Consider the following 109,409-nt stretch of genomic DNA (forward strand, 5'->3'; position numbering starts at 1 on the left):
GGTCCTCCCAGAGGCCGGAAGCCCGGCGTGATCTCCCTTTCCTGCTCCCATCCCTGCACGCCAGCGGGCAAGACCCCCCCCGCCCCCTCCACCCGAGTCCAGGCGCTCACCTTTGCACAGGCGGTGCAGCTCATCGAAGCTCCCGGGGTTGGGCAGAGGTTCCTCTCGACGGGGGCTCCGGCGGGGCAAAGCCCCCATCGGAGCCAGGCCCAGCGTGTTCCCCATTTCAGTCCAGAGGACGAGGAGGGGCCGGGGTGAGCCTGGGAAGGATGCTATTCCTCCCTCTACCCCCCACGGGCCCCACCCCCCATCATCCGGCTCCCCAGCCCCGGAAACTTCCACATGGTCCGACGCTGGGCCTGGAACAAGAAGAGCGGGGCGAGGGCACCGGTGTGGGCACTGAGCCGCAGGCACAGTCCCGTCCCACCCTGGTCCCAGCCCCACCTGCCGTCCGCCCCTCCCCCTCTAACCCTCACCCCCCGGCTCCCCCCGCCTCCTAGTCTTTCTACTCTCCCTCCCGAGGCCGCAAGGCGAGGTTCGCCACGTACCGGTCGCCTTACCGCCTCAGACCTTCGTGCTGCCCCTTCCCCCCCGGCACACCCCGGTCATCTTGATGGGGGCAGCCATCTTGAGTGATGGCAGGACTGCGGCTTCACGCTGCTGTCTCAGCGTGGTCGTGAGCACCATCTTGGAACCGGGCAAAAGAAAGCTTTTAAAGACCCGGCCCTCCCGTGACTGGGCCCCGCCCAATCTATGAAAAACAAGCGGCCTTGATCTCCCAGGGGCCAATGGGGGAGGAGGAAGCAGAGGAGTGGCAGGCGCCGCGTCCAGAGAGCTCCAGCCTTGGCGCTGCGGAGGCGGGGCTTGCGGGCCGCTCAGCCTGACTCGGAGAGGATTGGCTGGGGCCGCGGCTCCTCCAGGGCGACGTGGGAGCGCGCGGGGCTCTGGAGGGAGCGTCTCGGAGCCTGGGCCGTCGGAGCTCCCTCCACCCTACAGCGCGGAGACCTGCCTTGGAGAAGAGGGCAGAGGAACGACGGGGAGGACTCATTTCAACCCGGGTTCAACCGCCCCTCGGCGCCCCCGCCCCAGGTTCGCCTGGGCTCCTGCTCGCAGGCCTCCACGACGCTCTGCAAATGCGAGCTGCTCGCCTGCACGGCCGTCCTAGGACGCGCTCCTGCACTCGCTCTGAGTTCTGCGGGTCCTCTCGGAGTGGGACCGCGTGTGGGCGCCTGGGGCCGGAGAGCAGGGGCTGCAGCCTCTGTTCTAGCAGAACGGCCCCTGAAACAGCTGCCCTGTAATTAATCAATCCTTCCTTCCCGATTCCCCAGGCAGAGGGCCCATAAAATCCCGAATATGGGCCCCGCCCCCAAGTGCGCTCCCCTCCAGGGCCAGGCGGGAGTCAGTGGAGTGCCTTCCAGCACTGGGGGCTCCACAGGGAAATAAGGGGAGCCCTCGCTGGTCCCCGCATCTCCACCCCCCTCTCTCGGGAATGTCCTGCTACACTTTGACCGCAAAAAAGGAGAAAGATGCAAATGCTTCTGATATCTATTCAGCTGACTTCACCCAGATGCCTGGGGAATGGACCTCCCTCCCTCCCTCCCTATCTGGGCAGAGGGGTGCTGTGGCCCCTGCTGACTCACTTCTGCTGGCTACCAACTCGACCTGATAAGGTGGCCCAATGACCAGGGACCTTCAACTTCTACCCTTTAACGTGAACCTCTTTTCCTACCAGAGCCTTCCAACGGGGTGGAGAGCAGAGGCTGCTTTCTGACTTTGGGGGTAGGGTGTGATCATTGGTCAACATGTTTTCAACCCTGTCTCATCACACATTAACTGAGGAAGGGACCAAACGAATCACCTGCCCTCTGACCCTCATCCCTACCCCTAATTTCAACTCCTTTCTTCTTCTGTTCCCCAAAACCTCTTGCGAGTTGCAGTGAAGGGGGGGGGGTAGAGTTGGGGAGACAAAATCTACTCCTAATGGGACAGAGTTATTAAGGGCTGAGGGTTGATATGTCAGAGCTTCCAGAGAAACATAAGCACTCTTACTTCCTGCAGCGCTCAGAGCTAGGGACTGCCACCCCAGACCCCAAAAGAGTGAACCTCCAGTAGGCCTAAAGGACACCCCCTTTCCGCCACAAAGGCCTGCACCAGGCGTCCCCCATGCACTTGTCCTCTCCTCCCCCATCTCTCCAACTTGTTTACTCCAACATGGTCCACCCCAATGTCCCTCCACAGTCCTTGTCACCTGACGGGGGTGGGGAAGCAGGCAGACACGTAGCCCCTGCCTCCCCAGCCAGGCCAGGCGCAGGCACAAGGACGGAAAGGACGGAGGCGCTGGCCAGTGGGGAGCACCCAAGGAGGACCAGGCTTTCACTGGGGAGAGAAGGGACCCGTTGGAGTGGGCACCTGGGAAGGGTCCCTGGGAAGGGGCTGAAGGCCGCCCAGCTTCAGTGTTGCCCCACCTCCACCTGTTCCAGGCCACCGCCCCACGGCACCACCATGGAGCTGCTGGTAGTGATGGTGCTGCTCCTCACCATCTCTGGCCTCGAAGGTGGGTGTGGAGTGGAGGGGGGTCCCAAGGAGAAGGCAGTAGGGGTCCTGGCTGCCCATCTGTCAGTTCTGTGCCCAGATCTGGCAACCCCAGGGCTCAAAACGAAGACCACCCCCCTCTAAAGTGAGAAAACCCATCCAAAGGCCTGGAGTGGGAGGCCTGTTTGGGCTGGGCACTGGCGTGGCGTCGCCGGAGGCCAGGACTCAGTATTGGGGACCAGCTGAAAGGGCGGGTGTTTCTGTGTGCCCAGGAGCCTCAGTCCGGAGGCAGGCGGAGGAGACGGGCCTGCAGAGCGTGTTCTCTCAGTACCTGCAGACCGGGACCGACTATGAGAGGTCCAGGCCCAGGCCAAGTAACTCTCAGCAAGGCGGGGTTCAGGGCCCACAGGAGACTGAGCTCAGGGTGGAGATCGGGGAAATTGAGCTTCGAATTGGAGAGCACAGTTGCCTCATCCCTCCAGGCCATGGGCCTTGTGGACCGATGGGCCACAGCAGCTGGGTTGTGGACCTGTCTCCAGGTGTGTTCCTCCAGGGCTTGCCTCTCCTCCTAGAGCCGTGCCGTGCCAGCATGGCCCAGGCACTGAGCTGGGGACTGGGCCCACCTCCCATCCCCCAGGGCCCCTGCCAGTGCCTTGGTTCCTTACGCTGACCTCTGACCTCATACATCCAGGGTTTACTTGGAGAAGACACATGAGCAGCTGACCCCCCAGTCAGGAAGGCTGGAAATGATCTGACGAGCTTCCTCAATTACTTCGTGGTATTCCAATCACCGCTGGACGCCCAGCCACCCCAAGCTGGCCCCTAGGACACATCTGGCCAGCCTCCAGCCCCCTCCCTCCACACCGCTTGCTTCTACAGTAAATAGTGAAGGAGCTCATGGTGAGCTTTGTGAGGACGGGAGGAGGAAGACAGACGTCCAGGAGGAGGAGGCAGCTCGGGTGTGAAGGGTGGAGAAAGGGTCCAAGAGACAAATGTGGGAGACAGCAGAGTGGGCCCCGCAGAGTCTCCTCCAGGCCCGGAGCGGCTCTGAGAGATGAAGAGACTTTGCATGGCCCTAGCTGGTGTGGCTCAGTGGATAGAGTGTTGGCCTGCGGACAGAAAGGTCCCAGGTTCGATTCCTGGTCAAGGGCACATGCCCAGATTGTGGGCTCGATCCCCAGTGTGGGGCGTGCAGGAGGCAGCTGATCCATGATTTTCTCTCATCATTGATGTTTCTATCTCCCTCTCCCTCTCCCTTCCTCTCTGAAATCAATAAAAATGTTAAAAATAAAAGAGCCTTTGCATGGATGCGGGCTGAGAAAGGCCTGAGACCCAGGCTGGATTCCTGGCCTTGGGCAGGTCACAGGGGACGAGGCCTCCCTCAGAGCTCCTCCCCATCACCCTGTGAAGAGAAGCTCCCAAAACATGAACCCACAGATGTCTCCAAGGCCCTCCCTTCCCTTCCGAGCCGGGGAACACTGCTCGCTCCCACCCCCGGCCTACAGTAAAAGGTTCGGGTCACTCTCCCCAAACTGCTCTCACCCGGACCCCTATCTGGGGACACCTTTCCACACCCTCCCCATTCTTATCTGGTGCTGTCAGCGCTGGCCCAGCGGCCACTGGAGAGCCTGGAGCCAGCAGACACACCAGTTCAGGCCGGCCGGCTCCCGTGGGTGGACATGTGGGACCAGAGGTGCTGGGAGCCATGGTGCCGGGATTAAATCAAAGCAGAACAGAGAGCGGACTGGGTGGCTGTGCAGGGCGGAGGCGAGTGGAGGCATTGCCAGAAAGGTGTTCCCACTTTACCTCTAAAACAGCTGCTTCCCTCCCTGACACACTTCTCATGTCTCATCTGAAATTGCCTTCAGATGAGGCTCCAATTTCTTCTGCATATCGATGACCCTCAGCCCTCATGGCCATCTTCCTCCCCTTCTTTCCCAGGACGTGTGGGTTTCTCACGTGCTGTCCCTGTAGGACTACCTGGTTTAACTTGACAGGTTAAACTACGAAGAGCCTGAATCCTCACAGGGTTAGTGAGCAGAGCAAATGGTACAAGGAGTTGGAAAAATGCATTGACAAGTGGGAGTCACTGTGAGAGTAAAGAGCTGCCCAGCCTGGGTGGCCTGGGCACAGACCAGGGTCCCATCTGAGAGGCTGCTGGGTCCGAGGCAGGACGGGCCGCAGCAGGTGGGATGCAGACTTCCAGCCCTGGCCGGTGTGGCTCTGTTGGTTGGAGCATCATCCTGTACGCTAGAAGGTGGAGGGTTTGATTCTTAGGGCACATACCCAGGGCAACCAATCAATGTTTCTCTCCCTCTCTCTCTCTCTCTCTCTCAAAGAAAGAACCCCTGATCAGTGTTCTCAGTGGTTAGAGTGTTGGCCCACGCACTAAAGGGTCACCGGTTCAATTCCCAGTCAAGGGCATGCACCTGGGTTGCAGATTTGATCCCTGGGGTCAGGGCACACGCAGAAGGCAACCGATGTTTCTCTCTGTCTCTGAAAACACAACGTACTTCCTGGAACCCCGCCTCCTGCTGGAAACAGGACAGGCACTGAGGGGGGTTCCTTCACCGCCCACCCGGGCACTCCAGGAGCCCCCTCCCTCAGGACCCAACTTGCCCCCTCTGTCTTGCCCACATCCAATCCCTCCCTGTCCCGCTAAGGTCCCTCTCGCCCCAGAACCCGCTGAGAACTCACTGTCCCCATGCAACCTTTCCTTAGGGCCGTGGTCGGCAAACTGCGGCTCACGAGCCACATGCGGCTCTTTGGCCCCTTGAGTGTGGCTCTTCCACAAAATACCATGGCCTGGGCGAGTCTATTTTGAAGAAGTGGCGTTAGAAGAAGTTTAAGTTTAAAAAATTTGTCTCTCAAAAGAAATTTCAGTCGTTGTCCTGTTGGTATTTGGCTCTGTGGACTAGTGAGTTTGCCGACCACTGCCTTGGGGCATCACATGAGCCTTCCTCACATCGTCCCTCCTGACGCTGGGCTTTTGGGCCAGGCTGTGCCACGGACACGGTGAGCTGTCCCATGGCCTCTGGCGCCCACGGTGACTGAATTGGTCCCTCTGAGGCCGGGCAGCCAGGCTTTCCCACGCCCAGAAGTCACTTCTTCGGTTCGCATGTCTGAATGTGCCCGGAGTCCCAACGTGCTAGGACCTGCTCCCGCTCCAAACTGCAGGCCGGGGCCAGGGGCTCATTTGTCCCCTCACAGCAGCATTTGCCCTTCAATTGAGCAAAACAGCCTGGCGTTTGACACTGAGCGCTGTGAGGTCAGCGTGGGACTCTTCCTCCCAACGGCAACTTCAGTCCCAGCCAGAGCCCTGCAGAGGCTCCGTGTCCCAGGAAGGAAGCAAGGAGTGGAGCCCAGTCTGTGGCGGCTTTATTGGTGCTGCTCCCTTCCCATTGCCCGGTGGGAACTGGGAGGGGGAGGGGACAGTGGGGAGCTAGGTGCAGGGAAGGAGGGGGCGGTCGGAGGAGATTAGCATAAGCACATTAATGAGCACAGGCCTTGGGCAGGGAAGAGGAACCAATGGGTCCATTCATGGGGCATAGCGTCTTTACATGGAGGTCTTGGCATTAATGGCGGGAGGCATATGTGGTGTCAGCCATGGGGCTGGGCAGGAACTGGGAGCAGGAGGACGTGACCCAGGGCATCTGTCCTGCAGTTACTCTGTCGGTTTCTGATGCTTCAGGGTCTCATAAGTCTCCTGGTTCCGGGGGCTCAGGCCCTGGAAGTGAAGGTCAGAGGACAGTCAGGAGCTTGCGTCCCTCCACGGCTCCCACTCACCCCCACAGATCCTGCCCTTCCAAAGGTCACTCAAAATCCACCCTCTCCTGCTGACCTCCTGGGATTGGGGTGGGCGGGGCCAACTCACTCACCGTGTAAATGCCATCTGACTTCTGTGGAGGCAAAGGAGCAAATTGTCAGAGACCCACACACCCTCCAGGGCCCCCAGCATCTTCTCCCACACCCAGGGGCCTATCAGCCGGGCTGGGTGGCTGGGTGGCAGGGTGAGGTGGGCAGGATGGGCAGGGTGAGGTGGGAAGGGTGGGCTGGGTGGGCTGGGGGCAGGGTGGCTGAGTGAGGTGGGAAGGGTGGGCAGGGTGGCAGGGGGCAGGGTGAGGTGGGAAGGGTGGGCTGGGTGGCTGGGTGGCAGGGTGGGCAGGGTGGGCTGGGTGGCTGGGTGAGGTGGGAAGGGTGGGCTGGGTGGCAGGGGGGCAGGGTGAGGTGGGTGGCTGGGTGAGGTGGGCAGGGTGGGGGGCAGGGTGAGGTGGGAAGGGGTCTCTGAAGCTTCTGCAGGTCGGCACCGAGATGCATGCCCTCCCAGGGCTGCAGACCCCAAGCCCATAGGCCAGAAGAGCCGAGTGCACAACGGTTGACACCTGGGCGTGGGGAGGGGCGTGGGGAGGGGCGTCCGTACCTGATAGGCTACAGCTGCCTTTCGCACCTGGATCTGGAGTGGAGGAAGGTCACTAGTAAGAGCAATGTTAGTGGCCCATCCCCCTTCCCTCCAAACTTGGTGGGTTTCCCCTTAAAGCCATGCTGCCACCACTGTCCCCGTCTTTTCGGCCCCACCCACCTGCCCAGCCTCACCTTGAGTCGACAGTAGAGCAGGGTTAGGATGATCCCGTACAGAAACAGGATTGCATCCAGGATGTAGCAGATCTGAGGCTCTCCCAGGGCCTCTGAGGGGAGAGAGGGTGCCCATGGGGCGAAGGCATCAGGGAAGGGAGGACTCTGGGAGGGAGGCCAGGCCTGAGGGTGCTCTCCAGGGAAGCCTGCTCTTTCCCTGGACTCCTCTCCTCAGCCTCGGAGCAAGGCTGGAACTCAGTGCACTGAGCCCTGAGGACTTCCCTCAGCCCGGCCTTTCCTGCGAGCACTGGGGTTCCTCAGGCTCGGCTGAGCGCTTCATGGCCCTCAAGGGACTCATCTAAGTGCACTGGGCAAAACCAAAACCTCAGCCTGGAGGGGAGGGCGAGGGGAAGGCAGTGACAAATGTCAGTGAAGAAACCACAGGAGCCTCTGCTCAGTCCTGTGACCTGTGGCTGAGAGCTGGACAGGAAGGATGTGAGCCGGGGAAGGGCGGGAAGGCCATCGCTCTGTTATTGGTCAGCGAGCCTTGGCCGCCGGCGCTCTGCCCACCAGACACCGGGGCCTGAAACAGCAGGCGCCTGCTCCCCGGCCTCGGGTGCCCACCGGCACAGCCCTCCCGGGGGCCCCGATGGAGATTCCGTCTCGGGGACGCGGTGCCTGTGGGACTCTACCCTGTTCCTCACACCCTGGGCCACCGAGAGGAAGTTTGTGCAATTAAAGAAGTAAAATAGGGTCTGAGCTCCTATCTGCCCATCACCCTGGCCTCTGTCACGTGGGCTCCCGGGCCTGTGACTTTTTTCTGTGACGATGGTCTCTCACACTCCATGCTGATAAATCCCAAAGCTGCCTGTTTGGGAACCGTCGCCATCTTACCGATGACGAACCAAGGCTCAAGCGAAGCAGCTGCCTCAGGGCAGGGACCCTGGAAGCAGAGCCGAGCTGCCGCCCGCGCCTGCGCTCCCGGCAGCAGCGGGCCCCGCGCAGGCCGCTCGCGGCCCTTCCACCTTCACAGCTGGGCTGGTGCAACCTTCCTTCCATCTTTCAATTTCCCCCAATTCCCTCCAGTTTCACTAATCCTGTCCCCCCCAAACTGCAGACACAACCATCCACCTTGTAAACATTCACATAAGACAACCCTGACAGCAAGAGGTGAGAGTTCATAAACTGCTGACTTTCCCATTCCTGCCTCGGTTTCCCCGAGGATGCTCAGGTCTCTAGATGCTCACACTGCCCACCCTCTGCGCAGTGGCTGATGGGAGGTGCATGTTAGCCATGGCACATCTGTGTGGCTAGCCTGGCCTCACTCCCTCGCACAAGGCCAGGCTCTGCTCCCCACAGATATTACCTAACCAGCTAGAGGCCTGCTCCTCCTGGACAAGCCCAAAGGCACCCACAGGAACCGCGGCTGTTCCCAGACCAGCTTTTTGTCGCACTCCCCTCCCTGCCAGCTGGAGCCCGGGGCCTATCAGGCCTGAGATGGGGACAAGGAAGGAGGAAACTGACTTTTGTGCCGATGGACCCACACAGGCCCAGCCCGAGTCCCTGTGCCCAGCTGCCCACTGCTGTCCCCCGCCCCCAGGGTCCCTCCTCAGCCGCCCATATGCCCTTGACCCCCACCTGGGAGTCCAGTTCACCGTCCCTCACCTGATGGTTCAACCAAAAGGAGGATGAGCAGGAGCGCCGCGGGAATCATCTTGGGCGGGCGGAGGGGCGGCACGGGCGGAGGGCCGGCGCAGCTGTGCTGGTGGCAGCTCCCTGACCACAGAGTTCCCCCCTTCCTGCCACGCCTCCCCAGCTCTGGCCCCTTCCCCTTCCTGCGCTAGAAACCAGGCGGCTCCGGAAGGGCCAACTAAGGGAGCAGGCAGTCTGGGCCCTTCCGCCTCAGGCGTCCAGTGGCCGGGGCTCGGCCCCCACAGGAGGGGACTCCGTGCTGGGAAAGACCAAGTAGCCCCCGCCCACCAGCCCTGCTCAGCCGCGCCGGGAGCACTGCCGCCCGGCCCCCCGGGCCCGCGGGAGCCTTTTCCCTCCCGCCGGGGACACCCGGCCCTGATTTGAGGGGTGCTGGTCTGTGTGGGCACCAAAGTCTGGGAGGGGGGCACTGAGGGAAAAGAGGAAATGGGGAATGGAGAAGTGGAAAGGACAAGAGTCAGAGAAGGGGCGGAGAGGAAGAGGAAAAACTGCTAAGACGGAATCTAACAGAGAAGTACAAGGTTAGCAAACACCCAAGTTTCCCATGAAAACGAGACAGTGCGATACTGAGACACACCAGAGGCTTTGGCACAGGGGCCAGAGCGGCTAATTTATTACTTTCTTTTCTAGAGCACACACGGACGCCTGGCAGCTGAGTGCGCACACACACAGCCCACTGCCAACAACAGGCTCCCACGGAAGCCAAGGCGGGGGATGAAGTGCTGTTGTCCGGCTCACCGGTCGACTTCGCCAAACACAATGTCCTGGGTGCCTAGGAGGCCGGGAGGAGAAAGGGGTGTCACCCCGGATCAGAGCTCCCTGTGCCCGAGACTGAGGACCGGAGTCCACACCCTGAGTCTCTGCGGAACAGGAAGTGTCCAGATTCTGTCCCCCACAGAGGGGCCCAGCGCCTCTGCCTACACAACAGCCTCGTACCTATGATGGCCACGACGTCCGCCAGCATGTGTCCCTTAGACATCTTGTCCAAACCAGCCTGCAGGTGGGGAGAGCGACAGCGCTAGCGAGGCCACAGGGGAGACGGAGGCAAGTGCACAGGCATCTCAACCAAGGGCAAGCATGGTGGAGTCAGTCATCGGGACTGGTTCTTACCAGGTGGGCAAAGCCAGGGGCCTTGATCTTGCATCGATAGGGGCGGCTGCTGCCATCAGACACCAGGTACACCCCAAACTCTCCCTGCCCGAGGAGGAAGGAGACGGCTGCCATCAGCAGGAATAGCTGCTCCTCGCCATCTGACCCTCTTGTCACCCACACCCTCACCAACATGTCTCCAGCCGCCCACTCCTTCCCCTCCTCTCACCTTAGGAGCCTCAATGGCCGTGTATGTGGCCCCTGGAGGAACCTGGTAGCCCTCAGTGTACAACTTAAAGTGATGGATCAGGGACTCCATAGACGTCTGGAGGGAAAGGGGAGCATCAGTGACTCAGATCCACAGTCTCCTCGCCACCCCGGCACGGGAAACAGTCTCCCCCTCAGGGAGACTAAGAAGTGAGCAGAGAACACAGAGGAAGAGGAGGCCACAGGAGCTGGAGACTCTCATCGAGTGAGTTCTCTGCAAACGGACTGAATCCCAGGACCCTCTCGCTCGCCCTACGGGACCTCCCCTCCTCGCCCTGCAGCTACCTTCATCTCAGCTCGCTTGGGCGGAGACACTTTGGCGTCATCAACCTTGATCTCCCCAGGAGGCATCTTGTTCAGACACTGAGAGATGATTCGAAGGGACTGGCGCATCTCCTCCACCCGGCACAAGTACCTGAGGGAGACAGCGAGCCTGGAGCACAGGCTCCGGCCTGCAAAGCGCTGGGATTCCCTCCGTCCTCCTTCCGAGCACCTGGGCGTGGCCTGGCCACCACAGCAAGCCTGCAGTCTTCGATTCTGGCACTGGGCCTGTCCCCAAGTCCTCTCCTAATGTCCTCAGACCCTGTCCAGTAACATTTCCCTCTTTGATCACCACCTTAAACACTTTCTGGAGTACCGAGTGGGTGAGAGTCAGACAGACTCAAAAAGCAACAGGAAATCTCATTCAGGGTCAGTACACAGGAACGAGATTCAAAGCTGAGGATCTGGTGGGAAGAACCTGGGTCAGGAGTCTAAGTCTCAACTCTAGCGGACTAATCCTGGGCTCTTCTCTGACCTCCATGCCTCCACTTCCTCAGCCATCAAATGCAGCCACACTAGTTCTAAGGCGGAAGGACACCGTCAGGGTAAAACAGGTGTCTCGTGACAGTGCTGTGGAAAGCACTCACACACGCAGGACAGAAAGTGGCTGAGGGGGAAGTTAAGGGACACCAGCTGGACCGTGAGCTAAGGAGCACCTGGGCCTCACCTGTCATAGCAGTCCCCTCGGGAGCCAATGGGCACATCGAAGTCCACCTGGTCATAGACGTCATAGGGCTGGGTCTTCCGCAGGTCCCACTGGATGCCTGAGCCCCGCAGCATCACCCCACTGCAGAGACGACAGCAACAAGGCTGCTCTCCACACTCCAAGAAAGGCACCTCCCTCCCTTAATCTTCCCGCCCCCACGCCCCCTGCTCTGGGCGGGACACAAGTTCAGAGTGTAGCCAGGGAGCTCCAGGAAGCCATGTTCTCAGTCCAGAACCCCCAGCCCCAGGGGAGAAGCCTAGTCCTTCACCTAAAGCCGTAGTTCAGTGCGTCTTCGGCAGTTACAACCCCAATGTCAATGGTCCGATTTCGCCAGATCCTATTGTTGGTCAGCATCTGTTGGCCAAGAAAACACCTTTCAAATGTCTAACACCTCTGTGTCTTTTAGCACTGGGACCAAAACCCCACAATCCTGCTTGAGGAGAAAAGAGGGATTTCCCCCCCACTGACTCCTCTCTCACCTCCTCCACCTCATCAATCCGAAGAGAGAAGTTTTTAGAAAACTGATAAATGTCATCCATAAGCCCAAGGGGTAGGTCCTAGAGGCCAGACAGAGAGTGACAGTGAGCACAGCAGAGCCTCTGGCCAGGGCCACACGGTGGCTCTCCCATCAGCCAGCGCTGCCCTCCAGTGGCATGGACAGAGGCTGGGGGCTGCTCACCTGGTGCACCCCTCCTGGGCGGACGTAAGCAGCATGCATCCGAGCCCCCGACACTCGCTCGTAGAACTCAAACATCTGGATGGGACACAGGGAAGTGGGGACAAAATCCTGGACCCCTAAGTCTGACCACATGGTGGTGCACTCCCCTGCCCCTCACAACAGAATCCCTAAAGAATATAACTGGCCCCTAAAAAAGAATATAACCCAGGTTAAGTAAACCTCCTCCCCTAAGCGTTCCCCCTGCGTCCTCTCTCGGTATACCTTCACACCTTCTCCACTTCCTCATCTCCTTCCCCATTCCTATTCTTCCCTCCTTCTCCTACCTTCTCCCTTTCTTCAAACATCCAGAAGAAAGGGGTCATGGCCCCAATGTCCAAGGCATGTGTGGTCACAGCCATGATGTGGTTCAACAGCCGTGTGATTTCCCCAAACAGCACTGCAGAAAGGGGAGGACAAGAAAGGGGCCCAAGACCCAGGCTGCAGCAGGCCTGGGCAGAGCCGGGGTCTGCCCACTAAGCGGGGCCCGGGAGGGCTGGGCATACCTCGGATCCACTGTGCCCGCGGGGGAGGCTGGATGTTCAGCAGTTTCTCCACAGCCAGCGAGTAAGCCTGCTCGTTGCACATCATGGACACATAGTCCAGCCGGTCAAAGTACGGGAGGGCCTGGAAAGAGGGAGGAGCCAGGTCCCCCTCAGGGCCAGGAGCCCTCAAGGTCCCTAATCCCCAGTGTGCTGGGCAGGCTCCTCAGTGAAAACACTCTGACCAGGAGCCATTTCCACAGGTCTGACGCAGGATGACCGGGCCCAGCACCCCACTGCCAACCATCCTCTAGGTCCAGGGTCCTCAAACTTCTTAAACAGGGGCCAGTTCACTGTCCCTCGGACCGTTGGAGGGCCGGACTATAGTTTAAAAAAAAACTGAACAAATTCCTATGCACACTGCACATATCTTATTTTGAAGTAAAAAAACAAAACGGCAAAAACACCCGCATGTGGCCCGCGGGCCGTAGTTTGAGGACGCCTGCGCTAGGTCATCAGTCTTAGGAGTCCCCATTCCCGGAGTTCAGACAGAAGGAAGGTGGGAAGTTTCTGGCAGGAAGGACTCCTTCCCAGAACAGCAGGCTCTAAGTCCCAGCCGTTAGTTTCCAGGAAGGGGCGGAGCTGAGACAAGCCAAGTCCTTGTACTGATGTCACTGTGACGTGGGGCAGTGCTTGTACAGACAAGTCCTTGTACAAGCCAGTCCTTGTACTGATGTCACTGTGACGTGGGGCAGTGCTTGTACAGACAAGTCCTTGTACAAGCCAGTCCTTGTACTGATGTCACTGTGACGTGGGGCAGTGCTCAGGGTTAACGCCACAGACTCTGGGACCAGAAGCCACCACTGCCTGAAATCTCCAGGGGCAAGTGCAATCTGGCTGGCTGGCTCTTCTTCCGAACCCATCTTCCTCTCATCAAGACCTTTCTTCGTGACAGTGAAAAAAACTTCAGGTTCCTAGCCCAGATCCAGTTCCTTTAACTCTGACCCTCACCACCTGGGTCACATAGTTCTCTTAAAAATGTCAAACTCTGTCACTGCCTCCCTCCTGGTCACTCTGACTCACTGAGTATTTCGAAAGCAAGCAGACAGCTGGAAGATACAATCTTCAGCTGTTAATCCTGGGAGCTGATGTCTCTCTCCTCTGTCCCTGCCCCCAGGGAGCCTGGCTTTGACATCTGAGTGCAATAGAAGAGCAGGGAAACTGAGGCACTACAGGAAGGACACGGGGCAGCCCAAAGTCAGCCCAAGAAAAGCTGTGAGTGCAGCTCTAGCTACAAAGCATTCCTACTGGGCAAACCAAGTCCAGGTGGCTCAAGTCCTGCATCCCCTGCCACAACCCTTCCTCCTCCCAACCAACACTGTCCTCACAACCTCCACAGGCTCCTCCCTCACAAGCCTCCACCCCGCAGTTTTGGGGACAGCCAGCTGGCAATGCCCAGGCCCCGTGCACAGGCCTGTGTGCCCACACCTGCAAGTAGGTCTTGTGTTCAATGAGCTTCTCGGTGCCGCGGTGCAGCAGCCCGATGTGAGGGTCACACTTCCGCACCATCTCCCCACTCAGCTCCATCACTAGGCGTAGCACACCATGGGCTGCTGGGTGCTGGGGCCCAAAGTTCAGGGTCAGGTTGGACACCATTGTGTCCTTTGGAGGGTCCACATCTGAGAAGGGAGAAAGAGTTCAGAGCCAAAGGGCAACTCCCCTGACAGCCCCCAAGAGGCAGCAGGGGTTAGTTACCCTTTCCCTGGTCTCCACACTGTTGGTTTCCTAATCTCCAGGAGGAACACTGGGTGGGAAAAGCTTTTTGAGGAGAGGGATGACAAACCCACTCTCCCCACATCACCCAGAATACCCTTGTAATAATAATAATAATAATAATAATAATAATAAATAATAATAATGGCTAACACCTATATGGCCCTTATTGTGTGCCCTGCACTACTCTAACCATTTTACTTATGTTAGTTAATTCTCATATGAGTACTAGGTACTTTATTTTTTTAAATACATTTTATTGATTTTTTACAGAGAGGAAGGGAGAGGAATAGAGAGCTAGAAACATCGATCAGCTGCCTCCAGCACACCTCCCACTGGGGACATGCCCACAACCAAGGCACATGCCCCCGACCAGAATCGAACCCGGGACCCCACAGTCCGCAGGCCGACGCTCTATCCACTGAGCCAAACTGGCCAGGGCCCAGGTACTTTTGTTATCCCCATTTTACTGGCAAAACTGAGGCCAGAAAGGATAAATGCCTTCACAGAGTCTGGACTGGACTCAGCCTGTTCAGCTCCAAGGTCCACACTCTTTCTTTTTCTTTGTTTGTTTGTTTATTTCAAGGTCCACACTCTTAACCACTAGGATGCACTGCTCTCCAAATGCTTCTGATGGCCCACCAGGAAATGGGACAGAGAGAAAACATCAGTGATGAGAGAGAATCATGGATCGGCTGCCTCCTGCACGCCCCCTGTGGGGGATCGAGCCCGCAACGCAGGCATGTGCCCTGACCAGGAATCAACCTGGCAACTTTCGGTGCACAGGACAACACCCAACCAACCGAGCCACACCAGCCAGGACTGACCCTCAAGAATGTTACAATTGAGCCCTAGCTGGTGTGGCTCAATGAATAGAGTGTCAGCCTGTGGACTGAAGCGTCCTGAGTTTGATTCTGGTCAAAGGCACATGCCCGGGTTGTGGGCTCAATCCCCAGTTGGGGGTGTGCAGGAGGCAGCTGATCAACGGTTCTCTCTCATCATTGACATTTCTATCTCTCTCTCCCTCTCTGAAATCAATTTTTAAAAGTATTTAAAAAAAAAAAAGAGAATGTTACAATTTAATTTGGGAAATAAGTACCTGTGAGAAACTAGTAACACAGGCCACACTGACAAGTTACCAATTAAGTGGCTCAGCCATTAAGTATTTAAAGGGAGGGAAAAGCACTGTGAAGACCTGAGCTGGCTCTTAAGTTCAAATGATTCGGAGGCAGAGAGAACAGACCTCCAGGGTGTGAATCCACAGGGTCAAATCCAGGCGTAAAGTGTTTCTGGGACTCTTACCTGCCCCGCGGCAGATCAGTATTGGCAGGCAGTGCTGCTATTTTTTTAAAATATATTTTTATTGATTTCAGAGAGGAGGAGGGAGAGATGGAAACATCAATGATGAGAGAGAATCTTGGATTGGCTGCCTCCTGCAAGCCCCCCACTGGGGAGCGAGCCCACAACCCGGGCATGTGCCCTTGACTGGAATCGAACTGGAGCCCTAGCTGGTTTGGCTCAGGGGACAGAGCATCAGCTTGTGGGCTGAAGGGTCCCAGATTCAATTCTGGTCAAGGGCACATGCCTGGGTTGTGGGCTCGATCCCAGTAGGGGGCGTGCAGGAGGCAGCTGATGAATGATTCTCTCTCATCATTGAGGTTTCTCTCTCTCTTTTCCCTTCCTCTGTGATAAAAAGATATTTAAAATATATTTTATTGTTTATCAATAAAATATATTTAAAAAAAGAGAGAGAAAGAAAAGTAACTAGGCTCTTTCCCTGCCGCCGCGGAGTTGCGCAGAGGCGGAGGCTTGGGTGCGTTCAAGATCCGGCTCCACCCATAACCCACCGCCGTGGCCGAGGCAGGCACTGCTGCTGGAGGCGCAATGGACGTTAATACTGCTTTGCAAGAGCTGCTGAAGACCGCCCTCATCCACGATGGCCTCGCGCGCGGAATTCGCGAAGCTGCCAAAGCCTCAGACAAGCGCCAAGCCCACCTTTTTGTACTCGCATCCAACTGTGATGAGCCTATGTGCGTCAAGTTGGTGGAGGCTCTTTGTGCTGAACACCAAATCCACCTAATCAAGGTTGACGACAACAAGAAACTAGGGGGATGGGTAGGCCTCTGTAAAATCGACAGAGAGGGAAACCCCGTAAAGTGGCTGGCTGCAGTTGCGTGGTGGTTAAGGACTATGGCAGAGTCTCAGGCAAAGGATGTCATCGAGGAGTGCTTCAAATGCAAGAAATGAACAAATAAACTTGGCTTTTGTTTATCAAAAAAAAAAAAAAGAAAGAAAGAAAGAAAGAAAAGTAACTAGAAGTGCCTTTAAAGGTTTTTGAGCATGAGAATGATTGACATGGTAAATGGATCTTTGGGGACAATGAAGGCAATGACACTGGATTAGGATAGCAGACAGCAGGTCAGGGAGGAGCCCCGTGAAGAGACTCCTGAAACAGCCAGGGTCTGACACAAAACACATCTGGGCACAAAGGGGAGACGTGCCCGGATGCACAGGAGGAAAGAGCTGGGGGGCTTGGTGGCTGACTGGGCACAGACGGAAGGCAAGAGAAAACTGAGCCACGGTGACTGAAAAGTGTCAATTCTGAGAGATTAGGAGACAGGCAGTGCCACTGATCGAATCCAAAAGTCAAAGTGGAAAGACTGGTTTTGACGGAGAAAAAAAGTGTTTGTATTCAGGAAGGTTTCCTTTGTGTCCAGCCAGGGAGATGGAAGCATGCTGTTTACTGAACCTCTGGGAAAAGTTGAAGCTAAAGATATAAATTTGGTAGAGTCCAGCCACATGGCTCAGCGGTTGAGTGTTGACTCATGAACCAGGAGGTCCTGGTTCAATTCCTGGTAAGGACACTTGCCCAGGTTGTGGGCTCGATCCCCAGTGTGGGGCATGAAGGAGGCAGCCGATCAATGATTGTCTCTCATCATTGATGTTTCTATCTCTTTCTCCCTCTCCCTTCCTCTCTGAAATCAATATATATATATATATATATATATATATATATATATATATATACACACACACACACACACACACACACACACATATTTTAAATATATTTTATTTTATTTTTAAAATATATTTTATTGATTCTTTACAGAGAGGAAGGGAGAGGGATAGAGAGTGAGAAACATCGATGAGAGAGAAACATCGATCAGCTGCCTCCTGCCCACCCCCTACTGGGGATGTGCCCGCAACCAAGGTACATGCCCTTGACCGGAATCGAACCTGGGAACCTTCAGTCCGCAGGCCGACGCTCTATCCACTGAGCCAAACCAGTTAGGGCTACATATATATATTTTAATGTCATCTTTACAAAAATCCTTGGTAGGGACCTACTATTTCTTTTCTCCTGGGATGTTCTTCTGTTCCTTCTCTACTTGACAAACACCTATGATCACTGTTACTGTTTGTTGGATTGCACGGAGAAAGAAGCCAAAGGGTGAGGGCTACGCCTCCTAAAACAGCGCTCAGCAGTACAAGTCAGGTGGGCAGGGCCCTGGCACTCACCATTCCAAGGTGGAGGCTTCCAGTGGGCTGTTTCCTTGGTGGGGTACATGACCGCTCCCCCAAACTGCTCTGCCCACTCCACATCTGGCTGCCACTGCCGGGCACCTCTACGGAGTTCAAGGCACAGGCTGAACAGTGCTTGGTTCCTGTTCCCATCCACCCTCGGGGCCTGGATCCTTCCGTGCCAAGTGCCTGACACGGGCTGCTGCAGCTTTGGCAGAATCAGCCGGACCCCCGACGTCCTATCCCCTAACAGCGTGTGCCAGAGCCACTCCACCCCCGCCCTGCGCGCGAGGCTGGATCCCAGCCCCTCCCGTCCGCGTCCTTCAAGGTCAGCTGGGGCGACGGAGGGCGCCGGCTGCCTCCTTGGCTCGGCTCACCCGCCAGCCGGGGTCGCCGTTTGTGCTCCTCCTTTCCACTTTGCCCACGTGTCAGCGCTGGCACCCACCCGTGACGGGGCTCAGGAGGGGCAGCGGAGACCGGGGGAGGGGGCACTAGCTCCACGTTGAGGGGCAGGGTCTCCCTCCACCTCATTCACCGCCGGCCCAACGAGCTCGAGACTTCTTTCCTCGGCCAGGGCGGGCGCCGCGGCCCCTGGGGCCCGAGACAGCGGGCCCGGGCGGGGGGTCACGGGCCCAGGTCACCCTTTCCTAGGGGCCCCCGTGGCCGCGGAGCTCCCAGCCTCGGGGACAGCGCGTCGGGGGGATGCGCGGGTCTCACCTGCTGGGCTGCCCCTGCAGCCGGCCCCCAGCGCCGGGCCGCAGCAGCCGGGCCGCAGCGCCCCCGAGGCCGCGCACAGCCCTCAGCGCCGCCATGTCGCCGCTGCAGACGGCGGAGGAGGCCGGGCGGAAGTCCCGCCTGCGCGCCCCCGGAAGTCCCTCCTGCGCACCTCGGGAGCGCCGCGCGCCCTTCGGCACATCGCGACCGCCATCTTGGAAGCTGGCGGGGTCGCCCACCCGAACTTGACGACATCCGGGTCTGCGCCTCAGCCTCGCGGAGGCTTTACTGGGGACCGAGGGGCTGTCCCCTCCGCTCCTGTCGGCCTTTCTGGGGGAGCCTGGGGCCTCGCGTCTCCCGCCTGGGGCGGTCCCACCCGGAAGCCCGCCCGCGCCCGGGGTCGCTGTGGCTCAGGGAGAGGTGGCCCGCGGCGGGGAGCCCCGCGGAGATGGAGGGGCGGCCCCCAGAGGCAGACCCAGCGGGCGCCGAGGGACGCCTCCCACCCGCCCCACCTGCGTCATGGCTGCCCCTCGGGTCTTGCGGACACGAGGCTCCGTCCTGGCGGAGCCACCGGAACGCGGCCCCTGAGCGGGGCGCCCGGAGCCGGAGCGCAGGCTCCCCCAGGCCCCGGGCCCGGCCACAGCCACGGAGCAGGGCAGGGAGCGGAACTCGGCCGCGGAGAATGGGGGCAGCTCCCTGGCCGCAGGCACCGGGCAGCCTGGGTGGGCCGGCAGCCCCGCCTCCCCCGGGGGGACCGCGAGTGCTGAGGGCGGCGCTGTGCCCGCTCCGTCCCGGGAGGAGCGCGGACCGGCCGCGGGGACGGCGCGGCCCGGCCCCGAGGACACTGCACCCTTTGTCCTCTCCCTGCCGCGGCCGGACTGAGGCCCTTTGTCTCCCCGCGCCGTCCTCCCTTTGTCCCCGGCTCCACGGGGGCAAGGGCAGGGCGGGCCTCTCCCAGCCCCCTCCGCTTAGGGTCCGGAAGCCATGGCACCGGGGCAGGTACCCGCCACCTGAACAGGAAGGGGGGCGGGATGGGGGGGACAGGAGGTGACGAGGCAGAGGGGATGGACGAGTGGGGGGGGGGGGCTCTCTGGGGAGGGGAGGGACGGGGCTGCGCCCTGCTTCCTGGGGAAATCCTGGGGAAACGGCCGCAGCCAGGGTGAGCCCTGCCCCTGCCTGGGGCCCCTACCAGACCTGCCCCGGACCGCCCCGCCTCAGCCCGGGCTCCTGGGGGTGACCCTGGAACCCGGCTGCCTCCTCTCGCCCGTCCACAGGAACAAGAGATGAAAGACGGCGGCCTGTGGCCAGGCCCGGGGGTGCAGGCTCAAACCCCAGTGGGGGGCGTGCAGGAGGCAGCTGATCCCGAAGATCAGTGGTCAGCAAACTCATCAGTCAGCAGAGCCAGATATCAACAGTACAACGGTTGACATTTCTTTGGAGAGCCGAAAACCGACTTCTGCGCATGGGCCACGAAGCTTCAATCACACTGTAGGTGCGCGCCCGCACGTGGTATTTTGTGGAAGAGCCACACTCAAGGGGCCAAAGAGCCGCAAGTGGCTCACGAGCCGCAGTTTGCTGACCACTGCCATAGATGATTCTCATCATTGATGTTTCTATCTCTCTTCCTCTCCCTTTGTCTCTGAAATCAATAAAACGTATTCTTTTAAACTTTAAAAAATAAAAGCCCTAGCCCTGACCGGTTTGGCTCAGTGGATACAGCATCGACCTGCGGACTGAAGGGTCCCAGGTTCGATTCGGTCAAGGACATGTATCTTGGTTGCGGGCACATCCTCAGTAGGGGGTGTGCAGGAGGAAGCTGATTGATGTTTCTCTCTCATCAATGTTTCTGGCTCTCTCTCCCTCTCCCTCTCTGTAGAAAATCAATTAAAAAATATCCTACCTAATAAAAGAGTAATATGCAGATTGATCATCACTGCAACACACAATATAGCTGCCCCCATGTGGTCAAAGATCCTGCCCCCATGTGGACACAAGATGGCCACCACAAGATGGCCAGCAGGAGAGGGCAGTTGGGAGGCACCCGGCCTGCAAGGGAGGGCAGTTGAGAGGGACCAAGCCTGCAAGGGAGGGCAGTTGGAGGTGATCAACCCTGCAGGAGAGGGCAGTTAGGGGTGACCAGGTCGGCAGAGGAGGGAAGTTGGGGGCAAACAGGCTGGCAGCAGAGTGGTTAGGGGGTGATCAGGCTGGCAGGCAGAAGCGGTTAGGGGCAATCAGTAAGGCAGGCAGGCAAGCAGTTGGGAGCCAGCAGTCCTGGATTGTGAGAGGGATAACCAACTGCCCATTGGGATCGGGCCTAAACGGGCAGTCGGACATCCCTCAAGGGGTCCCAGGCTGGGCTGAGGGACAACCCCCCCTCTGTGCACGAATTTCGTGCACCGGGCCTCTAGTTTTAAAAATAAAATAAAAGCCCTAGCCGGTTTGGCTCAATGGACTGAAGGGTCCTGGTTTGATTCTGTGTGGGAGGCAACAATGGATGTCTCTCTCACATTGATGTTTCTGTCTCTCCCCCTCCCACTCTCTAAAAACAGTGGAACCCTAGCCGGTTTGGCTCAGTGGATAGAGCATTGGCCTGCAAACTGAAAGGTCCCAGGTTCGACTCCGGCCAAGGGGCACATGCCCGGGTTGTGGGCTTGATCCATGATTCTCTCTCATCATGGATGTTTCTCTCTCCCTCTTCCGTCCTCTCTGAAATCAATAAAAATATATTTAAAATAAAATAAAAACCAATGGAAAAAATATCCTCTGTGAGGATGAACAAATAAATAAAATACAAGATGACTGGATGTCCCAGGCCCATTGGGGAGCCGGGCGAGGGTTCCCGCAGATGGGCCCGTCTCCCACGCTGGGTGGCTGCCTGGGGGCGGGGAGAGTTGAGGGCAGTTGGGAGTGGGTAGGAGTGAGGCCACAAGCCTGGGGGAAGCCACCGGGAGCCAGGCCAGGGAATGGGGAGTCAGGAAGTGGGGAGGGGAGCCTGAGGGGAATGGAGGCGGAATGCTGTCCCAGCCTGGGAGGGTGGGGAGTGGTAACTCCGGAAGGGAGAGCCCGGAGGAGCGGAGGAGCGAAGGGACGTCACCCTGGGCCCTCCTATAAAAGGAAAGGTGGTGCCCTCCCCCCCAGGTGCCCATGCTAAGCAGACTCACCCTGCCTGTGGGCAGTCCGTTCCCTGGCCCGGGTGCTGCGGCCCCATCTCCCTGCCGTCTGTACTCCAGCCGCTTGGTCCTGTCCTGACAATGTCAGGCCACCTCCTCTCTGCTCACCTCCGAATGCTTCCTTCCCTGTTCCCCACCCTCTTTCTGGGAAGTTCACTCAGGCTGCTCAGCCCTGGAAACCGGCTCTGGGGGCAGAGGGCAGCTGGGGGGCCCTGGGAAAAGGGAGCCAGAGCCCTCCTGGGACCTGGGCCCTCGCTGTGCGTCAGCCAGGCCTCCCCCTGACTTCCAGCCTCTGGGGGCCTGTCCACCAAACAGGGAAGAGACGGCTGAGAGCGGGCTGTGGGTTTGGGGAAAGACACGTCATCAGCTGGCCCCGGGCCTGTGACCCACCCCCCTCCCGCTGCTAGGGATCCCCCTCCCCTGGGCAAGTCCCACTTTTCTTTAAAGGAAAACAAAAACTGGGGTTTTTGGGAAAGAATGAGACACCATCTGAGTCCCACCATCAGAGCTGCTGGCTGAATGGCTTACAGCTCAGCCAATCACAGAGACCGGGGACACTTAAAAGAGCTGGCGGGGAGCGTCTGCTAGGAACCTCAGGGAGACCCACAGGACAGACTGGGAGACAGACAGACGGAGGCACGCGGGAAGCAGGGTCTGGGGCAGCCAGAGGCCGGGAGAGGCAGGACGCGGGAGAGGAGGGTCTGCAGGAGCTGGCCACGAGGCACCTTTCCCGAGCCAAGGGCCACGTTTTCTCCGTCTCCCGGAAGGCCCCCGGCCCCCTGAGCCCTGCCTCTGACCTGGCGCTGGTCCAAGCCCAGGCTGCCCGGGGACTCTCCTCGGGCTGGGGCGTGAAGGGCGCGGCCCTGCGGCAGCCCTCCCAGCTTCAGCACCGCCATGTCCCCGACGGGCCCGCACTCCCGTCGGCTCCCCACCCTGCTCCTGCTGCTGCAGGCCTCCCTCCTGCCCTCAGCCAGGCCAGCGAGCCCCCTGCCCCGGGAGGAGGAGATCGTGTTTCCAGAGAAGCTCAACGGCAGCGCCCTGCCTGGCTTGGGCGCCCCGGCCAGGCTGTGGTACCGCTTGCCCGCCTTTGGGGAGATGCTGCTGTTGGAGCTGGAGCAGGACCCGGGCGTGCGGGTGGAGGCGCTGACGGTGCAGTACCTGGGCCCGGCGCCCGAGCTGCTGGGTGGGGCGGAGCCGGGCACGTACCTCACCGGCACCATCAACGGAGATCCCGAGTCGGTGGCATCTCTGCACTGGGACGAGGGAGCTCTGTTAGGGGTGCTGCAGTATCGGGGGACCGAACTCCACATCCAGCCCCTGGAGGGAGGGGTCCCTAATTCCGCTGGGGGGCCTGAGGCTCATGTCCTACGCCGGAAGAGCCCTGCCAGCAGCCAGGGCCCCATGTGCAGCGTCAAGGCGCCTCCCAGGAACCCCAAGCCCAGCCCCCGAAGAGCCAAGGTAGGCCCCCGAGAGCGCCCTGCAGCCCCTCCCGCCTTACCTGCCCCCTGACCCGTGTCCCTGCGCCCTGCCCACGTCCACTTCTGTCATTCTGCCGCTTCCCTCTCTTCCCTTCCCATGAGCCCTCTCGGCAGGTGCTGGCTGCTCCCTGCCTCACCCCCCTCCCAGCAGGGTCCCAAGAGGTGAGTGGGAGGCTCCGGGCTGGGAGTGCCCCCCCCCCCGCCCCCCGCCCCTCCCGGCCTGGCGGCCTGCTGCTCAGGCCCAGGTGAAGCCTCTCCTCAGGCTCTTGGCCTTGACTCTTTCCTGTGCCCCAAATCCACCCCCACCACACACACACACACACACACACACACACACACACACACACGCTAAAGGAGTGAGAGTTGAGGCCCAAGGGATTGGCTTCTGGCTTCTGATACTGCCTTCCAAGTTGTCCTGGCAAACTGCACACTCGGCCGGAGTGGACGGAGGAGAGGCGCTCCCACCGCGTCCTGGCCAGTCCCCTTCCCACACTGGCCTGACTGCAAGGCTGCAGCGCCCTCTCCCCCTCCCACTCCAGGCTCCCCTTCCTCCCTCCTCCTCCTCTCTCCAGCTTTAATCCAGACCAGACGCTCCCTCCACACCCGCCACGCTGAGATCTGGCCCCAGCCCTGGCTGCTGACTGGATTGTTCCTCCAACCGCTCGGGCGGACACGTTGCAGCCCAGCACTGAGGCCCGGCCACAGTCAGGCCTGGGGGCCCCAAAGCCCCTCCCAGGAGCAGTCCCAGCGGCTTTTCACCACTGGGGACCGGCACCCCTCCTCTCCATCTCCTAACCAACAGCTGATTTCCCAGAGTTAGCACCAAAGCTCTGGGGTTTGGGGCTGGAGGAGGGACCCAGCAATCCAGGAAGCTGGTGGGGTGGGGTGTGGGACCCAGCCTGCGCTGCCCAGTCCCAGAGCAGGCAGCGCTGAGGGAAAGGGGGCTGGCCTGTGGCGGGCGGCGGTTCAGGCCCTCCTCTCCTCTCTCCAGCGCTTTGCTTCCCTGAGTAGATATGTGGAGACCCTGGTGGTGGCGGACGACACGATGGCAGCGTTTCACGGCGCAGGGCTGAAGCGCTACCTGCTCACCGTCATGGCCGCTGCGGCCAAGGCCTTCAAGCACCCGAGCATCCGCAACCCCGTCAGCCTGGTGGTGACGCGGCTGGTGGTGCTGGGGCCGGGCCGGGAAGGGCCCCCGGTGGGGCCCAGTGCCGCCCAGACCCTACACCACTTCTGTGCTTGGCAGCGAGGGCTCAACACCCCAGAGGACTCGGACCCGGATCACTTTGACACGGCCATTCTGTTTACCCGTCAGGTAGGCCCGTCGGCACCATGTGAACGGCACCTGCCCGAGCCCCTCCGTCCGGGTGGCAGCTCAGGGGACCCCGGTGCCGGTCCTCACGCGTCTTCCGCGGCCCCTCCCCAGGACCTGTGTGGGGCCTCCACCTGTGACACCCTGGGCATGGCCGACGTGGGCACCGTGTGCGACTCGGCTCGGAGCTGTGCCGTCGTGGAGGATGACGGGCTCCAGTCGGCCTTCACTGCTGCTCACGAACTGGGTACTGGGTGCGGGGGGACTGTGGGTCTGGGATGGGTGAGAGAGGCGGCAGGGGGCAGGGGTGCGGCGCGGGGAAAATGAGCTCACCGGGGTGCAGCTGGGGTCAGGTGTTCCTTCCTCCCTCCGGGCCTAGGGCCAGGGCCGTCCTCCTCCTCGCTCTGGGTGCAGACACACACGCAGCTTTTCTACTAATTGAGCTAGCGCGTGGAAGCCACTGTAACTGTGTGTGTGTGTGAGTGTATGTGTATTCGTGTGAGTGTGTGTGAGTGAGCGTATGTATGTGTATGCACATACATGTGTGCATATTGTGTGAGTATGCATGTGCGCGCGCACATGTATGTGAGTGTGTGTATGTGTTGTCCGTGTGTGTGCATACATGTGAGAGTGTATGTATGTGTTGAGAGAGTGAGTGCATGCATGTGTGTGAGAGTATATATATGTGTGCATGTGTGTGAGTGGGTAGTGTATGTGGAAACCTACTATTACTGTGTGTCTATGTGAATATGTGTATGGTGTGGCATAAGACGGTATGTGTGGGGGTAGCACAGTATTGGAAGAGGTATTGTTCAGGAGCGCTGGGGATGGAGGGGTGGGACAGGGTTGGGAATGTTGGCTACAGGGAAAGTAGGGAAGGAAGGACCCTGAGCATATTTTGGGGGGAAGGGGAAGCAGAGCTCTGGGGGTGCTACATACTGAGGAGCCCTCAGAGCATCAGAGGGGGGTGGAGCCAGGCAGGACCATCCACGGCTGCAGCCAACTTTGTGAGGCTCCAGGGAGGGAACCCCTGGCTCCAGCAGGGCCTCTGCTCTCACAGGCCACGTCTTCAACATGCTCCATGACAACTCAAAGCCGTGCGTGGGCCTGAACGGGCCTGGGAGCACCTCCCGCCACGTCATGGCTCCTGTGATGGCTCACGTGGATCCTGAGGAGCCCTGGTCGCCCTGCAGCGCCCGCTTCATCACGGACTTCCTAGACAACGGCTACGGTAGGCCGCCCGCCCGCTGTCCCTGGCGCGGTGCAGCCCTGCTCCCGCCGTGCTCTGCCTCCTCCCGCGTGGGCTGCGTGGGCTCCCCTGCAGCGTGGGATGGGACGAGACATGCTGCCAGGGGAGGCACCTTGTCCACGGAATGAGACTGCACGGCACGGGCTGCGGGGAAGGAGCTGCCTGGTCACTGAGCTGTGCACGCGCAGCAGGGTGACGCCCGGCAGGACTGGGCGGGCTGCGGACTCAGCGGCTCTGCGGCTGGTCAGGGAGGCAGGCAGTGGCTGGCGGTGTCTTGTACCTGCTCTTTAGATGTGGGCTGTGTGCGGAGAGTTGTGTTGCCTCTGTGCTGACCTGTGAGACAGGCCTGGTGATGGCAACTGCTCGTAGGTGTTGGCAGGGATGGAATGAGGTGGTCGGACCAGCAGTGAGCCGGTGCTCCTCACGCCGTAAGCAGCCAGCTCCGTACAGCTCCGTGCAGGCCTGGGGAGTGGGGCCCAGAGCCTGGGCCCAGGAGCCCAAGCCCTGGGTGGCGATCGCGAGGGCCTGAGCCCGCCGCTGAGCCCGCGGTCCTGCCCTCCCAGGGCACTGTCTCTTAGACAAGCCGGCGGCCCCCCTGCACCTGCCTGTGACGTTCCCTGGCAAAGACTATGACGCTGACCGCCAGTGCCAGCTGACCTTCGGGCCTGACTCACACCACTGCCCACAGCTGCCACCGCCCTGTGCTGCCCTCTGGTGCTCTGGCCATCTCAATGGTCACGCCATGTGCCAGACCAAGCATTCGCCCTGGGCCGACGGCACCCCGTGTGGGCCCGCACTGGCCTGTATGGGCGGCCGCTGCCTCCACGTGGACCAACTCCAGGACTTCAAGGTGCGGCAGCAGGCAGGGGGCAGAGGCCTGGGCAGGGGGCAGAGGCCTGGGCAGGGGTGGCCTGGCGCCCAGGAGGGAGCATGGTTACCACCCTTCCCTTCGGTGCGGCTGCAGGTCCCACAGGCCGGCGGCTGGGGCCCCTGGGGGTCCTGGGGCGGCTGCTCTCGGAGCTGCGGGGGCGGCGTCCAGTTCTCCTCCCGGGACTGCTCGCAGCCCGTCCCCCGGAACGGCGGCGAGTACTGTGAGGGCCGCCGCACCCGCTTCCGCTCCTGCAGCACGCAGGCCTGCCCGGAGGGCTCAGGTGAGGACGGCGGGACCAGGTGGGGGTGGGGAGCACTTCGGGAACCAAGAAAGTGCTGATGTCCCTGCGGGGAGGGCAGCTTTTACCCTTCAGGACCTGCTCCCCCCCCCCCCGCCCCGGGGCAGAGAGGGGCCCGCTGGGGGGTCTGAGGGGCCAGGTGCAGGGCTGGTGGGGGTGAGGGGCCAGGCCCTGACCGTGGCTGTCGCCCTTACAGCCCTGACCTTCCGTGAAGAGCAGTGTGCTGCCTACAACCACCGCCCCGACCTCTTCAAGAGCTTCCCCGGGCCCCTGGACTGGGTCCCTCGCTACGTGGGTGTGGCTGCCCGTGACCAGTGCAAACTCACCTGCCAGGCCCGGGCCCTGGGCTACTACTACGTGCTGGAGCCGCGGGTGAGCCGGGACGCCGGCCTGCCTGTGCCCCACTCCGCCTGCCCCTCTGCCTTCTTCAGGCGCAGCCCCCTGTGGCTGTCCCAGGCCAGGCCCGCAGCCAGTCCCCGGGGGCCTCTCTGTTCACGGTGTTTGGAAAACAGACCCCAGCTCCGGACAACGGGCCACAGGGCAGTGCAGCCCGCCCCCCCCCCCTCCCTGCTCCGGGTAGGAAGAAGGGAGGATGTGGCCTTTGGGGCAGGGCTCGGACCCTTTCCTATGGGCTCCTCCGCCAAATCCCGGTAGTGCTCCGTCAGCTCCTGGGCGGCCAGCCTGCAGGAGACAGCGGTGCCTGCACTCGCTCTGCTAGGCCCGGGCTGGAGGCTGAGGGGGAGGAAAACGCCCCAGAGTGCTCTCTGCCCTGCGGCAGGACATTCCTACCGGTTGGCTGCCCTCTAGCGGCTGTCTGGGACGGTGCCCTCAAGGTTTAGGGCTTGGGGTTGGGACCTAGTCATGCATTTCCCATCGCGGTTCTCTTCCGGCTGCCGGCACGCAGCCTTGGCCAGGTTCCCAATGCGGAGCCCCGGTGTCCAGCTCAGAGCCCCCCAGGAGACGCGTTTATAAGCACTTAGCGCCGAGCCTGGTTCGGAGAGGTGCTCGGAGGCGGCCATTCTGGGCCCCTCCCCACTCCGTCCACAGCCCCGCCCTCACGGATGTGGGTCTCTCTTGGTTACCAGCCCCCTGGACGGGGGAGGGACCCTTTGCATTCCTCCTTGTCTCCTCAGGTGGCAGACGGGACCCCCTGTTCCCCAGACAGCACCTCGGTCTGTGTTCAAGGCCGCTGCATCCATGCCGGCTGTGACCGCGTCATTGGCTCCAAAAAGAAATTTGACAAATGCATGGTGTGCGGCGGGGACGGCTCTGGCTGCAGCAAGCAGTCTGGCTCCTCCAGAAAGTTCAGGTTCATCCCTATTTATTTCCTCCTTCCCCCTCCTGGACACTCTGGGCCCGGGGGTGAGAGGTGAGCTCAGCACTCTCTCCTCTGAGAGTCTAGTGAAGAGGACGGATGAGCAAGCAGGTCCCAGTGTCCCGCCTGTTCAACAGGCTCCCCGGGGGCGGCCTCCCTCCTGGAGGGACAGTGGGAACTGAACAGGCACCAAGGAGTCAGACTTCAAAGGGCACCTCAGTGCAGGGGCAGCCGGTGGGAAGTCCAGAGGTCAGAGGGTGGAGGCACGTTCACAGGAACTGAGATCCAGGCCGGACACCTCACATATGTCTAGGAAGACAGCCCTCTACACACAAACACACACACACACACACACTCATGTACACCCACACTCAACACATGCACACAAATACAGATACACACATGTACACTCACACATCACACTTGCATGTACGCACACATATACATGCACATAGATGCAAATGTCAACACATGTGCTCTCGCACATGCATACATGCCAGGCACACAGAGATGCACACACACACAGCTCAGAAGCCTGAGGGTTCGGGAAGATGCTGAGTCATCTTTGCTCCTCCCGCACAGGTACGGCTACAACAGCGTGGTCACCATACCGGCGGGGGCCACCCACATCCTGGTGCGGCAGCAGGAGGCCCCAGGCGTGCGGAGCCTCTACCTGGCCCTCAGACTCCCCAACGGCTCCTATGCCCTCAACGGCGAATACACACTGACGCCCTCCCCCACCGACGTGGTGCTGGCAGGGGCCGCCAGCCTGCGCTACAGCGGGGCCACAGCGGCCGCCGAGACGCTGGCCGGCCACGGGCCCCTGGCCCAGCCCTTAACGCTGCAGGTCCTGATGGCCGGGGACCCCCAGAATGCCCGCGTCCGGTACAGTTTCTTCGTGCCCCTGCCGGCCCCTCCACGGCAGCCGGCTCCCCGGGACTGGCTGCACCGAAAGGCGCAGATCCTGGAGGTGCTGCGGCGCCGCCCCTGGACCGGCAAGAAATAGCCTCACTCCCGGCGCCCTGGCGCCGCCAGACTGAGCTGGGAGAAGGGGCTTCGAAGGAGCCTCGTGCTGGACACAGTGGGGAGGGCGTGCCCCCCAACAAGGATGCGCAGGCCGGCCCTGCCTGCTCCTGCCCTGGAGGCAGCCACCGGTGCACCGGCTGGGAGACAGTCCGGTCTAAACTGCCCCTGCCTGCCGGTCACAGGAGGGGAGGCAGGGGCCTGTTGTATTTATTTAGTATTTATTCACGTTTATTTAGCACCGAGGAAGGGGCTCTGTGGAAACTGCCCTTCTGCCCCTCATGACCTCACTCTGGCTAGGAAATCCGGGGTGGGGTGCTGAGCCCAGTGGCGTGCGTGCGTGTGTGTGTGTGTGTGTGTGTGTGTGTGTGTGAAGATGTGCGTGTGTCTGTGCATGAGGTGCAGCCTGCCCTGCCCTCCTCTCCCGAGAGCTGTTTTCTGGGAAAGGACGCCGCGGGGGCAGGCAGGGCCTGGGGAGTCAGGATTGCCGTGTTTTTAAATGTAAATTGAATTCTGTTATTTATGTGCGCCCTTTGGAGTCAGACAGATGCAGGCGGCACCCCGCTTCACATTGCTGAACACATGTCCCCAATCCAATCATAACCCCTCCCGGAGGGCTGTGGCGGGGGTGCGAGTGACCTCTGCCCTGGGAACGCGGCTGCCACTGCGGCTCACCTGCCGGCTCCGCCCGCCCGGGGCCGCCGCGCACTCCCAGGTGGCAACGAGCCAGGCCAGCGGAGCCCGCCCTGGCCCAGCGCGGAGCCTCTGCTTGGCGGAACCCCGTGCTGATTCTGAGCGCTCTGTCCCAATCTCTGCGGGTCCCCATCAATGAGGAAATAAACACTTGGCTCCCAGCACAATAAGTAACTACGTGAGGGTGCAGAGATCCCAAGAACAGCGACTTGGACAAAACAAGCCTCAGCAGTGGGGCTCGTTGGGGCAGAAAGCGCTTTGGAGCAGGAGTTGGGGGTCTGACTTTGAGCGCAGGTTCGTCTTCTTATCAGAGTCGGGTAACTCCCGATGCTGAGCCTCAGGTGGCTCCTGTGTGCGAGGGAGCTCACTATACAGGTTCCCACGGGTGTTCTAGTTTTTCAGGATAGTGAAGGCTATACCCAGGCGAGGTTACCGTTATGACTATTGAGTGACAGGGCCCACAGAATCAACCAGTGGAAGCCCAGCCTCTTTGAAGACCGGAGGCCAGAATGGACTTGAGGAAGAATGGAGTGTGGTTTGGTGGAGGCAGCGGGAGCAGGTGCCCTGCGCTCCAGTGTGCGGTGCAGGAACAGGGTGGGGAAGGGTGAGGGTGGACCTGGCAGTTGCGGCCCTGCTAGGGAGGGGGAGGGACTCGTGTGAAGGTGGGAGGAGTCCCAGAGGTAAGCCCAGAGCAGCTGGGGAGCTGGCTCTGGCAGGCTGTGTGTGTGGGGGGGGCGGGGGGGGCGTGTTGGGGGGGGGGGCTGTGTGTGCTGCGCTCCCCAGGGCTGTGTCCCAGGCTGTCCTCAGTGCCGGTGCTTCAGGCCGCCTTCGTGTCCCCTGTGTCCTCAGCAGCCGTGGGAACAGGGCACGTCCCCTCTTCCTTCCAGTACACAGGACCCCCTGCAGTGCTCGGCCCCTTCCCTGCGGGGGCCAAGGCCAGCAGGACCTCAGCTGTTCCATCCAGTTAGCGAGGCTGGACCCCGTCCAGACCCCCAGACCGGAGCCAGGGCTGAGGAGCTCACTGCTGCCAGGAGGCGGTGGATTAGGCTCCGCGAGGAGGAGGAGCGGGGAGGAGCCGGGAGCCGCACGGAGAGCTGGGTGGGGAGGAGCCGGGAGCCGCACGGAGAGCTGGGTGGGGAGGAGCCAGCTCGCTGGGCGGGAGGGGGTGAGTCAGGCCCGGCCCTGAGCACCGGGAACCTGTGGCCCTTCCCACTCGGGGCCGGTCCCTCTTTGGAAATCACCCTCGGGGTGCCTTTACCAGGAAGCAGGGCTCTGACGGGCACAAAGAAGTTTTTCCCAGAAAGGGCCTGAGGCCTGGCTACTTCTGTGATTGGTGGGAGGAGAGAGGAGCCGCCATGGGCAGCTGGCCCTGAGTCCCAGGAAGGCCTGACCCTCCTGGAGGGCTCACCCCCGCCTCCCTTCCCAGACCCAGGCTGTGGACTCAGGCCCGTGCCCTGAAGTCAGGGTCCAGCTCTGTCTTGCTAGGGGTGGGGGTGCCTGCCTGCCTACAGGAGCCAAGAAGCCCATCTCCCAGGCCCCGCATTGCCTTCCTGGCCCAGCTGGAGGCCCACAGGGAGAGCAGGAGGCCGGGCTGCGGCGGGACAAGCACGGGGTTCAGAGGGAAAAGGGACAGGATGTGCTGGAGGGGAGCCCGGGGCTGAGCAGGGAGGGCCTGTGCGGGGACAGACAAGCACGTAGGGGAGGCGAGGGCGTCCTGTGCTTGAGGCTGAAGCAGTGACTGGGCCCATTCCTGACGCTCTTTCTGCCCCTGAGTCTCTGCTCCTGTGGTTCGAGCAGAGGAGTCTGGGCATTTGTCCAACCACTACCTCCGCGGGGGTGGGGGTCAGTTCCTGGGGGTGCTGTGGACCGGCTACTCATCCCACACCCACCCCATCTCAGCCCCATTTCTCTCTCTCTCTCTCTTTTTTTTTTAATAAATCTTTATTGTTCAGATTATTACAGTTGTTCCTCTTTTTCCCCCCATAGCTCCCCTCCACCTGGTTCCCATCCCACCCTCTTCCCTTACCTCCCCCCCACTGTCCTCATCCATAGGTGTATGATTTTTGTCCAGTCTCTTCCCGCACCCCCCACACCCCTTTCCCCCTGAGAGTTGTCAGTCCACTCCCTTTCTATGCCCTGATTCTATTATATTCACCAGTTTATTCTGTACATCAGATTTTTAATTCACTTGTTGATAGATATGTATTTTTTGTTCATAATTTTTATCTTCACCTTTTTCTTCTTCTTCCTCTTCTTAGAGAATACCCTTCAGCATTTCATATAATACTGGTTTGGTGGTGATGAACTCCTTTAGCTTTTTCTTATCTGTGAAGCTCTTTATCTGACCTTCAATTCTGAATGTCAGCTTGGCTGGGTAGAGTACTCTTGGTTGTAGGTTCTTGCTATTCATCACTTTGAATATTTCTTGCCACTCCCGTCTGGCCTGCACAGTTTCTGTTGAGAAATCAGCTGACAGTCGTATGGGTGCTCCTCAGCCCCATTTCTCAATCTCTATATAGTATTACAGTATTTTGTTTTCTAAAACACAAGATCAACAGTAAGTGACAAAACCAGCATCTCATTGTCCAGGGCTTGAGGAGGAAAGAAAGTACAATTCAACCTATTGACACTATTGGTTAAGAGGATGCTTCTGAACCAATCAAATCGTCTCCCATTGACTGTTGCTGGGGGAAGCTAGTCACTGCCCAAAGCCTTGCCAGCTGTCAGCAAGGGAAGTCACCAGTTCTCAAAACCTCAGAAAGGGGCGGGAGGAGGCCCAGCCTTGTGAACAACTTCCCCAGGCAGGCCCTTCCACGGGGAAGGCCGAGGATGCAGCCTTTGGAGGGAAAGGCAGGGCCGGAGGTAGATGTCAGGTCTCCCGCAGCCTGGATGGCCAGCAGCAGGCCCTGCAAACCCTGTAAAATACAACACACGTGACACACACATGTCCAACTACATACAGATACACTAGCACATTCTCTTGATAACATAGATGAAAATAAGCTTTGAGAAGCAGGAAATATGAGAATTTTGGCTTGAAAGTGGGTCTGAGGAAAATACATTTATTGACATAATTTCCTAATTAGAATGGACTGTTTATCCCATTTATTTGTTCAACAAACAAGCCATCGGGTTACAGAGTGAAGTCAAATCACGGTCACAGCATCTGGAAAGGGTGCAGGTTTGGAGTCAGACTGAATCCAAGCTTTGATGTGATCTTATTGCTCCATCTCGGTGAGCCTCAGTTCCTTCATTGTGAAATGGGTCTACTGCCTGCCTTACGCAGAGGTCAGACTTCAGAATATACGACGGGAATGCCTGGCCCCGTGTTTGGCTTCCAGGAAGTGTCCTGCCTTGGGATTCCCTTCCCCTCCAACCTCTTCTTTCCCTGGCCCTCCCGCTCCTGTGTTAGCATAAGGAACAACAATTATACCAACCCTCAGGTCGGACCTACTAGCAAGGTGGCTATTTTGTAGAATGTGTATCCAAAGGTCTGGGTTCTGTTCAGGGGAAGACCTGGTCCCTGCCCTGAGTTCACAGTCTGGGAGCAGAGTTAGGTGAGACCTGTGTGGTGAGTGCGTGATAGAGCCTCCTCCCCGACACCCACCACACACACAGAGGGGACACAGCGCGCTCCTGCTGAGGTGTCCACTTCCGGAGTGATGCTGGCACTGGGCTCCTGGAGAGGAGGGGAGCTGGAGGGAGAAAGCAGTTCCACCGGCTCAGCTCCTGGTTTCTCTGTCACACAAAGCCAGCGTGACATGGGAGCAGGCGCGAAGCTGGCGGTGAACTGAAGTCGCTGAGCAGGCCCCATCCGGCAGGAGACAGAGTTTTAGACTTTGAAGTGTGCACCCACACGTGCTCCTGCTCCATCCCCCCACCGCTGATTTTCCTTGAGAAACGGAATAGAGATTTAACTTATTTTAGGATTGTTATTCATTTTATTTTATTTTATTTTATTGTTTAAAGTATTACAAATAGTAGTACATATGTCTCCTTTTTTTTCCCCATTGACCTTCCCCCGGCCTCCCCTAACCCCTGACACATGCTGTCACACCCCTCCTCCCCTTATTTTAAACTAGTTTGTTACTGCAAGGCTGGGTTTCTTCTACTGCGTTGGCATCTGTCATGAGGGGTCACTGGGGGCCTGGATTTATTCAGAATATAGAAAGGCAGGAGGTTGTGGTGGAAGCCAGCACATTAGAATATAAATGTTCAGAAATGTAGCAGTTGTAGGCGATGATGAAGTCCTGGGTGTGGCCAGGGTGAAATGCAGTGGAGAGGCAAGTTCCTGGAAAGAGGATGTAGGACAGTTGGTGGCAGGTGGCAGGTAGAGAGGGAGGACCGAAGGTGACAGGCAGTTTTACAGGAACAGCAATGACCTACGTCATCCTTTCCACGACACAGGGGGCTCCTTAGAACCAGGCTTTGCCCTGGTTGGTGTGGCTCAGGTGGACAGAGCGTCGGCCTGCAGACTGAAGGGCCCAGGTTTGATTCCAGTCAAGGCCATGGCCTGGGTTGTGGGCTCGATCCCCAGTAGGGTGTGTGCAGGAGGCAGCCAATCAATGATTCTCTCTCATTATTGATGTTTCTCTCTCTCCTTCTCTCCTCTCTGAAATCAATAAAGAAATATTCAAAAAACATAAAGCGACGTGAAGAAAAGGCGGTCCTGTATTTCCAAGACCTATTTCAGATTTAAAAACAAACAACCGCCCCCCCCCCCCCAATAAAACAGGAGACTTTGGCTAGAAATAAGTGATAAAGACTTATCTAAGGGTATAGTATTAGAGTTTGCAAAGTAGAAACAATACCCAGAATGTTCCAAAGGAGAAAGAAAAGTTCAGAGTTCTTATAGTGAAAAGTACACTCTTGAGAAGAACCAGCCCCGGGCTCAGCCTCTGCACGGCTCCGGATGGCACCCTCCGCATGCCCAGTGTTTGGAACGAAGGGCCAGGTAGCTCGGATAAGCAAACGTGAGCATTCTTTCTTAGTCCTTCAGGGCATAATCAGAGGGTTACCTGCAGGTTTGATGTATAAACAGGCATTTTTGCAGGACTGGAAATTCAGACACAGGCTAGTTAGAACGAGAGTAGAGTCATTTCCTCATGCCTCAGTCTACCTGCCTAGTAATTTAGCACCTCGTCCCTCTGGTCTCACTAATGACACCTTACGCTGCATAAGCTTCATCTCACTTAGTTTTCTACAGGAACCTCCTCAGTGGGGTCTCTGCTTCCGATTAATGCTCAGCAGAGCAAGCTGCCTGCAGTTCTGGCCTTTGGGCTGCGGGTCACAGCACTCGATGCCCTCCTCCTGCCCTCAGAACAAAACCCAGCTCCTGCAATGGGGTGTACGGAGTCTTTCGTTACCTAGTATCTATTTACCAGCCAGTCCCATAGCTCACTCTTCTCTTCACTCTGTTGTCCAGCTTTACTGATCCATTTTTAATTTCCTCAATCCTTAATTTCTCCCTCATTTCCAGGCTTTTGCCCTTATGGTTTCCTCTGCCCAGAAGACTATTCAAATGTTAGAAGATATTTTTCAGAAAAAGGTAAAATTCTGCCCTGGCCGGTGTGGCTCAGTGGACAGAGCGTCGGCCTGCGGACTGAGGGGTCCCAGGTTCGATTCCGGTCAAGGGCATGTACCTTGGTTGCGGGCACATCCCCAGTAGGGGGTGTGCAGGAGGCAGCTGATCGATGTTTCTCTCTCATCGATGTTTCTAACTCTCTATCCCTCTCCCTCTCCCTTCCTCTCTGTAAAAAATCAATAAAATATATATTTAAAAAAAGGTAAAATTCTGACTCACATGGTTAAAGAAAAAATTATTCTGACACTTATTAATAGTAAAGAAGACTTTGTTCAGGATTATTGCAATCTGAGAGAGATTGGGCTCAACTCTGAATATAGTATGGACAAGTGGGTATGTATAGCCAATGAGCAGAACCAGAGGGTCAGCGGATAGAAAACTACATCGAGGGTAGGGAGAGTCTTGCTAAACAGACATAAGATTTTTGCTAAAGGCAGGCCAGGCTGATCAGATAGTAATGTTGGCAGGATTCTTGGGAAGTGGCTAGAGGCCCGAGAATGAGGCCCATTTGAAAAGACGGTTCAGACAAGTGGGGGACCCAAGCCTGTCTAAAGTGTGGTCACGTTCTTGTCAGTACACATATAAAAATGAACATGTGCTAAAGGTTCTATTTAACTCATTGAGGAATAGGAAGATGTCACAACTGGTTCAAAAGGAAATCTAAAGAGCAGACTTACAGGTCAGGTATACAGAAATGAATATGAAAATGGAGGCAAAAACTGCTTTTTTCTACAGTGTGGGGAGTCCTGGGTTATTTGAACCTCCAGCAGAGAGGGCAGAATTTGCCTGTCGATCAGGTGCGCACAGAGCTGTAACAGTCTTACACGCAGACGGCTGTGCTGCGGGCAAGTCCTTCCGGTTCCCATTCGCCATCACTTCTCCCGGGAACCCTCCTGCGCTCTCCCCCGGGAGGGAGCCGCCGCCGCTCAAGGCGAGCTGTGCGGCGTGAACCTCTGCTCCTGAGCCACGGGGCGCCAGGCGGGCAGGGAGGTCACCAGACAGACCGCAGGTCCACGGAGCGACCCTTCCCTCTACCGTCCGGGAGGACTTTGTCACAGCCCTCCGTCCACGCTGCTTCCTTCTTTTACAGCAACGTTTCCATTCCGAGGCCCGTGGGGCACCGGGTGGACACAAAGTGCGGAGCAGCCGGCAACACTGTCCCCCGGGCGAGGTCCCTGTTGCTACTAAGCGGCGTCACGTAGCAGGGGCGCCACGAGACACCCCGCAGGGCTCGCCTCTGGGTCGGTCTCAGGCCTAAGGGGTGGGAACGGCATTCCGCGCGGCGCGGTCACCCCGCCAACCGCCCGCCCCGCGGCCCCGCCCCCGAGCGCGGCCCCGCCCCCGAGCGCGGCCCCGCCCCCGAGCGCGGCCCCGCCCCCGAGCGCGGCCCCGCCCCCGAGCGCGGCCCCGCCCCCGAGCGCGGCCCCGCCCCCGAGCGCGGCCCCGCCCCCGCCAGCATCCAAGATGGCGGCAGAGGCGCCTTCCGGGCTGTCAGGCCGGCGGTGACCACGGGAAGCCGCAGAGCAGGTACGGGCCACGGATGGAGGGATGAGAGGCCCGCATGAACGTGCGGGCGATCGGGAGGAGGAGTCTGGAGCAAAGGCTGCAGACAAACTCGAGTGGAGCGGGTCCCGGGCGGAGTGTGGGCCGGGCCGGGTGGGCGCACGCAGGAGTTCGGGGTGGGAGGGGTGCCCCAAAGGCCCCGGGTTGTAAGGCGCTGGGAGCACTGGGTGGCAGCCACACCCTCCAGGGAAGCTAGTCCGAGTGCCCGACGGCGCTGCCCGGCGTTTCCTCTCCCCGCCCGCCCGCCGGAGCCGGCGAAGGGAGGCAGGGACGCCGCCCCCTCCCCCCGCGCCTGGGCGTGTGCTTGCAGCTCCCAGGTGGTCACGCTCCTGCACCTGCGGACTAGTCCCAGGCGCGTGAAGAGTGGAAAGTAGCCCGTTTCCTCTCCGCCCTGCTCTCTTGAGACCACTCCACAGTGCTGTCCCGGCTGCTTCACCCCTGGCGGACATACTGTCTCCATTGGCGGCCCTGTCCCCACTCCCCGAACAGGTTGGTCCTGTTGGGTGGGGGATGGGTGAGCATGGAGTGGACACTCCAGGGTCTCCAGTGGGAGAAGCCTGCATCTTCCCTCACTTCCCCTGCTGGAGACCCGCTTCGGCCCTTCTGCGCCTCTCCGTGGGCGGCCAGTTCATCCTTGCCCCCTTTTGTTCCAGCTGGTCCCAGGAGCTCCGCTGGCCCGCTGCCCTCTGCGACATTTCCACTTTTAGATAATGCATCACATATCTGCTCCCCCGGGACCCCCAGGGCCCCCATGATCCGGAAGAAGACAGCTTGAACCTAGGTGAGTCTCTTCCTCTGCACTGGAAGGGAGGTTCTCCAGAGACTCCTCTGCCACGGACTTGAGGGTGAGGACTGAGAGCCGTGCAGGAGCGGGCGGGAGGGTGGGAGGAGAGTGAGACCTGGGCCGAAAGGTGGTGGGGCTGCTGGTGGCAACAGCCTGTCTCTTCCCCGAGAGGACTGCACACCCGTGTGCTCCCTCGCGTCACCAGCTCCTCTGTGTTTTCCCTCTTCACCCCACCGCCATCCCTACACGATGCTCTCTGCTGTGTGCTGCCCCTGCCTGCCCAGAGCTCTCCTCTCTCCTCACAGGCCTCAGCCCAGGATGTTGCGGCGGCTGCTGGAGCGGCCCTGCACGCTGGCCCTGCTCGTGGGCTCCCAGCTGGCCGTCATGATGTACCTGTCACTGGGGGGCTTCCGAAGCCTCAGTGCCCTATTTGGCCGAGAGCAGGGGCCCACATTTGACTATTCTCACCCCCACGATGTCTACAGTAACCTCAGCCACCTGTCAGGGGCCCCTGCTGTTGCCCCGGGTGGCCCTCTGGCTCCTCAAGGTCTGCCGTACTGTCCAGAACGGTCTCCTTTCTTAGGTGAGTGCAGGAGGAAGGGGAGGGAAGGGAAGGCCAAGAGGGCTTGGGGGCAAGAGTGGGACTTAGAACAGGAGGCTGATGTCATCGGAAAGTGAGCTGAGGTTGAGATGGAGTGGACTTGATTTGGAGTTTGGATTGGGCCCTGGGGTTGAGTCGGAGCTTTCCGTTGCCTGCCCTCGCACAGGCCTCGTCCTGCCTCCGGTTAGAAGTGTCTCCTTTGTGGATGAGTCCTGATGTAGGTCGCTAGTTGGAAGTCCATCTGTTCTCTCCATCCCCTAACGGTAGCTTCCAACCCTGTGAAGGGTTATGAAACCTAAACTGAGAAGGGAGGCTAGGTCAGGAGCCTGCTCCTTCCAGGCTTGGCGAAGCTGTCCCAGTGATGGGGCGCTCCAGGCTCGTGAATTCTGAGTGAGTCCTTGGGGTTGTGGAGCCACAGCCCAGGAGTGCCAGGGGCAGAGGTGGTCCTGATCTCCGGCGTCCTTCTTTGCCCTCTGACCCTCTAACCCGTGACTGTCATCTCCTCCAACAGTGGGTCCTGTGTCTGTGTCCTTCAGCCCAGTGCCATCGCTGGCAGAGATTGTGGAGAGGAACCCCCGGGTGGAAGCGGGGGGCCGGTACCGCCCTGCAGGGTGCGAACCCCGCTCCCGGACAGCCGTCATTGTGCCACACCGGGGCCGGGAGCACCACCTGCGCCTGCTGCTCTACCACCTGCACCCCTTCCTGCAGCGCCAGCAGCTTGCTTACGGCATCTACGTCATCCACCAGGTACCCTCCACTCGGACCTTTCTGGAAAGAAAGCCTCAAGTCAGAGCCACTCCGCTCTCATCGGGGGTCCCTGAGGAACTTTCAGAGGGTTTGGCTGTTGAATGTGGGGAGTCCCTGGCTCCGCTGGCCACGGTCAGTCCCATACTTCTTGTCCGCTGCAGGGTATTCCTGGTCCTACACACTTCCAGGATTCTTCCTTTGTTAAGTCTGGAATTGTGCCAATTTGGGATGGGACAGATTTGGGCTAAAATTTTAGCTCTGCCATTTGTTCCTTATGTGACCCTAAGCAAGAAACTTAACCTCCTCCAATGAGGCAACGAGGGGCGACTGATAGACACCCCGTCACATGGTTGCTGGTTGTCAGATTTAATGCTAAACAGCAGCATGTAAGTATCAGGCACACACTGTTGCTCAAAATATTTTTTGTTGAGTGAAATTTTTAGATCGTCTTTCTCTTCATTCTCTTTGCCCCCCGTCCCACTTTGATTTCTCTTTTTACTTTTTAAAATATATATATTTTTATTGATTTCAGAAAGGGAGAGGGAAAGAGAAACATCAATGATGAGAATCATTGGTCAGCTGCCTCCTCCACGTCCCCCGCTGGGGATGGAGCCTACAACCCAGGCATGTGCCCTTGGCCGGAATCGAACCGGGACCCTTCCGTCCACAGGCCGACGCTCCATCCAAACCAGCTAGGGCCCTCTTTTTACTTTTTTTTTTTTTCCAAAAAATATTTTATTGATTTTTTACAGAGGGGAAGGGAGAGGGATAGAGAGTTAGAAACATCGATCAGCTGCCTCCTGCACACCCCCCACTGGGGATGTGCCCACAACCAAGGTACATGCCCTTGACCGGAATCAAACCCGGGACCTTTCAGTCCACAGGCCGACGCTCTATCCACTGAGCCAAACCGGTTTCGGCCCTCTTTTTACTTTTATGCTTCAGCGCCTCTCCATGCCACCGACAGTGAGGCCCTCCGCGCTCTCTTTCAGGCTGGAAATGGAACTTTTAACCGGGCAAAGCTGCTGAACGTGGGGGTCCGGGAGGCCCTGCGTGACGAAGAGTGGGACTGCCTGTTCTTGCACGACGTGGACCTCCTGCCAGAGAACGACCACAATCTGTACGTGTGCGACCCCCGCGGGCCCCGGCATGTGGCTGTCGCCATGAACAAGTTTGGATACAGGTAGAAGGCATTAGAGGATGCTGGGAAGCAGGCGAACTGAGGGGATTGTGGGTAGGGATGTATACCAGACCTGTGGAACCCAAGGATCTTTCTCTCCCCAGCCTCCCATACCCCCAATACTTTGGAGGGGTCTCAGCGCTCACTCCTGACCAGTACCTGAAGATGAACGGCTTCCCTAATGAATACTGGGGCTGGGGTGGTGAGGATGATGACATTGCTACCAGGTCAGACATCCTGACCCCACTCCCTCCCTTTCCCCAGCCTGAATCCCCGCCCTCCGAGGCCACCCCTGGCTGTAGCCCTTTAGCACTAACCTTCGCACCCAGGGCCTGCACTGTGCCATGCCTCTCCTGTCTTCTGCCCTCCCTTACCCCACTGTCACCCTCAGCCTCCTAGGTCAATAGGCTACAGAATTCTGGGACCCCAGAGCGGAAAGGGGCTTACAGACAGCTTAGTACTCCTGCTGGAGTTGCATCCAGACCACTTCCTATGTGGCCGGGGGAGGAGGCACTCATAGGACCAAGAATCACTTTTTTTTTTTAATAGCAAAGGTGGAGATTTATTGAAGAACAAGTACAGACTCCCACGTGGGGAGAGGGAAAGGGTGGGTCCCCAAGAATCACTTTTCAAAGCCTCTGCCGTTGGCATGAGGCCAACTCATGTTTAGCATGTGGAACATCTGACCTTCAGTCTCAGCTGACCCAATTTCCTACCTGTGGTTTGAGTATTTGGGCTTTGATATACCGGACCCATGGCCTCCTCTCCCTTGAGTCCTGAATGGCACCTCTGAATTGTCGTTAAGTGAGAAGCGCCCAGCAGCTTCTGAATGGCTTCCCGGGCCACCTCCACTTCTCGCTTCTGTGGGAGGTGGGGGCTGGTTTCTGCTCAGGTCCTGGTTCCGCCCTGCACGTCGGAGGGGGCAGGGCAAAGGAGGCCGAGCAGCTCAGCCTGTCTTCTAAGGAGAATTGCTGAGCTTGACCTGCAACTCGACTTGTCCTGCACTTTAGACCTAAAGGCTCCTCAGCGCGCCCTTCAGCTCTGGGACCGTTAGGGAGCAAGCGGGGAGGTGCAGACCGAGCGGCCAGTTGCTGAAAGGCCCAGGGCTCCTGGTGCAAGGCCCTCAGGGCTTGGTGCCTCAGCTTCCGTGTTCTCTTCAGCCATCTCCTTGTTCCCCTTTGACTCTCCCTGCCAGTCTGGCACTAACGAGAAACAGTCCACTCCTCTGCCTGACTGCAGTCGTGTTCCCTTCCTGCTGGCCTCGGCTCTCCGTGTGCACCCCCAGCCGTTCCCGCCAAGATCCCTCCCTTTTCCCACAGGGTGCGGCTGGCCGGCATGAAGATCTCTCGCCCCCCCACATCTGTGGGGCACTATAAGATGGTGAAGCACCGAGGAGACAAGGGCAACGAGGAAAACCCGCACAGGTAGGCAGGGAGAGCTGCTGGGCAGTGGGACTGGGCCCTCCGGTTCTGTATTCCAGTCAGAAAACCCTTACAGGCCCCTCGATTCCTGGCTGTCCTTCCTGGTCTTAGTCTCTAACCTCTAACCCTCAGATTTGACCTCCTGATCCGTACCCAGAATTCCTGGACACAAGATGGGATGAATTCACTGACATACCGATTGCTGGCTCGAGAGTTGGGCCCTCTCTATACCAATGTCACAGCAGACATTGGAACTGACCCCCGGGGCCCCCGGATTCCCTCTGGCCCCCGTTACCCACCTGGCTCCTCCCAGGCATTCCGCCAAGAGATGCTGCAGCGCAGGCCGCCAGCCAGGCTGGGCCCTCTGCCCACTGCCAACCACACAGCCCCACACGGCCCACACTGACGCCTCCTCCCTGCCTACCTTTAGTCATGAAACTGGTCCAGGGGGGTCTGTTCTCCCTCCCTCAGCTCCCACTGCTCTCACAGGGGCCGGGGGAGCCACTTCGCTGTGCTGGGGCCGGGGCCTCTCACTCTAGACCCGGGGCCCTCTGTCCGGGGCACCTGCCAGGGTTATGACTGTGAATCTCTGGTGTCGTGATGGTATGTGGTGACTCCCGGGAGCGCCGCCCCCGCAGTGGGAGCAGGGCTGGACCCAGTCCCTTCCTCTTCCATGGAGAGGAGTGGCGTAGCCCCTCCCGGGACCTCTGTGAGTATTTATTCTATTTATGGTCCCAGGGCGGGTGCGGTGGAGTGGGCCCTCCCTGGACACTCTGCCAGGGCTGGAGCAGCCCCCTCTGGCTCGGGCTCGGGCTGGATTTTGATATATTTTCTAATAAAGGACTCAGTCTTGCCTTTGCTCCTGCTTTCTGCACCTCAGGCACCCTTTGCCTGTCTCTGCACCTCCTCCTTCCCCATGCCATGACAGGACAGCCAGACCGAGCCAATCTCCCACAACTTTTATTTTCATGGTGAGAGTCCCAGCCAGCAGGGGCAGCCAGGTGAGGTGTGGGGATCATCTGTCAAGTTCTAAGCCCAGGGCCCGGGCTGCTGCCTGGCGCCCACTCTCTATACAGTCATTGACAGCCACTCCCTCATAGGAGGCTCCGGCCAGGGTCAGGGGCAGCCTGTGAACAGCCAGGAAGTGGGCAGCTGACTCTGCAGAGGACAAGGAGCATCAGCGGCCGGAGCTCCTGGCTCTCCTCGGCCCAGCTGGTCCCCAACTCACCCAGTTTTCTCCAGTGGCCGAGTGTATACTGGGGGATGCAGTGCTGCGGAGAGGAGGAGATAAAAGAAGTTTATCTCTGATGTCACAAGCCTTGATGGACATTGACAAAAATGCCAGGTCCTGCCTTTCATGCCTACAGTGGGAGCTGAGGGCACCTGTCCAGCTCACCCTGTGTAGATGGACCAAACAGTGACTCGGTGGCTCTTTCAGTCCTAACTGTGTGGCAGCTGCTTCCTGTGCCTGCTGTTGGAACAGCTCCTGAGAAAAGGCACAGCCCCTGGCTTCCAGCGCCTGTAACCAGGAACCTCCCAGCATTACCTGGGAGAGAAGAGGGCCCTGACCTCACTGGGCACACAGGAGCCCTCTGGAAACCCCAACTCAGCAAAGCTGCCTCCTCACAGTCACTCTGAGGCCCGGGGGGCTCCCGTCCTGCTCAGGAAAAGCAACCGAGTCGTACACAATTCCCAGGACACTTGGATCTTCTGAGGATGGCACCAGATGTCCAAATCCCTGAGGAAAGGAGATGGTCAGGGAAGGACTCCATGGGGCCCTCGCCTCCCCTTCCCGTGTCACACCTGGACTGGCAGCTGGGCTCCCTGGTACTGCAGGTTCACCACGGCCACAGACACAGCACGGATGGTGCCCAGGACGCGCGCCAGAGGTGCGGCCTCGGCGGGGAGCAGCTTGCTGAGCACTGGGGGAGCCGGCAGAGGCTGCTCAGAAGGCCTTCCCCCACAGTTCCACCCACCCTTCTTGGGATTAGCCTCCGGCACATGGTACGGTCCCGCCGGCCCAGAAGCCACAGCGTGCCTCACCCTGGGTGGGGAGGGAGGTGGCTACCCGTTACCTGGAGCTGGAAGAGCACTGATCACATGGTCGGCCTCCAGGCAGCTGCCCCCCAGAGACACCTGAGTAGGAGCACATTTGAAACAGGTCATGGGAATTTTGCCTCAGCTTCCTGGGCACACACGTGGCAGGAGAGCCTGGTAGTTAGCACAGAAATCGCCCCCTTACTCCAGGAAGGGGGCCAGCCAGCCAGTGTGTCCACGCTGAGCTGTTCAGTGGAGCTGGGCCCTCAGTCCCGACAGCACTGTTTCTACCCAGACTTGGATCAGAGGGTCTCGGAGGAAGGTCCACAAACAAGGCCCAAGCACTGCAAATGAGGCCCACATTTAAACAGCTTCTAGGGCAGGAAACGAGCACCCCAGTCTGCCAGCCGGGCTTGGTGAACACATTTAGGCAGGCCCTGGCCAGACAGCTCTTTTGGTTCGAGCATCATCCCCATATGCCAAGTTGTGGCTCCATCCTGGGCCCCAGCACACACAAGAATCAACCAATGAATGCATAAATAAGAGGAACAACTAATCCATGTTTCTCTCTCCCCCCTCCTCTAAAATCAATAAGTGACAGTAAGTTTAAAAAACACAACAGAACGTTTAGGCAAAGATGGAAACTAACACACAGGGTCATTGCACTCCATGGGGCGCGCCTACCTTCCAGCGTCCTGCCTGGAGGCTGAGCCCACAGACCGGGTGGCCTCTGAGAACAGTGACGCCCCTCCTGGTCAGGTGGGTGGTAAGTGCCTGGGGCAACATCTCCAGCCCTCCTCGGAGGGACCACTGGCTCCAGCGTTCAGCTCGGGCCTGGCGAACGAGTGCCGAGTCTGGCTGTGAGCTCTGCCCTGCCGAGGAGAGGGAGGAGAGGAAGGGAGCAGCAGCATGACAGCCCTCCGGCCTCCAGCCCCCGCGAGCCTCGCCCTCACCTGTCCCCAGCAGCAGCCCCAGGAACACGGAGCGATGGGCTCGCTCGGCTTGAAAGAGGCTGGGAAAGCAGGACCGCACGCTCAGCTCCCGGCTGCTGCCTGCGAACACTCCGCGGCAGAGACTGTCCGCGGCCAGAGCCGCCACCTGCGGTGAGACGGCACCGAGAGGCCAAGGGTCGGCGCCCTGGTTCTCACTGCCCTGCTCGGCGGGACGGGTGAGGGGCTCCGGCTTGGGCTCCGAAGCAGCCACCGTCAGAGGGGGAGAGGGCCCTGGAGGCACCCGCCCTCCAGAGTTGAGTTTTGGAGACTTCTGGGTATGAAATGACAGACACTCCCCAGAGACATAGAAGAGCCGGGGGGTGGGGGGGGCGCTCCAGGCCTCTGGGCAGGGTCACCTCCGGTCCAAGGCGGCGCTCGACAAAGCTGTGCACAGTCTCGTCAGGGTCGCTGCCCTGCGGGGCGGTCAGGTCCCTCAGCCCAGCCCAAAGCAGAGGCTTGGAGAAGGGAGGCGAAGGGCGGAGCAGCCCCCTGCACGGAGAAGGCGCAGTGAGGTGAGGGCGCCCGGGTCCGCCCAGCTCCAGGCTCACGCCCATCCACTGGGCGCTTCGCTCGGGAGGCGGGCCGCCGGGGCTGGGCGGCCGGGGCGCGGCGGGGCGGGAGTCACCTGAGGCCGGCGGGCAGCGCGTGCAGGGCGCCGCCCACGTACAGGAACCTGTTGCGGGCAGCCGGGTGGTCTCCTCGGACAGGTAACACTTCGGAGGCCAAGCCAAGCTCAGACACCTGCTCCCCACACGTCCCCGGGAGGAGGCGAAACGAAGAACCGACCACCAAATACGCATCCCCCCCCCCTACCCTCTCGAGGACCCCTCCTCTCCGGGCACCCCGCAGCCTCACCAGGAGCAGGGTCCGGGCTCCCCGCGCCCCCGCGGGCCGAATTCCTCGGGGCCCGAGTTCGAAGACGGCGCCGCCGGGCCCTCGCACGGAGCGGATCCAGCCTCCCAGGCGCTCGCTGCCCTCCACCAGCACCACCTGGAGCGGGGGAGGGACTGTGGCCCGGGGCCTCCGACGCCGGGGGAAGGGGCTCGAGGGGGGGCGCCCTCCCTGGCTGGCCACGGGGCCAGAGGAGAGGAGGCTCCCTCCGCGCGGCGCTCACCTTGGGGGCCCCGGGGGTCCGGCTCAGGTGGTAACTGGCGGCCAAGCCGCTGATGCCTCCGCCCAGCACGACCACGGTCCGGCCCATCGGGAGCCTGGGGAGAAGGGCGGCACCGAGGGCTGACCGGCTCCCTCTCTGCAGCGTCGGACCCGCGCTCCTCCGCCCCGGCCACTGCTTTGCGGGAAACTGAGGCAGAGCCCGCGGACGCGGTGGTGGGAGCGCGAGGCCCCCGTTTGGGGCACAGGACTCACCCACGAGACGCGCGAGAGAAAGTGAGGGAGGAGCCGGTGGTGCAGGTCCGCAGGCTTCCCGCCCGCGCTCCGCGGGGAGATACGGCCACACCCGTGCTATCTGCGCGCGCGGCGCGGGTCGCCCCCGGCGCGGCCCCCGCTAGCGCCCCCGCCCCCGGCCCCGGCCCCTTCCCCGGCCCCGCGCTCTGGAGGTCGCGCCTGCGCACCAGCCCGCTTCCCATTGGTGGGCCCGGAAGGCCGTGACGCTCGCCAATGAAAACCCATGGGCAGCGCCGGCGGGGCCCGGCGGCCGGTTTCCCGTGCGGAGCGGGGGGAGGCGTCCCCTGGGCCGGCGCTGGCTCCGGGCCCGCAGGGAGCCTGGAGGGCGGCCCGCGCACCTGCGCTGCGGGAAGTGGCTGGGGGCGCGGGGGCCGCGGCTCGGTAACCAGCTCCTGACGGCGGCAGCAGCCGGGCCTGCGGGAGCGAGGCCCCGGGCAACGCACCCAGCGTCTGTCACCCCGGGTCCGGGGCTGGGGCCTCGGGGGGCCGCCCCTTCGCCGGTACACGTCTCAGGTTTGCCTTCCCTCCTTTCGCCCCTCGCGCCCAGGAAGATCCAGTTCGGCCTCCGCCCCACCCCTGCTCGGCATAAGTACAAACAAGGACATCCGTTTTTCTTAATAAATTTATTCACAAAAAGTGAGACTGTAGTCCGGGGCTGTACACGGGCGGGGCCTGGGCGCTCTGTACATGGGGCTGGGACACAGGGGACCTCCAGGTGGGAGGGTACTTTTTAATAAAAAAAATGGGAGCTACAGTCACCCTCCGCCTCCCCAGTGAAAAAGACACAAAAATAGACGTCTGTGAGGTAAGGGGGAGCCTGGGCTTCGGGGTGCCGGCTTCACAGGCAGCGGGGCGGCTCCTGCGCCAGCTGGTAGAAGAGCACGTAGCCCTCGCTGGACGCCACCTGGTTCTCGCTGACCGGCGAGACCCTGGGGGAGGGGGCGGGAGGGCGTGCTCATTCCCGCCCGTCCTTCCGGCCACAGGGTCGCCCTGGGCCTCGGGAGGGAGGGAACAGCCGCAGGGGGCCAGGGGGCCAGGGGACCAGGGCTGGCTCACCGAGAGTCGTTGTAGACGTGCCAGCCCGTCTGGCAGCGGCACAGGGCCGTGTAGTGGCCGTAGTGGACGCTGCCCGAGTGGTTGCACAGGGCGTACAGCTGGTAGACGGGGCTTCCTGCGGAGGCAGAGGCGTGGGAGCCGCTCGCCGCTGGGCCCGCGCCCGCTCCCCTCTGGCGCTCCCAGGGCCTCCCCACCAGACTCACCGGCTTGGTCGCTGGCAAAGTCTCCCAGGCTCAGGCGCTGCAGCGGGAAGTCCACACCCACGGAGCTTTTCTTGATGGAGCCTCGGGAGGCGGAAAAGCGATTCAGATCTAAGCTCTGGTTAAGGAGCAGTGAGAGGGGGCGGGGGCGGGGGCGGGGGCTCCGAGGGGACTGAGGTCTTGAATGCTGTCCACTCCCCTCCCCCAAGGAATACCCGGAGCATGGCAGGCAAGGTGTTTTCCTAAGGAAATTCAATTGCCAGTATCCAGCCTCTGCAAACATGGGGAATGAGAAAAAGAATGGATGGAAGAAACAGAATTTGAAGATTAGGATACGGAGTACGAGGATTCGGGGGAATCTTTGTACTGTCAACTTTTTGGTACTTCGGGTTTTCTGCTGACATCGGTCACACACCTGAATAAATATCAAATAATGTTAGATTATTGTGCTCCTCACCTCGAATGGCTTTTCCGACACCCTGGCCACATACAATTTACTACTCCCCATTAATTCTGTATCCTCTGGGCCCCCCTTTGCCCCAAGTACTAGGACTTACCTGAGACCGACAGAAACCCGGACATGCACATATTATTCCCCATAGTAAGGTATCATGCAACCCCTTTCTCCCATATGGAGCCCCCCAGAGTCCCCAATGTCACTACATCCGGTTTGAACCCCACATACTGGGGCATTTTCCGACTCCAGCTCTTCTTCCTTGGTGAAAAGGCTGAAGCAGTCGCGCAGAGACACTTTGCCCCCAGCAAACCCCTTCTGGAGGGAAAGGGGATGAAGGGTCAGCATGCTCTGCATTTCCTTTTCCAACTCCTCTTAATCAATCCAGGCTTCATGTCTCCCCCACAGACCCAAAGGGTCCCCCCCCACTCTGGGGGCAGCTAGGGTTGGGTCTCCAAACCCATGTCCCATCCACCCCTGGAATCCTCTGGAATCCCACCTTAGGGATGGGCAGGGACAGGTCACAAAAAACCTCGAAGGTCGTGGAGCGATACCCACAGGCCTGGCACTTGAGACAACTTTTCAGCTGGCCCACAAACAGGTCTAGACAGAGCAGAGGCAGGAGTCACTGGAGAGGCCCAGATGCTTGCTAGGTTCCTCTCTCCCCCCCTTTGCCTGCCCTCCTTCCCCTTCCTCATCCTACAAGCCCCTCACACCTTTCCCATATTTCTATCACCCAGCTTGTTCCCACATCCCTTGACAGTATCATTTTCTTTCTCCCAGGCCTGCACTCCCGCCTCCAGGACCCCACCCCCTCGCTGATTTATTTCCCTGTTGCTGTGCCCTGTTCCATACCCACAATCTTGCTGTCCTCTCGCTCCAGGTAACGCTTCCACATTAGGTTGGCCCGGTCATTGTCACTACCACAGAAGGGAAATGGGAAGCACCCCTGAGAGCAGGAAAAGTGGGCACCCAGGCACCCCTGAAATGATCCGAGCCCTGTACCCCACCCATACCTCCGCTCCTCTACATTTCAAGGAAGAGGAGGAGTAAGGCTCCCGCGGACTTTCCGGGGAAAGCCAAGAGGGAAGTAAAGGGATGTAGACGAAGAACACGCTGTCTTCCTCCACGGCTTCAGGCCCGTTAGCGCCTGGCTGTAATGAACTCTCCCTCCTCCTTCAACATGGGGACGGCCCAGCACTGCCTCTCCTCCATCTGCTCCAGCCTCCCGCTCTGCACTGCTTCTCCTCCGTCTGCTCCAGCCTCCCGCTCTGCACTGCTTCTCCTCCGTCTGCTCCAGCCTCCCGCTCTGCACTGCTTCTCCTCCGTCTGCTCCAGCCTCCCGCTCTGCACTGCTTCTCCTCCGTCTGCTCCAGCCTCCCGCTCTGCACTGCTTCTCCTCCGTCTGCTCCAGCCTCCCGCTCTGCACTGCTTCTCCTCCGTCTGCTCCAGCCTCCCGCTCTGCACTGCCTCTCCTCCGTCTGCTCCAGCCTCCCGCTCTGCACTGCCTCTCCTCCGTCTGCTCCAGCCTCCCGCTCTGCACTGCTTCTCAACCCATTCCTAGGCCTTGCGTTTTCCTGGACCCTCCGCCTCAGCCTGGACTAGCTCGTCCTGTGGGGAACACTGCTGCTGGCGAGCCACTGGGAGGGCGGCGTGGAGCAGTCCTACCTTAAGTCAGGCTCTTCTCGCAGAGCCCCTCCACAGTGGGGTGGAGGGGGAGCTGGACTACTGGCCAGGATTGGGGGAGCCCGGCGGCCTCGTCGGTTGATTTCAAGGTGTAGCCGCTCCATGAGGAGCTTCAGGAACTCCTGGGCATCCTGCTGGCTACAGCCAAAGAGTATGGGCAACTGACCCCCTAGTCCACAGACACTGTCCCCTGCCCGACACTGGTCCCCACTTCCTGGATTAAGAACACCTCAAGGCTCAGAATAATGCTGCCAGGACCCCTGCTTGGTCCTATCCCCAGACATGGCCAGAGAAATCCCATACCCTCCAGCTCTCCCACCTGTATCCAGAGAAGGAGGGCACGTATTTCTGGAAGACAGCTCGGAATCGAGTAGGATTTACCGCTTCACAAGAGTCAGGGTGCCACAGGGCCCCAATCACATCTGCAAAGGCTATTGGGGGGAGCGGGGAAGGGAGACACCGGTTAGTCCTGGAAGAGACAAGCAGGAGGCTCAGAGGCCGAACAGCCTTTACACAGTGGTACCAGGAAAAGATACAACTGCCAGACTGGAGGCAGGGGCGGCACTGGCAGTTGGACCTGCAAGGGGTTGGGGAGAAGAGGGTTTGGAAGGAGGGGGGGGGGGGGAACAGGAGTTGTTGCCCACCTTCAGTGAGCTCTTGGGCTCGGCCCCCTCCAGGCACCTCTTGCCGGAAGTCCCTTCGCAGGCAGAAGTCCCGGAGAGGCCGAGTGCTGCTCAAACACTGCAGCACGGCGTTCAGGAAGCACTGGGGAGCAGCAGAGACACGGCCTTGATCCCTCCAGACCGGGCCCGGGAGCCTGGAGAGCTGCAGTGCCCCTTCCCCCGGCCAGCGCGTTCCCGCCCAGCACGCTCCCCATTCCTGTCAGAATGGCTCTCACCGTGTTCCCCAGATTTCGGAGGCCAACGTGACCAGAGCCCAGAAGCAGTGTGTGATGAGCCTGGAAGGTCAGAGTGCAATCAGCAGGTTCCCATATAGCCCATGTGACCCTTTAACCTTTCAACAGCATGCTGCCCATTGCTTTTACGCCCGCCCCCCATACTTCACCCCAAACTCTAACCTCTTTCCCTCGCTGGGGGTTAGGGTCTCCCTACCCCACTGGACACGAGCAGTGAGCCCGTCACAGGTGAGTGCACCAGACTCGGCCATGCCGGTCCCACTGTTCTCCTCTTGGTCCTCTGCCCAGCTAGCCGGCAAAGCCGCTCCAGGGCAACTGCCCAAGCACTGGCATGGTGGCCCAGCTGCTCCCCACCCCCACCTGGTTGTGTCCAAGGTGCCCTCCTGCCCCGTGGCCCTTCCCGCACGCTCTCCTGATGGCTCCAGAGGCAATCAGCCTAGTTCACTTGCTCAAGAAATGGGCGACCCCACTAGCTCGGATTTCCTGAGCCCGCCCCTCCTCGCCTCCAGAGACCAATTAGGCCTAGGCAGTGTCCTAGGAGAGAAGGCAAGGGAGAGTGGGGGCCTGGGGGCCCAGAGGAGAATTCCAAGTGGCCGGGATAAATCCCTGGGGACTGAAGTTGTGCGCCATGTGGGGGAGTGACAGACAGCCCCGAAAGGATAGGAGGGGAGATGAGAGTCCAAACGCTGCCATGAGGGGCTAAGGAAGGAACTGGGATGGGGGAGGAAAGCCACATGACCATGACGGCAAGAAAGCCGGAGGAACATGGGAATGGAAGGCCACATGTGCTGACAAGTCCTCACCATCTTGTCATTGGAGTAGCAAGGCTTGGAGGGCCGGGCAGATATCACGCGGAAAGTGCCATGGGCAGTAGGGGGCTCTGTCCGTATGCTGAGCAAGGTGGGGGGCCCAGGAAAGCCCCCGAGGCGGCGCAGAGAGGTGCTACGTCTCAAAGTGGGTGGCTCAGGCCGGAGCGCCAAGCGGCTCAATGCAGCCCCTAGCTCTCCAGCGCCTCGATGCCCGCCCAAGGCAATCCCCATTGGACGCAAGTCCCCACTGCTCACAGACTTGGACCGGGCTAGGTTGGTCCTGGTTGGGAGAGGCAGAGCCACAGCTGGGGGTGGTGAGCCAGGCAGGGGCACTCCATGATCTGCCCGAAGGGGGCCTCTGGGACGAGGGCCTGAGGTGCGCGTCCGTCCCAGCTCCAGTTTCCTGAGCCGTTCCTCAGGTGGACCTGGCCGGGGAGGCAGAGGCCGTAACATGGGGTTCGGCCCAGGGGCTGGGTTTCGACGCTCCTTACTGCGAGCCCGGGGGGCAAATGGTAGTTTGGATCCCACTCGGGGCTGGACATTGACAGGTGGCTCTCGGGTGCGGCCCAGGCGGTGCTCAGAGGCCTGGGGCATCGTGGTCTCCACAGGCAGGACCTGGGAGAAGAGAGGGTCAGCACGTGAATAGGGGCGGCGGGGGAACCTGAGCTACCGTGCTCGCTGCTGGGTGCGCTGAGGGCGGAACCGCGTTGTCCCATCAGCCACTGCATCTCAGTACCTAGCACAACGTCCGACACAAAGTAAATACGGAGAGAGCTGCAGCGCCCCTGCCCCCAGCCACTGTACGGCACACTGGAGCCTCAGTTCTTGAACTGAATTCCTCTGGAAAGCTGTTGGAGAAGTGATTTGTTAGAAAACCGAATCATTTGTTCCCATCAGAAAGAATGTAAATTGAATTAATCCGCTCCAAACCCCCAAATGATTCTGTTTTAACCTTTCTTACTAGTATATACAGTACATGTCTAATCTATAAATAAGCACTTCTTTTCTTAAATTTATCGAAACACCCTCTATTAGCCTTAAACAAATTTTTCATATATCACTGCCTCTAAAGTGCTACCACTGGCTAACTGCTTTTCTTTAGATTTCTCTACCTATTCAATTGCCTGTGATTGTTATTTTATGAGCACTTTCTGTTTTAAAAATGTGCTAATCACAAAAGCATTCTTTCCTTTGCTGCCTGAGAGATGCTTTTTGTCAGGTAGAGGTATCCGTATGAAAGGGTTGTCAGGTCCAAAACTGAAGTTTTTGGTCGACAACCGAGACTTTTTTCTGTGACAACTTGGTTGAGAACCGAACTGTTCGAGATGGGAGACGTTGGAGAAGTGAGTGTGGCTGTATTCATTGAGTATAAATGAATGGGTGATAGCAGCCCACGGCTTTGACTCCGTCCTCACCACCTTCCCGCAGAAAACAGCCTTCCCGAGGGGCCTCTGACAGCCCTCTCTGTGTCTGGATCGCCACACGGCGACCAGCCTCACACCCGGGAAGTCAGCGGGGGTACCCGAGCCCCTTGGGCGCTCCGGCCAATGGGGCGGATGCGAGGACAGCAGCCCGGAAAACAGCATCCCATCCTCACCCCGCCCCTCCCAACTAAAGGGGTGACTTGCGACGCCCTCCCTCCCCCGCCCTCGAGCTCCAACGTGGTGTTAGGCTCAGGGGTCGTGACGGAAGGCGGGCGGACGGACCTCCCAGACCCCGGGTCGCCCCGCTCGCCCGGCGGCAGGGCTTCCCGGGTCCGCCCCCCGTGAGGGCGGAAAGGCCGAGGCCGCCGATTGGCTCCGGAGCCCGGCGCTGTATTCCCCACGGTCCCCGGACGCGGTCCCTGCCGCCCCGCTCTCCCAGGCCGCCCGTCCCCTGCGCCTCTGCTGTGGTGGAGGGCGTCCTCCCTGCCCGGGCAGCCCCCCCACACCGGCCGTAGCGCCGCGGCCCGTACCTGTCCCCCGGGGTGCGGTGGGGGAGCCCAGCCGGGGCCAGGCCCCAGCTCAGGGCTGCCCCCCCCGACCCCTGTGCAGCACCCCCGCAGGCCCAGCTGCAACTTCAGGCGCAGCTGCCGCCCAGGTCGCTCCCGTCGCCGGGGCCACCGCCATCTTTGTTGGTCCCGCCGCCACCGGCTTCAGCGTCGCTCACGGCGCCTGCGCAGCCGCACTCCGCCTCAGCGCCTGCCTCCTCAGCGCCTGCGCGACGCCGCCCCCGACACCATGGCAACGCAGCCAACTTTAGGAGCCACCGTTCCCAGCCTGGCCCAGAACGGTCTTCACCGTTACTGCGATCCCTGTCCCTGACTATAGGGGCCCGTCACCGCCTTCTGGGGCCCGCAGGCACGTGGGTTTGACAACGGGGGCGCGGCCCCAGGTCTGCAGCACATGCTCCCCAGAGGGGCGCAGGGTGGGTGCAGCTGTAGGGATGGGAAGATGTCTGCGGGGCGGGAAGGCTGGCTGCTGTGCACAGCCACCAATGAGAACCACAGGCCACCAGAGGAAGCAGCTTTTATTGATGAGTTCTCTCCGGAAACCAAAAGACCGGCACCCACTTTCTGTCACCCGCTGTCCCTCCAGGACCTCACATTGCTCCACCTGGGGAGGGGACATAAGTGGCCTTTTGGTTTTCCAAAGCCCCAGGCTTCCCCCTCCCTGTGCAGCCTTAGACATTCATAGCAATACCGTTGGTTGGTTTTTCAGCAATGCCTGCTGCAGCTACTTAGTAACAGTTGTGGGTGAAAGAGTGAGGGAAGCACTGGATGAGGAAGGGACACACAGGAAAAGGGAACTTCCGCAGCCTCTCAAAGGTCCCCTGTCCAGCGCAGCGGCCTGCTCCTTCAGATGCACTTCTCTTTATGCTGAATGACGCCTTTCTGAATCAGATCGGGCACTTCCACGGCCAGCCAAGGGCCCAGCTGTAACACAATGGAGACCTGGGAGGTTACTACCCCTGAGGCAACGCTTCTTGTTCTATCAGAAGCTCCTTCCTAGAGAGATTCTAGGGGAGCACACCCAAGGGAAAACATTGTTACTCCTTGTTTATTCTCAGTTACTTTTCCTTTTTATATTTCTATTGATTTTTTAGAGAGAGAGAGAAAGAGAGGGGATGGGAGAGGGAGAAGCAAATAACCCAAACTTACCCCCAAAGCCATAAGATGAGCTAGTCCAAACTTGGGCACGTTCCTGGCCCACAAAGGCTTAAAGTGATCAGTCAGACATATTTTGCCACCCCTATGAGAGGGATAGAGGGAAGAAGGTGTTGACATGCAAGGTTTACCATGAAACATAGCAGCCTCTTGGGAGCACAAGGCTACTAGTGATCCAATTTGAGAACAAGGTCAGCTAAGTGGAGTGCTCAGGCTCGGTAGAGGGCGGCCTAGAGCCCCTTTAGGCCAGCAGGCTCTGGGAAAATTCCTGCCTCCCCAAGTTCTTCCCTAAGCCCGTTTTTGACTCTCCCATCTCCTATTCAGTCCTACCTGTACATCTTGGCTGTTTTTCCATCCAGTTCAGGGACTGCAATTTCTGGAGCAGTAGTAGGATATGTGACAGGAATCTGGAGGAATTATAAAAGAGAATCAGGATATAAAGGAACTAATGTAACCTGACATACATTTCTCAGTTGAACTGAAATGTTTGGCAAACTCCCCAAGCAGCATGTTCAAACCAGAATTCTGGACTTTGAGATGAGTAACTAACCTATGCTTGCTTCAAATCTCACTTTTTCCCTCCCATTGGAAATTTTCTTTGGTCCTTTCAAGAAATGTTATCTTGTTAACCTCCGTATTTCCCACACCATCATACTCACTTCAAACTCGATGTCAAACTCATATTTGAGGAGATCATGGATGTACCAGCATTTTCCAAACCACCTATAACAAAGACCAAACCTCAGTCCAATTTGACCATTCTTCTCATACTCAAGTGACATCTTCTTGGTTTAGGTGACTAGCCTGGGAGACTCATGGGATAGGAACTGGGAAACGATGGAGCTGTGGGAGTGGACACAGCCAATATGAAGAGGGATGGCCTGGCAGTGAGCTTTGAGATACTAAAATGCTAAAACCATGTAAGATTCCCACCCCGATACCCCCAGAGGGTCTGCCTACCGAGTCCCTTCCTTGTTGGACTCCAGTCGGAACCAATCAGTGTCTGCGCTCTTGTTGTTCTCCACGTACTAAAAGCAGAGAAGCGGGTCTTTGAGGCGGAAGTTGAGGCCAATGGCAGTCCCCCCTTCCCTCAAAAGAAACTTATGTGACTACTTTCTTTCTTAGTACATTTGCCCAATTTTCCTGACATAAGCAAAAACAAAGACAAAGTCACACTGGTAAGCTGGGGACTAGCAATTGCCCAGAGCAGAGAATGCTTGGGATCCATTCACTTTAGCACAAAAGATTTGATGACACCACCGGAGTTCTCTTCTCACTTCTGACAGTTTCTGCCCTCAGCCCACAACTCGTTTAATGGGGTATTCCCTCCTAGAGGACATAACATGGTCCTGGTTTTGATTAGCACCCACATGCTGATGGACTTCCAAATATTTATCTTTAATCCAGATGTTTTCTTCAGCTTCAGACTCCAGTATCCAACTATATATTTCCACCTTCGTTTCACAGGTACCTCAAGCTCAGCTTTTGCTTTTGTTCCTTCTGACCTGTCTCCCCACATCAGCATTCACTGTCACTTAGGCTAGAAACCTGGAATTGTCCTTTTTAAAAAATATATACATTTTTTATTGATTTCAGAGAGGAAGGGAGAGGGAGAGAGAGAAAAAAAAAACATCAATCACGAGAGAGAATCATCAATTGGCTGCCTTCTGCATGCCCCCCATTGGGGATCAAGCCTGAAACCTGGCCATATGCCCTGACCAGGAATGGAACCATGACCTCCTGGTTCATAGGTCCATGCTCACCCACTGAGCCACACCAGCCGGGCGGGAATAATTCTTGACTCTCCCTCTCCTTTACTCTAGTCCAGCAACACTTCACATGTCCTGCTGGTTTTATCTTCGGAATGTTCTTCAAATCTACCTCTCCTCCCTATTCTCACTATAACTAACTGCAGAGTTTAGACTTTAGAGCATCAACTTTCTTTTGCCTGGATTAATCACAGACTCCTAACTTGTCTCCTACCTTCAATCTTATCCCTGTCAATTCCATTTCCATCTCTGTTGCCACGGTGATTGATCTAAACTCAAATCTGACCAGAATATTCTTTAGTGAAAATCCTTTAAAGGAATCCCAACGCCTCCAAGATAAAATCCGAGTGCTCAGACCCATCTCTCAAGCCCCGTTTGATGCTGCAGCAACCCTGAACTGGGTGTTTCTTCATACACAGCACGGCGTTCCTAGCGTCCATGCCTGTTCCTTCTGCCCCTTTGGCCGGGATGCCCTCCTCCCACCCTCGCGGGGTGTCCGGCTGACTTACGTTTACCCGTTAAGTCTCGTTCAAGCACCGCCTCTTCCAGGGAGCCTGCCCTGACCACACCCACATTGGATTAGCTACCGCACCTGCTTCAGAACATTCTAGCAGTTTCTCGGCCTCCCTCTCCCTTTCTCCACTTAATGTGTCTTTATTGATCTCAGAGAGGAAGGGAGAGAGAGAAACATCAATGATGAGGGAGAATCATTGACCGGCTGCCTCCTGCACGCTCCCCCTGGGGATGAGCCCCAACCCGGGCCTGTGCCCTCGACCGGACTGGAACCGGGCCCCTTCAGTCCGCAGGCCGAGCTCCATCCGCTGAGCCACACCGGCCAGGGCTAAGGTGTCCGTCTACCTCCGCACGGCCCGCCTTCCCGGCCTCGGTCCCCTTCCCGGTGGAGGTGGACACCAGGCCGCAGTGCCCAGCAGCGCGGCGGGAGCAGCCCCGGCCGCGAGGCTTCCGCTCAGCGTACAGGGGTGCGCTGCGGCCGGCTCAGCTCCGGTTCTGCCACGGCCGCGGTTTGACGTTCCGGCCCTAACGGGTGCTCCCCCCTCAGCAGTGAGCGGGCACAGGGATCGCGGGGGCCCCCAGGGGAGAGAGCGCCTGGAGCCCGGGACACGTCACCTTCCGAGGCCATCCCTCAGGAAGCGCCGCTTCCGGCCAGGAAGTCTGGCCCCACCGTGGCTCCCGACGCGAGGCTCTTCGCCTGCTCCCCCATTCCCCGCCCCCCGCCTAACCCCGCTTTTCTCCAGTTTCTATGAATTTGGGGGTTCAGCTTTAGGACCGGAAATGGCTTCCACACGGAGCCCATTCCTGAGCACACAGGAGTACCACAGCGCTTGGGCGACGCGAGCGGCCGCAGGAGCACGACTCACCCGGATCAGAGCCTGATATTCCTCCTTGAGGCGCTGCACCCACAACTCCCGATCTCGAGGCCCGGCGTTCGTCTTCAGCACTGGGATCTCGGACACGACTCGCCGGGTGGCCTCGTCCGCCATCTTGAACAAGGGCGCAGGAGAAACGCGGAAGTGGTTCGACCTGTCGTTTACTTTCAGGGCGCCGCCATCTTTACTACGGGAAGATGGGGAGTCGGGCGGCCTCCACGCTTCCTTGAACGCGATCTTTATTTTCTAGTAGCTGGAGAGTACTACGGGAAGAACAGATGGAAACGGACTGTTCTGTACTGAACATGGAGCCAACCAGTTAAAAAACACCCCACCCTTCAGACCGCTCACAGCCTGACTTCCGCTCATGCTCAGAAGCAATCTCAGAAACGCTTCCGGGCACCTCCCCGAGCGTGGACAGTCGTGGGAATTTCAGGTCTTCCGGGCTCAGTCCCGCGCGCTTTCTTGCTAACACTCCCGCTTCACGCGTTTTAGCGTCCATCAGCTTCCTTAGCGTCCAAGCGATCGGCCTGAGGGTGCAGGGCCAAAGAGGCCATCCAAGAGGAGGGTACTGAACTCCTGGTAAATATTGCAAACCTTGGAGACTCAAAGTATGGTGTGTGGTCTGCCCAAAGAATTAACACAACTGGACTAGGGGATTATAGTGAGTGCTAAAGAGTTGAGAGGTCACAGGAAGACGTGTTTAGTCTAGCATAGACATTTTTTTGGGGGGGAGGGAATGGTGGTGTCTGGAATTGTCCCATCTAAGAAAGAATCATGTCTCTATCGCTAGTGCGTGGCACACAGTAGGTACCTAGTAATCCTTTTGCAGAATTTTGAATCTTCCAATAGGTTTTTAAACCTAAACTCATTAATTTTGGCTTTTACTGTTTACTCCGTTAATTGTTCCAGCTTTTGGCAATAATTTGGGATCAGATTATTTTGTAAGATATATTTTTATTGGTTTCAGAGAGAAGGGAGAGGGGGAGAGAGAAACATAAATGATGAGGATCATTGATTGGCTGCCTCCTGTACATCCCCTACTGGGGATCTGTTACCTGGTTCATAGGTCCAAGCTCAGCCACTGAGCAACATCCGAAGGGCTGGGATCAGATTCTATTCATCATCAAATTCTATAGTAAATCGACAAATGTGATAAGCATATTATATGTAAATTTTTTAAAATATATACTTTTATTGATTTCAGAGAGGAAGGGAGAGGGAAGAGAGAAACATCAATGATGAGAGAGGATCACTGATCCGCTGCCTCCTGCACGCTCCCTCCTGGGGACTGTGCCCACAACCCAGGCATGTGCCCTTGGCTATAACCAAACCCCGGACCCTTCAGTCCACAGGCTGACTGCTCTATCCACTGAGCCAAACCAACTAGGGCTATTAATTTCTTTTTAAGATATATATTTTTTACTAGAGGCCCGGTGCACGAAATTCGTGCACTGGGGGATTGTCTCTCAGTACAGCCTGCACCCTCTCCAATCTGGAACTCCTTGGGGGATGTCCGACTGCCGGAACTCCTTGGGGGATGTCCGATCCCTGTGGGATCGGGCCTAAACTGGCAGTCGGACATCCCTCTCACAATTCAGGACAGCTGGCTCCCAACCACTCGCCAGCCTGATCAACCCTAACACTCCCCTGACAGCCTGATTGACGCCTAACTGCTCCCCTGCCTGTCCAATCACCCCCAACTGCCCTCCCCTGCTGGCCCGGTAACCCCAACTGCCCTCCCCTGCCGGCCCGGTCGCCCCCAACTACCCTTCCCTGCCGGCCCGGTAACTCCTAACTGCCCTTTCCTTCCGGCCCGGTCGCCCCCAACTGCCCTTCCCTGCCAGCCCGTTAACTCCTAACTGCCCTCCCCTGCTGGCCTGGTCGCCCCTAACTGCCCTCCCCTGCTGGCCTGATTGCCCACAACTACCCTCCCCTGCTGGCCATTTTGTGGTGGCCATCTTTGACCACATAGGGGCAGCCATCTTGTGCGAGGGCGTGAGGGTCAATTTGCATATTACCTCATTATTATATAGGATTGTTGACAGTATTACAGATGTGTCCCAATGCTCCTTTTTCCCCCCTCCACCCAGCCTCAACCACCTCCCCCCCCATATTTTCATCACACTATTGCCCCTGTCCATGGGCTATGCATATAAGTCTATAAGTTCTTTGGTTTATCTCTCCTCATCTCCCCACCCCCACATCAAATCATGTCAATCTGTTACATGCCTCCATACTTTAGGTTATATATTAATTTCTAATGGCTGAAAACTCCAGTACAATCCTATCTAACAAAATAGTAATGTGCAAATTGACATACCTCCACTACACCCACAAGACACGCCACCAGCCAGGAGCGAGTATGCAAATTAACCCAACCAAGATGGCGGCAGCCACAGAGAGAGCAGGAGGCTTGGGTTGCCCCTGGCAATGGAGGAAGCCAAGCTTTCTGCCCTTCCTGGCGGGCCCAGGCCTCTGCTCAAGGCTACAAAGTTTCAATTATAGAAGATAAATAAATCCCAACAAAAATGGCTGCAGCTACGGAGCTAACAGGAGGCTTGGCTTGGCTCAAGGCTACAAAGTTTCAATTATAGAAGATAAATAAATCCCAGACAGGGCCTCCGCTTGGGTCGCCGGGGGGCGTGGACGGCCTGCAAACCACCACAGGCCCCTTGCTCAGGCTACCCCACCCTGATCCGGGACGCCGTTCAGGGCAAACCAGCCGGCCCCTACCCATGCACCAGGTCTCTATCCTATCTAATCCTATATAATAAAAGGATAATATGCAAATTGACTGTCACTCCAACACACAAGATGGCTGCCCCCATGTGGATACAAGGTGGCCGCCACAAGATGACCAGCAGGGGAGGGTAGTTGGGAGGGACCAGGTCTGCAAGGGAGAGCAGTTGTGGGCGATCAGGCCAGCAGGGGAGGGCAGTTGGAAGGGACCAGGCCTGCAAGGGAGGGCAGTTAGGGGTGATCAAGCCTGCAGGGGAGGGCAGTTAGGGGTGACCAGGCCGGCAGAGGACGGAAGTTGGGGGCGACCAGGCCTGCAGGGAAAGTCAGTTGGGGGGGGACCCAGGCCTGCAGGGGAGAGCAGTTGGGGGGGACCAAGCTTGCAGGGGAGGACGGTTAGGGGTGACCAGGCCTGCAGGGAGGGCAGTTAGGGGCAAACATGCTGGCAGGGGAGTGGTTAGGGGGTGATCAGGCTGGCAGGCAGAAGTGGTTAGGGGCAATCAGGAAGGCAGGCAGGCGAGCAGTTGGGAGCCAGCAGTCCTGGATTGTGAGAGGGATGTCCCAGATTGGAGAGGGTGCAGGCTGGGCTGAGAGACACACCCTTTCGTGCACGAATTTTGTGCACCAGGCCTTTAGTGTTGAATAAAGATTGAGAACAAACATCCTTGTCTTGTTCTGATTTTAGGGGGAAAACACTGTCTTTCTTCATTAAGTATAAGTTCCTAAGTTCCAAGGGCCTTTCCTCTTTTTTTGTAACTTGTTTCCTGAGCCAGGCTCACTTCTTCCACCTCCGTAACTTTCTAAATAAAATCTCTCCTTTAAAATTATAAAATTATATATATATATATATATATATATATATATATATATATATATATATATATATATATATACTAGAAGCCCGGTGCACGAAATTCGTGCACAGCGGGGGGTTGTCCCTCAGCCCAGCCTGTACCCTCTCCAATCTGGGATTCTTGGAGGGATGTCCGACTGCCCGTTTAGGCCCGATCCTCTTGGGATCGGGCCTAAACGGGCAGTCGGACATCCCTCTCACAATCCAGGACTGCTGGCTCCCAACTGCTTGCCTTCCTGATTGCCCCTAACCGCTTCTGCCTGCCAGCCTGAGCACCCCCTAAACACTCCGCTGCCAGCCTGGTTGATGCTTAATTGCTCCCCTGCCAGCCTGTTTGCCCCCAACTTCGCTCCTCTGCCAGCCTGGTCACCCCTAACTGCCCTCTCCTGCAGGGTTGATCACCTCCAACTGCCCTCCCTTGCAAGCCTGGTCCCTCACAACTGCCCTCCCTTGCAGGCCGGGTGCCTCCCAACTGCCCTCTCCTGCTGGCCATCTTGCAGTGGCCATCTTGTGTCCACATGGGGGCAGCTATATTGTCTCTTGCAGTGATGATCAATCTGTATATTACTCTTTTATTAGATAGCATAGAGGCCTGGTGCACGGTGGAGGCCAGCTGGTTTGCCCTGAAGGGTGTCACAGATAAGGGTGGGGGTTCCCTTGGGGTGTGGGGCGGCCTGAGAGAGGGGCCTGTGGTGGTTTGCAGGTCGGCCACACCCCCTGGCAACCCAAGGGGAGGCCCTGGTATCTGGAATTTATTTTCCTTCTACAATTGAAACTTTGTAGCCTGGGGCGGAGCCAAGCCTGCTGCTCTCTCCGGGGTGGCAGCCATTTATGTGGCAGTTAATTCACCTTCTACAATTGAAACTTTGTAGCCTTAAGCAGGTGAGCCCAGCCAGGGTGTGAGGAAAGCTTTGCTTCCCCCGTTGCCGCCGGCAACCCTGGCTTGCTCTCTCAAGCTCCATTCTGCCGCCATTTGTTTGAATTTGTTTACCTTCTATAATTGAAACTTTGTAGCTTGAGTGGAGGCTTAGGCCTGCAACGGCTATGGAAAGCTTGGCTTCCTCTGTTACCTAGGAAACCTTGCTCTCTGTGGCTGTAGCCATCTTGGATTGGGGTTAATTTGCATAATCACCCTGATTGGCTGGTGGGCGTGGTTTGGCTGGTGGGCGTGGCTTATGTAGCGGAGTGATGGTTAATTTGCGTATTACCATTTTATTAGAGAGGATATGTGTGTGTGTGTTTATTGATTTCAGAGAGGAAGAAAGAGAGAAACATCAGTTATGAATCATTGATCGGCTGCCTCCTTCATGCCTATACTGAGAATCAAGCCTGCAAACAAACGGGCATGTGCCCTGACCAGGAATAAAACCATGACCTCCTGGTTCATAGGTCAATGCTCAACCACTGGGCCATGCATGCTGGACTAAACATTCCTTATAATTTTTAATATATATATATTCATTTTATTAGATTTCTTAAAATATAGAAAATAAACATCTAACCGGTTTGGCTCAGTGGATAGAGTGTCAGCCTCCGGACTCAAGGGTCACAGGTTCAATTCCAGTCAAGGGCATGTACCTCGGTTGCGGGCACATCCCCAATGGGGGTGTGCAGGAGGCAGCTGATCTAACTCTCTATCCCTCTCCCTTCCTCTCCGTAAAAAATCAATGAAATATATTTAAAAAAAAAAGAATTAAAAAAAAAGAAAGAAAATAAACCTATTACCAGATCGCAGATACAAAATAATTAGCCACTTACATGCAATAAACATTAATATTTTGCTGAAACTGGTTTGGCTCAGTGGATAGAGCGTCGGCCTGCGGACTCAAGGGTCCCAGGTTCGATTCCGGTCAAGGGCATGTACCTTGGTTGCGGGTAAATCCCCAGTAGGGGTGTGCAAGAGGCAGCTGATAGATGTTTCTCTCTCATCGATGTTTCTAACTCTCTATCCTTCCTCTCTGTAAAAAATCAATAAAATATATTTTTTAAAAAATTAATATTTCAAGAAAAATGATTTAAAATAGAATATTACTGAAACTGTACTACAGTATATCACAAAATTTATAGGAAATATTAAAAATCTGCAAATAATAGGATTACCTATTATATTCTAAAATATTCTTTTCCTCTGGGTCTGAGTTTATGTTAGGTATTGATTATATTCCACAAATGAGTGAGATCAAGTGATATTTATCTTTCTCCAACTGGCTTACTTCGCTTAGCATAATGCTCTCCAGGTCCATCCATGCTATTTCAAATGGTAAGAGTTCCTTCTTTTTTACAGCAGCATAGTATTTCATTGTATAGGTGTACCACAATTTTTTAATCCACTGATCTGCTGATGGGCACTTAGGCTGTTTCCAAATCTTCGATATTATAAATTGTGCTGCTATGAACATAGGGGTGCATATATCCTTTCTGATTGGTGTTTCTGATTCCTTAGGATATATTCCTAGACGTGGGATTACTGGGTCAAATGGGAGTTCCATTTTTAATTTTTTGGGGAAAGTCCATACTGTTCTCCAGAGTGGTTGCACAGTCTGCATTCCTACCAGCAATGCAAGGGGGTTCCTTTTTCTCCTCATCCTCACCAGCACGTCTTGATTTGTTGATGATAGCCATTCTGATAGGTGTGAGATGGTACCACATTGTCATTTTGATTCGAGTCTCTTAGATGATTAGTGACTTTGAGCATATTTTCATTTGTCTCTTGGCCTTCTGTATCTCCTCTTTTGAAAAGTGTCTATTTAGGTCCTTTGCCCATTTTTTTATTGGATTGCTTATTGTAGGAAGTGGTTATAAGGTTAAGCCTTGGACTGACCTGCTGGCAAAGTCGCAAACAAGTCCCAGCTTGGAGGGCACAGCCCTCTAAGCATAATTAAGCTTGATCTTGTGACTGCTCTCTAGATCTTTCCAGGGTATCTAATGGGCTTTGGAAGGTGCAGCAAGTGCTGCCAAAACAAGTGAAACTTACAAGAACTTTGTAAATTACTTTGTTTACCCCTGACTGTAAATAAAGCATCAGCTTTGCAGTCTGGATCTGTTCTTTGGCCTCGGCAAGGCGATCCACCTAGACCCAGCTTATTCTCTTTGTCTGTCTTCTTCATCCTTCACCGGCCCTCCCTCAGGCTCGCCGAACCCTTGGCTGTGCTGGCGTGGCACAGTTTATCTTCCTTTTGTTAAGTTGTATGAGTTCCCTGTAAATGGTGGAGATTAAACCCTTATCAGTGATAACATTGGCAAATATCTTATCCCATGCAGTGGGCTTTCTTGTTGTTGTTGTGGGTTTTTTAAAAATTATATATACCTGCACACCCCTACTGGGGATCAAGCCCGCAACCTGAGCACGTGCCCCTGGCCAGAATCGAACCTGGGACCCCTCAGTCCACAGGGTGATTCTCCATCCACTGAGCCAAACCTGCCAGGACGTTGATGGTTTCTTTTGCTGTGAAGAAGCTTTTTATTTTGATGTAATCCCATTTGTTTGTTTTCTCTTCAGAAGCTGTACCGGTGGAGATATTTCTACAACATATGTCTGATATTTTGCTGCCTATGGATTTTTCTAAGATTTTTATGGTTTCCAATCTTATGTTTAAGTCCTTTATCCGTTTTGAGTTTATTTTTGTGTATGGTGTAAGTTGGTGGTCTAGTTTCATATTTTTGCATGTATTCGTCCAATGTCCCCAACACCATTTATTGAAGAGCCTGTCTTGACTCCATTGTATACTCTTGCTTCCTTTGTCTCCTATTAATTGAGCATAATGGCTTGGGTCGATTTCTGGGTTCTCTATTCTGTTCCATTGATCTATATGTCTGTTCTTGTGCAAGGCAGTTTTGAAGACAGTGGATTTGTAATATAGCTTGATATCTGGTATTGTGATCTCTACATCATTGTTCTTCTTTCTCAGGATTGCTGCAGCTATCAGGATCTTTTATTCATTCCATATGAATTTTTGGAGAGTTTGTTCTATGTCTGTGAAATATTCCATTGGTATCTTAATGGGCATTACATTGAATCTATAGATTGCTTTGGGAAGTATGGACATTTTAATGATGTTGATTCTACCAATCCATGAACACAGTACATTATTACATTTGTTTATGTCTTCCTCTATCTCTTTTTTCAACGTCTTATAGTTTTCCGAATACAAGTCTTTTATCTCCTTAAGTTTATTCCTAGGTATTTTTTTGTTGCAATGGTAAATGGGACTGTTTTTTTAGTTTCTCTTTCTGTGAGTTCATTATTAGTGTATAAAAGAACCATAGATTTGTATCCTGCTACATTGCCGAATTCATTTATTCAGTCTAGTGGTTTTATGATGGAGTCTTTGGGGTTTTCTATGTACAATATCATGTCATCTAAAAATACTGACAGTTTTATTTTTTCTTTTCCAATTTGGATGCCTTTTATTTCTTCTTTTTGTCTGATCTCTATGGCTAGCACTTCCAGTACTATGCCAAACAGGAGTGGCGAAAGTGGGCATCTCTGTCATTTTCCTGTTCTCAGGGGAAATGGTTTTAGTTTTACCCATTTAGTATGATATATGGCCTTTATCATGTTGAGATATGCCCCCTCTATGCTCACTTTGCTGATTGTATTTATCAAAAATGGGTGTTGGATTTTGTCAAATGCTTTTTCTATGTCTATTGATATGACCATGTGATTTTTGCCTTTCAGTTTGTTTATGTGATATATCATGTTTATTGATTTGAAAATATTGTACCAGCCTTGCATCCCTGGAATAAATCACACTTGATCATGGTGTAAGATCTTCTTAATATATTGCTGGATGCAATTTGCTAACATTTTGTTGAGGATATTAGCATCTAGGTATGTTCATCAGGGATAAGGGCCTGTAATTATTATTATTTTTTTTTGGTAGTGTCTTTATCTGGTTTTAGAATTAGGATAATGCTGGCCTCATAAAAAGAGTTTGGAAGTGTTCCTTCTTCCTGGATTTTCTGAAATAGTTTGAGGAATATAGGTGTTAGTTCTTTGAATGTTTGGTAAAATTCCCCTGTGAAGCCTTCCAGACCTGGGGTTTTGTTTGGTGAGAGTTTTTTGATTACTGCTTCTATTTCATCAGTTGTTATTGGCATATTCAAGTTTTCTGATTCTTCCTGATTCAGTTTTGGGAGATTGTATTTTTCTAGGAATTTGTCTATTTCATCCACATTGTCCAGTTTGTTGGCGTTCACAGTATTTTCTTACAATCCTTTGTATTTCAGCGGTGTCAGTGGTTCCACTTTCATTTCTCATTTTATTTGTTTCCTCTCTCTTTGTTTCTTGATGAGTCTGGCTAATGGTTTATCAATTTTATCCTTTCAAAGGACCTGCTCTTGGTTTCATTGACTTTTTTTTTAGTCTCTATGTTATTTGTTTTATTATTACCTTCCTTCTACTTACTCTGGACTTTTATTGTTGTTCTCTTTCCAGTTCTTTATGTTGTAGGGTTAGTTTATTGCTGACTTCCCTTGTTTTTTGAGGTATGCCAGTAGTGCTATGAACTTCCCTCTCAGGACTGCTTTTGCTGTGTCCCAAAGATTTGGGGTTTTTGTGTGTTCATTTTCTTTTCTCTTTTTTGGTTGTTAATATATTCTATTGATTTTTTACAGAGAGGAAGAGAGAGGGATAGTTAGAAACATCGATGAGAGAGAAACATCGATCAGTTGCCTCCTGCACACCCCCTACTGGGGATGTGCCCACAACCAAGGTACATGCCCCTGACCGGAATCGAACACAGGACCCTTCAGTCTGCAGGCCGACGCTCTATCCACTGAGCCAAACCAGTTTTGGCTGTGTGTTCATTTTCATTTGTTTCTAGGAACTTTTTGATTCCTTTCTTGAGCTCTCCCTTTAAGTCCTCTAGAAGTTTTTTTATATACACTGAGTGGCCAGATTATGATGATCTCTGAATGCATAATAATCTGGCCACTCAGTGTATATCCTATATAATAAAAGGCTAATATGCAAATTGTTCCCTCAACCAGTTTGACCAGCAGGCAGCTGGCCAACCGCCCATGTCCCCTCCCCCTATTCAGGCTGGCCAGACCCCACCCATACACAAATTCATGCACCAGGCCTCTAATACACACACACACACGAGGCCTGGTACATGAAATTCGTGCACAGGTGTGTGTGTGTGTGTGTGTGTGTGTGTGTCCCTCAGCCCAACCTGCACCCTCTCCAATCTGGGACCCTTCGAGGGATGTCCATCTGCTCCTAAACGGGCAGTCAAACATCCCTCTCACAATCCAGGACTGCTGGCTCCCAACTGCTCGCCTGCCTGCCTTCCTGATTGCCCCTAACCGCTTCTGCCTGCCAGCCTGATTACCTCCTAAACACTCCCCTGCCAGCCCGATTGCCCCTAACTGCCCTCCCCTGCAGGCCTGGTCCCGCCTAGCTGCTCTCCCCTGCAGGCCCAGGTCCCCCCCAACTACCCTTTCCTGCAGACCTGGTCGCCCCCAACTTCCCTCTACCAGCCTGGTCACCCCTAACTGCCCTCCCCTGAAGGCTTGATCATCCCCAAATGCCCTCCCCTGCAGGCTTGATCACCCCCAACCGCCCTCCCTTGAAGGCCTGGTCCCTCCCAACTGCCCTCCCCTGCTGGCCTGATCGCCCACAACTGCCCTCCCTTCCAGACCTGGTCCCTCCCAACTACCCTCCCCTGCTGGCCATCTTGTGGCGGCCACTTTTTGTCCACATGGGGGCAGCCATCTTTGTTGGATTGATGGTCAATTTGCATATTACTCTTTTATTAGATAAGATAGAGGCCTGGTGCATGGGTGGGGGGCCGGTTGGTTTGCTCTGAAGGGTGTCCTGGATCAGGGTGGGGGTTCCCTTGAGGAGTGGGGTGGCCTGGGCGAGGGGCCTGTGGTGGTTTGCAGGCCGGCCACGCCCCTCGGGTACTCAAGCGGAGGCCCTGGTATCTGGGATTTATTTATCTTCTATAATTGAAACTTTGTAGCCTTGAATGGAGGCTTGGGCAGGCCAGGGCAGGCGGAAAGCTTGGCTTCCTCCATTGCTGGGGAAACCCAAGCCTCCTGCTTACTCAGTGGCCACAACCATTTTTGTTGGGATTTACTTATCTTCTATAATTGAAATTTTGTAGCCTTGAGTGGAGGCCAAGGCAGGCCAGGGCCGGTGGAAAGCTTAGCTTCCTCCATTCCCAGGGAAACCCAAGCCTCCTGCTCTCTCCAGCTCTGTGGCTGCCGCCATTTTTGTTGGGATTTATTTATCTTCTATAATTGAAACTTTGGAGCCTTGAGTGTAGTCCATGGCCGGCTAGGGTGTGTGGGAAGCTTGGCTTCCTCCATTGCTGGGGAAACGCAAGCCTCCTGCTGGCTCCGAGGCCACAGCCATCTTGGCTGGGTTAATTTGCATACTCGCTCCTGATTTTGCTGGTGGGCGTGGCTTGTGGTTGTAGCGGGTGTGCGGTCAATTTGCATATTGCTCTTTTATTAGGTAGGAGGATAGAGTGGCCAGATTATTATGTGTTCAGAGATCATAATAATCTGGCCACTCGGTGTATTTAGGTGCTCCTATATTGGGTGCCTATATGTTTCCCTTTGGTATTATGTAGTGACCTTTTTTTTTTTTTATGTAGTGATATTTGTTGTCTCTTGTGATGGCCTTCATTTTAAAGTCTATTTTATCAGATATGAGTATTGCTACTCCAGCTTTTTTCTTTTCCATTTGCAGGGAAAATCTTTTTCCACCTCTTCAGACTCATTTTGTGTTTTGTTTTGAGGTAGGTCTCTTGTAGATAGCATATAGTTGGGTCATGTTTTTGTATCCATTCAGCTACCCTACACCTTTTGATTGGAGCATTTAGTCCATTTACATTTATGCATTTATGGTTATTATTGATTGGCAGTCATTTATTGCCATTTTAATTCTGTATACCTAGGTTTCTCTCTATTTCTTCTTCTCATTACAGGAATCCCTTTAGTATTTCTTGTAATGCTTACTTGGTGGTGATATACCCCTTTAGACTTTTTTTTTTTTTGGTCTGGGAAGATCTTTATTTGACCATCTATTTGGAATGATAGCCTTGCTGGATATAGTAATCTTGGTCTCAGATCCTTGCTTTCCATTACCTTGAGTACTTCATGCCATTCCCTTCTGGCCTGTAGAATTTCTGATGAGAAATCAGGTGTCAGCCTTATGGGAGCTCCTTTGTTGGTAACTGTGGGGAAGCATAGGACTTGCTTGGAAAGTCTGTAAGGAGGATTCTCTGAAAGTTTGGAGGCCTCAAGGGGGACCTTGCTGAAGGACCTTGCCTTGACTTTTGCAAACAAGTGTGAGCCCCCAGGTGTTTTACTGGAAATATTTTATGTTTAGACTTTACCTTGCTTAAAGGACACTACAGATGCATGTGTTTTCTCAAGGATACTTACCCTGCTGATAGTACCTAACAGTTAATTTTAGTTCAAGCTGTTGTTACAATAAAAGTCAGGCAAACAGGGCTGTCTGGTTCTTTTAACCATGCAGTCCCTTTACCCACTCTTTCACAGAAACATGTCAGAGTAATCATTTATCCATCACTCAGGGTCTGCTGGTCAGCCTCAACAGGTAACAGGGTTTTTTTTTTTCTCTTGCTGCCTTTAGGATTCTCTCTTCAATTTTTTGCCTTTTAATTATGATGTGTCTGAGCGTGGACTTATTTGGGTTCTTGCCTCTTTAACATGTGACTTTTTTCTTTACCAGATTAAGGAAGTTTTCTGCCATTATTTCTTCAAATATCTTCTCTATGCCTGTCTCCCTTTCAGCCTCTTCTGGCACACTTGCTCTTCTAATATTGTTACGTTTCAAGTTGTCCCACAGCTCCCTTAAGCTGTCCTCCTGTTTTGTTTTTTATATTTTATTGATTTTTTTTACAGAGAGGAAGGGAGAAGGAGAGTTAGAAACATTGATGAGAAACATCAATCAGCTGCCTCCTGCACAACTCCCACTGGGGATGTGCCCACAACCAAGGTACATGCCCTTGATCGGAATCGAACATGGGACCCTTCAGTCTGCAGGCTGACACCCTATCCACTATGCCAAACCATCCAGGACTGTCCTCCTGTTTTTTAGTTAGTTTTCTGATTGAGATTTTCAACCCTGTCTTCTAATTCACTGATTTGATTCTCATCTTCCCCTAATCTGCTCTGTATTCCTTCCAATGTGTTATGTCATTCTTTATCTCAGACTGTTCTTTTTCATAATTACTGTATCTTTTTCCATGCTGTTGAGCATCTTTACTATCATTACTCTGAACTCTGTTTCAGATAAATTTCTAATCTCTGCTTCATTTATCTCTTATTCTGGAGAATTACTTTTTTTTTTTTAAATAAAAGCCCCCCAAGAATGGGAAATTTTTAAAAATATATTTTATTGATTTTTTACAGAGAGGAAAGGGAGAGGGATAGGGAGTTGGAAACATCAACGAGAAACATCAATCAGCTGCCTCCTACACTTCCCCCACTGGGGATATGTCTGCAACCAAGGTAGATGCTCTTGACCGGAATTGAACCTGGGACCCTTTAGTCCACAGGCGGATGCTCTATCCACTAAGCCAAAGTGGTTAGGGCAGTGGTTGGCAAACTGTGGCTCATGAGCCACATGCGGCTCTTTGGCCCCTTGTGTGGCTCTTCCACAAAATACCACGTGTGGGCGCGCACGTACAGTGTGATTGAAACTTCATGGTCCATGTGCAGAAGTCGGTTTCCGGCTCTCAAAAGAAATTTCAATCGTTGTACTTTGATATTTGGCTCTGTTGACTGAGTTTGCTGACCACTTGCGTTCGGGCACCTGGAGAATTCTCTAGTTCTTTCATTTGAGGGTTGTTTCTTTGTCTCATTTTGGCTTTCTGTTTGGGTTTGTGACCGTGTATTAGGTAGATCCTCTACACCTCTCAATCTCTAGTGCAGGACAGTGTCAAAGGCTGTTTCTGACTAATATAGACTGATAAAATTCCGACTTGAATGGCTCCCCGCCCCCCTCCGCAATTGTCCTCAGGTGTGAAGAGTTTTTTTCAACAGTATTGGGCAGTTGCTTCTGCCTGGAGGCTATTATTTTTAATCTCTTAAGTGGCCTCTTAAGTGTTTTCCAATAGGGTGTGTCAATTGTCTTCCCCTCCAAGGCAAGGCAGATGTCTTTGTGGGAAAAATGTCCTCCACTGCAGGAGGGAATGACTTAGCCCAGGAAGCTTTGGGTGTCTGCCTTCTGAGCTTTATCCCTTGAGTCCCCAGTACTGGCTCCTGCTCTCATAGCTCCAGCCCACTTCAGCCTCCCTCTGCCAGAGCACAAGGTGGGTGGTTCCACAGGGAATTTCGTGCGTTGGCCCTTTAAGAGTGCCTGCATTCTCAGCTGTTACTCTCTGGCAGACAGCACCCTGCTGGTTTTCATAGCCAGATGTTATATGGGTACCCTCTTGTTTTTGGTGTTCTCTGCTGGGGGGCCCATCTTGGGGATTAGATTCTGGAGTTCTCAGTGGAAACCCCCTTAGCTGAGATCTCTCTCCAGGACTTTAGATACTGTCTGTGGGAGCCCGGCCAGCCTTTTGCACCTCTGCCCCTTCCACCAGTCTCTCTGAGGTCTCCACTTTCAGTCCTCGGGTGTCAGGGTTCTCTCCTGAGTTTTCCGTTGATTATTCAGGACGTTTTTCTGTATTTCAGTTGTAATACCATTTTGTTTCTGGGAGCATGTCCGTGCAGCATCCACTTACTCTGTCACCATTTTTAATCAACTGTCCTTATCATTTGAAAAAACAACAACTATACATTTCCCCATAAGTTTCAGCACGTAATATTTTTACTATCATTTTAGTTCTAATTATTATTTTTTTGAAGTTTTTTTTTTTAGTTCTAATTATTTTTAAAATCCATTGTGATATCTTTGGGGGAGGGTTATTTAGAAGTTTATTTCATAAATTCTTAATATAAAGACTTTTGAGTTACCTTTTGTTACTGATTTCTAGATTAACTGCAATGAGGGCAAGAAATACACTGTATAATTTCAGTTTTTTGAAATTTGTTGAAACTTGCTTTATAGCTCAATTTGTCCAATTTAAAAAATGTTCCAAGTGTGCTTGAAAATAATTTCTAGTTTGCAGTAGTTGAGTATATATGCTTGCTGAATCCAATTTGCTGCTCATATTACTTATTTTTTTAAATATCTTTACTGATTTTTTTGGTGGGGGGTGGGATCTATTGGTTCTGAGAGACATATGCTGTGTCATGGAATAAAAGTGTTAAACCTCCTGTTAAAATGATGTATTTGTCTATTTTTTCTTGTACTTCTGTTCTATGTAATTTGAGTTTATGTTATTATATGCATACAAATTTAACTCCATGGCAAATTGAACTTTTTGATATAAAGTGCTATTTATAGTACTGCTTTGCACCTTCGTGTGATATAATTTTCATTTGGCTTATGTTTGCATAATATATCTTTTTCCATTCTTTCACTTCCAATCTCTTTGTACCCTTATGTTTTAGGTAACTCCCAGTGTCTTTACTTAGTTATGAGTGGTTATTGAAATTCACAAGATTTTAAAAATATATTTATTGTGCTAGCCAGTTTGGTTCAGTGGATAGTGTTGGCCTGCGGACTGAAGGGTCCCCGGGTTAGATTCTGGTCAAGGGCACATCCTCGGATTGGTGGCCTGGGCCTCCCTCTTTGGGGCAATTGTGGAGTACCCGATTGATTGATTGCCCCGCCAGCCAGTGGCCTGGGCCTCCCTCTGCAGGGCAATCATGCGATTGATCGCGCTGAGGGAGGCCCACCCACCTGCCACAGCCTGATGGTCAGTGGCCCTGGGCCTCCCTTGCAGGGTGATCACGGGGCGATGGCTGGGCCCCGACCAATTGCATCGCACCCACCTTGGCTGGCCTGGTGCCAGTGGCTGTCATAGCGTGGTCGTCTGGAAGGTTGTTCTGCTGTTTGGCCATTTGGTCAATTTGCATATTACGCTTTTATTATTCTAGATATAAAAGCTCAGTGACCGTTATGGCAGAACAACCAGTCGCTATAACACGCACTGACCACCAGGGGGCAGATGCTCAATGCAGGAGCTGCCTCCTGCTGGGTCACTGTGCCCCCACAGTGGGAATGCCACTCAGCCAGAAGCTGGGCTAACTGATGGCGAACGTAGCTCCAGCACTGGAGCTTCTCCCACCTCCGGCAGGCGCAATCTTCGTCAAACAGACTGCAATCCCTATACCAGGTGGTGGGGGTGTAGCCGGAATGACCACGGATCAGCCACCGAGGCTCCTGGAACTCTCCCTCTGGACCCTGCGGTTGCACTGCACCCCTTACCTATTGCCCTCGGAGTCTCCATATGCGGGCTCGGGGGAAAACCCACAGAGGCGCTTCACACACACACTGCCTGGGCTGGCCCCATCGGGAGAGCGAGCGCCAGTGAAGTCCAGCCCAGTGACCGACACCCACATGTGTCCACGGTTGAGCCCTTCCCAACTTCCACCTACCACCCGGCCCTGGCCCCATCTGGAAAGGTCCGCATCCTGGCACTGAATACCTGCTCCTGGACCCTGCAGAGCGCTGGTCAGCTCCAGTGGATGGAGGGGCACCAGCAGGTGCTGGCCTGACCTTTGGTTCAGGCAGCCCCACACTTGGGCCGGGAGTTGCGTGGAAAAATCACCCCCCTATACCCTGCAGGTACAATCTACTGCGAACAAAAGCAGCGTGGAACATTCACGCATGACTGGGACGACCTTTATACCAACGCCAGCCCCCTGGAACTCTCCCTCGGGCATCAGGGCCACCTTCCACCCCTTAGCTATTGCCGTGTTCCTTTGGATGCGGAACTGAAATACTAAGAACTCGCCTTACACAGGACGTGATTGGCTTCTCCCTCCTTCCTTCCTACCACCCCCCCAGCTGCCACTTCCAAGCTGGACCGGTCCCCACTTCCGGAGAGTCCCAGAAAAAGTGAGAAAATCCCAATCCTATGAGCAGGTCTCCCATGTGTGTCAGTGGCTGAGCCCATGTGCTGTTCCCAGGCCTGGCTGGCACCCAGGCTCGCACGTTCCCCCCGTGGTGCTGGTACCCGGCGCCGAGGATGCCCACAGCTTAGCCAGAACTTGCCACAAGGCACATCCCCATAAGCCTACAGGTACACTCTCTGGGGAACAGATGCAGCGTGAACATTCATAGTAACTAGGATAAGCCTGATATCGCTGCTGGGCTCCTGGAACTCTACCTCAGGCAAGGAGATCAAATTTCATCCTTTACCAATTGCGATGAGCTACAGAGGAAGGCAGCATTATAAAAGTGGCCACAAGGTGGCAACTGACCATTGGGGTAAAAGTCAGAGAGATGGATCTGAAGAGTGGGGGCGTGGGCAAGAGAGCACCCCGGCCTTCCAAGATTCCCAACTTTGTATTGTTCACCTCCGAGTGCCTCCAAGCAGTAGAAGGCGTTCAGCACAGCCCAAGGTGTCTACTGGGGACCTACCGGCTAGCTGCAGAAGAGACAGTTGGAAATATTTTTTTCAGGAAGCTCCAGGGAGGACAGACTCCCCACACGACTTCCTGGCGGCTCCCGGGGATGGGGGAGCTCCCCCGGCACATAGGCACAAGTTCCCGACTTCCTTTCAATGAGCACAGATCCACCCACCCGGCCACTAGTATAGACAGGTTTTTCTATATACACTGTAAGCCTGCTTTTGCCCCACCCTGTACCTTGTGCCTTCCCATTCACTCAGTTCACCTCTATCTGGTTTCTAACCCACCATGTCTCTGAAAGAGATTTCTCCAAAATTACTAAATGACTTCCTTGTTGCAAAATCTAGTGGACATATTTTAGTGGCATCTTACCTGATGTTATGTTTAACCCTGTGACCAGCTTCCTTGATACTTCAGTCCTGGTTTCCTTCTTTCTTGTCCTTGCCCCTTCTCAGGATGCTCTTTTCGGCTTCCTTATCTCGTGGCTTCAGCAACCATCTGGATTCACACACACCCCCATCCAATCTGTCTGCTTGGTTCCAGGCCCACGTAATCTCATATCCCATTGTCTAGCAGATATCCCACAGGTACCTACAACTCCTTCTCTCCTCCAAAACAACACCGGCATCATTACCCCTAAATGCCCAATCAGGACATTGGACACCTGCAGTCCTCCCTCTGCCGCAGAGCCATTTCCCCTCTTTTTCCCACCCGCGTGCTCCCTTCTCCAGGACAGACAACAGCTTCCAAGAGTCCCGCAGCCCAATGTCCCCATGGCACTGTGTCTCTAAAATGCCAATGTCACTGTTTACACCCCCGCTCGCACCCTTCAAAGCCTGGCCCGAGCTCTGAGGATAAAATCAACCAACTTTCAAGGCCTTTGTAGTCGGGCCCCAACCTCACAGACCACACCAGGCCGACCAGGCCGCCTCCTACTTCCCACAATCCAGGACTCAGCTCCGGCGACAGCCTTCGGGAGCCGGTGCTCAAAGACAAACGTTCAGAAAGAAATCCGACAGCGCCTCGGGGCAGCGGACCCACGTTCCCCCAACGTCCGGGTTAACAGGAAGCTCAGAGCAAAGGTCAAGTCCAGGTCGTGACCCTTCCCCCGCTAGCGACGATCGCCCTCCTGTTCCGCCTTAATGCGTCATGGCCGCCAGCCAGCCAGTCTTCCAGCGGGTCTCCGAGCCGACCCCTCCGGGGCGCCCCCCACGCAGGAGCGCGGCCCCCTCCTCCCCGCGGCAGCCCTGAGGCCGCGCCGCGCAGGAACCGCCGCCGCCCGGCTGCCCCAAAGCAAGATGGCCGCCCGCCCCGCGCCCCGCGCCGTGAAGCCGCGCCGCCCGCGGAGGCCGCGCCAGGCTGCCCTCACCTGGCATGGCCACTCAGCTCGCGCCCAACCGCGGGCCTGACGCCGCCGCGAGCCGGCCCGCAGCCGGCCAGGTTCCGGAGGCGCCGCTCCGGACGCAGCCTCTCCCCAGCCCCGCCCGCCTTGCCGCTCCGCTCCCCTCCCCCGGTCCCACGCCCGCGGCGGCGGCAGGAGCCCGGATGCGGCGCCGGGAGACGGCGCGGGGAGCGGCGCGGATGGATCCAACATGGCGGCGCCGAGCCTGAGCCCGGGGTGAGGCGGCCGGGCGGCCGGCGTGGGGAGGGGGCTCCCGCGGGCCGGGCGGCGCCGGGCGGGGCCGCGAAGGGCTGGGGGAAGGAAAGGGAAGGAGGCGGCGGCGACGTCCGGCCCGGGGCCGGGAGGGAGGGGACGCCGCGGCCAGGTGGGGGAGGGGCGCGGCCGAGGGGCGTGCGGGGGGCCGGCGGGGCGGGGGCGAGGCGAGGCGTCCGCGGGGCGGGGGGCCGGGCCGGGCGGGGGCGGAGGGCGGCCGGGCGGGGGGCGAAGGAAGGGCTGCGGCGTGCGGGCGGCCGGAGGGCGGGAGCCTGTGCGGGGAGCTGGGAGACGTGGGAAAGGGGCTCGGAGTCGGGACGTTCGGGGCGGGCTGGGAAGTGTTAAATCGGAGGTGGGCGGGGGAAGGGCCCAGGCCGAATTTGGGTGAATAGGCGAGAATGGAGGTTTGGGGCGTGCAGAGCCTGTCGGCGTGCCGAGGTAACGAAGAAAGTTTGGGAGGGCGGGGAGCGGGCTGCAGACGGTGGGCTGCCCGGGCGGGCGGAGAGGAGCGGGAGTTGGGCAGCACCGGTTGCGGGCAGAGGCGGCCAGGCCTGGGGCGTGGGGAGCCGTGGCGCCTGCGGAGAGCTCAGGTGGGAGAAGTGGAGTTGGCCGCGGGCTCAGCTGGGTTCGGCTCGGAGTTGCCCGCTTACTTTCTCCGAGCTTCCTGGTCCGGGCGGAGGGCGGGGGAGCGGGGGAGCGGAGCGGTGGGCGTCCGGAGCCCTGTTGGCGGCGCGAGGAGAGGGAAGCCGGCGTGCGCGGTGGAGCCTGGTGCTGAGCTGCAGGCTTGGGAGTCAGGAAGGCAACGGAGAACCCAGGATGGCGTCTAGAAGCCAGGCTTCTTCCATGACTGCTTCCTTTTGCTGTTTGGGTGCTGGGAGGGAGGGTCGGTATTTAGAGAGAACTTGTCCCTGTGGATGCGGGTGCTGCCCAGCGGGTGCTCTGCCGTGCGGAGAGGCTAGGAGACCGGAGGTCGCTCTGGTCTGAGAAGGGAAGTGATGGATGCGGTGCCGCCTCTGGCTGTAGTCCTTTCCCCTCTTCTCTCTACAGATGTGAGTTAACGTTAATATTGTATCAAAATTAGGTGAGCCTCATGGACTTGGGGATTCAGGTGAGAATGTGTCAAAGGATAATTGGCTTTCCTACAAGTTGTTGAATTTGGGACCTTTCTTGGCATGAGCCATTGAGTCTGGAAGTGTTTGGAGTTATTTTTGTATGTGATTGGCTGGTGGAGAGTTGGTGAATCTTGGTGACTTCGTTGGGTGAGCTTTCTTATTTCGCTTGGAGGGGGCCATTTCTACCGAAATGGCTGTAGGCTTGTCTATGTATTTTTATAACTAACGCCTTGAGTCTTCGAGGTTTCAGAATAAAGCTTGAAAATTGACTCTTTCCCCCATATTTGTTTTTGTTTGTTGCTGGCTTTGACTTTCTGCTAGGGAGATCCCTGGGAAACGCAGTGTCCGGCAGAGGTAAGCCTGGCTTCTTGATTGCGTTCAAACGTTGGAGGGAATGGAGATGGCACGAGAACGGCATCGGCTGGAGCTCGGTGGTGGGGTAGAGGGCAGGTAACTGAGTTCTCACCTACCACACCGAGTGCATATGGTCTGTTTTGGTAACGATATAAATAGGAGAGAAAGGAGAAATTAGGTGTGTTGGGGCAAGTCCCCAGCTTAGTTTTTATCTAGTCTTCTGTTAGCTCTGGGAGAAACTTGTTTGTAATCATGTGGAACAGGGCACTGAGTACCACGGCTACTAAATGGTGCCCCTCGGAAGGTAGCTGAGGCACCTTCTGTGCTTACTCTTCCTTCTAGTTGTGCAGGACATCACTTTTTTAGTTCTTCCACCTAACTTTGCTTCCTGAGGGCTTCTGAGAGTCACATGCCTTCAGTTTTGTGACAATACAGTTACCATCCTTTGTTGGGATGAGGCTTGACTTTGCTTGGAAGGAGAAACCTCACAGAGAACGACCCGTCAGGAGGAAATCATTGGGCCTTGGCTGGCTTGGACCTCCCTAAAGAGAACAAACACAACTCTGAGAAATGCAGCAATTCCTAAGAACCAAGTGTTACTTTGGGGAAACTGTAGGGAGGACTCATATGTTAGGATCTCAAATGTGGTGTCTAGCGTTATTCAGACACCAAGACTCGGGAGTTCTTGCTCACCTTCTGTTCAGAAGGGGTACGTTCTCCTCGCTCCTCTGGTACCTTCATCTGGGTTCTCTGTAACTTACTGAGTTCCCTTCATTGCCACAGAAGGCTGAGTGTGTTTTGGATTAAGAGGAAGTTGGCCATGATCTTTTAATGCTGAAGTTAGATAGATTCTTGGAACTCCTGTTGGATAGCTGAGTGAGGGAACTCACCGTCCTAGAGTCCTAGACCATCATTAAGTGGGGAGAGCTGCCTGTTACCCAGCCTCCTGACATTTCTCCCAAGGACATGGCCTCTTTGCTTCATTAAATGAGTCTGATAAGCAGCCTTTTAGGACTTTAAGGATGGCTATGGGGATTAAGTGCGGGGTCTTTTGTGTCTGCCTTGCACAGGATGGAATTTCTCTTATCTTCACAGAGGTCTGGATTGAACTAGGTCAAAATGAGACCTCTCGGATGGGGCAGAGGGAGTACAGCCCTCCCACCTGCTGTTCACCTGAATGGCAGCAGCAGGTGGGAGGGATCCAGGCTGGAGTGAGAGAGAACTCTGGAGTGCCAGTTGCACTTAGGAATTCAATGAGTCGCCTGCCTGGCTTTTCTTTTCTTCGGGAAGACTGTTTAATGGGTCTGGGTCCGAGGGACCAGTGGCTTTCTTCTCCAGATCTAGGGTGGAAAGTGACCCGCTGTCCCTATTCTTTCAGACCCTTTATCACGCTCCATATAGAGTAGGGTCTCATTCTCAGCACTGTTGACATTTTGGGCCAGATAATTCTTTGTAATGGGGGACTCTCCTGTGCATTGTAGTTGCTTAACAGCATCCAGGACCTCTATTCACTGCTTGCCAGTAACACTCTCCCTTATTCCACCAGATGACAATCTAAAATGTCTCCAAATATTTCTAAATGCCCCCACGGGGGAAAATCGCCCCTGATTTAGAACCACTGACCTTGAAACTCTGATAATTTTAGGGACCTTAAGTCATCTTGGAATATAGAACTGAAAAGTGGCTGTTTTTCCCCTCAAATGTAAGGAGTTAACCCTCAGATCATTGAGGCCTATTATAGAATTATATCCACTGATGAATAATTAGAACCACAGTGCTTTCCTATATTCTGCCTAATATTCCGGTAGCCTGTTATGTGGGACAATATTTCTTGATTTCCTAAGGTTTAAGTCAGGACACTGAGTTAGGGAGCTCTGGAGCAGCCTGGCCTTTTGATTGGTTGAAGGTGAAACCTGTCCATCTGCTTTTCTGGGATCATCATAACCAGCAGGTGGCCAAAGGGACCAGGTGGGATAGAGAACAAGAAGTTGTAGGGGCTTTGAGGAGGCTTGGTTTTTCCATGTTGCCTGGTATAAGCAAGAAGGTATTTTCATTCTGTCTCCTCCTGTACCTAGAGACTGCATCAAGTAAAATAAGAGAGGGAGACACGGAAATGTAGTCTGTAGTTGAATAGCTATTTCCCCAGCTGTTTCCCATGCTTCAGGTGGGGTATCTCCTAAGTAGATGTGGGTTATATTTCCTGTCCACATATCAGAACCCATGGTTTGGAGCTAAGTGATTTCAGCATGGACTTCCCTTTTCTTAAGTGGGTGAGTCTCTGTGCTTCTAGTTTAGGATTACTGAGGCAGAGAGGACCAGGTTCTATTTGCTCTTTAGTTTTCTGAGATCCCATCAGTTTGGCTGTTCTGAAGTAGTTTATTTTATTTTATTTTTTTTAAACACTAGAGGCCTGATGCACGAAATTCGTGCAAGAGTAGGCTTTCCTCCCCCCAGCTGCCGGCACTGGCTTCCTTCTGGCACCGGGGACCCGCGCTTCCCTCTGGCTGCCGGCAGGCTCCTAGGACCTGGGCTTTCCTCACAGCCCCAGCTTTGTCTGGAAGGTCATCTGGAGGGACGTCTGCTCTAATTAGCATATTATGCTTTTATTATTATAGATATATCTTAAAAATTTTTATTTATTTTGGAGAGGAAGAGAGAAACATCAAAGATGAAAAAGAATCATTGATCGGCTGCCTCCTGCATGCCCCCTACTGGGGATTAGCCCACAACCTAGGCATGTGCCCTTGACTGGAATCTAACCTGGGACCCTTCAGTCTGCAGGCCAACGCTTTATCCACTGAGCCACACCAGCTAGGACTTACTCTTTTTCTTAACCTAGACTCAGTTTCTTGCTGTATGGAATGGACAGACCCACCTATCTTGCTGGCAAGCAGGATGCTGTGGATTGGGTAGTTCTGCAATGTAGGGAGGCTATAGCTAGCTAGAGTACGTGCATGGTAACTGAGTTGCATGTATCTATTTTTTTAAAAATATATATTTTACTGATTTTTTACAGAGAGGAAGAGAGAGGGATAGAGAGCTCGAAACATCGATGAGAGAGAAACATCAATCAGCTGCCTCTTGCACACCGCCTACTGGGGATGTACCTGCAACCAAGGTACATGCCCTTGACTGGAATCGAACCTGGGACCCTTGAGTCCGCAGGCCGACGCTCTATCCACTGAGCCAAACCGGTTTCGGCTGCATGTATCTATTTTTAATGAGGTCCTCTCACTCTTGGACTTATTTGAGTTCGTTTCTTAATGAGTATTGCTTGTGATGATCTCTTGGAGATTAAGTTTAGTCTGTGTGCCAGACTCTATCCATTGCTAGGCATTTGGGATATAAAGATAAATATAACTTAGTCCCTCTACATGAGTTGCTGAAGATCTAATCCTATATAATAAAAGCCTAATATACAAATCGACCAAATGGAGGAACAACCAGTTGCTATGATGCGCACTGACCACCAGGGGGCAGACAACGCTGGTGCTGTCTACAGGCCTCGGGACAGCCAAGGCTGGTGCCAGCGCACCCTCCCCCTCCCCCCCCAATTGCCCCGCCAGTCGCCCCACAGATTGGCCCTGATTGCTGGCTAGGCCTAGGGACCCTACCCATTCACGAATTTCATGTACCGGGCCTCTAGTGGGATAATAAATGCACAGATAATCTTAGTGCACTTTGATAAATGGCTTACAGGAATATGCAGTGTTCCAGGGAGCACAGAAGAGGACTACTTATCGCAGCATGAGGTGTAGGGACTAAATTTAAAGATGGCATCTGAGCTGACTTTTTTTTTTTTCTTTTGAGTTGACTCTTAAAGGGTGAGTAGGAGTTAGCCATCTGAGAAAGGTCGGTGATGGGGGAATGGAATAGGAAGGAAGGTACAGAGAAGTGAAGTATATGATTGTATGTAAACTATAAACAAACTGATATTGTTAGAGAATGAAAAGTGGATTCTGCGGCCTGGCCAGCGTGGCTCAGTGGTTGAGCTTCTACAGCACATGCCTGGGTTTTGGGCTAGATTTCCAGTAAGGGGTGTGCAGGAGGCAGCCAATCAAAGATTTTCTCTCATCACTGACGTTTCTGTCTCTCTCTCCCTCTCCATTCCTCTCTGAAATCAGTAAAAATATATTAAAATAAAAGACTGTTGCAGGAGTCCAGGTGAGCGGTTGTTGGGGCCTGAACCAGGGCAGTGGAAGTGGAAAGGTTAGGCAGATTTAAGACGTACTTAGAAGTAGCATCGACAGGAGTGTATAATGAGTGGGTGGTTGGCGGTTTTGGTCAGAAGTGGGCAATGAGTATGAGCAACTAGAGTGGAGGTGAACGTTGTTTGACCTGAAGACTGGTTATTGGCTGAGTCCTTGACATTACCCAGGATGATGGAGGAACTTTCTGAGTCAAATGCCAAATTATAGAAAGAATGTGGGGCTGTCACTAGTCATTCACAGGGGATTGGTAAATGACAGCCAGGTTGGCAGACAGCATATCCAAATGGCATCTGAACATCAAGGGGGTACAGGTAGAATAGGAGAATTACAAGAGTGCTCAACATAGGAGCTTAGTAATGTTTCTGGATTTAAATCCATGAATTTTGGTGAATATTATTCATTAACCTTTCAAGCAGTTATGCTTCTGGGCTTGGATGGATTATAGGAAACCTATAGATACATTTATGGAAGGATGAGTCTGGGCTAGGATGCTTATTTCTTTTTTTAAAAAAAGTATTTTTATTGATTTCAGAGAGAAAGGAAGAGGGAGAGCAAGATACATACATCAATGATGAGAGAGAATCATGGATCAGCTGCCTCCTGTATGCCCCACACCATGGATTGAGTCTGCAACCCCGGGCATGTGCCCTGACCGGGAATCAAACTGTGACCTCCTAGTTCATAGGTCTACGTTCCAGCACTGAGCTATGCTGGAGGGGCGTGGATGCTTATTTCTTTGAATCCCTTTCACAACGATTTACAAAGTAATTTCAGTTGTATTATCTCATTGGATTCTTAACAAGTCTGAGTAGTGGGCAGAATTGGAACTAGTTCTCACCCTAAAGGTTTTCGGTTTCCTACTGTCCCTAAGTTCATCTGCTACAGTTTCCTTATTAAAGAGTGAATTCTCTACTTCTGCTCTGTTTTGGCTACATTTAAGAGATGAACTGATTGGGGGGAGCACAAAGAACCAAGAGCAGTATTTTGGAGGCGGGTTGGGGGGGTGGGATCAACACTTAGGGTAATAGCTAATAGCAACTCCTGCTGTGTAGCACCAAGATGGCATATGATATTCTCACCTAGGCGAAGTGACTCTAGTTCTCCAATAGAATCTTGGACTTAGGGCACCATCTGTTGTATGTGGAGAGCTCTAGGCTTTATAATAATAAAAGTATAATATGCTAATTAGACCGGAGAGCCGAATGTCCTTTTGGATGTCCTTCTCGACAAAGCCGCGGTGGCTGCGAGGGCTGAGGGAAGGCAGCCGGGTGGCTGCAGAGGGGAGCGGGCCTAAGCCTTCAGAAGTACATCCCCCGAGGGCTCCTGGACTGTGGGAAGGGGCAGGCCGGGCTGAGGGACACCCCCCCACACACCCCTAGTGTTCGAATTTTCGTGCACTGGGCATCTAGTTTTTAAGTAAACCCTTACTAAGCACTACACTGTGCCAGGCCTTGTTAGCACTGGGCATGTAGGAATGAATAGGACCAGTTTTGGCCACTGATGGGCTCACAGGCTCTTTTGTGCCCTCACAGTGTAGTGGGGATCGCAGCTGCCAGGCAGGGATTCTGGGAAGCATTGCGCACCTGAGCCCCCAGCATGGCGGGGCTGAAGCGACGGGCGAGCCAGGTGTGGCCGGAAGAGCGTGGTGAGCAGGAGCACGGGCTGTACAGCCTGCACCGCATGTTTGACATCGTGGGCACCCACCTGACACACAGAGATGTGCGCGTTCTTTCCTTCCTCTTTGTTGATGTCATTGATGACCATGAGCGTGGCCTCATCCGAAATGGACGTGACTTCTTATTGGCGCTTGAGCGCCAGGGCCGCTGTGATGAGACTAACTTCCGCCAAGTGCTGCAGCTGTTGCGCATCATTACTCGCCACGACCTGCTGCCCTACGTCACCCTCAAGAGGAGGCGGGCTGGTGAGGGGCACAGGGTGGGGACTTAGGTGTTGGGCTGGAGGCCCAGCGGGAGGCGGCACTGGCTCTGGGGGTGTCCAGGACTGTTATGAGGCCTGTTGGAGGGTTGGATCAGGAGAAGGGAGGGGTATGTCTTCCCAAATGACTCCCTCTCCCCCTACAGTGTGCCCTGACCTTGTAGACAAGTATCTGGAGGAGACATCAATTCGCTATGTGACCCCCAGAGCCCTCAGTGATCCAGAACCAAGGCCTCCCCAAACCCCTAAAACAGGTGAGTGGGTATTAAATCCCCTAATGTCCGTTCTCAAGAGAGAGGACGCGAAACCCCTTATAGTCACACCTTAAATGAAAGGACCCTGCCCCCCTCCATGAACCCATAAAAATGAGGTGAGGCAGCACTGGCTGGTGTGGCTCAGTTGGCTTGTGGACTGAAGGGTCCTGGGTTTGATTCCAGCCAAGGGCTGGATTGCAGGCTCAATCCCCACCCCCCGACCCCCCAGTGGAGGAGGTAGCCAATCAATGATTCTCATTGATGTTTCTGTCTCTCTGTCCCTCTCCCTTCCTCTCTGAAGTCAATAAAAATGTATAGTTTTTAAAATGAGTAGAGGCATTGTTGTGTCCCCTGGGTCCTGTGATTGTTGCCACATGTGTCCTTCTAGGTCACATTGTGGATACTGCGTTTGCTGCTAAGTCTATATGATTCTTTCCAAGAGGAGTGTCTGAGCATTGACCCTACTGTCTCCCCTCTCTCCGGGTCAGTGCCTCCTCACTATCCTGTGGTGTGCTGCCCCACTTCAGGCCCTCAGATGTGTAGCAAGAGGCCAGCTCGAGGGAGAGCCACACTTGGGAGCCAGCGAAAACGCCGAAAGTCAGTGACACCAGATCCTAAGGAAAAGCAGACGTGTGGTGAGAAGTTCAAGGGTCCCAGAGGGACACTCGGCAGTGCCAGGCTCCCGTTGGTGCTGTTGCAGAGTGAGGTCTGCGTGGTGGCCCTGGGGGAGAATTCCTCTGTCTTGGTGGCAGAGCAATGTCAGCTCTTTGTAGCTAACACCAGATCAGAGGGACGGGTCATGACCTCCATACTGCAGGAGGAACCACATCATAGTATCATGGTAGCGTGTGAAAAGGACTGCCTACTAACCAGGAAATATCTCCCAGAAAAGAGGTGCTACTTGCGTGGTGGGATAATGGGACCGGGGCACGGCCTAGGTCAGGGAACCTCCTGCCTCAGGGAGGTCAGAGGCACGGGGAAGACTAGTCCTGGAGAAGAGCGGGGGAACCTGTCAGGTGATGTCCCCACTTTGCTACTCTGCTGCTCTTTTCATCTTTCTCATAAACTCATCCCTCATGGCAACCTCTTCTGCATCTCTTCTCTTTCCTGCAGACATCAGGCTGCGGGTTCGGGCTGAATACTGCCAGCACGAGACTGCTCTGCAGGGCAACGTCTTCTCCAACAAGCAGGACCCACTTGAGCGCCAGTTTGAGCGCTTTAACCAGGCCAACACCATCCTCAAGTCCCGGGACCTGGGCTCCATCATCTGTGACATCAAGTTCTCTGAGCTCACCTACCTCGACGCTTTCTGGCGCGACTACATCAACGGCTCGCTCCTAGAGGCACTGAAAGGCGTCTTCATCACAGACTCCCTCAAGCAGGCTGTGGGCCACGAAGCCATCAAGCTGCTGGTGAACGTGGACGAGGAGGACTACGAGCTGGGCCGACAGAAGCTCCTGAGGAACTTGATGCTGCAGGCCTTGCCCTGACCTTCCCTCCTGGGACTGGTCCCTCACTCACTCTGGAGCGTACATACTGTCCTGGGGTTTTTCCTCTCCCTTCCAACCAATCACACCCCTGCCTTTTTTTTTTTTAAGGAAAAGACAAAGGAAAATGGAAGTGGTGTTTCCCACCCCTCCCTACACCCATGTGCCTGGGCTTCCCCGTTTCCCTTTCCACTCGCCCCGTGTCTGCAGCACCTTTACTACTGAGCCGAGAGACAGGTGTAGGGAGGAGCGGTCTGGGGACCGTCTGTGGGGACTGAGGTGAACACTGCGTCCAGGGCGTTGAGGGGCTGTCAGCGCTCTGGCTTTATGGGGCTCTTACATTTTGTCTGAAAAACCAAAGGGCTGTGAGTAAGGGAGCTGTGTTGTGTGGAAGGTGAGACTCTGAAGTGTATTTTGGAAATTAATCACCACCCTCTCCCAAATTATAGACTTTTTAAAAAAGAAACTGGCCCTTTCAACTCTCTCCTGGCCTCTGGTGCTGCTCCTCTCTGCCTCGTTTCTTCCATTTCATTGCTGAAACCTCTGCGTGGTATGGCTCCTCCCCGCCCCCCCTCCCGGGTCTGTCCCTCTTCAAGGGAAAATAGGAGAGGACTAGGTCAGTCCCATCAGCCCTCCCAGCTGTGGTGTGTGCACATGCAAGGGGCGGGTTGACACTTCCCTTCCATGTGTCCTAGTGACTGAAAATAACATGCCCCGCAGCCCTTCCCCTCTGCTTGCTTCTGGCTTGGGCAAAGGTCATTACAGGTCCTTCCCTGTCCACCCCTCCCTCGGGAGCATGGGGCTGGGACCTGCACTGAGGGTTGCACTTTTATTTGGGTAGGAGCTTGTTGAGTGAGCCAGGAGGCTTAGGACCGGAGCCGAGTCCAGCTGGACCAGGAAAGGGAGGGGTGTATCTGTGGAGGGAAGCTCCGCAGCCAGCCAGCACCTCCCCTTCAGCTCCAGAGGAGATGTCCAGACACACTTTATGATGATACTTTTCTCAACGCCAGTGCTGCTCAGCCCTCAGCGTAATTTTAGTTTTCATGAAATAAACAGTATATGAAATTCCACATTTTTGAAACGGAAATGTGAGCTCAGGTGAGTTTCTTCTTTCCCAAGAAGCTAAGCACATGTTCCTTCAATAGTCCAGGCTCCCCAGTGAGGGGAAGGTGCACCTGGGTCCTGCCTCAAAGTAACACCAGCTCACAGTGGGTCTCAACTCACAGAAGCCGAAAGTCCTAAGACAGCGGGTGACCCAGGTTGCCATAGAGGTCAGGCCTGCGGTGCTGGAACACCGGCAGATGTTGGCGTAGCTGTCGCAGGTAACGGAGGTCAATCCGGGCCAGGCACAGGCCTGGTCCCTCCGAGCAGCGGGCCACCACTGTTCCCCAGGGGTCCACCACCATGCTGTGGCCATAACTCGCTCTCTTCTCGTGGTGGCGTCCGCACTGGGCTGCAGCTACCACATAGCACTGGGTCTCAACGGCGCGGGCCCGCAGCAGCACCTGGGGAGGAGGAGAGTGGCAGCTGGGGGGCGCAGCAGGCAGCCGACCCATTGTGGCCATTCTGTAATTGGCTAGAAATGACTTAGGATGTTAACTATTCCTCAACATATGAGAGGCAATAATTTGAGGAATGAATTTTCTCACTGGGTGGGAAGGGGGAGAAAATCTAACTGGCAGGGCCGAGGGAATGAAGTTACAGGAAAGCCTGCATGTCCTGAAGAGGTCCTCTTACCTCCCAGTGGGCTGGGCCTGTTACAGTTCCAAAAGCCGAAGGGTACGTAAGTATTTCTGCTCCAGCCTGAGCCAGTGCCAGAGAGAGTTCAGGGAACCGCATGTCATAGCAGACAGCCAGGCCAAGCTGGGATAGAAAGAGCGTCCTGTTGGTCACAGCATCTAGTCACACCCCTGCCCTACTTGGGGCTTTCTATCTACTGTGTCTCAGTGTTCCTGTCCCCTCCCTCATAGCCCTCCCCCTCCCCCCTCACAGCTCCCACCTTGCCTGCTGGCGTGCGGACAGGTGACTGGAGACTGGGCCCAGGCATGGTCGTGTTACTTTCATGCATAGGCCCCTGCCCTGGAATCTCCACGTCACACAGGTGTGTCTTCCTGTAAGTGGTCACCACTGACCCTAGGGTGAGCGGGAGAAGGAATATTTGGTGCTGGCGCGCCAAAAGCCCACCTTAGCTCCTCCTCCCGAAGAGGAGCCCTTGGCCAAGGAAACAGTTGAGAAGACCCAATTCTGGAGAATCTTGGTTTAGGTAGAAGAGCCTGGGAGGAGGGAAGCTAAAGAGTTGTGAAGTCTCACCCTTGCTGTTCAGAAGCACGTGACAATTGTAGATTTTCTGCGTCTGCTCCCAGTCTTGGCCACGTTCGTGGAAACCACCCAAGGACAGCCAGAGCCCACATTCCCTGTGGGGAGTGGACTCTGGCACTTTCCAAGGCTCCACCCTCACACCTGGCAATCCAGAGGCAATGCCCAGCAAAGCAGTGACACCACCCCCCGCCCCCGTCCCCCTTTCCTGATACCTGGCAAGCTGGGCATATTCTCCCAAAAGGTCCCCGCCCAGTGGCTCAGACAGGCGCAGAGTCTCTGCGGGGTCCCGGGCAATGAAGTCAAAAGCCTCAGGCAGGAAAGCCAGGCAAGCACCCAGTCTGGCAGCCTCTCGAACCAGTTCAGCACAAGCTTTAAAGTTCTGCTGCTTGTCTGGCGTCGATGTGACCTGGCACACAGCCACCAGGGGCAGTTCCCAGGAGGAAGAGGAGACAGCCATGGCCCGGGGCCTGAGAATGGTGCAGGCAGAACTCAGAGTTCCAGGAGAAGGGGTTCCGATGGGGAGGCAGGAAGGCGGAGCTTCCCTCTGCTTCTGCTCTCACAGGCACCATGACCCACCCATCAAGTGGTGGTGGATGGTTGGTACCCCACTGTCCCACCACCATTCATTTCACAAGCATTTATTGAGCATCTACTACGTGTCGGGCACAGAGGAGACAAAACATGTTACCTGGGCTGCGCACAAAGTACTGAGAGTCGAGGTATCCGCAGGCCAGGGAACCGCAGGGACAGGAGGTGGTGAGGCCTGACCACGAGGCCGAGCCTGAGGAAGGGGAGAGATGGCACCAGCCCTGCCCTAAGGCAACACTCCAGGATTCCCCGCCTTCTCGCCACTGCGAGGCTGACTGAGGCCCTGCCGGTGCGAAGCCCCCAGTCTTCGAAGCACTCTAACCACGGGCGACAGGGAGCGATCCGAAGGGGAGAGAACGGAGGAAACCTCCACTCCGCAACCTCGCGTTGCCTGAGGCCCTGTCCCCGGCCAAGCGCGCCCGCAGCTCAGAAGTCACCTCCCAGCCTCTTCCCGACGGTGCACCAGCACAGCTTCATCCCGCCCGGAAACGGGGGCCCACCCCGGCCGCACCCGCGCCCTCTTCACGCAGCCGCCCTCCCGCCTCCCCAGGGCGGCGGCTCCGGTGCAAGGGCAGCACCGCAGGCGGAATTCACCGCGGCCGGCGGCACCGGGAGCGGGTCCTACATGGAGGCTCCGCCGGGGTCGTTCGCAGGATCCACACTCGAGGCGGCCTTGGAGGCGGAGGCGCAGAGGCGAGTGGGCGGGACCCGCGGCCGGAAGTGACGCACGGCGCTGCACTGCGCGCCGGAAGCCCCGCAGGCGGCGAAGATGGCGGAGAGCAGCGGTCGCCTGGGCAAAGGCAGCGGGAGCGGCCCGGGGAAGGGGGCGGTGTCGGCCGACCAGGTGAGGAGCGCCGAGGGCGCAGGAGGGCCCGCGGGCCCAGAGAAGGCGCGAGCAGCGGGCCCGCGGCCGGCTTCCCCAGGCCCGCGTCGCGGCCCCCGGCAGGGGCGGGTCCCGGCGCCGCCGAGGCAGCCCCGAGGGCCGAGGGGCGGTTGGAAGGTGAAAGCCACGCCCCCGGGGTGCTCGGAGGCGCAGGGTCTGGGCTTTGCCAGGCCTGACGGGAGACGGGTCCTCCCTCCCTACTTCTCCGCACCCCGGACGGCCGCGGCTGGGCGCGCAGTGACCGGGTGGCCGCCTGGCCCAGAAACGAAGGTGACGGCAGCAGTCAGTGCAGAGCCACGGGACGCACACACTTGAGCACTCTGGTGTTTCCTAGTATTTTGACTCGGGGGTCACTGTTAGATTGAATTTCTTTAGAGACAGAAACACTTTCCTAATCCGAGTGTGCAATTCCCCCCAGTGCCTAACATGGGGAAACATTTTATAAATTCATCAGAAAGCCCTTTGTGGCTTGGACACCATGGTTTGCTAACCATGGCTAGTGTTTAACAGAGATGGGAAGAAATCTACATAAGAGAAAGGGAAACATAGCTAAACAATAGCTCTTTTAATTACAGATTCACTTACCAGCTATTTGTTGAACAATTACTCAGGCAAAGGTATCTGCCTGAGGACTTTTTAAATGTCCCTTGCCATCAAAGAGTGCTAGTCATAAGGTATACAAAATGGTAACATGAGGCAGAAGAGGTATCAAGTACTATAAGGTTTGAGGAGGGAGGAAGAGAGTTTCAGATGTAGGGGCTGGGGCTGGAAGAGAGAGGATCCTAATATTTTTTAAAATATTTTTATTGATTTTAGAGAGGAAGGGAGACGGAGAGAGAGATAGAAACATCAGTGATGAGAGAGAATCATTGATCGGCTGACGGAACTGAGCCCAAAACCCAGGCATGTGCCCTTGACCGGAATCCAACCTGTGACACTTCAGTCTGCAGGCTGACGCTCTATCCACTGAGCCAAGCCGGCTAGGGCCCTAATACTTTTTGAGGGTCTACCATGTGCAAGACACTGCTGGGTAGCAGGAAACATAAATAAAATAGACCTTGTTGTCAAGTTAGCTCACAGACTCATTTGAGAAAAGACAAACCAAGCCATAAGATTTACAATGGGCCGGGTGGGGGTTGGGGAGTGGCAAGAGGGGGATAAGGACACATATGTAATACCTTAATCAATAAAGGTAGAGAAGCATGGGACTGGGGCAGGAGGAGGTGGAAGGGGAAGCTGTGGTATAATAGGGTGGCTAAGACCACAGGAAGTGCCCTGGAGTCGGACATGTTTGTGCATGAATCATATTCATACTATTTACTACCTATGACCACCCATGAGTTACTGCTCTTGGCCTTTCCCCCCTGTAAAAGCACACTGGCACCTACCTCCTCACTGCATTTTGATTATTAGGCCACAGTGCATGCAAAGTGTTTGCACAGTGACTGGAATCCAATGTGTGCTTAATAAAGGCTAGTTACTTTCTTTTCTAGAAGAGATAATCCTTCAGCTCAGTTCTAAAAGATGAGAGAAGTTAGTCCGGCAAAGAAGGAAGTGGAGGGTTTTCTAGGTAGAGTGAGCAGTGTATTTAAAAGGACAAAGGCACATGGCCATAAGGAAAGATGAAATAGCGTCATTTACAACCACATGGATGGACCTTGAGAACATTATGCGAAGTGAAATAAGTCTAACAGAAAGCTAAGAGCTATATGATTTAACTCATGTGTGGAATATGCAGTAAAACTGAAACTTAAGAACACAAACAGCAGTGGTGGTTGCCAGAGGGAGGGAAGTGGGGGGAAAAGGGGTCCTAATATGAGGTGACAGGAGAAGATTTGCCTTTGGGTGGTGGGCACATGGTCCTATGTACAGGTTTTGTACATTAGTAATCCACACATGAAACCTATATGTTCATGCTGACTAAGGTCACCCCAATTAAAAAAAAATACAAAGACATGAGACTGCCTGACATGCTTGGGATGCAGATACACTTAAATTTTGGAATGGACTACACGACTTGGAGGAAAAGGGATAAAAGTAATCTAGATGTTTCTGTCTTTGACGGATGCTGGTGCCATTGGGACTATAGGAAGATGGACAAGTCTATGGGGAGAAAATAAGTTTATTTTAGAATTTTAGGTTTGAGTTTCTTGTGAGACATCCAGGTAGAGACATTTAGTAGGTGGTTAGATTTATAAATCTTGAGTTACAGAAAGAAATCTGAGTTGGAGCTATAGGTTAGAGAATTATGAGCTCATGGCTGGTAGACAAAGCCATGAAATCATCTGAGGTTTGTTCAGAAAGTGAAAAAAGAAGCAAACGGTGGTGGAGAAAAAGAATCCCTTGAAAGAAACTGAATGTTTGACTGTTCCTGCTTAACACTCTCTGGGCTGTGTGCTCCAGAGAGCACACCGGGTGAAAAGGTAAGATCTGTCGTTGCTGCGACTTTGAGCCACGTGTGTCCCTCACAGACCAGGTGGAAGCAAGCACTTGCTCTGTCCTCTGCGAATCCCTGCCATTTGCAATGGGCTGTGTTGTTCTTTATGGGTCAGGACAGTCGAGTTCAGAAGCTGTGGTTAACGTGCCCACAGTCAGTGCCTTGAAGAGCAGGGCTTTCAGTTGAGGGACTTGAGAATCAGACAGACTTTCCTTTCTTCACTTACACCATGACCATACCAGATATTTGAGCTGGCCCTGAGGACTGGATAGACCTGAAAAGCGGGAGGGGGGCGACAATGGGAATAGGGCAGGAAAAGGGGAGAGGGGAAGCATAGATCTACAGGAAGTGCACAGCTGTTAGTTCAATTAAACCATGAAGTATAATTTAGGAGATATCCTGAAAGTAACTTGAATCTCTTCATGGCAAGTTTTTTGGGAGTATATATATATATATATATTGTTTGTTTTCAGAGACAGGAAGGGAGAGGGAGTGAGAGACAGAAACACACCGATGAGAGAGCAACATTGATCAGCTGCCCCCTGCACATCTGATACTGGGAATCAAGCCTACAACCCGGGCGTGTGCCCTGACCAGGAATTGAACTGTGACCTCTTGGCATGGGTCAGTGCTCAACCACTGAGCCACACCGACCAGGGCAATTTGGGACTTTTTAATATAAACAGTAAGGGAATCACAGGATATATTATTCTATTGATGTAGAAAATGTAGAAAAATAGAAATGTAGAAAATGTAGAAAACACAGAAAAAAGTACAAAATAATAAATTACCCATGATCTTGCTATTCTTAATCTTTTGGAGTATATTCTTTGAGAGGTCTTTCCCCTCCTTAATGGTTTTGTGTATGTGTGTGTAGATGGAAAGGGAAGAAATGTGTATTTCACATATTTATCCTCACCCAAGGGTATATTTTTATTGATTTTAGAGAGGGGGGAGAGAGAGAGAAACACCAGTATAAGAAAGGTCAGATAACTAGTTCACACAAAGGACGACAAGGTGTCTTAGCTCTGACTGACTTCTGTATCTGCTCATCTCTACCCAAAACCTCCTTCCCGTGGAGAAACTAGCACAGAACAGGCCACTGCCCTGTGGTCAGGGAGCAAGGCCCTGTGATTAGTAGCCACCCCCCCCCCCTTGCCCCAAGAACCCCACTGTGTTAAGGAGAGGCGGTTCCCCAATGGGAGGGGTGCTGGGCAGACCCAGGCAGGACCTAGTCATTACAAAGCCTTTCCTGACTCCCCTTTACCTGCAAGTCTACACTCCTCTGTAGGTGATCCAGTAGCTTTGCACCCCACCCTAGATTACAGTTGCAACTCCTCACCAGCTGTTACTGCAAGGTGGACCAGCAGTAAGTGCAAGGTGTCACACACGTAGGCACTCAGGAAGTGCCGGGTGAATGGAATTCTAGGCAGACCTAAGTTAGCCATTGCAAACGTGGGTCCTCTCCTCTTCCAAGGTAGGTGTCGCCCACTGCATCTTTGTAACGCCTGTGATAATATGTTGTGTCTTGACCCTGTGCCATTTCCACTGCCTCCTCTAACTTTCTCCTCTCTCACCTTAGGTGATTGCTGGCTTCAACCGCCTTCGGCAGGAACAGCGGGGCCTGGCATCCAAGGCAGCCGAGCTGGAGATGGAGTTGAATGAGCACAGGTGAGGCAGCGGGGAGGCTGGGGGCACGTTCTGTAGGGAGGCCTGCATTCTGAGACCCTGTCTGTTGTCCTGCCCCAGCCTGGTGATTGATACCCTGAAGGAGGTAGATGAAACCCGCAAGTGCTTCCGCATGGTTGGAGGGGTGCTGGTGGAGCGCACCGTCAAAGAGGTGCTGCCTGCCCTGGAGAACAACAAGGAGCAGGTGAGCTGGAGTCTAAGGAGAGCTCTGGGCAACCAAGGGGGAGGGAAGAGGAGGGCAGGGATTGAGGGGATCGGTGGCAGGAAGTCTGAGTAGCCTCTTAGCCTCTGCTCTTCGTGCTGCACTAGGCCCACCTCCTAGACAGAGGCTGTCGGCCTGCCCCTGGGCTCTGTCCTGGCTGGTTTGGGGAGGAGCGGTGGTGAGAGCAGCGTTTCCATGGATGCCTGCGTCCAAATCACCCGGAGGACTAATGTGAAATGCCGCTTCCTAGACCCTGTGCTGGTTCAGAACCTTTGGAGCTGGGGCCCATGAAGTGGCATTTTAAAAATAAGCCCTGGCCGGTGTGGCTCAGTGGATAGAGCGCCGGCCTGTGACTGAAGGGTCCTGGGTTCGATTCCAGTCAAGGGCACATGCCTGGGTTTCGGGCTTGGTCCCCAGGGGGGGCTTGCAAGAGGCAGCCAATCAATGATTCCCTGTCATCATTGATGTTTCTATCTCTCTCCGTTCCTCTCTGAAATCAATAGAAATATATTAGAAAAAAAAAAAAGCAGTCCATGGGATCCTCGTGTCTACTAGGGTTTATGAAACCTCGTGTTTGAGAAGCAGTAGTTTTAGTGACTGGCTCTACTTTACTACCTGGTTAAAGGTGAGGTTGGAGGGGTCATGTCTTCTTCACTTCCCTACCCCATACCAGGGTGGGGATGGAATTCCTGGGTAATGTCTGTCCCTTGCCTTCTAGATACAGAAGATCATTGAGACACTGACACAGCAGCTTCAGGCAAAGGGAAAAGAATTAAATGAATTCCGGGAAAAGCACAATATTCGACTCATGGGCGAGGATGAGAAGCCAGCCAAGGAAAACTCAGAAGGAGCTGGGGCTAAGGCCAGCTCAGCCGGAGTGTTGGTCTCCTAGGGACCAAGGTTTTTGCATTTTTTCCTACTTGACTCCTACTTCCAATTTCTCATTATTGTTGTTATTATTTTCTCTGCTGTTATAATATTTTTTGTTAATTAAATGTTTTAGTCAGAATGCTTATCTCTAGCCTGAAGCTTTCTTTCCACTGTGAGGGATGGGATTGGCATGGGGCAGGGAGGAGCATGTGATTGTGGCTTTTGGTCCCATCAGGTTAATGGCCCACAGTATAGAGGGCCCGTGCTTTATCCTTTGCCTTGCATACACAGATGTCTCTACCTTTTTTGTGTTTTTCGTTAATTCTCACCTAAGGGTATTTTTTCCCATTGATATTTTTAGAGAGTGGAAGGGAAGGGTGACGGGGCGGGGGTTATTTTTAAAATGCCACTTCATGGGGGGGGGGGGGGGAGGGGGAGGGACATGGATTGGTTGCGCCCTAACTTGACCGGGCTGGGGACCGAAACTGCAACCCAAGTGTGTGCCGCAGATCGGGAATCAACCCTTTTGTGTGCAGGGCCAACACTAACCACTGAGCACACTGGCCAGGTTGTCTACTCACTGCCCTCCGCCCCAAAAGATTCAGAGACAAATGTTGGCTGTTAGATGGGATTTAATAAGCATTTGACGTGAGGCAGGTAGCTCTGGTGATAGCGCTGTAAGAGTTGACAACAAAAGCGGCCTGGCAGTGTGTCTCGGCACCGTCCTTCAGAGAAAGAGGTCTAGGGTGCACACTTGGGGACTGGCTGTCCTGCCGTCCTCCCCAAACCCCCCGACCAGGTACAGCTGGTCATTCCAAAGGCAGGTCCGATGGCCCACGCGTTTCAGTGCTCGGTCTGCACAGGGGAAGTGGAACCACGGGGAAGGCGCCCTGCCTGTGGGTGGGCAGAGGTGGGGTTATGGGGGCGGGAGCAGCTGGTCACCCAGGGGCTAGGCCAAAGGCTCGCCCTTTTCCCCTCCTCACTTGATTATTGGGCCTCTTCAAAACGTAATATTCTGTGTCCCTTTAACTTGTCAACTAATTCTCCCTCCTCCCGCCTCCATCACTCTGCCCCTTCCTATGCTCTTCAGGTTCTCCTGTCTTCCCACCTTTCCCCTCAGTCATTAAAGGTGCTCTCACGCGTATCGTAGACGTAGAGGTCATTGCAGATGGTGTCTCTAGCTCTGGTCAGAGTTTCTCCACCAAACAGCACAGCAAAGGGCCCGACCACAGAGCATGAATGATGCCGGAGGCCCCGAGGCCCCTGCCGGGACCCCTGCCCACTGCTCACGAGCTTTGATAGCTGTTCCGTCAAACGGGGGGCAACAGGCGGTTCCTCCTTGGGGAGAAAGAAGGGACTGTCTGCAGGGGTTTGAGCGTCACAGTTGGAATCGCCTCCCACCCTAAGCAAGGCGAGAGTAATACCCGGATCTCCCCTTGGCGCCAGTGCCCGGCTACTTCCGGTTCAGCTGAGTCGCAGCCTCCGAAGAGCAGCAGCTGGTGACCCGGGCGGGGCCCAGGCGCGGGGAGCAGGGCGGCGCAGTGCCCCGAGCGGGAGGCTGAGCGGTAGCTTTCTTCCCTGTAGCTGAGGGTGCGCACAAGGGTTTCCGGGAACTAAGAGCTGTCCTGCCTTCCCCACCCCATTGCCAAGGGTCCGGAGGGGGCCTGGGGCAGACGAGCCGGAGGGCAGTGGTTGGCAGAGCTAGGCCATCCTAGCGGCCTGGGAGGAGGCTGCCCGGGGAGGGTGTGCTCGGACGGCTGGCGACACCGTCTAGCCCGGCTCCTGCAGGGCGGGACGGAGGGAGGGTCGGGCCTGGGGCCTGGGGCCATACCAATAGGTGCGGGCGCCGGGGTCCAGCCTTAACGTGTAGATGCTTCCGTAGCGACGCTGAGTGCGGGTCCCCCCTTCCCGGCCTGCCACCCGCAGCTCTCGGTCCGAGAGGCGGGTGCAGGTGTGGCTGCTGAGGCCGGCCGGCGGGCAGCTGCCGGGGGCCGCGGCCCACGCCTCCCACTCTCCGCGCTCGGCGTCCAGGGCGGCCACTGCGGCCAGGCGGCGCGCCCCGTCCCAGCCGCCCACGGCGCAGAGCCAGCGCCCGCCCAGCGCCGCCGCGTCGTGGTGGCTCCGCCTCGGGCCGCCCCGCGCCCCCACCCGCACGGCCGGGCCCCCTGCCGGGTCCAGGACCACCGTGTCGGCGCTCGGCTCGGCCCCCCCAGCCAGCAGGCCCCCCACCAGGTAGAGCCGGCCCCGCAGTTCGGTGCACGAGTGGAAGGCCCGCGCCAGGAGCGCGTCCCGGGCCACCGGCCGCCAGGTCCAGCGCGAGCCCCCCGCCCCGCCCGAGGGCGCCGCCGCCATGGCCGGCGAGAGCGGCCGCCGCTCCGGGGTTCCCCGCCCGAGCCTCCCGCGGGCGCCCCTCTCCCCGCGTCGCCCAGCAACCGCCGCCGCCAAGGGAAGGTCGGAGGGCCGGGCGCTGGGACTGGAAGTGCCGGGAGGCGCTGCCTTCCGCGGCCGGAAGCAGGGCGCCCCCTGTCGGCCCGCGGGGCGGGGCGGGGCTCGGCCGCTGGGGGGCAGCAGACCTCCGTCTCAGGACTGCGGTCCCCGCGCCTGGAGACCAGGTCACTGCCAGCAAGGATGCGGGTGCGACCAGACGTCCTGCTTTTTAACAATTTATCCCGCGTCCCGCGGCGTTTTAAAAAGTCCCGATTTTTGGAAAGAATGCACGACAAGCTAGGGAACGGCGGGAGAACGGGAAGGGAATATAACGGTTTTCGGCGGCCATGTGGCTATTTAGCCAGGATGTGAGTTTTATATTATTTTTGTTAATTCTATAATGTTAAACTTTAATAATAACAAATAATTGTTGAGAACTGATTATCGAGAACTGCTTATCAAAGTTTGCATTGCTGATCAGTTGTTAGAATTCGACCACCATTGTTTGGACTTAATGAGCAATGGCAGTTTTGGGGATTGGCAACGAGGAAAACATTTTGTAACTGTCTCTCGGACGATACACATCGTACTGCGTGCTAGTAAGCTAGTTAAACAAGTGATGTCATTACAAATCAGCTGTTCAGATAATTTAGGTAAGGAATTTATTTATTTCATAAATACATAAATTTTCTTGAATTTAGCAGACAGTACTCGTATTTATATTTTATAGTGGCGGCAAAAAGTCTAGCGCCGGCCTTGAAAGTGACACTTACGACTTACGTTACGGCAAATTCAGAGGAAAAATAATACAAGTTAGTATTGTTATTATTTAGAAAGAAATATAGGATTAACATAATTTTTTAAATATAGTTACTTTGTAACAATCTAATTTAATTTATAAACTAACAATAAAATATGTTCATGTAATTATGTATCTACTTACTGTGTTTTTAAGCAATATGTATATAATAATTTATAATATAATTTTAAATTATTTTTTTTAGATTTTAATATAATGAGTAAGAAAAGAGTATGCAAATTCAACGATGATCTAAGAAGTGAATTTCCTTTTATTAAAAAAACCAAAAGCGATTACAATATAGACCAAATTTTTAATCAAGGACCCCCCCCCCCCCCCCCCCCCCCCGCTGCCGAAACTGGTTTGGCTCAGTGGATAGAGCGTCGGCCTGCAGACTGAAGGGTCCCAGGTTCGATTCCGGTCAAGGGCATGTACCTTGGTTGCGGGCACATCCCCAGTAGGGGGTGTGCAAGAGGCAGCTGATCGATGTTTCTCTCTCATCGATGTTTCTAACTCTCTATCCCTCTCTCTTCCTCTCTGTAAAAAATCAATAAAATATATATTTTTTTAAAAAGACACCCCCCCCCCCCCGGTCAATGGTGTCCCGCTTTACCGATGTTAAAATCTGGTCACCTTACCCTAGGATGCAGCTATGGTTGGCAAACTGCGGCTCGCGAGCCACATGCGGCTCTCTGGCCCCTTGAGTGTGGCTCTTCCACAAAATACCACGGCCTGGGCGAGTCTATTTTGAAGAAGTGGCGTTAGAAGAAGTTTAAGTTTAAAAAATTCGGCTCTCAAAAGAAATGTCAATCCTTGTGCTGTTGGTACTTGGCTCCGTTGACGAATGAGTTTGCCGACCACTGGAAGGCAGGGCTTCCTCCTGATGCGATCCAGGCCGAGCTGCCGGACTTGGGAGCTGGATGGGGCAAAGTGGGGCGGTTCGAGGGAGCAGACCCCTGCCCTCCCTGGTGTCTCCTTTTTATTCAGGCAGATCCCCAGCGGCTTCTCACCGTCCCCTCAGGACCCAGGGGAGAACGGAGGGTCCAGATCCAAGCGACTAGTTTCAGCCGCAGCAGGAAAGGCCGGCAGAGTGTGCGGACACAGCTGGGCGGGAGCAGCAGGTCGTCCCGGCTGCGGGCTGCGCTGTCCCTGGCGGGGACGCCTGTGCGGTTGCTCCGGGTTCTGCTGTCCGCTGGACTTCATTCCTAGGCCGCGGCCAGGGCTGCCCTGGGATCTGACAGCACAGCAGGGCTTTGCCCCTCCTGCTCTCCATCAGGGGCAGGAGGGGGGCGGGTATGGTCAGGAAGGCACAGGTGGAGAGCCTGGGAGGTTCCAGGCCTGTTCCCCACGCACACTTTGAAGCTGAGACTCAGTAAGAGCTTTGAAAGTCTCTGCCCACCCAACTATTGCTTTCCCTGATTCTGATATGGAGGATCCTGTTTTCCCAGGTCATGTTAAAAGCCTCTAATCAATCCCTAACTTCTAATGTCCTTGGCTAAAGTCTGAAAGCCAGTCTTTTCCCTAAGGCTTGTGATTGGGTAACCTCTCCATAGCTGGCTTCAGCTCGTCCCAGTCCTAGGATTTAGGGGAGGAGCTGCCTGGAGGAGGGGTCATTTTGCTTAAATTTTATGGACTTATAATGCCCATTTGGGGCTCTTACTTTGGCTTAAATCTGGCTGCTCTTTCTGCCAGACTCACTTCCTGCCTCTCCTGGATAGAACAGGGACGCCCCACCCAGGGCCCGTCACTCCTCTCCCAGGTCCCTCTGACTCTGAGTCTGCACAGCTGGCCTCTCACGTGGACCAGGAGCCCGGACCTCACTCACTCCTGGGTTTTGCACCTCCTTTGAGGTGGCATCCAGCCACGGCAGCTCCTTCCCCGGTTAGTCTGAAACCAAGCTCAGATTCTGCTAGCAGAGGCGGCAGGAAAAAAATCCAGGTTAAAAAAAAGAAGGCCAAGAAAAGAGAGAGAAGGGAAACAAGCCAATCTGGCCCGGCCTGCATAGCTCAGGGGTGAGCATCAGCCTATGAACCGGGAGGTCAGGGTTCAATTCCTGGTCAGGGCACGTGCCCGGGTAGCAGGCTCGATCCCCAGTGAAGGGCGGGCAGGAGGCAGCCGATCCATGATTCTCATCACTGATCTATCTCTCTTTCCCTTCCAGTCTGAAATCAATTAAATAAAACATTTTTTAAAAAGAAAAGAAGCAGGCAGTTTGGACGTGTACGTCAAATCCTTTCACCCCAGGGCGGCCTCTCCGAGGTCCTAACCGTGGGACAGACCAAAGGGCATTGAGAAGGTGCTGTGGGACCGGGGGCGGGGGGGGCGGGGGTGGGCAGCGAGGCTCTTCCTGCCCTGGACCTGCTCTCACTGCGGATGGTACCCAGGCGTGGGGAGGGCCGGTCATCCTGAAAATGTAATCCTGGCATGACCCTATAAACTGACCTGTTTTGGCAAGCAAGGATCCCTGCAGCCCAGCTTCTCAGACTTAGTCTGGGTCTGTCCACGCCCCAAATCTATGTCTCCTGGTCGCAACCCTTCACAAAACGCTCAATCTGGTTTCTTCTTGCCTTAACCCCATTTTCTGACTGACCCATCCCTGGTTCTCAGCATCATTCCGTTCACACAGCTGACAGTGGACCCGCGGGTCTCAGTCACACCCTGGAGATCCCGAAGTTCTGGGATCCCAGAGACTGCCTGTCTCCGAGCCTCCCCACCTTCCTGCCCTTTCTGTGGGTCCTCCTCTGTTCTGGACCCTTCTACACCCCCACAGCTCATTCTGGCCAGCCGACAGCTGGCCTCATGCCTTCACGCCTCCACTCAGCTCAGCCAGAATGAGGACGTGGACAAACAGAAGGACAGAGGAATGACAGCCAGGGCCAGATCTTGAGCACTCCTCTGAGACGTGCTGCAAGGAGCAGACTTGTGGGGGAGGAATCGGGTGAGTTGGAAAATGGTGGTGAGATGGGATAAGGATGGGAGAGAACTTGAGTTTTTGAGGGACTTGGTGATATTGAATAAGAAAGTATCATTGAGTCACTGTTGAGTGGTCAAAATTGAGGGCAGAACCTGGCTGGCATAGCTCAGTGGGTGAGCATTGACCCATGAACCAGGAGGTCAAGATGCAATTCCTGGTCAGAGCACATGCCTGAGCTGTGGGCTCGATCCCCAGTGTGGGGTGTGCAGGAGGCAGCAGATCAATGATTCCCTCATCATTGACTTTTCTAGCTCTCTCTTCTTCTCTGAAATCAATTAAAAAATGTATTTTTTTTCTTTATTGATTAAGGTGTCACATATTTGTCCTCATCCCCCCATTCCCATCCCACACCCCTCCACACGGATGCCCCCACTCCCCTGTTGTCCTTAACCATTGGTTAGGCTCGTATGCATGCACACAAGTCCTTTGGTTGATCTCTCCCCCCTACCCCCACCCTCCCCTACCCTCCCTCTGAGGCCCGACAGTCCGATCGATGCCTCCTTGTTTCTGGGTCTGTTCTTGTTCATCAGTCTATGTTGTTCATCATTTCCCCGAGATGAGTGAGATCATGTGTTACTAGAAACATACTTATAAGAACCGAATGTGAGACGAGCAATAATAGTTATGCTGACAGGCAAATGAATCAGTCTGTAGTGAGTTTCTTTCTGGACCAACAGTTCTTTTGAGACCCAATTTCAATGTCCACCAGTTCCTTATGTGTACATGTCGGCACTGACTTTTCAGCTCTGGATGGTGGACAAATGGTGGTAATGCAGGTCCGACTCCCTCTGGTCTGGTCTCGCCCGGACCCAGGGGCGCGGCTTCACCCGGACTCAGGGGCGCGCGGCCTCACCCGGACCTGGGACCCAGCATCACCCAGACCCCGGGGCGCGTGGCCTCACCCGGACCCAGGTGTGCGCGGCCTCACCCGGTCCCGGGATCCAGCCTCACCGGGACCCAGGGGCGCGCAGCCTCACCTGGACCCGGGGGCATGAGGCCTCAACCGGGACCGGGATCCAGCCTCACCCGGACCCAGGGGCACGTGGCCTCTCCCGGACCCAGGGGCGTGGCCTCACCCGGTTCCAGGGGCGCACGGCCTCACCCGGACCCAGGATCCAGCTTCACCCGGACCCAGGGGCGCATGGCCTCACCTGGTCCCAGGGGCATGTGGCCTCTCCCGGACCCAGGGGTGCGGCCTCACCCGGACCCGGGACCCAGCCTCACCCGGACCCAGGGGCGCGCAGCCTCACCTGGACCCAGAGGTGTGCGGCCTCACCTGGGCCCGGGATCCAGCCTCACCCAGATGCAGGGGCGCGTGGTCTCTCCCGGACCCAGGGCGCGCGGCCTCACCCGGTTCCAGGGGTGCACGGCCTCACCTGGACCCGCACGCGGCCTCGCCCGGACCCAGGGGCGCGTGGCCTCTCCTGGACCCAGGGGCGCAGCCTCACCCGGACCCGGGACCCAGCCTCACCCGGATCCAGGGGCGCACGGCCTCACCCGGACCCAGGATCCAGCTTCACCCAGACCCTGGGGCGTGTGGCCTCACCTGGACCCAGGGGCGCGTGGCCTCTCCCGGACCTAGGGGCGCGTGGCCTCTCCCGGACCTAGGGGCGCATGGCCTCACCCGGACCCAGGGGCACGCAGCCTCGCCCGGACCCGGGACCCAGCGGGTCTTCGTCTTCTTGATCCCAATTCCTGTCGGTCATTTCCCTCTCAGCAATTCCTCCGGCCATTTTCTCAAAGCTCCGGGGCGGCTGCCGCGGAACTCGCTGGGCAGCGGGCTCGGCGAATCTCTGGTGCGCCCAGTGTGCGGCGGTGGGCTGGTCCGAGGTCGCTGCGATGGCGCTCGGGTCTGCAGTGGCGGCTGGTCACTGGGTGTGCGCACCTGGCCGCTTCTGGGGCGCAGAGATTCTCGAAGGACTCGGAGGTCAGCAAGCGCAGAGTCTCCCAACCCATGACCCCCAGGGGCTCGTCTGTCCATGCTCGGCAGCGAGCGGAGCCATCCCCTCAGCCAGAGACCACCGGGGGAACAGCGCCGAGCACGTTCCAGGCCGCCATTGTGTCGCCTGAGCCGTAGTTCTTAAAGTGTGATCTTTGGGTCACCGGCATCAGCATCATCCCGCGTACCCCTCTCTTTTATTCTAGTTGTAGAGCATCTGCTCAGCCAGCCCTCCGGTGGTTCTGGATGGTGTCTGCTCTGTTTTCCAGTTGTAGTTTCAAAATTGTTGTGGTAGGCAACAATCAGGCGTCTGCCCTATGCCGCTATCTTGGTCCTCCAGAAGATTCTTAAGTAACCTTATAAATGTGGTTCTGAACACTGTGTCGTCCATTAGTTTACTTTCCTTCATCCCTTCTATTCGTGACCTGCTTCGGTGTCTCCACCTTTTGGCTGCCTCCTTATCGCTCAGCTTCCCCAATCTCCCTAGGTGGTCGCTCTTGGTACCCCCCTTTGTGGGCTGAGTGCAAAGTCTTGGTGTTGTTAAGCCTTGATTGCTGTTGGTACACTGGGAGGATTTGACCTCCAGTCCAATTGGCTGTGAGGATCAGCTGTGTCTATGTCGGGAGACAGCCCCATTCAACTAGACTTGCAAAATTGTAAAAGCCTCTGTGCTCAGCTTGGATGGGGTGGAGTTACAGGGTGGAGCCTACAGCCTTGGCTTCCCGTCAGCCCCGCCCTATGAGGTTCCTGTGTCTCAGTGTCCCTCTGTACTCCCTGCAAACACCTCTGAGAGAAAAGCGCCCTGGAGCTTTGCCCGCTGCCAAACAGTCTAGTCTCTCCCCCAATGAATCTGGATTCCCAGATTCTCGCCCGGAACTGGGTTTCAGTGTAGTCGGAACTGGGGCTCAGCGCAGTCTGGCGCTTTTGTCTCCTTCCCACGAGGGCAATTCAGCGGCACAGTCAACAGACCATCCTCTGCGCACATTCCCACGCGCGCCTCCGGTGCTCTGCCTTTCGCCGCTTCTCTGCATTTCCGCCTTACAGCCCAGATTCCCCCAGTATGAGCCTGGCTTCCCAGGGTCTCGCCCGGAACTGGGGTTCAGTGCAGTTGGAACTGGGGTTCAGCACTGTCCGGAGCCCCTGTCTCCTCCCCGCCAGGGCAATTCAGCGGCACAGGCAATAGTCTGTCCTCTGCGCGCATTCCCGTGCGCGCCCCCGGAGCTCTGCCTTTCGCCGCTCCTCTGTGTTTCCACCCCACAGCCCAGATTCCCCCAGCATGAGCCCGGCTTCCCAGGGTTTCGCCCGGAACTGGGGTTCAGTGCAGTCGGAGCTGGGGTTCAGCACAATCTGGCGCTTTTATCTCCTTCCCGCCAGAGAACGCCGTCCAGGCCGTCAGCCGCCCCTTCCTCTCCGGCTCCGTCCTCCCCGCATGCGCGCGTGCTCGTGTCTCCGCCCGTGTCTCCATACCTCAGGCTCCTACGGCTCCTCTGATTTTCCTTGTGGTTTTCTCTTTCCTTCTAGTTGTGGGCATTTCAGTCAGCCAGCTTTCCTGTGGTTCTGGATGATGTCCGTTTTGACTTTTAGTTGTATTTTTGAAATTGTTGTGCCAGGCTGTAGGTTAGGTGTTTAACCTATGCCGCCATCTTGGTTTCTCCAAAAATGTATTTCTAAAAACATAAAAGGTTGAGGGGAAGAGGGAAGTACTGAGTGTCCCAGCAGTGGGCAAGTAGGTACTCGGAAACCACCTTCGGTCGTTCTGTGCTGGCTTTCCATCTGTCTCGGCTGCTCTGTCTCTTCGGTTGTTTTTTGTTTGTTTGTTTTTAAAGTTTTTTTAAAAAATATATTTCTTTATTGATTTCAGAGAGGAAGGGAGAGGGAGAGAGATAGAAACATCAATGATGAGAGAGAATCATTGATCGGCTGTCTCCTGCACATCCCCCACTGGGGATTGAGCCTGCAACCCAGGCATGTGCCCTTGGCCGGAATCGAACCCAGGACCCTCCAGTCTACAGGCTGACGCTCTATCCACTGAGCCGCACCAGCCAGGGCTGCTCCGTTTCTCTAAACGACCACTTGTGGCTGATGCTGGTGTGCATCTCTCTCTGAGTCTGTCTCCAGGTCCCCCAGCCTCGCTGCGCCTTGAGGTCTGTCTTTTACCATGTCCACTCCATGTCTCTCTCTGTGTCTGCCCTGCTCTCTGTGTCTCTGTGATGCTAAACAGAACCAACCCTCCGACTTCCCCACCATGAGCTTTGGAGCGTCCCCGGAGCAGCCGCTCCTTCCCTTGGCCGCGCTCCAAACTGGACCAGTGCGTGGCCCTGAGCACAGGCAGGGGATCATTTTTATTTTTTTGATTTTTAAAAATTTATTTCATTTATTTTTAATTTTTTTCTTTATATATATATATTTTTAAATTTCTTTATTGATTAAGGTGTCACATATTTGTCCTCATCCCCCCATTCCCATCCCACACCCCTCCACACGGATGCCCCCACCCCCCTGTTGTCCTTAACCATTGGGTAGGCTTGTATGCATGCACACAAGTCCTTTGGTTGATCTCTCCCCCCTCCCCCCACCCTCCCCCATCCTCCCTCCGAGGCCCGACAGTCCAATCGATGCCTCCTTGTTTCTGGGTCTGTTCTTGTTCATCAGTCTATGTTGTTCATCATTTCCCCGAGATGAGTGAGATCATGTGTTACTAGAAACATACTTATAAGAACCGAATGTGAGACGAGCAATAATAGTTATGCTGACAGGCAAATGAATCAGTCTGTAGTGAGTTTCTTTCTGGACCAACAGTTCTTTTGAGACCCAATTTCAATGTCCACCAGTTCCTTATGTGTACATGTCGGCACTGACTTTTCAGCTCTGGATGGTGGACAAATGGTGGTAATGCAGGTCCGACTCCCTCTGGTTTGGTCTCGCCCGGACCCAGGGGCGCGGCTTCACCCGGACTCAGGGGCACGCGGCCTCACCTGGACCTGGGACCCAGCATCACCCAGGCCCCGGGGCGCATGGCCTCACCCGGACCCAGGTGCGCGCGGCCTCACCCGGTCCCGGGATCCAGCCTCACCCGGACCCAGGGGCGCGTGGCCTCTCCCGGACCCAGGGGCGCGGCCTCACCCTGACCCGGGACCCACCCTCACCTGGATCCAGGGGCGCACGGCCTCACCCGGACCCGGGATCCAGCTTCACCCGGACCCGGGACCCAGCCACACCCGGATCCAGGGGCACACGGCCTCACCCGGACCCGGGATCCAGCTACACCCGGACCCAGGGGCGTGTGGCCTCACCCGCACCCAGGGGCGCATGGCCTCTCCCGGACCCAGGATCCAACCTCACCCGGATCCAGGGGCGCACGGCCTCACCCGGACCTGGGACCCAGCCTCACCCAGATCCAGGGGCACGCGGCCTCACCTGGACCTGGGACCCAGCCTCACCCGGACCCAGGGACACGGCCTCACCCGGACCTGGGTAATTTTTTTCTTTATTGATTAAGGTATTACATATGTGTCCTTATCTCCCCATTGCCACCCCACACACACACTCATGCCCTCACCCCCCTGGTGTCCGAGTCCAATGGGTCATTTTTTTTTTTAATTTTCAGAGAAAGGAAGGGAGAGAAAGAAACAATGATGAGAAAGAATCACGGATCGGCTGCCTCCTGCAGGCCCCCACTGGGGATCAAGCGTAAACCCGGGCCTGTGCCCTGATTGGGAATCAAACTGTGACCTCCTGTTCATAGGTTGACACTCACCCACTGAGCCCCGCCGGCGGGTGAGGCTCTTGATGACTGGTGAAGACCTGAGCTTCCACGTCTGGGGCCTTTCCAGGGAGTGGGTTTCCCCACAGAAGAGCGCGTGGAGGCCTGGGCCTCAGAGGGAGCAGCTGGCAAGGGGAGAGGGGCCGCCGCTCTGTCCCTCTGCCCTTTCCTGGCGCTCTGGCCAGTGCTCCCTGCCACGTGGTAATCTCTTGATCTCAGACCTGGATGCCCTTTAGAGCTGCGAGGAGCCGGAGGCCCGGCCGTCTCTCAGGCGCCCGGAGGGAGGTTCCAGGGGCTCCTGCAGAAGGCGGGTGCACAGCCGGCTCCCACCCTGCTGCTCCCACCGGCCCCACCACCGCACTGCAGCCCCCAGGCTCCCGCCTCCCTCTCCGGGACTGAAAGCCTGTACAGGTCAGGGTCCGAGTCTCCCAGGCCCAGAACCAGTCCAGCTGCCGCGGGGCCTCGGGGGTCTGGGAACCAGAAGCCCTGGTCAGGGCCAGCAGGGAGCCACCTCGCGCCGGGACGAGGTCCTCTGGCCAGGCCGCTGCACCTGCCTGCTGAGCCTGAGGGGGAGCTCAGGGCTGGGACTGTGGGTGCTGGTGGGGAGAGGGAGGGAATTGGGGTTCACAAGGATGAGGGGAGGCCGACACGAACAAAGTCAAAAGAAAATCTGCCCTCAAATGACAGGAACCTGCAGTTCCTCCAAAACCCCCCCCCCCCCATGTCCTCTGTGGTACTGTCCCCCGTCCCCCCACGGGCCCTGAGCTCCCGCCCCCCAGGCTCTCACAGCCCGGGTCCTGGCTCGCTCTTGCTCGTGTCCCATTTGCTGCCCGGCAGCTGTGCTGGGGCAGGGGCGACGCCTAATTGTGGGACCTCAGGAGGCGTCCCCTGGGGATGGCCCGCCCCCCGCCCCCCCCCCCCGCACCCGGCAGATGTGCGGCCGATGGAGACGGGGCGGGAGCACCGATGGGTCCCTCAGGAACGCGCTGTCACCTGTGCAGAACCCACCACCTTCGCTCACCTTCTCCTCGCGGGGGGAGGGTCTGTGCTGTCACCCTGTGGAAGAGTCCACGCGGCTCCTCCTCTTTCCAGAACCTTCTGAAAGTGCTGGCCCACCCAGAGGCACCGGACAAAGAACCAGCATCTGTCTTAGCCTGGGCTCCGGTCCGCCCTCCGGGCCTGTAGGTAGGGAAGGCGGGGTGCACGGCTGAGGGCCGTGGGGTTCTGCACACAGGCACCCCGCCGGTGGCTCGCCCCGCTCCGGGCCGGGCCGGCGGGACAGGCTCAGCGGTGGCAGCGGGCAAACCGGGCGCTTCGGCGGAGGCGGGGCTGGAGCCTGCTTCCCGGGGGTCCCTCCTCACCCTCCGGGGGCGGAGCGGCCGGGGATGGAGGCGAGCCCCACGCCTAACCTCCCCCGCAGCACCAGCACCAGCACCAGCACCAGCACCAGCACCTTTCGGTCCAGAGTGCGGGAGCCACGCAGCGAGCGGGGAGGAAGGCGGAGCAGCGGCGGAGCCGGGCACAAGGGGCACCCGGCCCACACCGCACCGCGCAGCCGGCTCCACCTGCCTCCTACCCTCCCGCTCCCACCGCCAGTGCCCCCGTCCGACTCCCTCCCACCCGCACCTCACCACAGACACCCATCTGCCCCCACCCGCCCTCCCACCCGCACCTCACCACAGACACCCATCTGCCCCCGCCCCGCCCTCCCACCCGCACCTCACCACAGACACCCATCTGCCCCCACCCCGCCCTCCCACCCGCACCTCACCACAGTCACCCATCTGCCCCCACCCCGCCCTCCCACCCGCACCTCACCACAGACACCCATCTGCCCCCGCCCGCCCTCCCACCCGCACCTCACCACAGTCACCCATCTGCCCCCGCCCGCCCTCCCACCCGCACCTCACCACAGTCACCCATCTGCCCCCGCCCGCCCTCCCACCCGCACCTCACCACAGTCACCCATCTGCCCCCACCCCGCCCTCCCACCCGCACCTCACCACAGACACCCATCTGCCCCCGCCCGCCCTCCCACCGCCCACCAGCCTGACCCTCACCCTCCCTCCCACTCTGCCCGCCCAGCCCTGGCCCTGCCTGATCACCTCCAAGTCCATTGACACAAACAGAAGGTCCAGCACAGCCCACTCCACCGGTTTGGCTCGGTGCAGCCGGGGGACAGACCGGCAGGCACTGGGCACCGAGGGCGGCGGCTCCCAGACGTGAGGGGACGGCGGGGGCAGGAGCGTGTTCTGCTTGCGTGTCCGTCTGCCGGGAGGCTCCCGAAGGCAGGCCCTCGGTGGGAGGGACTCTGGTGCCGGCCCCAGGCCGCACGCGGGACACCGCTCAGCACGTGTTCGTGATGCAGATGCCGCTGCAGCTTGACTTGTCCCCATTCTTAGGACCCAGAATGTGGGGGTGGGGGGGAGGGGAGGGAGGGAGGCATGAGGGGCGTGGGGGTCAGTGAGGAAGGAAGTGCACACCCAGGACCAGACCCTGGTCTGGAGAACCCTCCCAGCGACCTCTCTGCAGCTTCATCCCAGGCAGGGGGGCAGAGGCCTGAGGGGCACGGGGCCCAGCACGGGGGTGGGGCTCCCAGGAGGGCGAGGAGGGGACGAGAGAGGCCCTCCCAAGCTGGGCACCTCTAGCATCCAGCCCACCCCCCCTGGCCTCACCCCGCCCGCAGTCCTCCTCCGTCTGTGGCGCCTTATGGACTTGGGGGACTGGCTGGCAGCACTGTGGGGTGATGCTGACAGGACACGGCCTGGGCACGGCCTGTGATCAGACTGCTCTCCCCCCGGCCTGTTTCCCTGGGCTCCTGGCCCGGAGGGGAGTCCGTGGGAAGGAAAAGGCTCCCCTGCAGCCAGGCCCACGTGCGACAAGGACGATCCCGCCACAGTGCCCTCCCTCCCCGCCC

The 109,409-nt window shown here is 56.0% G+C and overlaps 12 protein-coding genes and 1 pseudogene across 37 annotated transcripts in view; 5 read left to right on the forward strand and 8 right to left on the reverse strand.

The window, feature by feature from the left end:
- Nucleotides 1-614, reverse strand: part of TOMM40L (translocase of outer mitochondrial membrane 40 like) — a 3,079-nt gene extending 2,465 nt beyond the window's left edge. Inside the window, exons 1-2 of one of the 4 annotated variants that reach the window (XM_079760464.1) lie at nt 549-605; nt 111-359 (exon numbers count right to left, since the gene is read on the reverse strand). In XM_079760464.1, the coding sequence (XP_079616590.1) occupies nt 111-225 (115 nt within the window). In that variant the 5' untranslated portion in view covers nt 226-359; nt 549-605. Of the gene's footprint in view, nt 1-110; nt 360-548 lie in introns of all 4 variants that reach the window. The other 3 variants (XM_079760465.1, XM_079760466.1, XM_079760467.1) reach the window with 3 other exon arrangements.
- A 4,823-nt stretch (nt 615-5,437) lies between these two features.
- On the reverse strand, nt 5,438-8,949 carry FCER1G (Fc epsilon receptor Ig). Its single transcript, XM_079762216.1, has 5 exons — nt 8,770-8,949; nt 7,126-7,217; nt 6,953-6,985; nt 6,411-6,431; nt 5,438-6,259 (listed from the first exon to the last, which is right to left on the reverse strand). The coding sequence occupies exons 1-5, from the start codon at nt 8,816-8,818 to the stop codon at nt 6,197-6,199; spliced, it is 258 nt and encodes an 85-aa protein (XP_079618342.1). The 5' UTR covers nt 8,819-8,949; the 3' UTR covers nt 5,438-6,196.
- A 451-nt stretch (nt 8,950-9,400) lies between these two features.
- NDUFS2 (NADH:ubiquinone oxidoreductase core subunit S2) lies at nt 9,401-21,694 on the reverse strand. Of its 2 annotated transcripts, none has more exons than XM_079762215.1 (14): nt 21,568-21,694; nt 17,690-17,796; nt 13,883-14,073; nt 12,419-12,539; nt 12,200-12,312; nt 11,877-11,951; nt 11,677-11,754; nt 11,466-11,551; nt 11,159-11,278; nt 10,456-10,585; nt 10,133-10,228; nt 9,925-10,008; nt 9,751-9,808; nt 9,401-9,586 (listed from the first exon to the last, which is right to left on the reverse strand). In XM_079762215.1, the coding sequence occupies exons 1-14, from the start codon at nt 21,612-21,614 to the stop codon at nt 9,549-9,551; spliced, it is 1,344 nt and encodes a 447-aa protein (XP_079618341.1). In that variant the 5' UTR covers nt 21,615-21,694; the 3' UTR covers nt 9,401-9,548. The 2 variants fall into 2 exon arrangements, with proteins under 2 accessions (XP_079618341.1, XP_079618340.1); XM_079762214.1 differs by lacking the exon at nt 21,568-21,694 and adding an exon at nt 18,410-18,559.
- Nucleotides 15,795-17,683, forward strand: LOC307093895 (small ribosomal subunit protein eS12-like; annotated as a pseudogene). The gene has a single exon. The product of its transcript is annotated as a small ribosomal subunit protein eS12-like (transcript).
- Nucleotides 21,695-21,981: 287 nt separating the features above from the next.
- Nucleotides 21,982-30,393, forward strand: ADAMTS4 (ADAM metallopeptidase with thrombospondin type 1 motif 4). 2 transcript variants are annotated; one of them, XM_079762212.1, is made up of 9 exons: nt 21,984-23,034; nt 24,046-24,369; nt 24,481-24,613; nt 25,427-25,597; nt 26,179-26,465; nt 26,580-26,766; nt 26,981-27,156; nt 27,918-28,093; nt 28,682-30,393. In XM_079762212.1, the coding sequence occupies exons 1-9, from the start codon at nt 22,471-22,473 to the stop codon at nt 29,103-29,105; spliced, it is 2,442 nt and encodes an 813-aa protein (XP_079618338.1). In that variant the 5' UTR covers nt 21,984-22,470; the 3' UTR covers nt 29,106-30,393. The 2 variants fall into 2 exon arrangements, with proteins under 2 accessions (XP_079618339.1, XP_079618338.1); XM_079762213.1 differs by lacking the exon at nt 24,046-24,369 and having other exon boundaries at nt 21,982-23,034; nt 24,370-24,613.
- A 6,437-nt stretch (nt 30,394-36,830) lies between these two features.
- On the forward strand, nt 36,831-42,548 carry B4GALT3 (beta-1,4-galactosyltransferase 3). 4 transcript variants are annotated; one of them, XM_079760759.1, is made up of 9 exons: nt 36,831-36,926; nt 37,367-37,451; nt 37,616-37,743; nt 38,052-38,329; nt 38,859-39,094; nt 40,087-40,277; nt 40,379-40,501; nt 41,594-41,698; nt 41,828-42,548. In XM_079760759.1, exons 4-9 carry the CDS (start codon nt 38,065-38,067, stop codon nt 42,099-42,101), a joined length of 1,194 nt encoding a protein of 397 aa, XP_079616885.1. In that variant the 5' UTR covers nt 36,831-36,926; nt 37,367-37,451; nt 37,616-37,743; nt 38,052-38,064; the 3' UTR covers nt 42,102-42,548. The 4 variants fall into 4 exon arrangements, with proteins under 4 accessions (XP_079616885.1, XP_079616888.1, XP_079616887.1 ...); XM_079760761.1 differs by having other exon boundaries at nt 36,852-36,926; nt 37,309-37,451; XM_079760760.1 differs by having other exon boundaries at nt 36,857-36,926; nt 37,273-37,451.
- A 22-nt stretch (nt 42,549-42,570) lies between these two features.
- PPOX (protoporphyrinogen oxidase) lies at nt 42,571-46,315 on the reverse strand (the record flags this gene model as incomplete). 4 transcript variants are annotated; one of them, XM_079760753.1, is made up of 13 exons in its annotated part: nt 42,571-42,853; nt 42,924-42,966; nt 43,092-43,241; nt 43,323-43,433; nt 43,499-43,617; nt 43,771-43,831; nt 44,417-44,604; nt 44,686-44,830; nt 45,081-45,213; nt 45,350-45,465; nt 45,580-45,714; nt 45,839-45,932; nt 46,090-46,308. In XM_079760753.1, 12 exons carry the CDS (start codon nt 45,923-45,925, stop codon nt 42,711-42,713), a joined length of 1,431 nt encoding a protein of 476 aa, XP_079616879.1. In that variant the 3' UTR covers nt 42,571-42,710. The 4 variants fall into 4 exon arrangements, 3 of the variants coding, with proteins under 3 accessions (XP_079616879.1, XP_079616878.1, XP_079616877.1); XM_079760752.1 differs by having other exon boundaries at nt 43,092-43,214; nt 44,417-44,830; nt 46,090-46,315; XM_079760751.1 differs by having other exon boundaries at nt 44,417-44,830; nt 46,090-46,310.
- Nucleotides 46,316-46,736: 421 nt separating this feature from the next.
- Nucleotides 46,737-53,477, reverse strand: USP21 (ubiquitin specific peptidase 21). 5 transcript variants are annotated; one of them, XM_079760755.1, is made up of 14 exons: nt 53,204-53,474; nt 51,986-52,097; nt 51,244-51,864; nt 50,423-50,482; nt 50,169-50,289; nt 49,844-49,955; nt 49,507-49,662; nt 48,694-48,761; nt 48,338-48,441; nt 48,070-48,156; nt 47,721-47,799; nt 47,388-47,495; nt 47,185-47,299; nt 46,737-47,057 (listed from the first exon to the last, which is right to left on the reverse strand). In XM_079760755.1, the coding sequence occupies exons 3-14, from the start codon at nt 51,841-51,843 to the stop codon at nt 46,967-46,969; spliced, it is 1,701 nt and encodes a 566-aa protein (XP_079616881.1). In that variant the 5' UTR covers nt 51,844-51,864; nt 51,986-52,097; nt 53,204-53,474; the 3' UTR covers nt 46,737-46,966. The 5 variants fall into 5 exon arrangements, with proteins under 5 accessions (XP_079616881.1, XP_079616884.1, XP_079616883.1 ...); XM_079760758.1 differs by lacking the exon at nt 51,986-52,097 and having other exon boundaries at nt 51,505-51,864; nt 53,204-53,477; XM_079760757.1 differs by lacking the exon at nt 51,986-52,097 and having other exon boundaries at nt 48,070-48,153.
- Nucleotides 53,478-53,739: 262 nt separating this feature from the next.
- On the reverse strand, nt 53,740-76,089 carry UFC1 (ubiquitin-fold modifier conjugating enzyme 1). 3 transcript variants are annotated; one of them, XM_079760777.1, is made up of 7 exons: nt 75,965-76,089; nt 57,543-57,814; nt 55,355-55,422; nt 55,054-55,117; nt 54,725-54,801; nt 54,389-54,479; nt 53,740-54,163 (listed from the first exon to the last, which is right to left on the reverse strand). In XM_079760777.1, the coding sequence occupies exons 2-7, from the start codon at nt 57,663-57,665 to the stop codon at nt 54,086-54,088; spliced, it is 501 nt and encodes a 166-aa protein (XP_079616903.1). In that variant the 5' UTR covers nt 57,666-57,814; nt 75,965-76,089; the 3' UTR covers nt 53,740-54,085. The 3 variants fall into 3 exon arrangements, with proteins under 3 accessions (XP_079616903.1, XP_079616901.1, XP_079616902.1); XM_079760775.1 differs by lacking the exon at nt 75,965-76,089 and adding an exon at nt 74,968-75,107; XM_079760776.1 differs by lacking the exon at nt 75,965-76,089 and having other exon boundaries at nt 57,543-58,650.
- Nucleotides 76,073-86,466, forward strand: DEDD (death effector domain containing). Of its 6 annotated transcripts, none has more exons than XM_079760768.1 (5): nt 76,073-76,213; nt 83,459-83,847; nt 84,008-84,115; nt 84,604-84,750; nt 85,229-86,466. In XM_079760768.1, the coding sequence occupies exons 2-5, from the start codon at nt 83,523-83,525 to the stop codon at nt 85,603-85,605; spliced, it is 957 nt and encodes a 318-aa protein (XP_079616894.1). In that variant the 5' UTR covers nt 76,073-76,213; nt 83,459-83,522; the 3' UTR covers nt 85,606-86,466. The 6 variants fall into 6 exon arrangements, with proteins under 6 accessions (XP_079616894.1, XP_079616899.1, XP_079616898.1 ...); XM_079760773.1 differs by having other exon boundaries at nt 84,643-84,750; XM_079760772.1 differs by having other exon boundaries at nt 76,076-76,213; nt 83,464-83,847.
- Nucleotides 86,467-86,612: 146 nt separating this feature from the next.
- NIT1 (nitrilase 1) lies at nt 86,613-89,258 on the reverse strand. 3 transcript variants are annotated; one of them, XM_079760765.1, is made up of 7 exons: nt 89,135-89,258; nt 88,610-88,702; nt 88,134-88,388; nt 87,913-88,016; nt 87,602-87,735; nt 87,340-87,465; nt 86,613-87,107 (listed from the first exon to the last, which is right to left on the reverse strand). In XM_079760765.1, coding segments are annotated over exons 1-7 (981 nt in total). In that variant the 5' UTR covers nt 89,137-89,258; the 3' UTR covers nt 86,613-86,840. The 3 variants fall into 3 exon arrangements, with proteins under 3 accessions (XP_079616891.1, XP_079616892.1, XP_079616893.1); XM_079760766.1 differs by lacking the exon at nt 89,135-89,258 and adding an exon at nt 89,021-89,131; XM_079760767.1 differs by lacking the exon at nt 87,340-87,465.
- Nucleotides 89,200-94,735, forward strand: PFDN2 (prefoldin subunit 2). Its single transcript, XM_079760778.1, has 4 exons — nt 89,200-89,353; nt 93,412-93,500; nt 93,579-93,702; nt 94,439-94,735. Exons 1-4 carry the CDS (start codon nt 89,279-89,281, stop codon nt 94,610-94,612), a joined length of 462 nt encoding a protein of 153 aa, XP_079616904.1. The 5' UTR covers nt 89,200-89,278; the 3' UTR covers nt 94,613-94,735.
- A 255-nt stretch (nt 94,736-94,990) lies between these two features.
- KLHDC9 (kelch domain containing 9) lies at nt 94,991-97,021 on the reverse strand. Its single transcript, XM_079760449.1, has 4 exons — nt 96,422-97,021; nt 96,015-96,174; nt 95,730-95,928; nt 94,991-95,484 (listed from the first exon to the last, which is right to left on the reverse strand). Exons 1-4 carry the CDS (start codon nt 96,940-96,942, stop codon nt 95,318-95,320), a joined length of 1,047 nt encoding a protein of 348 aa, XP_079616575.1. The 5' UTR covers nt 96,943-97,021; the 3' UTR covers nt 94,991-95,317.
- Between the last annotated feature and the right edge of the window lie 12,388 nt (nt 97,022-109,409).

This window comes from Cnephaeus nilssonii (assembly GCF_951640355.1).
Source record: "Cnephaeus nilssonii genome assembly, chromosome: 21".
Taxonomy (NCBI): domain Eukaryota; kingdom Metazoa; phylum Chordata; class Mammalia; order Chiroptera; family Vespertilionidae; genus Cnephaeus; species Cnephaeus nilssonii.

What these genes read in the sequence shown, in the direction of transcription:
- USP21 (XM_079760755.1), bottom strand. Translation starts at nt 51,843, where the DNA reads ATGCCCCAGGCCTCTGAGCACCGCCTGGGCCGCACCCGAGAGCCACCT. An exon ending in CGAGAAGAGCCTGACTTAAG is followed by an intron (nt 48,762 to 49,506) that starts GTAGGACTGCTC and finishes TCCCTTCTGTGG; the next exon opens with TAGTGACAATGACCGGGCCA. An exon ending in CTTTGCCAGCGACCAAGCCG is followed by an intron (nt 47,300 to 47,387) that starts GTGAGTCTGGTG and finishes CTGCCTCCGCAG; the next exon opens with GAAGCCCCGTCTACCAGCTG.
- DEDD (XM_079760768.1), top strand. Translation starts at nt 83,523, where the DNA reads ATGGCGGGGCTGAAGCGACGGGCGAGCCAGGTGTGGCCGGAAGAGCGT. An exon ending in TCCCCAAACCCCTAAAACAG is followed by an intron (nt 84,116 to 84,603) that starts GTGAGTGGGTAT and finishes TCTCCGGGTCAG; the next exon opens with TGCCTCCTCACTATCCTGTG. An exon ending in TAAGGAAAAGCAGACGTGTG is followed by an intron (nt 84,751 to 85,228) that starts GTGAGAAGTTCA and finishes TCTTTCCTGCAG; the next exon opens with ACATCAGGCTGCGGGTTCGG.
- KLHDC9 (XM_079760449.1), bottom strand. Translation starts at nt 96,942, where the DNA reads ATGGCGGCGGCGCCCTCGGGCGGGGCGGGGGGCTCGCGCTGGACCTGG. An exon ending in CCCGGCGCCCGCACCTATTG is followed by an intron (nt 96,175 to 96,421) that starts GTATGGCCCCAG and finishes GCGCACCCTCAG; the next exon opens with CTACAGGGAAGAAAGCTACC. An exon ending in CCTCTACGTCTACGATACGC is followed by an intron (nt 95,485 to 95,729) that starts GTGAGAGCACCT and finishes GCCCACCCACAG; the next exon opens with GCAGGGCGCCTTCCCCGTGG.
- NIT1 (XM_079760765.1), bottom strand. An exon ending in GTACTTTGTGCGCAGCCCAG is followed by an intron (nt 88,389 to 88,609) that starts GTAACATGTTTT and finishes CACCATTCTCAG; the next exon opens with GCCCCGGGCCATGGCTGTCT. An exon ending in CGTGCTTCTGAACAGCAAGG is followed by an intron (nt 87,736 to 87,912) that starts GTGAGACTTCAC and finishes CGCTCACCCTAG; the next exon opens with GGTCAGTGGTGACCACTTAC.
- UFC1 (XM_079760777.1), bottom strand. Translation starts at nt 57,665, where the DNA reads ATGGCGGACGAGGCCACCCGGCGAGTCGTGTCCGAGATCCCAGTGCTG. An exon ending in AATATCAGGCTCTGATCCGG is followed by an intron (nt 55,423 to 57,542) that starts GTGAGTCGTGCT and finishes CTCTGCTTTTAG; the next exon opens with TACGTGGAGAACAACAAGAG. An exon ending in TCCAACAAGGAAGGGACTCG is followed by an intron (nt 55,118 to 55,354) that starts GTAGGCAGACCC and finishes TCTTTGTTATAG; the next exon opens with GTGGTTTGGAAAATGCTGGT.
- FCER1G (XM_079762216.1), bottom strand. Translation starts at nt 8,818, where the DNA reads ATGATTCCCGCGGCGCTCCTGCTCATCCTCCTTTTGGTTGAACCATCA. An exon ending in CCTTTTGGTTGAACCATCAG is followed by an intron (nt 7,218 to 8,769) that starts GTGAGGGACGGT and finishes CTCTCCCCTCAG; the next exon opens with AGGCCCTGGGAGAGCCTCAG. An exon ending in TGCTCTACTGTCGACTCAAG is followed by an intron (nt 6,986 to 7,125) that starts GTGAGGCTGGGC and finishes CCTCCACTCCAG; the next exon opens with ATCCAGGTGCGAAAGGCAGC.
- ADAMTS4 (XM_079762212.1), top strand. Translation starts at nt 22,471, where the DNA reads ATGTCCCCGACGGGCCCGCACTCCCGTCGGCTCCCCACCCTGCTCCTG. An exon ending in CCAGCCCCCGAAGAGCCAAG is followed by an intron (nt 23,035 to 24,045) that starts GTAGGCCCCCGA and finishes TCCTCTCTCCAG; the next exon opens with CGCTTTGCTTCCCTGAGTAG. An exon ending in GGCTCCTCCAGAAAGTTCAG is followed by an intron (nt 28,094 to 28,681) that starts GTTCATCCCTAT and finishes CCTCCCGCACAG; the next exon opens with GTACGGCTACAACAGCGTGG.
- NDUFS2 (XM_079762214.1), bottom strand. Translation starts at nt 18,504, where the DNA reads ATGGCGGCGCTGAGGGCTGTGCGCGGCCTCGGGGGCGCTGCGGCCCGG. An exon ending in GGATTGATGAGGTGGAGGAG is followed by an intron (nt 11,552 to 11,676) that starts GTGAGAGAGGAG and finishes CTTGGCCAACAG; the next exon opens with ATGCTGACCAACAATAGGAT. An exon ending in GCACTGAACTACGGCTTTAG is followed by an intron (nt 11,279 to 11,465) that starts GTGAAGGACTAG and finishes TCGTCTCTGCAG; the next exon opens with TGGGGTGATGCTGCGGGGCT.
- PFDN2 (XM_079760778.1), top strand. Translation starts at nt 89,279, where the DNA reads ATGGCGGAGAGCAGCGGTCGCCTGGGCAAAGGCAGCGGGAGCGGCCCG. An exon ending in ATGGAGTTGAATGAGCACAG is followed by an intron (nt 93,501 to 93,578) that starts GTGAGGCAGCGG and finishes GTCCTGCCCCAG; the next exon opens with CCTGGTGATTGATACCCTGA. An exon ending in TGGAGAACAACAAGGAGCAG is followed by an intron (nt 93,703 to 94,438) that starts GTGAGCTGGAGT and finishes CTTGCCTTCTAG; the next exon opens with ATACAGAAGATCATTGAGAC.
- B4GALT3 (XM_079760759.1), top strand. Translation starts at nt 38,065, where the DNA reads ATGTTGCGGCGGCTGCTGGAGCGGCCCTGCACGCTGGCCCTGCTCGTG. An exon ending in AGAACGGTCTCCTTTCTTAG is followed by an intron (nt 38,330 to 38,858) that starts GTGAGTGCAGGA and finishes CTCCTCCAACAG; the next exon opens with TGGGTCCTGTGTCTGTGTCC. An exon ending in ATGAACAAGTTTGGATACAG is followed by an intron (nt 40,278 to 40,378) that starts GTAGAAGGCATT and finishes TTCTCTCCCCAG; the next exon opens with CCTCCCATACCCCCAATACT.